The 142,351-nt window shown below is 41.0% G+C and overlaps 7 protein-coding genes and 2 long non-coding RNA genes across 15 annotated transcripts in view; 7 read left to right on the top strand and 2 right to left on the bottom strand.

Moving 5' to 3' along the window:
* Nucleotides 1-1,297, top strand: part of bhmt (betaine-homocysteine methyltransferase) — a 6,540-nt gene extending 5,243 nt beyond the window's left edge. Inside the window, exons 7-8 of the mRNA XM_032569832.1 lie at nucleotides 515-743; nucleotides 846-1,297. Of these exons, the coding sequence (XP_032425723.1) occupies nucleotides 515-743; nucleotides 846-1,026 (410 nt within the window). The 3' untranslated portion in view covers nucleotides 1,027-1,297. The remainder of the gene's footprint in view (nucleotides 1-514; nucleotides 744-845) is intronic.
* A 4,120-nt stretch (nucleotides 1,298-5,417) lies between these two features.
* On the top strand, nucleotides 5,418-32,970 carry jmy (junction mediating and regulatory protein, p53 cofactor). The gene is made up of 10 exons (XM_032569363.1): nucleotides 5,418-6,976; nucleotides 16,199-16,372; nucleotides 23,378-23,528; nucleotides 24,469-24,638; nucleotides 25,097-25,262; nucleotides 26,008-26,198; nucleotides 26,302-26,376; nucleotides 27,447-27,542; nucleotides 28,147-28,666; nucleotides 29,688-32,970. The coding sequence occupies exons 1-10, from the start codon at nucleotides 6,122-6,124 to the stop codon at nucleotides 29,996-29,998; spliced, it is 2,709 nt and encodes a 902-aa protein (XP_032425254.1). The 5' UTR covers nucleotides 5,418-6,121; the 3' UTR covers nucleotides 29,999-32,970.
* On the bottom strand, nucleotides 32,971-54,936 carry homer1 (homer scaffold protein 1). Its single transcript, XM_032569364.1, has 9 exons — nucleotides 53,832-54,936; nucleotides 41,839-41,995; nucleotides 39,220-39,351; nucleotides 39,045-39,137; nucleotides 37,363-37,505; nucleotides 36,162-36,321; nucleotides 35,972-36,082; nucleotides 35,257-35,337; nucleotides 32,971-34,328 (listed from the first exon to the last, which is right to left on the bottom strand). Exons 1-9 carry the CDS (start codon nucleotides 53,834-53,836, stop codon nucleotides 34,140-34,142), a joined length of 1,071 nt encoding a protein of 356 aa, XP_032425255.1. The 5' UTR covers nucleotides 53,837-54,936; the 3' UTR covers nucleotides 32,971-34,139.
* A 1,809-nt stretch (nucleotides 54,937-56,745) lies between these two features.
* si:ch1073-398f15.1 (cardiomyopathy-associated protein 5) lies at nucleotides 56,746-61,520 on the top strand. Its single transcript, XM_032571008.1, has 2 exons — nucleotides 56,746-57,027; nucleotides 57,285-61,520. The coding sequence occupies exons 1-2, from the start codon at nucleotides 56,903-56,905 to the stop codon at nucleotides 59,527-59,529; spliced, it is 2,370 nt and encodes a 789-aa protein (XP_032426899.1). The 5' UTR covers nucleotides 56,746-56,902; the 3' UTR covers nucleotides 59,530-61,520.
* A 2,456-nt stretch (nucleotides 61,521-63,976) lies between these two features.
* dtwd2 (DTW motif tRNA-uridine aminocarboxypropyltransferase 2) lies at nucleotides 63,977-67,306 on the top strand. The gene is made up of 6 exons (XM_032569267.1): nucleotides 63,977-64,402; nucleotides 64,717-64,807; nucleotides 65,349-65,443; nucleotides 65,532-65,730; nucleotides 66,404-66,532; nucleotides 66,644-67,306. Exons 1-6 carry the CDS (start codon nucleotides 64,239-64,241, stop codon nucleotides 66,821-66,823), a joined length of 858 nt encoding a protein of 285 aa, XP_032425158.1. The 5' UTR covers nucleotides 63,977-64,238; the 3' UTR covers nucleotides 66,824-67,306.
* Nucleotides 67,307-67,692: 386 nt separating this feature from the next.
* Nucleotides 67,693-78,410, top strand: LOC116723999 (nucleolysin TIA-1-like). Of its 3 annotated transcripts, none has more exons than XM_032569266.1 (12): nucleotides 67,693-67,901; nucleotides 69,389-69,485; nucleotides 69,672-69,770; nucleotides 72,813-72,867; nucleotides 73,209-73,296; nucleotides 73,454-73,529; nucleotides 73,625-73,730; nucleotides 73,907-74,002; nucleotides 74,085-74,169; nucleotides 74,790-74,931; nucleotides 75,036-75,184; nucleotides 76,003-78,410. In XM_032569266.1, exons 1-12 carry the CDS (start codon nucleotides 67,876-67,878, stop codon nucleotides 76,139-76,141), a joined length of 1,158 nt encoding a protein of 385 aa, XP_032425157.1. In that variant the 5' UTR covers nucleotides 67,693-67,875; the 3' UTR covers nucleotides 76,142-78,410. The 3 variants fall into 3 exon arrangements, with proteins under 3 accessions (XP_032425157.1, XP_032425156.1, XP_032425154.1); XM_032569265.1 differs by having other exon boundaries at nucleotides 73,904-74,002; nucleotides 75,039-75,184; XM_032569263.1 differs by having other exon boundaries at nucleotides 73,904-74,002.
* Nucleotides 78,411-81,378: 2,968 nt separating this feature from the next.
* c8h2orf42 (chromosome 8 C2orf42 homolog) lies at nucleotides 81,379-88,942 on the top strand. Of its 4 annotated transcripts, none has more exons than XM_032569261.1 (9): nucleotides 81,379-81,516; nucleotides 82,852-83,894; nucleotides 85,036-85,137; nucleotides 85,287-85,367; nucleotides 85,553-85,657; nucleotides 86,941-87,048; nucleotides 87,141-87,241; nucleotides 88,250-88,412; nucleotides 88,553-88,942. In XM_032569261.1, the coding sequence occupies exons 2-9, from the start codon at nucleotides 82,889-82,891 to the stop codon at nucleotides 88,786-88,788; spliced, it is 1,902 nt and encodes a 633-aa protein (XP_032425152.1). In that variant the 5' UTR covers nucleotides 81,379-81,516; nucleotides 82,852-82,888; the 3' UTR covers nucleotides 88,789-88,942. The 4 variants fall into 4 exon arrangements, with proteins under 4 accessions (XP_032425152.1, XP_032425150.1, XP_032425153.1 ...); XM_032569259.1 differs by having other exon boundaries at nucleotides 85,511-85,657; XM_032569260.1 differs by lacking the exon at nucleotides 81,379-81,516 and adding an exon at nucleotides 81,523-82,017 and having other exon boundaries at nucleotides 85,511-85,657.
* Nucleotides 88,943-94,133: 5,191 nt separating this feature from the next.
* On the bottom strand, nucleotides 94,134-119,142 carry LOC116724215 (uncharacterized). The gene is made up of 2 exons (XR_004340122.1): nucleotides 118,847-119,142; nucleotides 94,134-95,875 (listed from the first exon to the last, which is right to left on the bottom strand). It is a non-coding gene; the product is annotated as an uncharacterized LOC116724215 (long non-coding RNA).
* A 54-nt stretch (nucleotides 119,143-119,196) lies between these two features.
* Nucleotides 119,197-134,550, top strand: LOC116724214 (uncharacterized). Of its 2 annotated transcripts, none has more exons than XR_004340121.1 (3): nucleotides 119,197-119,277; nucleotides 120,841-120,955; nucleotides 130,238-134,550. It is a non-coding gene; the product is annotated as an uncharacterized LOC116724214 (long non-coding RNA). The 2 variants fall into 2 exon arrangements; XR_004340120.1 differs by lacking the exon at nucleotides 119,197-119,277 and adding an exon at nucleotides 119,287-119,913.
* The last annotated feature ends 7,801 nt before the right edge of the window (nucleotides 134,551-142,351 follow it).

The following is a 142,351-nucleotide window of genomic DNA, read 5'->3' as shown; positions in this document are numbered from 1 at the left end:
CGGATAGAATATTCAATAACGTCACTGAACTACGCGCTAGAGCCGTACAGCATTCTGGGGGATGTAGGCAGAGGAAAGGATTTAGCCAACCTCGCAACGTTGGTGGCATTAACTAACTCACTCACTAATTGGTTACCTAGCAACTACCTGCTGAGTAACTCGCACAGCAGCAGTCTCAGGTTTTGCCACCGTCCTTCACAACCGCTTGAAAATAGGGATGCATTGATCCGATATTAAGATCTGAATTGTAATATCTATATTGAAAAAAATTCTTACTAAATTACCTAAATTCCTGCTTTATTATTTATTTTACATTATAGAATTCCTAGCTGCATTTTTGAGCCATTTACAAGGTTTGTTGCAGCTAATTTTAACATGTTTGACTATGGTAGTCAACCTATTGTTTTTGTCAGTTTCAGTTTCTCTATTATTACTATTATTATAGCCGTATCATCCAGCCCCACTGACAATAAACTGCGACTACAGAATCATTTGCATACGTTTTCCCCGACAGCCCTGGAGCCCAGAATCCTGACCAGATGGGAGATGCAGAAATACGCCCGGGATGCGTACAACGCCGGCATTCGTTATATCGGCGGGTGCTGCGGGTTTGAGCCCTACCACATCCGTGCTGTTTCTGAAGAGCTGGAACCTGAGCGGGGATTCCTTCCTGCCGGCTCCGAGAAGCACGGCAAATGGGGCACCGGCTTGGAGCTGCATACCAAGCCCTGGGTCAGAGCCAGGTAGATAATTCTCTAAAGTATTACGTTTTAAATCCTTTCCCTTTTGGGAATAACAGTAAAAGGATCAATGTGTAAACTAATGGGATCTGGTCCTGTGTGTAGGGCCCGTCGGGAATACTGGGAGAAACTACAGCCCGCCTCCGGGCGGCCATTTTGTCCTTCGATGTCCAAACCCGACAGCTGGGGTGTCACCAAGGGGCACGCCGAGCTGATGCAACAGAAAGAGGCCACCTCCAAGGAGCAGCTGAAAGTGCTCTTTGACAAGGCCACCCAAAATGTCTGAGCTCCCCGTCCCTGTTCCTGACACCCTAAAATAAATCCTCCTCTGAATAAAAGCAGAAAAAAATGAGTGACATTCCCTCAAACTTCACAAACCCAAACTGTCTAATCTAACCCCGTCTCCCGAGTATCTTTTAGGACTCAACAAGCAGTCTGAGTCGGATCATAAACCATGTCAAGTTACTGTACTGCAAGCTTCAAACTCGTGCCATAACACTCCAAAAGTCTGATGTTGTGTGAAACAATAAATGAACGAATAAATCAAGCGAACCAAATCTGCATGTGTGGGTTGGTGTTTGTAAGAAACAGCAGAGGAAATGCTTTTATTTTTCACCTAATCATTTCATGGAGGGTAAGCAAGTGATGGAGGTTTTCCTAAAAATCCCTTTAAGATTCCTATTTATAATAATTAATGTACAAAAGACTGTTTCATTATGGGGTGCTGAAAGTGAAAACAAGTCAACTTTCAACACAACAGCAACAACCCATTTTAAACTTTTTCCTCCACCGGGGATGTCTTGTAAATGTCTCCATGTTCCCAAATCTATTTAACATTTGGCCTTTTTGTAACCACAAACTTAGATGTGTTTTATTGGAACTGAATGTTACAGACCGACACAAAGTAGCACATAATTTTGAAGTGGAATAAAAGTCACTCATGGCTTTCAAGTTATATTTTTATATAAAAATCTCAAACCTGTGGTATGCGTTTATATCCAGCCCCCCTGCCTTATTATTTGGGGTTCTACAACTTTATGGCCTCTTCTCTAAAACTCTGTAGCAAATCTGTGCAACCTTCAAAGAGCAGCTGAGATAAATTACACACATGTGGACTCTATTTACCAATTAGGAACAGCTTGTTGTTTGGAGTGGATTTTATTTAAAGGTATACTAAATTACGCCAAATTCAAACGACACTTTATTTTTAGATTTTTTTTAAACTTGTATTAAAAATTTAAAGCCATTTCTCCAAACACTTTACAACAACGGCCTACTTTACGTGAATCTATCATAAAATCCCAATAAATGTTATCAGTTGTGTCTTAGTTTTTTACAATGAAGGCCCAAAATTGTGAAGTTCAAAGCAAATGGGTGGCAAAAACAAAATCTAGATATATATATATATTTGAATAAAAGTTTCAAAATAAAATTGTTGCTTTTTAAAAATTATTTTGTTGGCTCAAAAAACTTAGAAGATTTCAGTGATATCTTAGTAGAAAAGTGACCTGTAGATTTTTGTATGCCCAAAACATAAATAGTGTCTCTCACTTTTCTGGACTCTTATTTACCACCTGAACAGTTTAAGAAGAAGTGGGGAGAAAGATTTATCCTTTTCGTAAATTAAGACGTGTTTAAGTGTCTTTGTGTTGAGATTAAAACCCTACATGAGAGTCCCACGCCAGAGTCAAAGAGGACTCTATGGGTAAAATCCCCTTTTCCAAAAAGAGAACAATCAGTGAAGCTAGGATGCTCTATCTGTATGTGGGCATGTTTTAAAACTCGGCTGTCCTGAGGGAGTTTTTGACTTCCTGTTTATTCATGTAGTGTTCTGGGTCTGCAAGTAACATGGCATGAAGTGTTTTTCTATTAAAAGACTTTTCTTGCTGGAAAACATGCAATTCTTTCCCCACTTGGTATCCAAACACATTTTACCTCATGGAAACAACTGAAGTTTTTCCACTCACACAATCAGATAATCAATTTATCTTCAGCCAAGGCACTCAAACATATCTTGAGTAAAAATGGAAAATGGTCAGATATTTAAAAAAAATTTTTAGACAGCTATATGACAGTTTTACATAATTACAGCATATCCCAGGGGCGCTGCCAGGAATCTTGGGCCCCCTGACAAAAAGTTTAATTGGGCCCCTCCCGCCCACGCAGTTGCTGTTACAATTTCTTGAGTCTATCTGACCCACCAAAAGCGTTACAATTTTAAAGGCTTGCAACTGCCTTGCTTTCTTTGGTCCAATACTGATAACTAGCACAATATTTACTGCTCATGAATTTAACATCCAACGGTTTGCATACGATATGCAAGTAGGTTACTTATATTTTTTCTATTAGTTTTAGCTTACTGAAATGTTTCTCGCCACGAGCAGCAGTCATAGGCAACATGCAAAATATACATAAAACAATCCAGACTTCTCAAAAAATGCTATGTGGTTGCATTTTATTCAAGCTGCAGTACATAACTTCAATAAAAATATATGTTTTCTCCATATTTGTTAAAGCTGTCACCCTGTCGTGACAGTTTGTTATGAGACAGATAATCTGTGAAAACAATCAATCTCTTCCACCTCCTCCCTGAACTACTATTGCTGGCTAAAGTAATGCAACATTCCAGGCCAAAACAACCAATTAGAACCAGTAGGAGGGTCTTAGTGCTGTCAATCAACATCATTCATTCACTGCTAAATGTGCTAATGGTGGAAAAACAACTTGTCATTAGAGGAAAATCGTTTATTTGCTGTCACTGGTAGCTATGCTAACTAGACTGAGCATTTACAACAGGCCATGCTAGCTGCAGCATAGCACAGAGCGAGAGGGAAGAAGGATGCCACTGACTGGTTGTTTTTAGCACTTTGAGAAAGCAGAGGAAATAGATTTTTCACAGATTATCTCTCATGCCATACTTTCACAACATGACAGTTTTAAGAAATATGTGAGGAAAAAAAGAGATATTTTTTATAAAAGTTACATAGTGCAGCTGTAATTTCACTTAGGAGAGGACGGGTCAGGAGGGGCGCAGGTTAGAGCTGCTGACTGACTCATCTGTTAAGTGGTAAAAGGTACAGGGACAAGTTAAATATATGAATATCTTGGTAATTTTTTTCCTTAATTCATTAAATGCTAGTGAAAAGGAGGCAAACAGTCTGTAGACTAAGCTAACTATGCTAAATGGTTGATAATCTCACACAGTCTACCCACTTCTCTCGGGGAAAAACTGGGTTATAAATTGACACTTATGTCCTTTTCTTGTCCTTATCTCGCTATTTTTTCTTTTTTTTGAAACCCTGACCTTTTTATTTTTCTTAGCAGCACAGTAACATAGCCACAGTAGTTCCTGTCTTCTACTGTCTGCTGCTGAACACAGTCAAGCCTCCAAGGAGGAACCAACCACTTCATGCAGATCCAGGGGGGTTCAGGGGAAATATGCATGTGTGTTTTTTGGTCTGGGAGTGAGAACATAAAATTTGTACTGCTAAAAACAAGCTTCGAAAATACAATATGATTAATTTTGTAATTGACAGGGCCCCAAATTTTTTTATTTTTTTATTTCTATGAACAAAAAATAAATAAATAAATTGTGGAGGGCCCCCTGTTGGTTAGGGGCCCTTAGAATTGTCATAACGTTTCCCCCCTGTACAGCGCCCCTGGCATATCTACAATTTCCCAACAACACACTTCTTTACACAATCATTTTTATTACAAATTATTTAAATAATGGCTGAATATAAAAATAAAAGAACATCATGCACAAGTGTACATCTTCACTGCAAACATTTTCAGGGTTCCTCTAGTGTATTTGATTTTTGGCGGATGTGATCATAAAAGCAGAAGATAATTGAGCATGAAGACTAAAGAAGTGTAACTCGTGTTCATGTATGACAAAATACAGACACTCGCATTTTTAAATAAATTATATTGAACATATAAAACAAAGATATGGTAATAGCCTTTAGGTCTGAACAACAAAAAAACAACAAACTACGAACAGATTGAATAGATAACATTTTGAACAACAAACAGATCAGAAAGTACAGACGTCAAAATTAACAACATAAAAAAGCAGCAACAACACTAGAGGCGAACAAGTCTATGTGAATAATAATAAAAAGCTTACATTTTACTTTTGCTTAAACGTTGTGAAAGGTCTTTTGATCCACTCTGCTTGCTATATGCATTTTTTTTGGCCTTCAGTACGTGCTGTACGTGGTTGCGTCACGGATTTGCCCACGTGTAGATGTTTTTGCTCCTCGTGCACGTCGACTGAAGGAGAAAAAGAGGTTTAACAAAGTCAGAGTGGGATTGAGGCACATTAAAGAATATTTAGGTAAATTACATAAAATAATATAGCAAATATTGGCAGTATCTGTGGTGTAATCTTTGTTAAATATGCAATTAAGCATAAATAAGAAAAGGCATAACATATGATGCCTTCATGGTACATGGGATACCCCCAAACAGTGGTAAAAAGTGTATTCCACACCTTTGAATAAAACCTATCACAAAATTTATCTGTTAGCCCTATTTATGTTAATCTATATAAGGTCTATGGTGCATTTGAGTACATAAAAAATAGTACATAATGGTAATTTGTTTGCCCTGACAGAGAAATAGGCTCGCCTGTCTGACAAAGGTTTTCTGCTGGGAATAGGGTACATGTCAAAATGTAAAACATAAGATGGCTGAGAACATGAAAAACAAAATAGTGTTAGACAATTCTAAAAGAGTCATAGAACGAAGTAAGTAAAAATAAACATTTTTAGATTGACAGTATACGTTTTGTAATTGAAGTTACATTTTAAAAGTATAAGTAAATGTGTTTTTTCCCGATGAAATCGTGGACACTGAACATAGCATGCGGAGTGTTAAGTCCCTCCCCGCATTTGACAAACGCGCACGCACCTTGTGCTTGTAAACAGAAGCTCACACGTGACACGGAGAGCGGAGCCGAGTCGCGCGACCGTATTGTCTGAACGGACAAAGAAGCGTACTGTGAGCGCGAGCTTCGGCCAGGTGAGCGGCCAGGTGTTATGGCAACCGGCGTTATGTGCGGCAACACGAAGCCGAGTTTTTGCTCTTTTACAGACCGAGGTCTGGGAACGCGTTCGGTCGCTTGAACTTAATGTCTGAACCGCAAATCCTTGAGCTCGGTGGGAGAACATTGTTGACTGCGTTGTCGCTGCGCTCACGCACACAGCTGGTTTACTAAACTGGAGAGCCTTTGTTGTTCTGCTAAATCTCGCTGTTAAGGATTTTTTGCCCCCCTCACCCTCTGTCGCTGTCGTCAACTAGCAGTAGCCTTTAGCCTCGACGTCGGAACAAATTTATTTCCGAATAACCTCAATCTGTGCATTCAGCGGCCGGATGAGATGTCATTCGCCATGGAGGATAATTTGGAGTCCGGATGGGTGTCAGTCCGACCCAGAGTGTTCGACGAGAAAGAGAGGCATAAATTTATTTTCATCGTGGCCTGGAACGACATCGAGGGAAAGTTCGCCATAACCTGCCACAACAGAACCGTCCAGAGACGGAGCACTTTTCTGGACTTGGATTGTAGCCCCGCGGCTGCGCTTCCTGTCCCCGCTGCTGCTGCTGCTGCTAAAAGTCCGGCCAAAGCGAAGAAAGACGAAGCCTGTCAAGCTGGTAAACTTAGACCGCACTCTGTCCCGACAGGAAAACCCGCAACAAACACCAGAGCCGGAGACAAAAAGACTGTAAAAGATGATAGCTTGAAGGCGTTCGAGTGCGTCAGCCTCACGTTAGGGTCCTGGAATATTGTTACACCGAAGGAGATGGACATGGAGATCCTGGACGTCCCTTCGTCTCCCGAGGATGCGGACCCGGGAGACGGGGAGCTCAGCCTCCGGGAGGACTTCAGCTGGGCCGGCCTTTTCTCCTTCCAGGACCTGCGGGCGGCCCACCAGCAGCTGTGCGCCGTCAACTCGGATCTGGAGCCCTGCTTGCCCCTGTTCCCGGAGGAGCAGTCCGGCGTGTGGACGGTGCTGTTCGGCGCCCCGGGGATGTCGCAGCGGGAGACGGACGCGCTGTGCTACCAGCTGCAGGTGTACCTGGGTCACGCCCTGGACACCTGCGGCTGGAAGATCCTCTCCCAGGTGCTTTTCTCCGAGGGCGACGACACGGAGGAGTACTACGAGAGCCTGAGCGAGCTGAGGCGGAAAGGCTACGAGGATGCGCTGGAGGCGGCCAAAAGGCGGATGCAGGAGGTAAAGGGATTATTTTTCTCATAGTTTTTATTCTTAATAATAAAAAACACACATCATCGTCATCATTAAAGGTGATTTAATTATGTCAAAACTCATATATGTGCCGTTTATTGTCAGTGTTTACAAGTTATCCTAATTGAGCCTCCTGCTCTCCGGACAACCCCCCCCCCCCCCCCCCTCTCCCCCCTCCCCCTTTGCATAGTCTACCATCTGTTGCAGCAGCAGCAGCACACACACGGAGCAGTAATATGATCTGCTCTGGCCAGACATCCCACTCCAGTTGGCTGAATTGCAACAAGGAAGTTACATAGAAACATGGGGAGAACAAATGGAGGTGGAGTTACGCAGGGATGTGTCACCCACCGCAGCTGTTGGCTCTGTCTTCACCGTTAAGCCGTATAACTAAAAACACGCAGCATCGTAATTCAGAGTTAGCGAAAACTTTGTGGGCTACGTTGGCCTGGGAATGTCTCAGACAGGACTTTTGTCCAACGCCTTGGACAAATGTACTAGCGTGCTTCAGATTTGGTTAGATTTAGTTGTGGTTATTGCGTCGACCTCTAACATTTGCATGTTTTACACTAAGGCTGAAACAATTATTAGGATTAATCGTGATGGCTCCATTATTGGGATAATCGTCCACTAATTTAGTCATCGATTAATCATTAACTGGAGTAGGCAGACTCTGAAACGCCAATGTGCTGAAAGAACTACATGCTCAAAGCTTTAATTAAATCAAAATTGTGTAAAAATACATATACATTTTCCATTTAAGGTAAAAAAATCCCTTTGCCTTTAAAAATGTTCTTCACAGAATTCCTCAAGTAGCATAGATCTATCTATCTATCTATCTGTCTGTCTGTCTGTCTATCTAGAGTAGCCCTGTGTTGTACAGATTTTCACATATTGATATTTTCTAGTTGCAAATTAATACTTTGCTAGAAATAATCAAGCGTAGACAAAAAGAATACGGTTATTATTATGTATTAGGCAATAAAGTGTTTGTTTTCTTATTTTTTAAAAGGAATTTAATTGTTTGTTTGGATTTTTAGTATTTAATGTTGTATAAAAAAATCATACATAGTCATAAATATTCAAGCAATTTTTAAAAAAAAATATTTTGAATATGGCAAACTGAATTAAAACTCACAAATACAAGAAGTTGTGAAGCCACCACCACGTTTCTTGTGTCCGTTCCATTATTTGAAGGACGCTGAATATGTATGCACTCCACACTTTTCAGATAAAAAAAAAGACCAAACGCGATTAATTAGGTTTCTGCTTGTACCAGAACAAAATGTGAAGTAGTTTTACAAGTGTCTGTGTTTTCCAGATGGATCACATTTGTTGACCTGTTGTTTTATTGTTGTCCTCATTCCTCGATCCCATGATGTGTTTGTGTTAATTCTCTTGGCAACTTCTATATTTGCATTTTTTTTAACCTCAAACCCATTTCATCATCAGAGGGATGACCTCTGATTAGACGTAGGAATGTACTGACAAAAACATTTTGGGCTGATATTGATCAGCCCAAAATGTTAACATGTTACGGCTGATAGAAATGTTACTGTTTATGCAATTTTCTTCGAAGAGTCATCGTAGATGCAGATGGCTGAGGGCAAGAAGGGTTTCCTATAGAGGTCTGAATTACAGCGGTTCTGAAGAAGCCTCTGACTGAACACAGTTTGTGATAACAGTTTTATAAGTGCTGCTGTTGTCCATAATTTTCTTGGTTTTATAATAATAGTATCTAGTCATTAAGGGCAACAAGGAGGAAATTAATATCTGTTATTAACATCAACCCATGGTTTACTTATCGGTCTGATACAGATATGTTAAACATGAATAACCTTGAAATATAAGAGATGTATACCTCTTATGTTTCAGGTTGAATTTCTATTGTATGGCACGGTTGAAGTTGAATATATTTTTATGTGGAACTACCAAATTTAAGAGCAGATTGAACAGACAATATCAGATAGACATGGTACACTTTTGGAAATTCTCTTTTCTTTTAATATATATAAATTCACTTGTTGATTGTTAAAGGGGCAGCATAATGTATTTTTCAGACACTTAGTGCCATTTTATAGCACAATCAATTAGCTATGCTACCTTCAGTCGTATAAATCAAGTATGACTTTAAAAATTTTACTTTGTCATTTAATTTCCTGAAATTGTGCCTCTGTCTCTTTAAGAAACTCCTGCTCTTTCTGAAACTCTGCCTTCAGGAAGTCATGAAGTCTATTAAACCTTTAACGTCTTTGCCAGGATTCCACTGAGAAGTAGTATGTGCAATAAACTCAGCAGATGTGCATTTCTAACAGGCGTTTGCTAATTGCTGCTGGCTAGTCTGAAGGAGCTGAGCAGGACAAGTGCCCTGTGAGGCAAAAGCTTAGAAGCTTCGTCTCTGCCTGTCAAAGGAGGAGTTTCATCCTCGAAGGCGGAGCTAGGTCCACCCAGGTGTTTTGCATGGGAGATTAAAGAATTTCTCAAACATGCATGAAAGAAACAAGGCAACACTCTGTTTGCTTTGATGAGGGAGTAACATCATAACATTATGTAAAGCTAGTAAAAGTCGATTTTTACGTAATGCTACTTTAAAGTAGGTGATCCATTAGATCATAGGTGTCAAACTCTGGCCCGCGGGCCAAGTTTGGCCCGCAGTGTAATTATATTTGGCCCGCGAGGCAATTTATTGGAAATTAATATTAGAGCCGGCCCGCCGGTATTATACGGTGGCAACGCTGTGACGTCGCATTCACCGCTTATACTACAAATCCCATAATGCTCTGCTGTCTTTTGGCGCGTCAGTCAGGACAGAGGCAGACACGCCTCCTCCTCTGTGTCAGTAGCACTTATGGTAGCGGACATGGATGTATTAGGAAGGTGGTGATCCGTCTTCTTGCGCACTCCTTCGGTTGAAAGCCCCGGCGCCCCCCGCATCCCCCTGCCTCTCCCCCAAACCTCACTGCGACCTCAAACTACAGCCGTCACTGTGTTACCCTACCAAAAAATGGCAAAAAGAAAGACAGAAAATAGAACTTTTCTGGACAGGTGGGAGACAGAATATCTGTTTACGTTGTATGTGAGCAACTTTTCTCCTCAGTGAAGATGACGAAAACGTCTCACAGGAGACGTCTGACTGACGAACATCTTTGTTCGATAATGAAGGTTTCCTCAGCTCAAACTCTGAGCCCCGACATTGATGAACTGGCATCCAAGAAAAGATGCCAGGTATCTGGCTTGGCTGCATCAGAGCAGATCAGTGTGTCGCAAAATGAGCAATAAATAAGTTTTCTATGCACCTTTTCTTGTTACTCCAAGGCCTGAATGGTTTATTCATAGTTTATTTAATGATTTATTCATAGTTGTTATGTTATTTTATTTTCAAATTTATTAGCCTGTGTACAAAGCTAATTTTGACATTTGCCTCAGAAAGGAGGCATTCAATTTTTATTTAAATTTTATTTACTATGCCATTTATATGTTTTATTATTATTTTTAGCAACTCAATTTTGCACGCCTGCACTTTTAAGTTATATAAGCCTTGCTTGTTCAATATTTATTGTTAAATCAAAGCTTGTTTGGGTCCATATTAAAAGATTCATTTATTCAACCTTGCCCCGCGGCTTTGTTCAATTTAAAATTTTGGCCCACTGTGTATTTGAGTTTGACACCCCTGCATTAGATGCTGCCTTCTTTTATGACATGAGTGTCTTTGTCCTCGAAGGTTTCTGTCATCAGAAACGCAGCACAATACAACAGTCAAGCGAAACTCGGCAACAGCAGAGATAATATTTACTCTATTTTATTGGATTGTACATGGTTTTCTGTTTTCCAGGTCAGTAAGTCCGTTCCTAATATACGCTTACTGTAGACGGTTCGAGGGTGTTCTGACCTGCTATGAAGGGGCTAATTCTATTGGGACAGGATAAGAAAGAGGACAGACTGATTCACTTTGGTCAAACTAAGCTGCTGGTTGATGTCCAAAAATTTAGCAATGCATCTCCAAAATCAACGTGCAGTTTTCCAGCTTTATTGGGTAATCATTATAATTTGAGTTGCAATATTAATCAGGACACATTCTGGTTATACAGTAGGAGAAAATACAGAATATTTCCTGCTAAAATGTTTTTACTTTCCATTTAAAGCAACACCAGCTTTCTCCTGATTGGTTAGTTACCCTGGAGCAGCTGCAGACTTAAAATGCTTATGTTATTTTTATAAAATCGCTGCACTGTCTGGTCTTATCACCATCACACTGACAGACCGTGTCAGTGTCCAGACCTTGCTCTCTCAGATATCCGGGACAAGATGGACCGGTGGTGTAAGACCACGCATCCTCTCCATGTATGCGTTGATCATTGACCAGAATCACTTTGACTGTTTTCCCTTATCTCTGACCTGTAACTAAAGAAACCCAGACCAACAGCTAATCAGCAGTGAAGCTCACGCTTTAAAAGCTAATAGTTACAGATTAATGGCTTACTCAGATCTTTATGGTTTTTATGTAGTGCAAAAAATGTGATAATGTAGTCTTATAAACTAAACTTTATTAGTTGTTTTAGATACAGAACATAGACTCGCAAAGTACTTTTTACAAAGGGTAAAGGATTTCGTTGCATTGCACCAGGGCTGCAGAACAATTTACTCATGAATCAAAAGCTAAAATCTTTAAATCAGTATTGCATCATAAAAATACAATATGTTCCTGAGTTGGAGATGATTTCAGTTTTACAGCATTTCAAAATTTCTCTAGATCTAATCCCTAATTGTCATTAATTCACAAATGTATGAATGTCTGTCTCCTGAATGAAGGTTTGGTCTTGCTTTTTGTATAATGATGCAGCCACTTACCGTGACCTTTTGTTCACAATGCTAACGTCACTTTGGGGAAATGTGAGTGTGTTTTATTCTGTCAGACTGGCACTCAATTTTATGTGTACACAATTTATTTAGATTTTGCCTAGTGGGCATGTAAAGTCGTTCTACAGAATCAGCACTTTTAAACATTTTAAAGCATCCATTATTATTTGGGGAGTTCCGTTTTGGCACTTTTAGATCTTATTACCCCGTTTAATGATGTGTTGGCAATGAAGGGATATTTTCCTTGCGGTTCTAAATCAGATTTGACAGACTAAGGACCGTGAGACTGCGGGGTTGTTTCAACAACATCAGCTACCTTCTCAAGTGGGATTCCCCAAGGAACCATGTTCGACCCACTGCTTTTCCTTAAACTTACTGTGTTCAGATCAGCTCTTCATAGAGTTGAAATTTAATTATAATTCCTACATTTTTGTTTTCCTTGTTAAAACAAGCCGTGCCGTAATCTCTGGGTAATTTAAATTGATGAATTTTGCAATATTGTCTACAGTTGATTGAAGAAAAAGGCAAATAGTCCTACTTTGGCTCTACTGCTACATGGCTTTTGTTTTCATGTCCTTGCACGGGCTTTCAGAACATTCTAAAATCGATAAGATTTATTTAGTTGCGTTTATGTGGCCTTTCTCCCTCTCTACAGATTGTTAACTTTACAGAGATGAGCAGCTGCCTTTCTCTAACTTTCCTTTTTAAATTGGGAACCCACTTGCACTCAACATTTCCAAAAGCCATTTTAGGACGTTAATTCTTTGTAAGTAATTTGTTTAATTGCACGTTGTTCTGAGTTTCCAGTTGGAAATACATCTCCTTTTTTTTTTGTTTTTTTTTGTTTTGCTTTTCAAACATCCGCATAAATCAACTAACTGTATTTTGTGCAGGTGGTGCTTATTCGTGTTAATATAGCGGTGACAAACGTTGCATTTAACGTCTTTCAGGAAGCATTCCATCTTTGAGGAGGCCTGTTCACAGTCTGCATGAAAGAAAGTGAGGGCCCTCTCTTTCCTGTGTTGTATTTCAATTAAAAGGCACGAAGAGAAGAAAACTACTGCGGCGTAAGACGGAACAGATTTATGGCCGATGGGAACCGGTCTTAATGATAGGGTCTGCAGCTCCAGTATATCACCGAGAGGAAGATCTTCTAATTACGTCCTCCGCGCTTTTGCGGAGGACTTTTGTTGCCTTTAATGCTAAACTTGGCTTGTAAAATTGTACCTTCGTAAAAGTGCTTTTAAAACACGAATCCAAACCTGCCGGCTAACCTCTTGCTAGTGAGCCTCATTAGCTTTGAGCTCATGAGCTTTGAGTTAGCTAATGACGCTTTTTTTTCTCGTTTTGTAGGCATCACGTCTCTATTAGTATATGCTGTTGAAGTGCAGTGTGGAACAATAACTTATTCATCATTTTTCCAGTCCTTGAAGTCATATTTCATATTGATCCTAAATGATGTAATAACACTTTAAAAGTAGACTTTTTCCAAATCCTATCCTGTTCGACTTGGCTCATTTAGCTTAGGGGGTTTCCTGGCCAGCGGGGTGTGGGGTTGGTCAGTGGTTGCCAGGGAAACCCAGGGGCAAGGTAAACAGTAGGGGCAGTGTTGGAGCTGAATCGGGCAGTGTATGTCACAGTGTAGAGGAGCTTAGGAAAATCAGCTCAGAGTTGATACAGAAGTCGTCATTCATATCTGTGGAGGAAAGAGGAGCGGTTTATTCGCCACTTTAGGTGATTATTGGACGGTGGTACTTTCAGTGTCGCGTCTGAGGCAGAAGTAGAGGAGATGTGTTGCGCAGTTTGAATCAAAGAAGCTGGTTTCCGAGAGAGCTCTAAACAAAAGCTCGACTTAGTGGCGTTTTTAAGAACAATGAACAGTCTGTGGATTGTTGAACATATGGTACGAATCAGTAGCAGGCAGGATCAGTCGTTTTTTTGTTGTTATTTTTTACTCATTGTGTTTTGTGATATCATTCCTGGCCACACATTAATGAGCGTGCACTTACAAATCCTCCCAGGCTGAGTCTTTGTGCTTGTTGAGAGTTTTTTTTCCCTCCTTGCCTTAGCTTTGAGGTAGCCATTCTTTCAGGCTGCATTTAGTTCAAATTGGAGCCAATTTAAAATGAAGTTTTAAATAATAATAATAATAATAATAATAATAATAAAAAAACAGGGTTAGAGTTTATCTGTTATAAAATGGTGGATTAAAGTGGGTAGAAAAATACAAGCTCCAAAGAACAAAGTAAGGTAAACGACCCTATGAACACATAACTTGTTAAAAGTTGACGCTTTTAACTGAATGTGTTCCTGCCGTAACTTAAAGCTACAGTATTAAACTTTTAGAAAAAAGTTTTTTGTACATATTTGTTCAAATTATTCATGTAAAATTAGCTCTTCAACTTCTCCCACTGCTCCCAGTACTAATTGCAGAAATACTTTACTCGGTCAGATACAACCAGTCAGAGCCAGGAGGAGGGTCTTGGTGTTGTCAATCACTTTCATGCTCACCCTGCAGCATACTACAGCTTTAATGTAATTCCTCAAGTAGACTGTTGTAATGCAATACTTTAATGAGTTTGATGCTGAATCATAATGTTTATTTTATTTGCCAGTTTTTCTCTGAAATGGAAAGGTGGTTTGATTAGGGAAGCATGATATATCTGCATCTACATTGGTACTAACCGATGTTCATAATTTGTTTACGTATTGGTATGGGTCCGATAAGTAGAACTGGGCTGATATTAATAAGAAATGTTTATGTCTATGTTTTTTGGTGTTTGTGTTTCAGGAGGGGGCGGGGCTTGGTCATGTGACAGTGGATCACTAGCAACCTTTTAACTGTAGCGTTACCCTTGACTACAAGAAGGTCAGATGTAGCACTAGCGAGCTTTACGCTCCACGTTTTGTGTCGTCTTCGATCCGTTTAATATGCTCTGTCAATTTGCCACGTACAATGCAATAACGTTTGGGATCATTTTCAGTATTTTTTTTGTGGAATGAAACCATTTCAAGAAACCGCTTTATGTTTACAAGTAATTTACAAAACGACTCGTATAAAGATCATGTTAGAAAACTCTACTTTCCTGCTTACAAATCCTAAAAACTTTTAAGTTGGTGCATACTTAGCCGTCAGTCTGCTATGGTTAAATTAAACTTTGTTTAAGTCCCCAAAACCCCTTTAGCTCTGTAGCCCAGTGGCCCACATTCTCCTAAATTGAGGATTTCATGAGTAAAAATGTCCTTTATTAACGGTAATGAAACCCTGAAACAACAGCATGCGTTACAGGATGATGTAGGAACTGTCATGTGACATATTGGTGTTATTAATGTTATCAAGTGAGTCTGAAGTTTGTTTGTTTTTTGTTTTTTTACCCTGATAATGCATTTTACATGAGGGTGTATTAATCAGAGTAAAGGCTGAGTAAACATGTTTGTCCTAAAGCCACTAATGCAGCTCAGATGATCACTAAGAGGGCAGTGAGTTACAGCACTATATATAGTTCAGAAAATGTCTGGATGGGAATGTGGCCAAATGTAATCTAGGGGAATAATAGTCCAGAATGTGTTGTAATTAGTGATCCTGGTTCATGTGCTTTATGTAAACACCTTGTATATGAAGCAGGTGAGTGAGAAATTCCTCCAAACATGGACTTCAGTTTCATGTTCTACATCGAAGAAATATGAACAAATATTTGTTTAAGCAAACTTTATTGAACGTACGTATAAATAAAGGCACATTGTCCGTACCCTTGTGTCTGAACAAAAAACAACAATAAAACAAATTGATAATGACAAAAATAAAGAATAAAGTCGGTTATATATTCTACCGCTGTAGAAAAAAAGTCATAACATTACGAGAATAAAGTCGTACAGGAATAATAACACAAGAATAAAGTTGAAATAATGGCAATAAAGTCAGAGTATTATGGGAATAAAGTTTTCTTATGACTTTATTCTTGAAATATGACTTTTCTTATATTATAAGGACTTTATTCTTATTATTCCCGTACGACTTTATTCTTGTAATGTTATTTTTTAATAATGCTATGACTTTATTCTCGTAATATTATGACTTCTTGTAATTTTGTCTATTTTTGTAATTTTGTCTCTTTTCTTAGTATAATCCTAATACTCCATCATGGGAACTTGATTGTAAAATTTCAAAAATGATTTATTTTAAGCCTGCTTACATAACTTGTTGCTCTAACTTTGATGTGAGGCATCAGCTTGAGCATTGGAGGCAACCTACAACACTCCAAATGCACCTTTTCACCAATTCAAACCGTTTTTCAACATTGAGGTGGTTCATGGTCCACTTTTCAAGCCTCCACCCCGTGTGCTTTGTCCCAGGTGTTGGAAAAGCACAAGGCCATGGACAGCATGGTGGAGCTGCTGCAGGTGTACCCCGAGGAGGACGAGGCGTACGGCGAGCTGCTGGAGGCGACGACTCAGCTGTACCACTACCTGCTGCAGCCCTTCAGGGACATCAGGGAAGTGGCAACGCTGCGGCGGCAGCAAATTAAGGTAATTCTACACACACATACACAAAGACAAATGCCCATCTGTTTTTAGAGCTTGTTTTAAGCAGGTTTAGACCTCCATGTAGCCGGATTACTCATTTGCCCTTGAAGACAATTTGCCTCCCGTCGGGCAGACCTTCATAAATCAGTGGACCACTAACCCTAACCCACACGGTAAAAAAACGGGGTTCTGTGGTTTTGGTTAGAGCAAGGCGACCCTTCTCCAGTTAGTATCCACTCATCAGCCCACTGCCATCACATTACTGGTACATGCTGAGGCTTATGAAGCTGCCGTGGTGATGATGCAGATGATGGCAGGATGGAGGGTAGAGGATCAGCTAGAGAGGCTTTTTTCCCTCTTGCCTAGAGCAGATTAACCACCAGTCTAAGTATTATTACAGCGGCCACTAAACCACTCGGTAATTCTGCAGCCTCAGCACTCTTTCTCTACTCTCTTTGTTGCCTTTCTTCATCAGAGGCTTGAAAAGAGAATCTAGTGAGCTTGAGAGGTGATTCTTGATAAAACCTGTCCTATTGGTCAGTAGGTCAATGTCCTATTTCTGGACGATTGTGAGACAGTTGCAAAACTGATGTGTGCTGAATTTAATTTCGAACTTTAAATATTAGAGTCCCTCTCAAATAAGCAACAGAAGAACAAAAGCATACACTTTCCCATTCCATTCAGTTTCAGTTCAAATTTATTTGTATAGCACATTTCAGCAACAGGGCAGGTCTTTATCACAAAAACATCCTACAGTCATCAGTTGTTAAACATGCAATAAACATTCAATTTAAAACCATCAATGCACATCAAATATGTTGATCAATGTTCCACTTACTACTAATCAAAAGTAACTCTAAACAGGTGGGTTTTAGCCTTTACTTTAACTTTCCCACGGTCTTAATAAATGTGGCCATTTGGACCCCATGAGCTTTTTAGTCTGTTGTGGTCCAAAGAGGTCAGACTGACCCCATGTGTGCTTTTACAAGCTTTATTTTTTTTTTTTGCGTGGTTCTGGGAATTGACGGTCTGACAGGACAATCGTTGGATTAAAGGAACTGTGTTTCAGCTGTTTTCTGGTTGGTTGTCCATGTTTGGTTCTGGGGATGCAGAGTAGACTAGAACCAGAATACCAGAGTGGTCGGTCAGGTTGATACAACAACAACAGATCTTTAATGTATTTTGGTGCTATGTCGTTTAAATGATTTAAAAGCTAACAAAAGTTTTTTAAAGTCTATTCTCTGAGCTACCGGGAGCCAATGTAAGGACTTTATATCTGTGATGATGTGCTCTACCGTCACTCATCATTAGGTCTAGATATCCTATTCCAACTACACCAAAAGAGTGCATCTTTTCCTGCTTTTGGAAACTTACTGATTCATAATACACATATATAGCATACGAAGGAGTGAGCTTTTGAAGACAAATAATGTTTTTGCTGCTGCCTCAGCTTTATGTCAATGTTTAGGCTTTCACAATTTCTCACTTTGGCTGCCAACAACCCTTAGCTCTTTAAGTTGGCTGCTATAACTACTATGGTCAGCTCCAGATGGAAGGCGTCCTTTTCTCAAGTCCAGTGGAGACTTGCAGTCTTGTGTCAAAATTTAACACATCCACTTTAGTTTAGTCTAATTGGTAGAGTATTCATCTTGGGATCAGAAAGTTGTGAGTTGGTGTGACTAGAAAACCGCTCAGTATGGTCAATCCATTTACTAGAAAGTTTTTAAGGGACTTTTAACTGAGATAATTCAAGCTTCAGCAGTATGGAGTCTTGGTCATTTAGGATGTGATAATCATAAATGAAGCCTTTGTCCTGTAAGCTCATGCAAATAATTTTTTTCAGATTCTTACATTTAAATCACCAAAAAGATGCTACATTTGGGTATATTCTTCTTTTGGCACTGCAAAGAAACCTAAAACTCAGGACCCCTTGTTGGTGATTTAAATTGTTTCGTTAGTTTGTTCTCAATGTACATCAAACCTTGTGATTTTGCTAAAGCAAAAATACTCCTGTGTAATTTATTTTTGGTCAGAGACTGTGGTTTGTTTTTAGATGGGCAGTGATGCATTATAACATAGCTTTGCATTATGTTATAATATTATTCCCTCATCAAAACATACCTGGAGTGTTGCTTTGGTTATTTCATGCATGTTTGAGTAATGCTTTAATCTCCCATGGCAACCATTGAGGGGGAGCTAGGGCCACCTTCCTGGACGAAGCTCCTCCTCTGATCTGCAGTCTTCAAACTTCCGAGCTTCCACCTCACAGAGTGAGACTCCTCCACTCAGCTCCTTCAGACTAGCCAGCAGCAATTAGCAAACACCTGGTAGAACTGTACATCAGCTGAGCTCATTATAGGAGCTGCTTCTCTGTGAAATGCTGGTAAAAACGTTGTTAAAGTGTTAATAGAGGAGCCATGTTGTGATGACTTTCTGAACGTGGAGCTTCAGAAAGAGCAGGAGTTTCTTAAAGAGACAGAGGTCCAATTTCAAGGCGTTAAATTACAAAGTCATGTTTCTTTAAAGTCACATTTGAAATATATGGCATTTTCTATAACAACTTAAGGTAAGATAGTTACTTGATTGTGCTTTAAAATGGCACTTTGTGACTGGAAAACATAATAGAGCGCCATCAAAATATGGGAAATAAAATAATTAGAGGAGATTTTTTGTTGTTGTTGTTTGTTAATTTAATAGCATGGACAGCAATGTGCAAAATTTTCCACATATATTTGAGAGCACCACCTCATTCTGTTAAAACAAGCATGGATTGTTTCACAGGTATTGTTCGGCGCTTTTCAATAAAATAAGATTGAAGCATCGAAGGTGCATTGTGACCTTGTAACACCTGACACTGTCAGTTATAAAAAAAAAAAAAAAAAAAAGGAGGTATCACCAGGTCAGGCTTTTTAAAGATCGTGATCAGCCAGAAAACTGCAATCGGCGCTCCCCCGATGAACAGTGCTTCTCCTTCTCTAAACTGCATTCCTTACTCAGCATGCTGATCCCGCATGGCTTCACCAACCAACACAAACAACTGTGTGTTTGTGGGTGTGTTTATGACCCTCTATTATGATGGTATTTAGGTTCTGGGGTGGATCCTGATCTAAATAAGGAATGTACAGTCTCTCTCAAAATGTAAAATGTCCAAAGAGCAGAAATCTGCTTTAAATTTCACCTTTTTTCGTCAGTGAATTCACTAAGAAGACCAGCTACAGTTTAAGAAATTGTTTGATGTCATCTTGCTTTTTTTTTTTAGAGCTCTAGAAAGTATTTCAAGCTCACTGGTGAGTCAGAGTGTTGATCTGTGTGGAACAGGAAAACTGTTTATTAATATCAGCTCTATGGAGTTGAATGGGTTCATCCTGTTGTCAGAACTCTCTTCTTAGTGCTTTGTTAATTAAAAGCATGGCTCTGATTGGCTACCTATGAAAAAGCTGTAGTTTAATCAGTCAATGAGGTTTAACACACATGTATCACGTGTAGGCTATTTTTAATTTATTATTTTGAATCTTAAGTGATTAGTTATAGGCTACATTACTGTAAAATAATAGTTGAATAAATAAAATTGATGGGCTCTCTTTGTTTAAACACATAACACGATTCAAGAAATTTCTCTGCCTCTATTTTCAGAATTTCTTCTTCACCGTTTTTGTTTTCATAGATGGAAAATCTGCTGGATGCCAAAGTTTTTTTGTTTTTTTTCCCCAGCTCTGCCACCTGCTTCCCTCAGGGCGATCCAACGACTAAAAACAAAGCTGTATGCAAACAAATTTGTGCTGTAGACTCACACAGGAAGTAGTTTTCCCCCCCGCCCCCTCTCCATCCTTAACTCATGAGGGAAAAGGAAGGAGTTGGGAATTGGCACACATTTTCATTTACATGCAGTTTGCATTGTGCTTGGCGTTGCTGCTAAAAGAGCAGTCGGGGATCAGTTTCTAACTAGAACGGCACCCTCGCCTGACCTCCTTTGTTGGTGTGAATTTAAATACTTTAGGGGATGTGTGAGACTGTTGTAAAAACACGAGTGCTTCAGATTGCAAGCGAAGCTGAAAGAATGAGCCGTTTATGCCGGGTATCTCTTCTATCTGCTCTGTGCCTTGAAGGTTTGTAACTGATTTGTGGATTAGAGGTGCACCAATTGCAGTTCTCTGGTCAGTTATCAATTTTATAAAAATCCTGACCTGCTGATAAAATTTTTTTGGCTGAGAAGTCTCTAAACATAGTGGAAAAAGTAGGTAGCGGCACATGAGATCAGTTTCACATGTTAGCATTAGCTGATTTCTGAGCTCCCAAAACTAGGGAAATCATCCTGTTTATGAGGATGCTTTTCTTTAGAAGTCAAAGAAGCTTAGAAGTGGAGGGACAACGAAACAAAAACAAGCCCAGTCAAAATCCAGACCAAAATCTCATTCAAAAATGTGCGGCAAGACCCGAAAATAAATGTTCACATGCATTCATCATGTAACCTGACGTAGCTATGTGTCAGGTTACAATATTCAATATTCTGCTAATGTCAAAAAACACAATTTTGCAACTGCTGTGTTTCCATTAAATGAAAAACTCAATTAAAATCACACGTGAAAGCATTTGTTGCTGCGTGTTTATTAAAATATATCCCATGCCATTGTCCTGCCACTTCCTGTTGTCTTCTGTCGTCTTTTCTGCCAGAAGTAACATCCAGTTGTTGATCACCACTCGTGTTATACAAAAGAAGTGATTTCATTGCAGTTTTGCGAAATACATTTATTTTGATACAGCCAAAAAAAAACCCCACCTCATCCTAGCATAGAAACCTTTTTAATTGGAATGTTTCCATTCAGCGAATTAAATTTTTTTGTAATTCCAGTTTGTGCAATTTTATGAAAATGCAACTATTATGCATTTCTAGACAGTTCAGGCCTGAGCAGAAAGGGGTTCCAATTACCGCTTCACACAGCATGCATTGTCACACGGCAGCGGTTGTCCCTTTGGTCCCCGATGCCACCTGCCGGGTTCGCCTTCATCTGTAAGGCAAATTCGACCCCAATTCAAAAATGTCACATAGCGTAATATTCAAATTAATTAGTTCTGTGACCTGGATTGAAGTAAATTGTCTCCCTGATTACAGCAGCTGTCGTTATTAATCTATTGTTGGGTTTAAACCAATCAGAAGGATTGTCTCAGATTCCATGAGCTCCACATTCTGGCGCTCATTGCCAAACGAAATCCAGTTTTTAACCACGTGAAACCACCAGGATCTTCTTTTGAGGCATTTATTCTCTTTCCTCTTCTTTATTAAGTTTTAAAGAACATTTTATTTTAGGTCCAAGTCTTAAAGCTTTTATGTTCATTCGTAAGAAATGCTCTAAAACAGCTGAGCAACCTAAAGTCTCCTCTTTTCCACCTTTAAGAAGTTCCAGCTGCTTGATAAACACTCCCATGTGTGTGTGTTTGTCTCCTTCCTATTTTAACCAAGTTAGATGGGGACCACCATGACAGCACGCATGTCGTAATCCCAGCACTCCATCATGGGAAGTGGTGTCACTTCTATTTAAAGACAGTTTGACACGTCTGTGTTCAGTCTCCTGCAGCCCGTTCGAGCCGGGGTGTCGAGACCCGCTGCCGCTGTGTTCAGAAGGAGGGAACGCCGACTTCTACCAGTTTGTGTCGGAGCCTCCTGCTTTGCATAAAAACCAGTTCAGCAGACTCCAAATCATGAGGCAGCTTTAATGTAGAGATATTTGGCTCCAGTTCGTTCTGTCGCTCAGGTCAAAGGGGTCAAAGCGAGCAGAATCGGCAACAAGATGAAGATCGAAATGGGTTGTGCCATTCACACTGTATGCTGTCCAACTTGCAATACCCAAACACTGATGTAATGCACTCAACTTTTTCTTGACTAGATTATAATTGTTTTTTCTTTTTTTTTTTTTAAGTTTTTGCTGACGTAACCCCCCCGCCCCCATTTATGCTCTCTGCTTCACCTCAAAACCACTCCCTGTGCATGAGCCTCTCGCGCACGGTTCCCTGGGAACACAAAGCGCTCAGCCAGTGACCATGCCGTCTATCATACACAAGGGTGCTTTCGAGTCCTTTTGTTGGCGGTTATTGTAATGGTGTTTATTTTGGAGCTCCTGCGCACGCATCTGTTTTACATTGAGACGTTACTATCCAGCTGCACGTGCCGAGAGGCCCTGGAAGGGAGTCTGCTTTATTGGCTGTGTACATTTTGTTCCACACGCTGCCCATCGTGTCATCGTTTTGGTTATGTTTCCTAGCTAGCACCCGGAGCAAGGTCTCACACACGACAAGCATTTTCCACTCATCTCGCTTTTTTTTTTTTTTTTCACTCATGACTGAGTGGCTAAAATGTTACAACTTTAAGAGCTGTGCATTATTTTTAAAGTGTCCTTTAGTGGATTTTTAACATTTGACTAGTGGGGAGCTGGGTTACGGTCACTATAAACACTAATAACCATACCCTTCACCACCCTCTGCTGTAGACTGAGAGTATTACAGAACCCTTGGTGGGTCTTTTACTAGATATTGGGAGGCTGTGGAAGGAAAAAGTGTGCCTTGTCAAAGTATTCACACCCTTTGAACCTCTTTCTGAAGGCCCCAGATGTTTATTAGAGGACATCAGTGGACAAATTAGTGGCATCATAAAGGCTAGGCAAACGCCGCACAAAGAAAACTAAAACTGCACATTACTCCCAACACAGCGTCCACCCTACAAAACACCAGTTTGTTTAAATTAAAAGGTGTAATAAAACAACAAATTCAAATGAACCAATCGCTCATTCAGTCATAAACAGGCTGAAACCCATTTATCGTTGTCCTCAGCTTAACAGTTATGTTCCATGTTGTTAGTCTGTCCTGATAAAATACATTAAAGTTTACTCTACTGTACACAATGTGATAGGGATGAAAGAGAGATAGTTGAGATTTTTTTTTAACTAATATTATTCCAGTTCAGCTGTCAGAACTTTGTGTGTTGAACCTGCTCTGCCTCTCCCTCTCTCTCTCCAGATCTGTCTGGAGACGGAACGTCTCGGCCCTCGCCGCGTGGAGAGCCTGAGGAAAGAGGACGAGGAGTGGCAGAAGAAGGCTCAGGCTGCCGTGCTCGCCATTCAAGACCTGACTGTGAAGTTCTTTGAAACCACAACCCGAGCTCAGAAAGGTAAACGGAGACGAGAGGCATTTCCTCTATCCGTGGGAAAATGTCAAACGCTCTATTTACTTTGGCGTCTTAACATTTGAGTGTATATAGGTCGTTTATAGACACGTTGCAGTGTGACGTGCACTAGAGCCTTCACTCCATCTTCCGACTGGAGGGCAAAAAACTGCTCGGCGACGATGACTACCATTGGGTTTAGCTGTCAAGTTGTCAACATGACGTGCTAAATCTTAAATGTTTGCGTAACATATAAAAGAAAAAATTATACATGGCTTTGCTGCCAATTATCAACACAATCACAACTAGAAAAGGTCGATGAATAGTTTTTATAAAAAATGAGCGAGAGAGATTGAGGTAGGTCAGTTATGCTAGCTTGACTTTGACAACCGTAATATGTCGATGTGCTGCAGAATTCGGTGCGTTTCGGTCCAGCAAAAAAAAAATTATAAAAAGGCAAACCACACACCAACTCTCTCACAGATTAATAGTAGAACAGGTGTTTAAATTAGCTAACTAACCACCGTTGTGTTCAGACAATCACTTTTTAATAATCTCAAAATAAGCATTAAGCCTGTACAGTAGACATAGAAATGTAACGGACTGAATGTTCTGTTCTTTGTGTGGGAAATGTTTGCATGCTTTTTGGTGTTACTGATACTCTAGTGGAGCTGTTGTTAGTCAGTTGCTGTGGCAACAAGTCTGTGCGTAGCATAGCTGACACAGGGAGCGAGAAAAAAGAAGAATCCAAGTGGTTTTGAGTTTTTCTTAAACGGTTTTTCCGAGTTTCCTTTTGCAGTGGCACAATGCAGTAAGTTAATAATACAAACATCTCCAGGACTCATTTTGTTAACAGAATTGTACAACTAAAATGTGCCAATGTGTCAGTTAAATTTAACTGCTTCGTGTTTTCACCAATGCTGTGTGCCCTCCTGCATGTTCGCAGCTCTGTATGAGCGGATGCGCGCCGACCAGAGGAAGTTCGGAAAGTCGGCGTGGGCCACGGCAATCGAGCGCATGGAGCGGCTGCAGTACGCCGTTTCCAAGGAAACCCTGCAGCTCATGAGGGCCAAAGAAATCTGCCTGGAACAGAAGAAGCACGGCCTGAAGGAAGAGGTAAAGCGGGGCGACGCGATGAAGAAAAATAAAAATTAATGCAGACAAAGTGTTTTTACTTTAATAGATTGGTGCTTTTCCAAAAACAAGACTTGTGCGTTAAAAGATGGAGGGAAAATAAGCAAGATAATGGACTTGGAGCAATGATCTCATGGCTCTGGCATCCCGTGATGGAGGGAGCAACATCCTGCTGTACAACAGTGGAAATGACTCACTGGGAATGACAGTCGGGTCAAACGTTTGTTTTTTATGTAAAGCTGTGCTCTGCATCTCATCTCAGGAGTCCAACGCTACCAAACAGGAATCCGCTTCGGTTTCCACTCCATCCGACTCGCGTTAGAAACAAGAAGCGCAGTCGAATCATGTTTTATATTTTTGGGAAAATCAGCCAGCCTGCATGTCTGTGTCCTCGGGGCCCGGGAGGGCGTGACGTAACGCTGAGGCTGTGCTTTTTCCAGATGCAGAGTCTGCAGGGTGGGGAGGACGCAATGATGCGTCTGGACCAGCTGGAGGCGCTGTACTACGAGCTGCAGCTGCAGCTGTACGACATTCAGGCCGAGGTGCTGCGCTGCGAGGAGCTGCTGCTGACCGCGCAGCTGCAGAGTCTGCGCAGGCAGATGATGGGTGAGCGTCTGCGTGGCGCCGTTTCTGTCGGATCCAGTCGTATAAGTAATGCGTGTTCACAAATAAGCTAGGGGAAAAAACTTTTTAAAAATGTTGTATCCTGTCCCTAAAAATAATTTTTTTGTGTTGCTATGAGGCTTATCTTTCCAAATATGTATGATTTTTTTTTTTTTTTTTTTTTTGCATGAGTGCCAGAGATTTTAGTTTAAATTATCATAACCCTATTAAAGGGTTAATAGAGGAGCAATCCTGAAGGCGGAGTTTCATAAAGCGCCCTTTAACTCTTTTCATAAAGAGCAGAAGTTTTTAAAGAGACAGAGGCCCAAATTCAAGATGCTAAATATCAAAGTCAAATTTATTTTAAGCCATATTTGATATATGCAGCATTTTTATAGCAACTGAAGATAACATAGTAACTTGATTGTGCCATGAAATGACGCTCTGTGGCTGGAAAATACATAAAAATGCCCCTTTAAATGAAAATGAAGTGCTTGTTTTTGTTCTAACTCACTTTATCAAACATTTTAATCACGACTTCTGTAATACATTTTAGTGAAAATGTGGTACAATTTGGGAACATCACTCCTTAATCTTACAAGATAATTTAGATACATTCTGTTAAACCTCGTCAAAACTCAAAGGCTCTTGCTGATTATTTCCTGGTGTTCTCTTGATAGTCCCCTGATTTAGCACTCACAAAGCTGTTTATTCGTCAAACTAGAATCTCTCCTGGTTTTCCTCCCAGAGCGACAGGATGAGGTGGTCTACTACGACGCCTTCGAAAGCCCAGACGCCATGAAGGGTGAAGAGGAGCCTGCGTCCCCTCCGTCGCCCCTCAGAGATGAAGAACTGTGCGCCCTTCAGCAGAGGACGCGGCAACTGGAGGCCCGGAGAGGCCGCATCACTGCCAAGAAAGTCTACCTCAAAAACAAGAAGGTCAGATCTGCGTGCTCCTTCAAACGCCGCCAGGTGTTTCTAGTTATTTAAAGCTTCGTCTGTTACACCTCTCTGTTTCGTTTTTATTGCTTTTCTTCATTAGGAAATCTGTATCTTCAATCACAACCAGAAAACCCAGCAGCGCCAAGGAAGCAATGTCGACTTCAACTCTCTGCAGGTACTGAGGCAGGTTAGAACCAGTCATTTGCTGCCTGTTGCTGCAGCAACACATTAGCATTCGCTGTGTGTCTTTTTGTTTTTTGTGTAAACTGGGATTTGAACCGATGACCTTCTCGCTGCGAGGCATCAGTGCTGCCACCTGTTCCACCGTTCAGCTCATAAATCAACACGGAAGAAACAAACCGAAACCAGAGAAAGATGTGGGAGTGCATCCATACTTTGCAATCCTTCTGCTGAAGTTAAAGCTACAGGTCATCTAAAGGCTGTTTGAACTATATGTGGATCTCTAGACATTCTTGTTGTTTCCTTGAATGTCAGCTTTCAAAAGTATCTCACACAATGTTTCGCTGCTGTAATGGTGTCTTCATTTATCGTACCATTTATCACGAGAAATTTCTTATTATAAGAATTCCGATTTATCGTCTCAATAAATTTTAATTTACGCTTTTAAAAAAAAAAAACAGTTGACCGTATGATCAGAAATGTTATTCTTGCTATTTTCTCCACTGTTCAACTAGAGCATGAAGAAATATCAGTAAATTCAAAAATATGATTAAATGTAATTGTTTGCAGTTTACTGTCATAAGTCACACTTCCTTAAGCGAGTAGCGTCTTGAAGAAGCCTGTTCCACTGGGAATGTTTGTCGGGGCCGCATTTGTGTTTGTGGGCCTTTGAATGCTGTGGCCTTCAGTCACAGTTATACATTTTCCTAAAAATTAAATATTAAACACTTAGTTAAGTCATCATGTTTATCATTGTCTCAACAATACCACAAAAACTAATAATATTGTGATATAATTCCAAGTCCATATTGATCTGCAGCGTCCATTTTCGACACAATACAGCAGTTTCCATTCAGGCCTGAACATAAAACTTAACTCCCCATCTGGCCAGAGCATCAGATTTCCTGCTGTTGTGACCATCTATAAGAAATTTGAAGTGGTAATTATACTTTTGCAAAATATTGCGCAGAACAACGTTAAATAAATCCGGCTTATCACCACTAAGACCAGTCGCACAGGTGGATCTAAACCCTGCTTTTTGTTTTTTTGTTGTTTTTTTCAAAGGGAGGAGAAGCTGCAGAAGGTGATGAAGCAAAGAGAAATGTAACTGTGAGTCAGGAAAGGCAGAGGGCTCTGGACAGACTTCGCAACCTCAAACAGGTGAAGATTTCACCGTCATTATTGCTCACCTCCACCGTTCTCTGCTGTGACGCTCTTTCTATTGTAATAGCTGCATTAGAAGTGAGTATCTAAAGGGGCAGCATTATGTCAAATCGTCTTTTTTGAATTCACATCATGCTATAATGTTATTCCCTCATCAAAAACACACCTGGAGTGTTGATTTGATTGGTTCATGCGTGCTTGAGAAATCCTTTAATCTCCCGTGGCAACCGTTCAGCTGTGCAACACGCCTGGGTGGACCTAGCTCCGCCTCTGAGGCGCGGCTCCTCCTCGCTAGTAAAAACGTTGTTAAAGGGTTAACAGAAGAGCGATGTTGTGAAGAGTTTCAAAATGAGTGAATTTTTATAAAGACGGAGGTCCAATTCCAAGGCATTAAATTCGAAAATCAAGTTCCTTTTAAGTCATATTTCGTGTATGTAGCATTTTTATAACAACTGAAGTTAATATATTTACTTGATTATGCTATAAAATAGCATTATGTGGATGGAAAACGCATAATACTGATCCTTTGTGATATTTTTATGGTTGTGTCCTGTGGAGATGAATGAAGTCTCTGACTGATGTTTTCCCGTCTCTGACGCAGCGTTATCCGGGTCAGGTGACCCTCCGGTCCAGTCGCCTGCGCCTCTCCCAGACTCCCGGCCGGAGGCGAGCGGCGCAGCAGCCCAGCACCCAGGCGGTCAGCGTCCAGACCGACTCCATCGCCGACCTCCCAGAGCTCTCGGCTCCGCCCCCGGCTGACGTCTACAGCTGCGAAGGCGCCTCGCTGCCCTCCATCGACCTCCAAAGCGTGGAAGCGGCGCCCCCTTTTCTCTCGCTGCCTCCCCTCTCGTCGTCTCCGTCTCTGCTCTCGGCGGGGCCGCCCGCCGCGCCTCCCCCTCCGCCTCCGCCTCCTCCTCTGCCTCCCCCCCCGCCTCCTCAATCGCTTCCTCCCTTCGAAAGCCAAGCGAGCTGCCCGACCAAGATTCAAAAGTGCGAGTCTGAATGCGCCTCGCTGCCGCTCGCTCCGTTTTCCCCGCGGTTCTTTGACAGCAGCCAGCTGCTGACTGCCAGGAAGAAGCTGAGGAAGACCGCATCGCTGGACTCCTCACAGTGGAGGAAAGGTAAGGAAAACTATCATGAGCAACCCACTTTAGTAGTGTAGGTTAGTAAACTTTTCTTGACCTCAGGGTTAGATCCCCAAATCAAAGATCTCCGTCTATCTGGGCCGGCCCAAAGTCCTATGGAGCCATTTGATTTGTTAGTTTGATTGGCCGAGCTTAAATTCAGTCACTGTTAGCTGGTTGTTATTTTCTGAGATGCATTTGTGAACAAACCGAGCCCCCAAACTCAAAGAAAAAAAACAAACAAAAATATCAGACAAGATTCCTCCCCCCCCCTTTTACAAAGTAAACTTGCAAATATCTTTAAATCTTAAATAAAAAAATTAAAATGCTTTTATGTACAATGAAATCAAATTGTATAGAAATTAGCGCTGGACATTTGAAGTGCAAATTTCTATTAATTAATTACTGTGCAATTAATCAGAGTCATTTATTTTTAACATACAAAAAAATTTTTTTGAATTGCAAATGTAACTTATTTTGTCGGTATGTGGTTTTTGATTGAAATGCAGGTTACTTGGTTACAAACACTGAAATAAACTTGATTAAAAAATTTTAATCGAGTCACACCACCAGCTAAAATATCTAAACATTAGATTTTAGATCTTTTTTTAAAATTCAGGGATTTATTAGAGCGCCACCTGATGGTTTGGAGGCCTTATCTTTTTTAAGCCTTCCGCAGGCCATGCTCTCTGCTACAGCAGTGACTGCATGAACTGCCTTATTATGATGTTTGTGTCGGTGAAATCCATTAAAATATTGCTACAGATGTACATTTGTGCAAAGTTATGGATGACGACGTCAAGGTTATAGTTTTATTGCTAAAGAAATTCCAGCTTTTTAGTTTTGCAAAAAGACTTTTAGTCCTCTGTACCTCAAAAAAAGACAGAAAGTTAAAAGTTTAGACTGAAGTTAGTAAAGTTCCACAGAGAAACACATATTCGATAGTTACACATTGACGTTTTCCAATTTCACTTCATCAAGTCGGTTCCTTTAACGTTTGAGCGTTGCGCCTCCGCAGCGAGCTCGCCCATGGACGAGGTGCTGGCCTCGCTGAAGCGCGGCAGCTTCCACCTGAGAAAGGCCGAGCTGCGCGTCCTGGGCCCCGACCCGGACGACGACAGCAACAACATCCTGGCTCAGATCCGGCAGGGCGTGCGTCTGAAGAAGGTCCGCGCCCGGCCGGAGCAACAGCGCCACCCCAAGAGCTTCCTGCACTCCGCCGACGCCCTGACCCGCAGCATCCACGAGGCCCTGAGGAGAATCAAGGAGGCCTCGCCGGAGTCGGAGTCTGAGGACGAAGGCCTGCCTTGCACTGACTGGGAAAACTAACAACGAGGCTTAAATGTTGAACTTGGTTTTTTTTTGTTGTTGGGTTTTTTTTTAATTCTACGCAGCCAAAACAGAGAGAAAATGAGGATCATGAAAAGAGTCAAACAGAGAAGCCTGGGTTACCTGAAGGCGCCTTGGTGCAACTAGAACAACAAAAAAAAGTTGCGATTTTTTTGGGGGGGGGTTGTTATTCCATACTTGTGTTTGTAAAGACTTGTTGTTTTTAAGGTGTTGCTGTTGCGGTTTTGGAGAAGGCACAACCTCCGACCTCCTGTTACATCCGAGTCGTACTGTAGCTCCTTGTGATGGGTTTGTTTGAAGAAGGAAACGTTTGCTCCTTTCTGCTACAAGAGACGCATACTCTGTGTCACACCTTCCAACTTTACTTCACAGCAACTATTTTTACCGCTCAAGAGTACCTGCAAATCTCACAGAAGTGTCCCTGATCACTGAAAGGAGCGGTGAGCTGTGATAGCAAGAGAAAACCATGGGGTCCATTAAAGAAGGCAGGAAATCAAATCATATTATTCTAAGACAAAAATCAATTCCTTTCGTGAGAACAACGTGTTTTATTAACCTTTGATTTCTGTTTGTTTGAAATTCTGTTAATTTCTTTGTGTTTTGCCCTCGCGATCAGGCCGAACTTTACGTTTTACTTTTAATCAAAATCAAAAGCATTTCGAGGCTAAAACGGTACAATGTATAGACAATTTCACTTTAAACCGTATTTGTTGTTCAGGGCTTCCCCAAGTCTATTTTAAGTCTGGCAGGCCACCAGGCTTTATTTGCCTGCCCACCAGGCTAAGTGTCGTTTGTTTATTTTAAAAAGGTTTTTTTTTTTTTTTATATACCAAGAGACAGAAAGGACGGATTGAGCTATGTTTATAGTGGATGCATTGAATTGCGCCTCGCACATTATTTCAAAATTATGATGCCTGCTTGTGCATCTCCAAACTTTTGTAACTTTTAACGTTTTTCAACATAAAAAAACATGGCGGCCCATCAATGAACTGCCAAGGTTTTGCCAAGTTTTCTTGGGGAAACCCCGGTTATTGTGACGTTTTGGCGCTAGCAGAGGTTTAACAAATGGATATCAGCTGGTTATTAGTTTGATTTATCTGTCCTGTCGTCTTCTATCAACCAGCTGATTAGCAGTGTGCAGCATTCAGACCTGTAGGAATGCTAATTGTGACTTTCTAAATCTTCGGTATACCTCGATAAGGCGGCCTGCCGAGCATAGACGCTGTTCATGCCAGCTCAGTATTTTTGATGAAAGCTGTTTTTGTTGCCTCCATTTCAACAGTAAAGAGTCGTATGAATGCGTTTTTGATGGCGTGACGTAATTGGCTGCTTTTATCGCCATGCGAGACGATGAAATATAAGATTTACTGTTCTGTTTACTCATAATCTCAGCTGTGAGTTGATTAGCTTCACTGGGAAGAAACTGAAACATCAGACAAAACAATTTCAGATGTATAGTTATAACGTAGTTCAGTCAAAATGTGATTAGATTAAATGCTTTTTTCCCCCCCATTCTGATTTGATGTCAGGTTCATTGGGACTTCACTGCCCCCTGGTGGCAGGTGCTCATCTCCTCTCACATTACAGCATGAGGCGTTTCCAAGAGATGATTTTTCTTTGCCTTGTTTTTTTTGTGTGTGTTTTTTTGTGGACTTTGTGCTAACGTTTTGGTGTGTGACTGATTATTTTAGTTTTATTATTATTATTATTTAATGTTTTTAAATACGTTTTTTTTATACTGAAAATCTGTTTCTTTGACAAATTATGCATCAAGTACTGTGGCTTACTTGCAAGATATATTTTCTTTTCCCCTCTTAGGTAAGTAGCAGGATTGTTTGCTGCATTTTTTCCCCCCGCTTGTTTTTAATATTTGTTGAATGCCGATTTACAGTTTCACTTTTGGTTAGAATTGAAAAGTAAAGCACAATTGTAAACAAAACAAACAAACAAACAAAAAAAGAAAATCGTAAGGAATTGAACTCCCCAACAGACCAGAGAGAATTGAACACTTTTATCTTAGCATAGCTTAGCGTTAGCTTCCTCCGGCTTTTAGAAGCTCCAACACAGAGCGCACTGTTTACATCGTATTACGTTAGCATATGCTAAGCTAACTGTGGCGTCACAAGTAATCTGGCTCACAGACTGCCACGTGTCGAAGCTTCCGTGATTTATTTGCGTGCAGTTTATTTTCCTGAGCCTCTGTGAAGCCGTCACAGCGAAGCGGGGTTTGTGTTTTCCAGTTTAATGGGAAAAAAGCGACCAAGAATCCAACTTGATACTTTTTTTTTTTTTTGGTTGTTGCTAAACTAGCGTCCAGTTTTAGCAACTTTTGCACAAGACTGGCTTGAGGAGGGCAAACCCATCACAACGTATGTGCAATAATGAAGATCGGAGGGGAAAAAAAAACAAAACTCATTTTATGATTTATACTGTAGACAAATGTAAATCAAGAGAAATGTATCCACATGCCTAAATGTATTGAAGTATTTATTGAAGCGTCATATTTTAAAGATGTTTTTAAATGTACTTGATGATGTTCCCTATCACGCCATTCCTCTCTCTGCTTTTCCATAACCAAAAAAAAAAAAAAATCTTTATTTTTTTTTTTCATATTAAAAGCACCAAAAAAATCTGTCTTTTTAAAGTTCTTTCATTTTTATTTTTGAAGCATTGAAGAAGAGAGACTGTTTAAGCAATAAGTGGTGGCTGATCTATAAAACTTTATACATATGGAAGTTCATGTTGACCCTTTCAGTGGCTGAGATTTTTCCTTTATTTTTTTACCATCTTGTTCGGAGTGTATCTATGGAGGACCAAAACTGACATAAAACTAAAAGCAAAATATATATCTGTGTACGAACCAAAGCTGATGTTTGCTCTGTTTTTTTTTATTGAACTGGAGAACTACTATGATTCTCCAGACTGCAAAATAAAGAGACCAAAGCACTGCCTTCATCAGATTTTCTTTTAATATAAACTTAAAATTACAATTTGTGTTTTATCAGCATGTGTCTTCACTCCACATTTAAAATTTTTTTCTTCAAATGACTTTTTCAGCAACAACGCCACACATGGTCGCCTCTAAAGTTTAAAGAAGCCGCTTAAAATCACCCCACGTTTGACCCGAACCGAGAACAAGCCCTTAAATTAGTGTTCTGCAGGTGTTCATACTGTAGCATATTCTTTCATTTTTGGCAACAGGTAATCCCACAAGGAAAAAATAAATAAAAAGCCCAAACATACCATCAGTTAGCTACCATTGATGCATCTTGGTGCCCAAGGCAACATCAGCAAGAGTTCAGATCTGTACAGGAACAAACAGTATTTGGCAAAAAGAAAAAAAACCAACAAACTAATTCGGTCGTATACGTCACGATTTCCTTAAGCTCTCGGAAATGAAACCATCTTCACAGCCACGCACCAGACAATAAAATTAAATCAACATTTTACAATGTTTATTATTCTAAATATTTTAGTAATAAATAATAATAAAAAAAACCCAATTCAAACCATTGCACTTCAAAATGCATCGAAAAGGGGGGGGGGGGAAACAAACCGGAAAGAAACAATTTGATTCACCCACACAAACAGAAGAGACTGAAGAAAATCCTGAATCGCTTTTGGTTGAAACCAGTCGGCAGGAGCAGGAAGGTTACCTGAAAGTGAGAGTGGAAAAGTTCGCAGTCCCTCCTTTAGCGTATTGCTCATAAATCGTAGAAGAATATAAGACGAACCGACATCCTCGTGTGGCAGTTCCTGTGATTATCTCTTCATCCTGCGAGTTTGGCTGATTTCAGTGAACAAGTGAGGAAAAACGTCGAAGCGTAATCGTGGAGTCGAGGCGGCGGCTCCGGTGTTCCACTGAAGCGCAGTCGATTAGCATATCATGGTGGTCAAAAAAAATAATAATCTAAATTACAATGAGAAGGTTTTCCACAGTGGAGCAAAGAAAAGGCTTCGCTTGGCTGTTTGTAAACCATCCGAGTGCTCTGAAGTGGCGAAGTTTGTGTACCGCTAATGCATCAAGTCGTGTAAACTCTTTAACGTGTACAAAAAAAAACAAGAGAGAGAGAAGAGATTTCAAGTTGTGTTGGTGACGACGTCGGGCGGTGGAGGAGCTCTAGCTGCCCTCCACCAGCTTGGCCAGCGTGTCGCGCAGCTCCGTCAGCTCGAAGATCTTGCTGTCCAGCAGCTCCAGCAGGGAGCGCAGGCTCTTCACGTAGGCTTCCCGCTCCAGCTGGCTGCTCTCCAGCCGCTGCTCCAGGTCGCACAGCTGCGCCTCCAGCGTCTGGTTCCTCGACTCCGTCTCCTGGCACCAAACAGAAATATCGATGGTCGCGTATCGGTGTCGGAGCGATACTTCGGTTTCAGATTGCCCCGTGAAATTCTGTTTTATTTTTGTGTTGTAGTTTCTCAACTCTACATACTAAAAAAATAATTTGTTTTGATTTTCTCTCAAATAACAGAAAATAATGTGTGCATTTTTTCCCCCCTAAAACAAGTTAAATTTTATGTTAATCTGTTAAAGTATTTGTAAACTTGTCCAAAATTTGTCCAAGGTTTTAATGAAAATAATTTAAAGAAAAAGACATCCACAAAACACCTATAAGATTAGATAGGTGTATATAACTTAAATAATAAAAAAAATATCGGTATTGCCGATACTGGTCCGATTACTTACTGGGTTCCAAAATATGCAGGATCGCACACATCTACCCATCAGACTTCTTCTGGTTTTGATTTTTTGTCTACATACATGTCTCAGATCTAACTTTTTTTTTTTTTTTACATTCGATATAAAAAAAACATTAAATACTCAGTAAATACAAAATAAAACCTACAGTTTTGATGGTCTTAACTAGGAATTCTCTCATAGATGTCATCTTCTCAGTCTTAGTTTATCTGAGAGGTTTCCCAATTTTTTAAAATTACTATCAGCAAACTTGTTGCGCTTTTTCTCCTTCCTACTCAACAATTAAGTTGTTGAGTAGGAAGGAGCACGAACTAAGAGACTAAGAGATTAGAAAAAGGAGGTAATGTAATAAAATGTGAAGCGTATCAAACACTTCCTGGATGCACTATAGAGCTGTGGAGGCCAGCTTGACTGCTGGATTTCGTGAACGTTGCCCCCTACTGGCTGAGGTCGAGTCAACCTGAAATTTGCTAACACTTTTTAGTTCTTGCAGACTGTTGCCATCTCTGTGGTTTCTCTCTCTCTCATGCAGTTTGTTGCTCACCTTCAGTCTCTGTGTCAGGGCGTCTTTTTGAAACTTAAACTCGTTGGCACTCTCCACCTCCGCCTTAAGTCTCTCCAGCTCCTAAAGTGAAATATGAAAAGAAGCACTATATGATACCCTTTGTTATTGTTTTTGTGATGGTATTCTAGAGCAGGAACTAAAATATAGCAAAATGTTATGCTTTCAAATGTCTTTCTCACACACCCTATCCTACACACCTGACTGGTCAATGACTTTATTTAACATATAAAAGATGATCAATAAGTCATTGAGCCATTAAGAATAAAAAATATTCATTGAATTGAAACAATCCAAACAAATTGTCTTAAGATGAATGACCTTCCAGCTCAAATTAAATGATTATATACAAAATATAACGTGGCAAAAAAATATTTTTAATCATTATCAAATAGAATTAATTTAGCTAATTCTCACCTAAAACAAGTTTAGCTTACTTTCACTTAAGACATTGTCTTTTTATTAGGTGTATGAAAATATCTGCTCTCAAATGTAAATAACGTTTTCCAAATTTAGACTTTTAGTCCAACATTATATTGCTCTTGTTGTTTTTTTCTTTTTTTTTTTACAAAACTGTGCAGTTTGAATTTCAAGCGCGTTCAAGAACTTTACACAGAAAAACCCCCCCAAACCATTCCAACCCTTCAAAACACCCATTTGAAATCCCAGCGTTTTCTAGGACGCCGAGCGTCTTCACCTCCTCCTTGGCCCTTAACGCCGCCTCCAGCTCCTCTATTGTTCTGTTCAGCTCCGTTTTCTGAGACTTGATGACCGTCGTTTGGCCGCTCACGCACTCCAGCTCCGTCACCTGCGAGACAAACAGCATCCGTCTGAAGTGAACTCCGGTCTGGAGCGCACCGCCGGCGGCCGCGGCGACGGAGCCGTACCCGCTTGTGTAGCCGCTCCGCCTCCTCCTGATAGGCCGCCAGCTGCTGCTTCCACTGCTTGACGTTGGCTGTGGACTCCAGCAGGGCCGCCGTCAGCTTGGCGTTGTTCCCCTTCAGCGCCGCCAGCTCGGCCTCCCAGTGCTTGTTGATGCTCGAGGAACTGGAGACGGAACGAAGAGCCGGCTGAGGTAAATATCGGCAAGCTGTCGGCCCGAGCCAGCAGATTCTAGTTCATGACGTTACAGGTTAGCAAGAGGATGTTAAAGACCAAATGAGGCTTTACTCTGAATCTAACTGATGAGGCAAAAGTAATTGACTGACAGATGGGAAGGAAAGGAGCGAGAAAGTAATGAAGGAAGAAAGTAAAGACAGGAAAGGATAAAGGATATACGGAAGGAAACCAGGGTAACAAGAAGGAGAGAATGAAAGAAGGAGGAAATGGAGAACAAGCAAAGTATGAAAGCAGGAAGGAGTAACTAAAGACAAAAGTAAAAAAAAAGGAAACAAGAACCAGGGTTAGGGTTTAAGGGAGGAAAGGGACAGAAGAAAAGGACAGAGAAAGCAGAAGAAAGAAAGTGTAGGAAAGAAGGGGACAAGGAAAGTGAAGGAGGGTCAAAGGAGGAAGAGTGGAAGGACATAAAGACGAAAAGAAGAACTGACAAATGTCTGATACAACAAAATAATACTAAGAAGATTGAAAGACGAAAGAAAGAAAAGATCCAAAGAGCAAGAGATGGAATTTGGACAACATCCAAGTATAATAATCAAGCAAAAGAAAACATTTTCAAATTTTAATTATTTAGATAACGGGAGAAGAATTCAAGTCTGGAACCTCAAATTTTTAGCAATCCCCCCACCTTAAATTTATCCAGACTTGAAATAAATAATCAAATTTCATATCTTTCAAATTTTGTCACGTATAAATACAGGATTTATAGTTGTTGATCATAATTATTGGTTTACTTCCAAGGTCAGAGTACCGAACAATAATAAATAAAGAACTGCAGAGTAAATTTAGAGCTGACGGCTCGATGCTTCCTAATTAACAGAACCCAGTTTATAAGACAGCTCCTCCAGCGCCATCGTTCTGTGGACTGGTGCACCCCAGGGCTGTGTGTTTAGCCCATCGTCGTTTACTCTGACGATGCATCGGCGTGCCGCTCGTTACGGGACGAACCACATCGTCTGAGCGCAGCCTCACCCGTGAGAGAACGGTAAAGCATTTTGGGCCGGTTCTGCTCTGGCTTCGCTGTGCTTCGGCGTGTTCGGTGTGACTCTGTCCTCGTCTGTACCGTTGATGCTCTCTGGGGTCAGAGGTGACTGGAGGTCACCTGGTGCAGATTCCTGTTGTGATTTAAAAAAAAGAAAAAAAAAAGAAAATGAACTGAACCAGTAAATAAAGTTTCTCAAGCAACCATTTCTCAGCGCCAGCAGTTTCAAAGAGAAGATGAACACCTCTGAGTTTTAAAAATTAGCCACAGAATACTCTAAAACTGATACAGGTGATAGCTGTAGCAGAGTGGACCAGGGTGTACTGTTCAGAAGAACAGTTTCTCTTCATTGGAAAGATAAAGATTTTTTAAGAAGTACTGAATGGCTGTTTCCATCCGATTGTCACGCAAATTTTGAGCAAACTTGTTGATGTTGCGCATGGCTGTAATAAACAGGAAGTAGAGGTTGTAAGCTGCATAGCTCAGAAAAACGGACAGAGGTTGATATCGGGCAAGTTGCCACTGTCAACAAGTACTGGTGATGTTTCAAGCAGTCTGGACACACCACCGCCCCCTCCATGAACTCTGTGGTTCGCCAACATCTGGCGAACGGAAACAAGTTGCAACCCCAAAAGCAGAACCAACAGGCTGATCCACAGCTCTGTTTTTGCTCAACTGCTACTGTAATCCTACTGTTCTTGCTTACCATGTAAACAAGGATGCAAGATTCTGTGGTACGTTTTATTTTTCTATAGTGGTACGCCTGCTCAGATGGCGCAGCATACGCCGCGCTCAGCCCATCTGATCATAAAAATCTCCATGTGATGTCACATGCTTCGTCTGACACCCAGCTGTTTCGTAACCCAACACGGTTGGTCAGCTGAATCCTCTGTGAGGTTCCTGACTGACAACACCAGAACATTCGCATCCGGGCTTCAAGTCTCTCTCTTACTTCAATTTCTCGAGTTGGTTTACACAAAGCTAACCTATATCACAGAAAGATATTCATCAAGATGGTTGTAGTCTTTATTTATTACTGTGCTTTCAGTAATAAATATGCTTAACTACTGGGAGGAGGACAGAGGAGGCGGAGAGGGGACTTTGTGGTAGGTTTCTTTTCATCAGCGTAGATGAGGAAAGACTGGCTTATTTTCTATAAGCAGCTACAGGGACCAGGTTTCACAAAACTGAGGAGAAACTTGAAGGGAAAGACTCGGGCCGGAGTGAAAGAGGAGGATTGGCTCAGGTGGTTTTACCTTCTTTTTACCAGGTTTGTTGACCGATAACACATTCCGCTTTACAGCACCACCCTGAGAAGAAACCGTCAGAGAGAAAGCAAAGGAGCCTCAGCAGGACACCAAGTGTTTAGAACGTGGCTTCGAAAACATCATGCAAAACACATACAGCCAACCAAAGCACCTTGCAAAAGTACTCTTAATAATTAAAGTTTTTTTTCCTCATCACAACCACAAAAACGTCGATGGGCTTCATTGGATAGAATGGAGAGCGTCAATTCTGGCTATTTTTTCTTCTTACATTTCCCTCAAAATCTCTGGTATACACTGAAGTTTGGGCTTGTAATGTGCCAAAATGTGAAAGGTTCGAGGGTACGTTGATGCGATGCGGCTACCACAACTGTTCACACACGACTACACGAACGAGGCTTTGTTACCTGCGAGGGCGTACTGCTGAGCTCCGTCTTCTCCTGGGACTTCTCCTTCGCTAACCGGGCCGCTTCCTTGAACTCGGCGAATTTTTCTGCAAACTGAAACCAGAGGGGGGCAGCAGCTGACTCTGCTGCTCTGTTGGAAATTCAACAAAATAAGCAACGCATAATCCAAACTCGCCTTGCTCAAGTGACTCTCGGACGAGAAGCCGAGGCCGTAGACGGTGTTGGCCCGGCTGTCGGCCCACTGGCCGAACTTCTGCGACGTCTTGGTGAAGGTCATGTTGGGGGTGATGGTGCTGTTGATGATAGCCTGTGGGAGGATGAAACGTACATCACCGGGGACCGGCGTTTGTCATAGCTGCTGGCGATGGAGGGTTGCATTGGCGGAGGACAGCTGCAGGGAGGCTATCAACACTGATGTGGGAGTTTAGCACACAGGAAACCGTCAATAAGGAGCTTCTAATTGAGTCCAGCTGGCTGTAATGTTATTGATCAGCGTGGGGAGGCCACTCTGGGTCTACTGGTATAGTTAGCTCGATTTATTGGACGTTGACGTACGAGTCGATTTCTCTTTCCTGGTGCTTTCGACGTGAACCCTTTGGTTTGACTAACTGTTTGTGGAAACGTTCACTTGGCCTTTAAAACTTTTCACACATACCACCAGCAGACAAACAGCCCTCCGAATAACAAATAATACGATGAATCTATCAACCAATGAGAGCAAGATTAAATAAATAGGCAACAACTGCAAGTTTAACACAATATTTAACACAAATAAAGTGCAAGTCGAAGCAGGTCAGTGTTCTAGTTTTGAACCACAACAGGAGCAGGTTAGGCCAGGGCGATACGTCTTAAAAATACAATCTCAAGATTTTTCATGCCAGATCCAATTTTGATCATTTTTATTCGCGCTCTCTTTTCTAACAAATAAATTACAAAACGACAAAATATTTCTCGCACTTCTTGTAACTGTAATAAAAAAATCTTTGCTTTGCCCCAGTAACCCATTGTAGATTTGACCTGAATTTATAGCCCAAACAAGTCGGAGCTCTGAAACATGTTTGTCAAACAAGATGGCTGACATCACTCTGAACTATGGAAACGCAAGGAATGCATTGGTGCAAACAGAAATCTAAATTAATAAAATCTTCAAAAACCCAAAATTTGACGAGTCGATAAAAGCGATTTATCCCCCAGCCCTAGCGCAGGTGAAAACTTTAAAAGCCGACTGGTGGTCCTTCCGCCAACACAAATCTATAACCTAAAGGCCAAACTGTTTGTCTTTATTTTTCACACTACTTCAAAGTCAACTATAATAAAAATATTTACATCATGATGCAGGATGACATGGGATCTGTGCGTGGCATTTGATACCAGTCAGTTTCAACATCATTCCAGTCTCCTTCCCTCAGAGGTTTGACTGGCTGACTGTCGGATGCTTCGGTAGCTGCCTGATTCAACTCCTGACACCATCCATTTTGTTTGGTCTAGACGCTGCGGCTCATTTACTCCCCATTTCCGCTTGCACATCAAATGAATGGCAAATAAACGGCATGGCGCCCCCTAGGCGATTATGTTTCTAGGAAAACTTTGAAGACATTTAAAAACAGGACAATTTCATCTTTAGATTTAGTTTTATGTTCCTTTGGAAATATTCAGATATTAAATTTCTAATATATTTTTTTGAAATGTTATTAAAAGAAAACAATTTAATTGTGCTTAACAAAACAAAACCTCGTTTTACACATTAAACAAGATGTATTTAACTTAAAGTTTATTTATGTAGCACAGTCTCAGCTGACCACAGTTTGTCACAGTAATTACAGCATCACAGATGGGTGTAAGATGAAATAAGAAATAAAATTTGAAATTAAACAAAATATACGGGCAAAAATGTCTATATATTTTTAGAAAGTAAGTAAAAAAATTTTTTTTAAAAGTCACTTTTTGTACTAAAAAAAGTTATAGGGCACCCTACTCCCAAATATCTAGTCTTACATGCTTTAATTGACATAACTTCAGTGAGAAGTTTCTTGTGTTGGTTGATGTTTTTTTGTTTTGTTTTGTTTTGCTCAGTTTAATAAAAAGTTTTATTGCTATGATTTTTTTGGCCACTTGAGGGCAGCAGACACATCTTCAACTTCAAGAGAGGTCGGGGAGGAAAGTGATCATTATTTTACTATTCTGAGCTCCATGTTTGGTTTGGCACTGCTTAGAATAGAGAAGGCACGGCGTCAAAGGTCTTCCTGAAGCTTTTATCCGCCAACATGTTAGACAAATCTGTAAATTGCGAGTTGTTTTTTGATGCGAGGAGAAGATTTTGTTCTCTCAGAAAGTTTCCACTCTGGAATTTGGGGAACAGCGTGAGCCGTCGGCGTCGTGCGGCGTTTCGCCTCTGGTGGGTGACGCGACATGTTGTTGTCTGGATAACACCGCCCCTCTGTTCCAGCACCACCGAGCTTTGCCTGCTATTTCCAGCGGAACAACGCTGACTTGCTGGTTCGACAACGACACCAGTCACCCGGAGAAGCTCTTACATAACTGTGCAAACTCCAGCCCTGTGCCTCAGGACTAAAATAATCACTGCCACATACATATCAGAGGCCCGGCCGCCTCAACCAGGCCCCAGCAGAGAGGCGAGGCGAAGCAGACATGTAACATGCAAAGTTTATTTCCCCCCTGATGAGATTAAACTTCAACGAGCCCTATTGGAAAAGGTAAAGAGGCATTTCTGTGCGACATACAGTGTGTCAGAGTCCCAAGTAAATTTTTGGATAATCAGATTGCTTAAGCATACCTTGGAGCCGTCCAGACTGATGATCCGATACACATTCCTGGTACTGTCGAAGAAGTAGGAGACTGTGACGGCGTGCTTACTCGTAGGAACCCAGTTCTTCTTGGTGCTCGGGTCGATCTGGAAGACGTGGGCCCGCGTACTGAAGATGGGCTGCTCACTGCACAAGAAGAGAAGAAGCAGCAGAAGGAGAAGAAGCATCTTGAAAAAGGCGTCTCTGAAGTTAGGATGTGTAATCACACGAAAAGATGCGACTTTGCTTCCTTACTGTCCGACATTAAACGAGTCAAAGCACCATGACGTGTTAACAGCTCAATTTTCAAGCAGTATAAACCATCAGATATTAGCAAGCACTGCTAATCCATCTCATTTGCTTTTGCCACGCCTCTGTCAGTCTGGGTTTGGCCGTATGGTTTGAAAGTTGGGCAGAAAGATGTTGAAGTTAGGGATATGACACATTCCCAATATGAATGACGACAGGGATGGTGGACATGGCTACGTATAATTTTTAGCATAAAACGTGATTTCGCAGGCGACGGAGCTGGAGTGCGTGAGTGGCCAAACGCCCTTAAAGAATATCAGAATTGATCAAAATCAGATGTAAAAAAAAAAATCAATATCAGCATAAAATTATGCTTCAGAGACAGAAAGCATTCTTTAAACTATGACAGCAACTTACTATTATTTTAGTGATCAATTAATCGATTGTTCTGACTTTTGATTAATCAGATATCAAAAACAGCATATTCTACAGAGTTTTTTATTTAACCACTTTTTATACAATGTCAGAAATACATTAAAAGCTGCAAATGAATAATTCTTTTTAAAATTAAGAACATAAAATTATTATTGCCTAAAATGCAAGACTGTAGTATTCCTTAAGCAAATGTGAACTTGGTGAAGCTAAAACTATGCTGCTTGAGGAGTTTTGGCTGAAACAAATTTCAGACAAAATATTTTTATGTGAAATGCAAATATTTTTGTACAGTTTTGCCTTAACTACTGCTCCAAATACGTTGAGGGTTTTGAGTCCGAATACTCCAGTAAACGACTGATCGATTAATCGAGGGTCGTTAGGTTGGACTGAACTGAACGAAGCCTCGGTCTAAACTGGGCGTGCGCTGCTGCAGGACTAACGCATGTCCAGCCGATTCAGCTCTGAACCACTACCCCTCTTCCTCCACATCTGGATGGAGGATTATCTCACATAATCTGCATACGTCTTGGCCCTTTTTTTCAATCACATGTACGGAATCTATAGTAAAGACAGGGGGGAAAAAAACAAGCAGCATTCTCCAATCTCGATGAAGTGTTGTTCCGCTTAGACATCTGCGGCGCAGGAAACCTCGTCTTCATCCGTCTATTTGCTACAGAAGTCAGCTCGTTTTGATCGCGTACATGGATCGGTGTTCTACGTTGGTTAATGCCCCGCTGCTCCGGAGGTCAAATCTGACCTGCTTTTGCCCTCCTGAAGCATCTCCGACATACAGAAACGTTGCTGCAGCTAAAGACTGCTTAAATAATTCTAACTAACTCAAGTCCTCCAATTTGCTCAGATGCAGCAATCCCAACGGCGACTCTAAAGGTTAAAAATCCCTCCTGGAACGCTCCTTGTTTTACTCCCACCAGCTTAAATACAGACATCAAACCCGCGATACGCTCAACAGAAACAGAAAACGGGTAAAATGTTCATCGCAAAGATGATTTTATTAACTCCAAGATGTGCAAGATTATAGACGAAGCCTCTAGAGATCAGGAAGGCTTGTGCAGAAGACCATGGCGATCCACCAAGTACTCAGAAGGCAAGGTGGAGAACATTCCCGGACTCCCGCTGTGAGCATGGATCATAAAAAACATAACGCTGGAATCAGTTATTCCGGCTGGAAGAGAAGTGTGGTGCAGCAAATATGTGAAGGAGTGTGAGGGGGATAGAGGAGAGATTTCCCAGTTCAAACTGCGTTTTACAACCAAGACGCCTCAAATGTCATGTTGTGAAGTGACACACAGCCTAGATAGAAAACCGGATCAGATCTCCTTGAAGCTGTTGGAGGAAACAAAATGTTTCCCAAATGTATTAAAACCCAACAACGGCAAGCGTTTGAATTCAGACTCACTGAGTCACGAGTTTACAGGACAGTCTTTTGCTACTTTTATGTTTGCTTCATAATGGGGATTGGAAACTCTAGGTTTTCACACAACAAATGTGGAATAATCATAAACTACTCTCAGCTGGACTCCATTTACAAATGAGGTGAAAGGCATTCGATTTTATTTAGGCGTATTAGAATAACTCAGACGCATGCCAAGCTTTTAAGATTTTTATCTAAAAAAATTTTTTTTTAAAATCTTTCTGTTTCACAACTATGCATTACTTTGTGTTGGTCTAGCAGATCGTAACAATTCATCGTAATTAATCATAATAAATTGATTTTTGAAATAACCATCAACTACTTTAGAAATCAATAAATTGTTTACTGGAGCAGACAGACTTTAAAAAAAAAAAAGTCCATTTCCTGAAAGACAAACATAATCAAAGCGGTGGTTAAGCCAAAACTGTGCAAAAATATATATGCTTCACATTTAAGACACAATAACAACAATAATCACAATAAAAAAAACCCATTGTTTTAGCTTTATCTGGTTGAAACACCATAAAAAAAATTTAAATCTAAAAAAGTCAGATTAGCCAAGCAGAAAGGACAGAGCTTCTCACATGTTAGTTTTGTTTTTGTCACTGCAGATGGATCTTTTGCTGCAAATGATCAGGCGTAAGCAAAGAGAATGCTATATCACTGTATTTTAGTCAGTAAAATAATTATGTTCCTATTTAACAAAGGATAGAATTTATTTATTTTAATATTATTTTAAAATTAGCATAAGAAGAACTTAAAATCTGCAGAATGTGCCAATTTTTCTTATCCGATTAATCATCAAAAATGAACAATAAATTAATCAAGAACTAAAATAATTGTGAGTTGCATCCCTAATAATGCAACTTATTATTTGCATTAACACATTTTGCAACACAGCAAAATGTGTTAATAGAAATGAGGTAGATAAAGTATTTATCTCTGATAACTACATGCTAAAGGTCAGCATTTAAATTGCATCTAAAACAGTAGAAAAATACAGAGAGCTCTAACTGTGTCATTATTAACTCTACTCTTTACAGCAAGCGCTCCTCAAAGCCCCACGCTCGAATGATGATGGATCAAAAAAAAAAAAAAAAGAGCTCTGGGTTGTATTTTTTCTGTCTAATGTGTGTGAGCGAGTTCCTGCCAGGTCTGACCGGCAGCGCCTGCGCTCACATGAAGAGAGAGGCAGCGATGCCTAAGGTGACCTGGAAGCAAACCTGTGCAAACATACAGAGATCAGCTGCCACTGGACGACTTCCAGGCAAAGCTATGGACGAAAACCTCACAAGGCCTTGGATTAAAAGGCAGTGACTCCGCAACCGTAACTGCTCGCAATACCCAACACACGATGCGCCTCGCTCCGCTTTCAGTCGTCGCAGCAACATGACACACGTTTGTATAATTTCTAAAGGCAAAGGCGAACTTAACAGAAACAGAAATGTTAGTTGCTCAGATTTGATCTGAGATTCGTTTGGCTGGACACGGCCGCAGGTAATCGCTACTGGTTGCAAATTCATCTAAAAACGTAATAGACTTTGTAAAAAAAAATGTAAACGACAAAACTGTGAAGTATGCACTAAGTGCAGTAGCTCAGTTTTCCTTTGTCAGAACATGGAATTATGGGTACTGTAGTTGTAAAACGTATTGGAAAGTTGGATGCAGCTAAAAATAGGATGCATTAGAAGACAAAAGAACACAAGAAGAAAATGTTTGCAAAGGTTGTTAAAAAAAATAACCCTTTTTTTTTTTTTTTTTACAAAAATAAAAGGGATGGATACAAAAGAAAATCTTTAAGGCATTGATCATCCCCTGAATGTTAGTTAAATTCATCAGAGAATTTTTTTTTCTCTTTACATCCTGTACTCTTATTTTTTACTTCTGACATTTTGCATTAAATTAAATCAGTTTTCAATCATGCTGCTGTACAACTGCGGTTAGTCATAGTGTTGCCCGAGTGTTCGGAAGCATAAAGGCAGCAAAATCAAACAATAGCTATAGGTTAATATTGTTAATTTATTGAATCTGACCACTGACAATCAAACTTACCAATCCAACTCTCTTATCAATTTGGGATTTAGACGTAGTGGAGTTGGGAGTAAATCACAAAGTTAGGACACAGCCTACTGTATCCTCACATCAGGTCTTCACTATAAGCTAAAAGAACCACTTCTTCTACCGCCTCATGCTTAAAAGGTTGTTATCTCTTTATGTAGCTTTTCTTTCAATAACGGCTGAAAAATGCCAAAATGGTGGGAAAACCAGACTTGTTAGGTCAACAATATGTCCACAATCTAAAGTACAGGTAGTGCACATAAAAAATAGGAAAATGATTTTGCGGCATGGCTCCCAGAAGTGTCCCAGTTGAGTTTAATCAGAGATCCTGATAACGATAACATCGATGACGTACGATTATGTCGTCATTGAATTCCTGAAGCTTCTTCTTTAGCAGCCGATGCAAACAATTCAAGGACCTGCTTAATGCAGGTGCAAAACCGTCCAGAAAGCTTTTTCAAACAGGACACTGATGTTTATTGTCTGACCAGAAATCCAACTGTTGTATATTATTTATTCAGATAGCCTAGACATGTAGTTTTATGACATTTCTTGCATCAGTGTGTCTTTACAATAGGTGAGGAATGTAAAGTTTGCCCCAAAGAAGGATAAATTTCTGATTTTGGAACAGTCATTATGAGGAACAGTCACCACTTTGTCGAATGACTAAATGCTAAGACTTACAGTGAAAATGTCATGCAAATGCATCTGATAATTTCTGAGTCAGCAGCGGACTGACTCAACAAGTTTGGCGCTGGCACGATTGAAGACAAAGGAACGCCAGGAGTGACATCTATCAGTGCTTTGGTTACCATGTCGATAACTGTATTTTACACAGATATGATCATAACAACATGCAAACTGCCAACACCACTTAGTGCTACACAGGAAGAGGATTAAATGAGATCTGCTTTCAATCTCTCAAGTCAAAAATAATTAGCCAAAAATGAAACAAAAGCTGGTTAATAAGTGTCCATTAAGGCTTTTAGAAACTCAGCAATGTAACAGGCTCTCTACGGTGCATTCACACCAACTCCGTTAGTCCGCTTTAGTCGATCTCTAGACCATTTGCCTGGAAAGTTTGTTTCGTTTGAGGAGGTGTGAATCTGCAATTGAAATTCAGTCCACCTGAAAGCCTTGGTTTCGGTAAGGTTTTTAAATCTGTAGCGGTTTGAATGCGTATGTGAACCCCAAACGGACCGGAGACTACTCCAAGAGCACGAAGTGGACTATACCGCAGGGCATTCTGGGTAAAAACAACCCAAGTGAACCTGTGTGTCTAGCACTGGCAGAACAAATGTCTCGTGGTGTTTTACCAGCAACAAAAGCGAAATCCTTCAACCACTAAAATCTGATGCCACTCAATTTTTATTTGCACTCATGTTTTCTTCAGAGGTTTTCATGTCGTTTCCTTCAGGGGTTCAGTGTGAATGTGGTGCAACGTCACTGCATTCACACTGTACATTCGTTAGACTCAGTGCAGTGTGAAAGAGAACAGCACCAACTGAAAATGGAACAAATGTTGTATTTTGGTGTCCCCAATCGAACCGAGTCTACTGGACTGTCAGGTGTGAAAACACCCAAAAATGCAAGTTTATCACAAGGATATCTGTCTGTCATGCTTCTAGGAAAAGCAAAAGTGATAAAGTCTTAGCTGAAAGATGAGTGTCCCAGAACTCCTCTGGGATCCAGCTATTGTTCCCGTCACTGGGAATCTCCCATCTCGTCTCAGTGTGCTAATTAATTTAGCAGAACGGAGCCCTGGCAGACGTTACTTAAAAGACAGACTGTTAATCAGAAAGATGTGATAATGGGAGGGGGTATACACTGGAACTGCACTGACAAGAACAGGCTGCAGGCACCGTAGTACGTCAACAGATTATGTCTAATATCACTTGTTAGCGATAACTGACACCTGGAAAATGTGGTTTCATGTGAGCTTCTGGTCAACTTTAACACAATGCAGTAGAATTGGCTTCACTTTGATCTGGGGAGTCCCAACTTTTTTCCCTTTTTTTTCGCCCCTAGGGCACCATACGTGGGTGTGGTGGCTGTTCAGCCGCAGAGTATCAGAGCACTACCGGTGCACCATTATGGCCTAGATGAAAATCAGCTCCAGTTTTGTGTGCGTCTCTATGAGTGAGTGAGTTAGTGTGGTGAACGTTAGCCCATAATCCCTTTTTACAATGAAGCGTATTGGGGTATTCAAGTCTCAATGACGAGTGCTTTGACAGGAATCTGACTGCAAAGTTCATCAGCTCAGCAGTTCTCCAAATGCAGCTGGCAGAAACATTCCCAACGACTGAGGTTCCACAAAGAAGCTGGCTTTCCACAGGAAAGAACAAAAATATGAGCGAAATTCTTACCTTAGACAATTTCCCAACTAGGCGTGGGCATATATCGTTTATCATTTATCATTTATCGCGATAAATTTCTTATGGTACGAGTTTTGATTTATCGTTATCACAACAAATTCCAATTGATGTTTAAAACTGTCCAAATTGTCGGGGTTGTTGGTTTTACCGTTCTCTTCACTGTTTTTTTCAGTTAAAGTATAAATAAATATCAATGAATTTTAAATATGACCATCTACAGTGATTGTGTGCAGTTTAGTGACACAAATCACACTTCATTCTGACTGCTGTCCTAAATAAGTGTATTACAACAGTGTTTATTAAGAGCACCTTTAAAAAAAAAAAAGCTTAATCTTGTTTCTGTTAATAATCACTACATTCACCAATATCACTGCATCTGTCATGTTTTTCTGATATTGTGCAGCCGTATTTTAAACCCTTTCTTAAAAGGTTGACTTCACGCAAAAGGAGACTGATGTCGTGTTTAGAGCAATGCATGAACGGAGCTCACTAAAAAAAAATCTGAAATATCTCCCCATCGTTAACAAAAGTGTTTCTTTAAAAGAGACGGAAAATAGAACGTGTTATTTAAAAACCTCACCTGCAATGTGATGTGTGTTTTTTTGTATAATGACCCCAAGAAGAACAGCTAATGCAGCATGCTGCTGATGCTAATGGGGATCTTGATAAACATAACTGACAGATCTTTAATGATTTTTACTTTCAGAAACTCTAAGAACGACCAGTAAGATTTAATTAGTCAGAAACTAAAAATGCATTAGGTTACATCCCAGGTACTGAAGTTGAGTAGTGCCCAAAAGATAACTGCAGTTTTAAAATGGGGGCCTAATGCACTCTGCATTATTATTATTTTTTTTAATATAAAACAACTAAAAAGCATATAAAAATGCAACAAATCTATAGCTTTACAATATTTCTTCATTGGGAGATAAAAAAAAAAAGAAAAAGAGAAAACAATCTGACTTCTACAAGACAAAACCTTCAGAGTAAACGGCCGCAGCTTGGGCTCGCTGCGCACAGCAATAATAACCCGGCATTGCTAGCTTCGCTGATGCCACGTTGTCAAGGCAACGGCCCACGTGATGCAGGGCCGGCCGTGAGCCGCGCACATCCTCCAGCTTCCATCACTGGCTCTCCTTCCCACGTGCGCTCTGGCCCAATCCGATCCCGGTGTCCCTGTCAGTTAACCCACTCGCCTCGCAGAGGGAGACAGCAGGCGCCTGGCAAGGCAAAGCCTCCAGTCAGACTCCCATATGCTGCTCCACAGCAGCAGCTCCTTACACAAGCACATACACAGCGAAGCACTACGGAGAATTAATAATAATAAGAAGAAAAAGTTACATTTTCAAAGGTGCTATTACTTTGCACGATTCTCTATTCCAGCGAACTCCTCAGGGACCTTAAAGGAATAGAAGAAGAGCTTCACAAAGTCAAATCTTAACAAAAGCCTCAAAACTGAAATCATTTATTGTGTTAGAACTTGGAAGCATCATTTTATTTCTCCCTTTTCAATTTACCAATAAGATGCCAACGATTTGTGTTTTAAGGGATAGTTCAGATTTTTTAAACCAGCCTTTTCATGGGAGGGTTAATGTATTCTTTTTTTTTGTTTTGTTTTGTTAAGGTGCAGTATTATGTAAATGTGACTTTTTTGAGGTTTACATCAAGTTATAATTTTATTGCCTCATCAAAAACACACATGGAGTGCTGGCTTGATTCTTTCATGCTTGTTTGAAAAATCCTTTAATCTCCCATGGCAACCATCCAGCTGTGCAAAACACCTGGCAGGTCCTAGCTCCGCCTTCGAGGACTGCGCTTCTACTCAGAGCTGCAGTTTCTAAGCTTCCAAGCTTCTACTTCCCCCACTGAGCTCCTTCAGACTAGCCAGCAGCAATTAGCAAAAACCTGGTGGAACTCATTCTATGAGCTGCTTCTCAGTGAAACACTGGTAAAAACTTTGTTAAAGGGTGGCGATGACTTCCTGCGGGTGGAATATCAGAAAGTGCAGTTTTTAAAGAGGCAGAGGTCAACTTTCAAGGCATTAAATTACAAAGTCAAATTTCTTTTAACTCATGTTTGATGTATGCAGCATTTCTTTTGACAACTACAGTTAACATAGTTACTTTATTGTGCTATAAAATTAACACTAACTCATGAAAAAATAAAATAGATGGCAAAATTCTACTATTTCAACTACAGGTTATATAGCATCAACTTGATAAAATTTTATATGAACTGTGGAAACATTAAATGTATTATATTAATGTATTATATTTTAACTTCATCTGGCTCAAAAACATTTAGTTTTTCTAACAGAATTGGTTGGGTTTAAAACTAGGGATCATGTCCCAATATGGAAAATTTGGGACCGTGTCAATATCCGATATCAATATTGCAGTTATGGTCGAGGACCGATATTTACTGATACTAAATATATTTCTTGAGCATTTTAACACCTTTGAAAAATAACCCAGCCAGAAACAAGATGGCAACAAGATGGAAACATATCATATCTGAATAGTCTTATTTATCGGACTGATACCGGTATGCTGAAACATTACTAATATCGACCAATACCGATGTTAGCACCGATATATCGTGCATTCCTATTTAAAGCCGTTCATCTCACTTTAAATTTTCCCAGTGGATTGTCTGATAGTGGTATGGTAGACTCATGCTAAACCATACAGTAAATAGGAAAACCAATTTTAAAATGTTTAACTGTTTTTACCTCACATGTTAAACCCTGGGATATTAAGGTGGTGAGGAAGACGGAGATAGACGCAGGAGAAGACCTTAATTGCGGGTTACGTCCACACATGCTTGAGACGCCCTCTTTTTCCGTGCTTGAGGAATCAGTTGTTTGCTGTATTATAACTGCGTGGGCTTGATAATTGACGAGTATGAAGAGGTTAGCAGTTCACTCCTCTCCTCCTCCGAGCCCAATAGGACGACACACCAATCACGCGTCACGTCATCCGCTTTCATCTGAAGCCAGAAGTAGGTCACTCTTGATCAGGAGAATCACCAAACATCTGCAGGTTCCGCTGCGATGCACACGGCGCTTAATTAAAGGCTGCTACTTCTGAAGCTAAAACATGTGCTGCACTGCGATCTGTGGCTTACTGGGTCACAGCTTCTGTAATCTAAAGTGAAAATAAATGACGATCAGCTGCTTAAAACAATGTGTAAAGAATTAAATTGGAATTATTGGGATCTTCTATGGAGTTTATTTAGCACTTTATCAGGACTTTGTCGTGGCAAGTGTTGCACAGAAAAGATATCAATACTTTGTGTCTGTGCGCTTCCATAATATTGAAAAGTGGGAACAATAGTTCACAAAAACAAAGATCATGTGGCAGCTCATTTCACACATATTTAATTCTAATAGACCAATATGGCTTTTGAAACCAGCGACCATTTCTTTTAAGTACGCAGTTAAAAGTTAAGGTATTCACTTTTAACATTCTCCTTCTCCATGACGCACAGAGTAAATCAGCGCTTCGGTTCCTGCGCACTGCTGCCCAGCTGGGATAAATTTGGTGACAAAGAATGGTGGTTTTGTCCTGTCTGTTTCTGTGTTGCCCTGCGACAGACTGGCGACCTGTCCAGGGTGTAGAGGCGGGTGTTCCCACCTCTCGCCCGGAACGTTAGCTGGAGATAGACCAGCACCTCCTGACCCCACTAGGGACAAGGGTGTGCATAAAATGGATGGATGGATGTTGACAGTCGTAGTGCTACATTTTTATCTTGTTTAGGGTTGAAACGATTCCTCAAATCGAGTACCTCGATTATTAAAATTCCTCAAAAAAAATGTATCTGCCTCGAAGCTTCATTAAATTCTACTTTGTTATTTAGTGCACTGTGTTCCTACCGGTTTATTACTTGCGTTGCGAGGAGCTCTCACTTCCGTCTGAGTTGTTGACTGAAGCTAAGTGTTAGCAGCATAACGTCCAGTTTTCAAGGTCAGCCTAGGAGGATTTTATTGATTCATGATAATATCTGGGTCTTTGTCGTTTTTTGGTGGACCAATAAACATCTTTAAAATGACTGCCGCGATGCCTCGAGTACGGCAGCTTTTCTCCTCCCGGAGCTGCTGCCTGGTGGCGATTCAGAGCGAACAGCGGGGAAGAGCTGCAGGTGTATTTATCCAGGTGAGCGGATAGACTGAACACTGCAGGTGGCTGTGCATTAGATAATTTACGGACAAACCGGAAAAATACATTTCATATCGTCCCGGTCTCAACAAATGGGTGGCGGAAATCATCATGACGGCACGTAGCTGGTAGATTGTGACGAACAAAGGTGTCAAATCCCGTCGCTAACATAAACACAGAAGCTATAAATGTTTGGGAAAGGTGAGAGTTCATCTATTAAACTGACTGAAGATGAATGCATAAAAAAAGGAGTAGACATTTTTTATAAGCGTATTTATGAGCCTGCCTCTTATAGAACTGAATATAATTTCAGATTTTTGTATAACTTCACGTTAACTTGGAAAGTGAGCTATTATTGTTATGAGATAATTTTCTAAACTACATCAAATTAACTGTTAGGGAAGCTCAACTGTGAAAAATTGGACTGATGTTGATATGCGATAGTAATACTACTGTTATGTTAGATTTACCAAGGTTTTACTTTATCTTTTTTTTTTATCCGATTACTCGATTAATCATAAGAATAATCGATGGATTACTCGATTACTAAAATATTTGTTTACAACAGCGCTAATCTTGTTACATTATTACAAAGCCTGACGGTTTGTCTTTTATATATTTACCATAACAGAAAATCTCAACCAAAATGGCAAAAGAAAATTAATGAGCCAGATTTCATAGTAGCCCTGCGAGTGGAGCATTTATCATATCGTTTAGAATTTATCACAATAAATTTTATTTATGATAAAAAAAAATGTCGTCACAATAAATTCCAATTAATGGTGTTTAAACCCTCCCCAAAGGTGTCCATACTTTTGGGATTGTTAGTTTGATCATTTTCTCCACTCTTTGTCGGTTGAAAATCTTTATGTGCCTCTGGTCCTAAGGAGCATATTTCAAGAGCAGTATTTGGGTTTGTGGGGCTTTGATTGCTTTCATACACGGTCACACAACCACATAGTTATCATAAGGAAGATGTCATAAATAGTTACTATTGTTTTCACAACAATACCACAAAATACCGTGATATGTTTTTAAGCCCACAACGCCCACCCCACTAGATCAGAGTATCGCGGTGTCTGTCTGGACCAGTTTTCTGACAGGAGCACTTTGTTTGTAGTTAGCTGTGAGTAGCACGCTAGCTTTGTGTTGTGTTGGACAGGGAAGATGAGACTCAGCTCGGCTCCACAAAACCACAAAAACAAAGTCAGCCAACACACACACACAAACCTCCAACGCGCGGAGTGGAGCTCTACAGCTTTCCGCCAGTTACATACCCCATTTCTGCTCGGTCTGGGTGCCAAGTTGGGTCGGAAATGATCCAGTCCACGGGCTAGTTGCTGCTGATGTTGATCCGCTCTCTTCCCCCTCTGAATAAAGCCGCTCTGCTCTGCTCTGCTCGCTGCGGGGTTCTGGACCGCTCTGCGGTCTCTCACTCAGACATGGCTGGCTGTGCTGTTATGCCCTTGGGCACATCCTTTCGGCTGGTCTCGTCGGAGCGAAACGTGTCGGTGCATGCATGATGACCGACAACACAACAGCAGCACAGACGCTAGTTGCTGCTACCGTTAGCCAAATAAGCAAGCTGCTCGACTTTAACGGATTATGGAGCTGGCTGACAGCGAACGGAGCCTGGTTTAGAGCAGAATTAGGCTATTTTAAGTTGAAAGTTGCGGAGGGGGAAAAAAAAATACTGAAAGGCTCGACAGTAAATGCTGGTAAAAGTGTTCGAAACATTACCGAGTCTTGACCAATACGATTTTAGCTCGCTTATAAATAGAAGGAGCTGGTGTCAAATCTCACAAGAAGTGGGATGAATAAGAAAAAAAAAAAGGGGGAAAAAATATTCACATTCCTATTTTAACAAGCCGCGTGAGTTCATAAATCCCAGCTTTAGTCGCTTATTTTTCACCATAGTCCGACGTGCCATTAAACCAAAAAAAAAAGCCTCCCGCTGAGAAATATTACTGAGTTTTACTGCATGTGAGGCATTTACTGCAGCTCGGAGGCGACAAACACCTTCCTTTCAGACGGCGCTCCATTCTCTCCGTTGCTCCTGGAGATGATACAAAAGAAATCTGGTTCCCTCTCCGGGTTTTACCATCACGTTCCGTCCTCCCCTGAGATTAGACAGCAGCTCTGCTTCACCCGATGGCTTACGTCGGCGAGAGCCCCAGCATCTGTACGGAGGAGTATTTACGTGCTATTTTTTTTTCTCGGTATTTCTCCAAATGAGGCATGAAGGTGACGAGAAACTACGACGGTGATGCTTCGTTGGCTTGATCCTTCTCCTCCTTCATCTTCATCATCATCGTCATCATCATCCACCCCTCTGCCCTCTGTCAGTCTCCCGTCTCATTCATCGCACAGCTTTATCCGACGCTCCTAAGGGAGCGTAAAGTCTACGACGTAATCACGTCACGTTCGGATCGGATTCTTTTTTTTTTTTTTTTTCCTTTTGTAATAATTGGCAATAAAATGGTTGTGCCAGCTGCACATCATCGTATTGTGCAAATCAATACACATTGTGTTAATAATACACAAAATACATTTGGTATATAAGGTTTGATTTAAAAACTTTTAGAACGTCAGAAAAATGTAACAAGAAAAAAAATATGTATAAAAGACACAATGTGCAATAATGGAGATTTAGATATTGATGTCTACAGTGCTTGGATTTTTTTTGTCACTTAAATTTTTTTTTTTTTTGAAGAATTGTTTTAATTCAGTCACATTGGAGTTTTTTTTTTCAATCATTGTAATGTTTTGTTTAAGGTTATCCTACAGCATCTCCATTTTAAGTCAAGACTTTGAAAAGGCCACTCCAAACCTTTTGACTTGCTTTTCTCAAAGGTCTAAAATCAGATATTTCTTTATTGGCAAATTTGAGACAGGAGAACGTAATGTGGGATCATAATACGTTCCCTCTATAATCCCTGTTTATATTCCAATCCAGCAGGTGGCGGTAACGTACCTTAAAGTGTAGGGGACCTCAAAAGAGTAAGAGTACAACCCAACGCCGTTGTTTCCGCCATCTTGGGAGGGGAGTCATGGGACTAGAAGGAAAATAAGTGTACCAGTGAGCTTCGGTTTAAAAAATTTAAAAATTGGTTTACAGTTACAAGGTTATTTGTGTGTGTGTGTGTGTGGGGGGGGGGTGTACTTTTTTAATATATATAATTTTAGGAGTTTATTATTTATCCAATTTTAAGCTTGAATGTTTGTCAGAAAATCACAAAAAAGTGCTTAAAAATGTTTCCTTTTTGAGGGTAAAAAGAAAAGTTTGAACATAAGACAACTTTTTTTGCCTCAGCAAAAAAAGTTTTGTGGTTAGATCAAGCATTTTCTGTGTTATTCTTTATTTAATTATCATATTTGGTCCTCTTTGGTTTATCAGTATTTCACATTTCACAATCTATGAGATTGTAAGACCACCTCTTGTCCAGTTCTCTTCAAGTGACCCCACATATGTCTGTTTTCTAATAAAGCAAATTTTTTTGTTGATTGTAGCCTACTGTTAAACTTACAGTAATGCTTTTAGCTTTTAAGCAGACAACTGAAAGGTTTGGGTCAAAACTCCCTGGTTCTATTTTTCATTTCATTCACCTTGATAAGACAAAGTTCCAGTTTAAGAAAAGTAATCCCGGAATAAATGCCACCACCACCATATTACACATCCTATTGAACTGTGGCTAATTGATATTTGGATATTCCAAACACTTCAAGAGAGTTATTGTCTCCAAAGATGGGTCAATTTAGGTGCTAATATTTTTGCACAGAACAAATCCTCTAAGAAAATAAAATCATCACTTAACAACTGTGTTTTGTGTTTTCTCTGGTTGTCTTTCTTTGTTGACAGTGTTCATTTGATTATCTTTTACATATTGGAAATAAGAAAAAAACTGAATAAATCTATACTTATTAAAAGCAAAATGAATATATTCAATACTCTTGCCTCTATCAGACCCACAGACTGAGTCATGACACTGGATACAGGCCACCAGCACTAAAATAGATCAGTCAGGAGTGATAGGGATCACGCATTTTCTTTAAAATGCTGAATCATTTGTGCTCAGGTTGTTAAAATACTAAACTCCCTCCCCACCTATCCCATAATAAAAATAAAATGCTAATATATTACAGATGTACTGAATCATACACATTGAACCATCGGCAAGTGAGCTCCCCCGACATGCTGTAAATACTTTAGATGAAACATAGGAAGGCCAGTTTTCTATTTCAAGATTACGCTGAGCATGAAAACTCAACTTGCGCACGCGGTGATCAACAGTGACAGTGTTGAAGTGTGCTGGGAAACTCAAGCAAATCCATCAAGAGAGTCCCTACAATGGATACATTGACAGAAGATTTAGCACGGTCTGATGTCGAAGCCGAAATGACGATGTTGGGGGCGGAAGATGCAGCAGAACAAAATGTTGAAGCAAGAGATGAAGTGGAGAACCTTCGAAACAGGTACTTTGGCTTTCAGAATGTTATCAGCTGAAACTGAACTGTTTTTATTTCAAATGCTGTAAAAACAATGAAAGATATTGCATAGAAAGATAACTTATGTATGCATGAGTGCTGGATGGTTGCGTGTAAAATATAATCTTTGTAGTGGAACATTGCCGCTTTCATTCAGAGACCAAAATAAATTGTGTAAAACTCAAGACATGGAAAGAAAGCCTTTGTTTTTGTTCTTGATTGTCACTTTGTGTACATGTCTTTAGTTTACGTGAGGCCGTCCACGATGACAGCGTCCGACCTAAAATGCAGTGCCTGCTGATGGACACCTCTTTCTCCATGGTGACCATGCAAGGCGAAGACAGCGGGATCGCGTGGGAAACAACCGCGAGTCGCTGTGCCACACCTTGGACACCTGAAGCAGGAACAGTGGATGTTAGCTCACCTGCTCCAGTCCGACTCGGAGCATCGGGGTCTCAGCCTGCAGGAAAGATCATATTTGTCATGGACGAAGAGATGATCGCAAGACAGAGGAAACCTAAAGAAAGGGTGAACAATCAGAAGAGCAAAGCGGAAAGAGAGCAAGAACTTTGGGATGAAACCTTTGACAGCGTCTCAGGGCGACCAGAGTTGGTAGAAGTGTCCCAGCCCAATGTAAAAACTGAAGCGGAAGGGGAACAAGAGGAGGCGACTGATCTTCTGGAGGACAAAGAGCAGCGTTTGTTCAGGATAGTGTCAGAAGGTTCAGAAATCCTCAACATTGTCGTCCCTCCTAAATTTGCCACCGTGGACGAAGAGGAGAGCAAGGAAATGGTGGACAACTTGTCATATCTGAAGGAGAGTCTTGTTCCCAAAACCAGTGCAGAGACTCAAGACAATGACTTACCATTCTCAGCAGAAACTGGTGATCAGATAAAGGTTTTACCTCCTACAGGTCCTGGTGCAATGGACCCACCAGGGGCTCCGGTGGCCAGACCGCCAGTGAGAGGAGTGACTGGGAATGTGGACTACTTTGAGGCGTTCTCTCTGATTGAGGCCCAGGCTCCAGGAAGTCCTGCTGTGATTCCACAAGGGCAGGGGGAGCATGAGGCAAAAACAGCCACTGACAACCTGGATGCTGAGAAACCAGTGGCACCTGAAGACCACAAAACGACCAAAAGTGTGGACATTGATAAATCAGACACAGTAAGTTTAGAGGAAATAACCAGTGACCTTCTAGATGATGTCTTCTATGGCAGTACAGAAAACTACTCTTTAAAAAGTATGGATGATGAAGTTGGACTAGCAAAAAGTCCGATATCTAGGCTTGCTTCCAAACCAAGTGGTTCGTCTTTGTTCGGTAGCCAAGAGGACATCCTGACACCAATCTTCCTACCTGAAGGACCACCAAAAATTATTGACCAAATATTGCTGGAAGAGCCGACAGCCATGGCTTTCCTTTACTCTGACCTGTATGAGGAAGCATTGGGCAGTAGGAAAAAGGAGGAGGATGCAGAAAGCATGACGTCTGAGAAGTCCTTCCATAGCAGGCATTCAGACCGAGAGGCCAGAGGTTACTTAGAGAAATTTGTCCTGATTGATGAGACCCCTGCAGTGGAAACAGAACAGCAAGAAAAAGAAATTTTCACATCAGAGGAATCTCGGACTCTACCTCAAGATATGTATGACTTTGAAGACGTTCTCGCCAAGTCTGAAAAAGAGAGGCAACACTCAGACGACGTCACGGACTTCTTCAGGTCTAGTGCCAATTCTTCTCCCTGTGACATAGAACCTTTCCCTCGATCCCTAGAAGAGGACGACATTCAAACAGCAAAGAGTAGCATCAAGACTCAAAAAAGCGTCACAATAGCTGCAGAAAAAGTCTCAGAAACCCCAGTAGATCCTCTCGGCTTTTCAAGCTATGAGTTCCTGCCAGATGAACCAGACTGGGAGGATGTAGATGATGGTCCTACACACCTAGACAGAAGATCTGTTGGAGGAGAAGAACTGGGAAGGCAAGAATTCGAGCTCAATAAACCAGATGTCCCTCCCAGGAGAAAGACGGCATCCTCTCCTGCTAAATCCTGCTTGGATCTAACACCTCTTACTCCGGTTGATATGATTACACAAGAGAAAGAGGAGGCTGGAGGAAAGGAGCACAGGGTGGAGGAAAAAGAGACAGCATCACCCGTAGAGACTGCTGACGAAGGAGACGGAAATGAAGAAGACACTGTGGCGACTGAATCCGAAGTTGCACAACTTGACAGCGATCCAGTTGAGTTGAAAACCGGGGCCCTGGAGAGTGAAAGCACAAAAGAGTCTGATGAGACGACTGTCACAGATGCAAAACCAGATGAAGAGGAAGAAACAAAACCGAATGAAGATAGAAGTGAGAGTCAACAAGCAACGACCACTACAGGACTCAAAGAAACAGATGTTGAGACAGAGGTTAATTCGGAGAAACAAGAAGACAGACCCACCACCTCATCAGCTGAGCCTGCTGTAAACAAAAAGCAGTGTGTAATACTTTAGTTTAGCTACCATTTAAAACCCACTAAAATGTTCTTCCACACAGTTCCTACAGGTTAAAGTCACGGTGACCAGTTTGTGTAACACATAGAATAAGTGCTGGTTTTTGACCCCCCCACCAATTAGTTCCTTTGAGGTATTAATTGCTTTTTAACCCAAGAGGTTCAGGTATGGAATGGTACTGCCTATTGTTTCATTCTAATTGTGTGTCGGGACGCTTTGTACCTGCACTGACAATGAATGACTCACGATCATTCTCTAACTAGCAGGTCACACAGTTCTTTTGGCGTGATCAAGGGTTGGGATCTGTCATATGTTAAGAATTAATAGGCAAAACAAGGATCAGAACCAAAATAAATCAAAAATACAATTGCAACATTTTCAGAAAATACAGCATTGTTTTATGCTGTGCCGTGTGAATCTAGTATTTTTTTTTTACTGTGCACTTGTTCATTGGGCTCTGCACGCGTACATGTGGAGCCCATTTGTTTGTTGACCTGGTACATTGTACACACCTCCACCGATTTTAATTCCCTCAATCAAACAGTGGCACCAAATCCATAGCAGTTACAGAAAATTAAGGGTCAGACTAATTTTCTGACCCTTGTTGGGGAAAAAAACAACACCCTTGTTTGCATACTTACAGCTATCTAGTTTATATGAAAACAGAGAGATACGGTAAGTGCATTCTGACTGCTGGAGCAGATAGCCTGACTAATTTATCAGATAATACCCACTTGTTATGCTTGTTTACGCTCTTAAGGGACACATTGTAAAACGTTTTCAGATTGTGTGGTTTGTTAAGCGTTTGAAAACCGCTACTAAATTTAACAGGTGTTTGTTTGATATATTTGTGGGCAGAAAAGCCTAAGTAATATGCGTTACTGATTTCTTGGCTGCAAATACAGCCAAAACAAAAGCAACTTCATAGTATGATATATCTTGTTAGATTTTTTGTGCTATTTTTTACTCTAGGTTTTCACATTACCGAAACACTCCCACTGTGCCTAAATCTAAAAAAAACCAACTGTTTGATTCTTTATTTTTTATTGTGATTGGACTCTGCATTAACTCAAGATGAACCGTTGCTGTCACATTGATCCATTATGTTATGTTTCTCCAGGTGAACCCAGTCGCTGTAGCAATAATGCATGATTCACTAGTGGGGGGGGAAAGGTTTGGGTCACGAGTGCCAATCATAATAAAAAAAAAAGAACTGAGAGCACGTGTGACGTCAAGGTGCACCTTTGACTAAAAATAAACCCATCTGGCTGCTAATATGACACCGCTTCTCCCCCTGCTTGTAAACAGCCATGCCACAAGTGTGCAATGCTTGCACACATTAAAAATAAGGTACCATCAGCTATAGTTGACGTGTCCATCTACCCCGTGACACATGTTATGAGGTGTTTTATTATGCAGAATTGAAATAAATTAACAATGTGTTCCTCTTCCGCTCCAGCACGATTCCTACTGAGTCCCAGTGCCCTCAAAATCATTTATTAAAAACATATTTTGTCAGAAAACTTTCCTCATGCGTCGTTTTTCACAGTCTGGATTTAGACTGAAAAGGCAGTAGCAGAAAGAATTTCCCTTTTTTGCATGTGAGGTTGCGTTGCAGACTAGATAGTGAATCTGGCTACAGGAACCCTGGATCCTGTGGCTGCACTGGACTTGCAGAGGACAAACACAAGCAGACCTTAATGTACGAATGTATAAATAACATGTAAACAGGTAAAAAAAAAAAAAAACTTATTTAGAGAGGAGCTAAGTTAGACTGCTAGAATAAGTAGCGCAGGGCCAAAGTTGGACCTGCCAACTCTCTACTATGTGAATTCCTATTTGGGTCTCAATAACTTAAAATATCTTTGGAAAGTTTCTATTTTAGTCATTTGATTCAAAAGCTGAAACTCTTGAGATTTACCACTTATCTTTTGTATTAGTCTTATGTTATATTGTATTTCTGAAAAATAAATGTTCTTATTTTTGACGTATTTTGCTGCTCAACCCATTGAACACTGAATTGAAAACAGGCAACTGCTTTAGATTCATGCACAGCTTTAGTGCAAGAAATGCAAGCATAGCTCAACCGTATGAGAGAAATGATTCAAATTTTAATATAAATCTTTATTTTATTATTTGAAAGCTCAAAATACAATTTTGCTTTTGGTATAGAGCAAATTGTGTGATATGGATGGAGATCCAGGAAGTCAGTGTTGAGAACTGTGTTACTTATTTGGTTTAAAGCAAAATGGACTTTTAGGAGCTTTACATTGTGTCATTATGCTTTTCCGTCATCAAAAACATACGTGGCGTGTTGCTTTGACAACCCTCAGGATCCTCTTCACAATACAGAGTATCTTCAGTCAGAGGCTTCTTCAAATTAACTGTAATACAGACTGCTACAAGAAATCGTTCCTGCCAACAGCCATCACCATCTACAGTAACTCCTTGAAGAATTTCAATTAATCAGTTACAACATTTAATTTTCCTTTGCAATTATTAAGTTATTTGAATATGCACTATAAAAACATCGTAGATATACATATTTACGAAATTATTTATTTTTTATTCTTTCTTTTTATACATCTATATTTAAAATGTCAAGCAAAGTGTTACTGAGGTCAAGTTCCTTGTTTGTGTGCAGAAACTCGAATAAAAGCAGATTCAAACGGTCATTCTTTGAATGTGCAGCATTAAGTGGTCACATGTACTAAAATCAAAAGCTGTTTCAATCAAAAACATCATAACATGCCAAGTTCCATGTTAACATAGGACCTTCTTTGATATCACAGCACAATTCTTGCATCCATTGAACTTGTGAGTTTGTGGAAAGTTTCTGCTTGAATTTCTTTGCAGGACGTCAGAAAACCTTCCCAGAGCTGCTGGTTGGATATGAACTGCATTCCACCCTCAGATCTTCTGCTTGAGGAAACTCCAAAGGTTCTCAATAGGGTTGAGGTCAGAGGTCAGAGGAGGATGGTGACCACACCATGAGTTTCTCCACCATTGATCACTCCTAAAGCAGCGGTAACAAATAGACCATTAAAAAAATCAGAAATTTGTTGTTTCCATCGTCAGGATTAAACTAAAACAGTTTAATAACCTAAAATGTGTCTAGATCATTCAGAATAGATTCTCACTGTCAGTTACTGGTTGACTGGTCAGTCTTCCAGATTAGCAGTCACACCAAGATCAGAGCATCTTCTACCTGGAAATGAGGAGAGAGGAACAGATCAATCCAACAGATGAGGAGAAACTTTTCACTCCTTTCTAACAGTCTGATGTTTATTCACCTTAAAGAGACTTCAGTGTATTCTATTTACTTTATGTGATATAAACCGACACAAAAACCCAATTTTCCAAAGTATTGTTGTCTACTTTCTAAATATGTTATCACACTTTAAGTTAGACAAAAATAACTTACAAGTAACTTTTCACCAAGATGTAGGAGTTTGTTTTAAGTGTTAGCTCAACCGGCAGACATTTTTTTCCTACATCGTAAGTGAAACAAAGCTGGTACTTTCTCATCAAGAAATTATTGACGAGCTCCTAAATTTTGTTGAAAAGTTACTTGTGAGTTAGTTTTGTCTTATTTCAAGGGTCCTAAGATATTTGCAGCAGAAGCTTGGCCAAGACTTTGTGTTTTTGTAGTGAAGACTTCATGGATGGGTTTAGACGGAGTCTCTCATTCTGTCCAAATAGTTCAGTCCACGTTTGAAAAGTCCATGTTGTGCTTTTCATGACTTTTTATTAAGTGCCGCATCAATCCGGTGCTACAACTTGGCTGAGTCACATAAACTCGATGTCTTTGAGTTTAAGTGACTGCTTAAAGTCAGTCAAATTTCTCAAAAGTTTTAGGAAAAAGTTGTTTACAAAGAAAAATTTTTTTAAAAATTGGTGTGCATTTATATTAAGCCCCCCATTACTCAAATTCACCTAAATAAAATTCAGAGCTCCAATAATCAGAAAACAAGAAAAGAGATCCCAAAGACGAGACCAAATAAAATTCCCAGAGCTTCAATCGGAGATAAGGGCTGGACTGGTGCTCAATAATCCCAAATTCACTTTTCGAATTCAAATTAATTTAATTTTGGAAATCTAGGTATCATAACCATGTCAATGCACTTTATTACTCTGTGAAATAAATCTCTCTTAAATGCAAGTGATACAACAAAACCATGACTATTAGTTTAATTCGTCACTTTATTTCGCTTTGGGATTGGGATCAAAAAAGTATTTTTGAATTTGAATTAAATTACCCTCGAGAGAATGTGTCTCCTCCCGGCCAAACCCCAAGCAAAAATATCCCCAGTATAAACAATGACTTGTTGGACATTATATGTATTTTTAGATTCACCTGTACAATTACGTAGCAGAAAACCAGCTCCATAGCAATCACTACCTTACTAGTTTATCAATTTCTACACCGGAAATTCTTGTTTGACGCTGTTGTCCTTCGCTGGAGCGCGTGTGGTGCATTCCGGCCACGTTAGAATATTTGCTCCTCAATTATAGTAAAATACAGAAAAATACCGTAAACATCGAATTTGAACCAACAACCTCTTAATTTAACCACATTAAGTGTTTATTTAAAATCCAATAAATTTAATCCGGCACGTTTTACAAGAAAAAGTAGATTTTACGGAGGAAAATTAAATTTCCGAGTTACGTGAACGCAACATCGAGGTTAGCTTGTGGCTAACACCACAATGGACAATGGTCCTTGTGTGTGCTCTCCTGTCACCCTGGAGGAAAACGGACTTCCAGCCTGTGGCGGTTCGTACGCAGACGACGAGTTAGTGGACGCCTTCGGAGACTTGGCTGCTCTCCCGGTTGAAGTTGAGGAAAGAAGACCGACCTGTTTGCGCTGCCGGTGAGCTGAATGAGAACGAAGCTAACGCTAGCTAGCCTAGTTTCAGTTAACAAGCATCTGAAAGAGAAGCTGTAAGAAAATAATAATAATAATAATAATATATATATATATATATATATATATATATATATATATATATATATAGCCTTCCTCTTGTACTACTTGGTGTATCTGGCATGCTTTAATGAGGGAACAGATTTATATCGTTTCAGAAAAAGCTGACGACCAGCTGAAAACAGAGATGGGGGCGTTAGACGGGGGAAATAACTGGGAAAACAGAGCTTCACGTCTTCAACTTTCCTCCCATGTTGTAGTCGCCCTCAGAAGGTGTGTCTCTGTCCCTTTCTCCCGCAACAACCACTGGAGGTGTCCACATGTCTGTACGTTGTGCAGCATCCCGCAGAGGTGAGTCACTAGATCTAGTGTGTTTATCTTTGGTTCTGTCAAAAGCTTTACATGGTAAAATTTCTTATTGGCTAATTCTCTGAAATAGATGTTATTCATATTTTTTTTAAGTGATGGACTAACAGAAATTAGTGCAAAATGGTGAATTATGAACTGTGTGTAGTGAAAAAAACAAAACGCTGCTCATTACCTGGTAATGGCAGCATTATTCTGTGGGCATGTATTCTGAGAATGGCCTAGTCAAAAAAATTTCAAGTAAGAATCTGCGGCAAGACTCAGAGACACGCTGTTCATACCTGGTCTTTTAGCTCGAGCTACTTTGCAAAGCAGAATGGGTAAAGTGAAAATTATGTTTGAAGTGTAACAAAATGTGAAGAGCTGCAAAAGTGTACCTCTTTAAACCCAGTTGGTATTGTAGTTGAAGACATGGTACATCCTTCGGTTATTGAAATGTTTCATGTTTTTCTATTTTTCTTAAAAAATGTACCAGATTGTAATATCAGACTCGCTGATGTCTTCCATTTTTGCGTTCTGCTCGCAGGAAAGCCGAGTGCTTCGGACTGTGCCTCTTCTTGCTGCTTGTTTGCCACAGGGAAAATGCAACGTTATCGTAGGAAGGCGGTTTAATGAGGAAAAGTAAGTTGGCTTCATTGTATTAGCCCAAACCTTCCCCAGAAAAATAGTTAATTCTGCTCATTTGTTTTCTTAATCGTTCTGCACTCAGGCATCCAGAGCTAGCCGCAGTGTGTCGGGATGACAGAACGCTCATCCTGTACCCCGGACCTAAATCCCAGAGCCTGGAGGAGTTGGCGCAACGCCTGGAGATCTCCGCCGTGAAGCACAATGTGATCATTATAGATGGCACGTGGAGCCAGGCGAAAAACATGTTCCTGAAAAACAGCATGTTCCACCTGCCCAAACAGGTGTGTGCAACTTTGTTGATGTAGTTTTGAAAGTACATTGGCTTTTGCAGAAACAACAAAGTTGACATCTCAGCCCATCCAGAGAAAGAAAAAAAGACAAACAACGCAAGACGTGGGTAGACGGGTGCTCTCTGGATAAATTGAGCGGCTTTATCAAATATCTTACTCTAAAATGTAACAATTCCCCAAAATAGCCAAAATTTACAGAACTATCAATTAGTTCTAAGATAGAGGTGTCTATATGAATGAAAACTAACTTCTAAGAAACATTATAGTGTGTTTGCGTGTGTGTGAGAGACAGAGAGAGACCAACAATAATTTCAAAACAATCAAAATGTGATTATAGAGTTAAGATTTTAAACAGTTTCCAACAGCATTATGCTAGCTTGATTAGCATTTGCCAGTTTGTTCATTTTATGGAAAAAGTTTGATCTTTTTTTTGTTTGTTTTTTTTGTTGGTATTTTTAAAAAAAAATACAGTGCATTGCTTTTACAACAGGCCGTCCTGTCAGTGGTCATATCATAAATTATAAATCTGATTTTGCTGGCATTAATATACAATGTGAAACTACTTTGCAGAGGTAATTGAATTTCATTACGGAGTGTATTTTTAATTCATATTACAACAGGGCTATGAGCAACTGCATCTATTCCTTCTGCTTTGATTCATCAGGTCCAGCTTAATAGGAATCTGTCGAGCCAGTACGTGATCCGGACTCAGCCCTCCAACATCTGTCTGTCCACATTGGAATGCGCCGCCGTGGCCTTGTCGGTCCTAGAGCAGAACGATGAGATCCAAGAGGTGAGTCAGTTGATAATTTAGCTAATATTTCCTTGTCTTTCGAAAAAAAAAAAAAAAATCATTGTTAAATCTTTGTTTAATTGAAAAAAACGATTTTCTTTTCATTCTCAGATATTGCTGAGGCCTCTGAAAGCCCTGTGCTCCTTCCAGCTGCAGCACGGCGCTCAGGTTCACCACAGCAAAGAGCATCTGCTTCGAAACGGCATGTATGACAAACCCATGCCGAAAAACAAGCGCAAGATCAAAAGGATGGAAAAGCTAATGACGGACCACAGCGTCTGTCCAAGATGAGGGCGAGGCTGGCGACCGAGCACAGAGAGCGATCTGTGAAATATCTTTGCACACATTTTGTTTAAATAATGTAGGACTGCATCATCTGGGTACAGGTGTGCAAAATACTGGATTTAGAAAAAAAGAAGAAGCATTTTTAAACTATTTGTATCATGTTGGTGATTTAATTTATATCATTGTTGTTCAAGTTCTACTTAAAGAATCATGTTCTCCAGTAAATCAGGTCTTTTAGGTTTTTTTTCTTCTTTTTCTAGAAATTGTTCCACATTGAAATATTGTTTAATACAAACCATGTAATGTTGTTGTGTATTATGGTAGTCTCTACTATATAAGGGCTGATTCATTTATTGGTTTTGCAAGGGAATGTATTTAAATACAACAATTACCAAAGTTGTACAAACATTTGTTTTTCTTTTCAGTGGTCAGTTTGCTGGCTGAAAATGTAAATAGATTACCTGTAAATAAAGCCTCTTTGACCTTTAAGGCTGTTTCAGTTTTTCATTTTAGAAGATTTGCTGAAGTTCCAAACTTTGTTTTCTTTAATAAAATAAAATGTAACGTCGGTCCACTGTACATGTGTATATTAACATTGCAGTTGATATGGGAAAAGTTGTTTTGTATTTAACATATGTAGAAGGAGGATGGATAATTTTGATGTTTTGCATTTGTTTTTTTCAAACTGAAATCTAACAGGAAATAAAATGTGGCAATAAATGTGTAATTGTTGACACTTTTAGCTGTTACATTTTTACCTTTCATTATGCAACTTTTTTTTTTCTACTATAGAAAAGGCAAAAATGTTGCCAAGTATTGGTGACATGAAAATATCTTTTAAAATATTGCAACTGTCGCGCATGCGAGTTTGGACTCGGCCCCCGGTCGCTCCGCCATCTTTGTCGGCAGCCCATTGTTCACTCCGAAGCTAACAACGGTGTCAAAACCCTCTACATCTCGTGTTAAAGTATCCGGACTGTGTCGCCGACAGCTGACTGTGACCGTCGTGGATTTGCTCACAAGGTCGCGACTTGTTTTCGGCCACTAAGTGAGACAGAATGGACGACGAGCAGCCGAAAACCCTGTAAGTGTATGACTGCGTTGCTCTTAGCTAGCCGCTTGTGTTCGTCACACAACATTGAGCGGTACATGTAAATAGAAACGTCTCATAATACCGGGGTTTGAACGAGAATTAGTTTTACAAGCTGGAACTGTCTAGCTATTATCTCAATGGCAATAGCATATTTTATGAGAGGTTTACAATTGGTGTAGTCGAAACATTTAATGCTAGCCACATAACTAAGCTAGCTACTTCCAGAAAAATCCTAAAAATACCGATTGGATCAAGCTTCTTCCTTCGAGTACGATAGAAGCGCGTTTTTCTTTTGCGCTTTTGGAGAGAAAAAAATAATAATTGCAACGGAAACCATTAGTTAAATCCTGTTGTAAGTGAAGGTGGGTTAAGCTGTACTATTTTGTGTCATTCACTCCCGAACAAACGGTACATTGATGTTGTTGGTCATTGTGCAGGCCAGCAGTTTTATAACATCATCCCTAATGCCTGTGCTACTTTAGCATTCACTATTCAACACAATAAACCACCTAGACATGCAATCTTAAATGCATTTTGTCTTTTTCTTAAGTGTTTATTGATGATGTATATATATGTGTACTAATTTTTTTTAAATTGGAAAAATAAGCATTTTTTTTTGCCTCTTGGTAGCTAAGAATTTTAGTTTTATTTGGAATTTATTCTTTAAAATCACATTTCTTTACTTTTAGCATCAACTAAGTCTTATGACTACATCACCGAAAGTATTTTCGTATTTTACAATTTTCCTGCATTTTATATGAATATATGTACTTAACACCATATCTTAAAAATGAATTGGGTTAATATTTATCAGGGATTTTCAGACGCCCTGACCTATTGGGTGTTAGGATCTTGCTGCCAGCAGATTGAAATTTTGAATTCCTACATAATGCAATGGGAATAAGTGGGTCAAGACTTTCTATCCTATGTTTCTTAGTGAACACAGATTCTTGAGGCGTGTTAGCAGAGGGGGATTTATACCACTATAGTGTAATTTATAAACTGACCAAAACATCATTTTTAACATTTTACCCCACTCCTCTTGTAAATCCTCGCCTCAACTTTTTCCGAAAATCTTCCAAGTCCGGCTCGTTCCAAGTCGGACGGAGATTAAAATCTCAACACAATCAAACCAGAGCTTGGCATGTTCAGCCTTCCTGGTAATCGCTAAGAGCAGCTCACCGCCAACGCCGGTTTAATAAAACATCCTGAAGGAGGGATGTAGCCTTAAAAGTTTGCAATAAAAAGGAAAAAAAGCGAAAAGATGCTAAATGGCTGAAAAAGCTCATTTTCAAAATAAAGTTTCTTTTAAACGGCTTTTTGTGTCTTATGTCTTTCCAATCCTTCTCCATCTACATTTAGCTCCAGACAAAACACGCGTGTGCGCTTCCTGCCACCTCACTTACAACGGCTCTGTTTGCCATCATCGTGAACAGTCACTCATGTTCTCTTGGTGCTGTTTGTGTTTGCGTGTGCAGGTATGTGGGGAACCTGTCCAGGGACGTGACAGAGGCCCTCATCTTGGAATTGTTCAGCCAGATTGGGCCTTGTAAAAGCTGCAAAATGATAGTAGATGTGAGTTCACTTTGTTGCATTTCGTCTCGCTGGTGGCGTTATTTACTTCGACTGACCCGATCTGCTGTTTGTGATGCTACGCTTTTTTTTTTTTTTTTTCCAGCGGAGCGCTAATTATGTGGCCTCCCATTTTTATTGTCTGATTCAGAGCACATTTGTTGAGTCTGTGTCTTTTGTCCACTCCAGACAGCAGGTCACGATCCATACTGCTTTGTGGAGTTCTATGAGCATAGACACGCCACTGCTACAATCGCAGCCATGAATGGTCGGAAAATACTGGGTAAGGTAAGCTATCATATCTCCTTAGCGAGCCGCCGAGGGCGAGGCCGGGTGGGCAAGGTTATAAACAAACAACTCGTTAAAATACGGCTTACTTCCTGTTTTCCTGCTCTGCTTCATGTTATTGATTTTTTTTAAATTTTATTTTAAAATTTTATTCCCTTGTGTACAAAATGTCTGAGTTTGGGAGTGCTACTTTAATAATTTCTTCTAATGTTTCAAAAATCTTGAAAGCGTTGCTTAGAGAATTTTAGTCACGTTTTGAGTTCTGTGTTGAGAACTTTCCTGTTTTTGTTGTTTTTTCATATAAAATATGCACACCAGTGATTTTCTTTTTTTTTTTTTTACTTCCATCAGCTAGTCTTCTGATATTTGTGATTTTATGTTGCAGATAAAGTGCAGACTGTAATGTCTTAATGTGTATCATGTAGAATTCATTGGAGCTAACTTATTGCAGGACAGTATTCAGACTGTGTGCAGACAAAGAAGTCAAGAAAAAAAAAAAAAAGTCAGAAATAGGAAAGCCTACATTTGCATCGCATGTTGATGCGAAAGTTTTCTTTCTGATTTTGATCATTTTCCCATCCTAACATTGATATATTGATTGATGTATTTTGCTTTCTGGGCTTAATCTTCTTCCAAATGAATTCTTGCTGCTTGCATCTTTAAATATCACTAGAAATGTAACGTTTAACTTCTCACAATCAAATTAAGAATGAACTACTCTTTTGTTCCTCAACTTCATCCTCTCACCTTTTATAACCCAACACCTCACCTCTGTAACTCTGTAATAAAACTTAATAATGTCCATTCTGCTCATGTCAACACCCACCTATCTTCTGTTTAGGAGTTTCAAGTTAAATAGTTGGAAGACTTTGTCACATGAATACTTGCTTTACGTTACCAAGCTTGACAGAGCTGAAAGCCATCGTCAGGGTTTCTGTTGGCTAAAAATGTAGCCAGTGGATCAAAAATGTTGACATGAAAAAACTCATAACTTGTAATTATTTCATGCTCTTGGTTAATTGTAAATATAAATACCATAAAGAATTTGTTGTTGTTTTTTACTGTAGCACCAGTTCGCCTTCTGAAACGTTGATGAGCTCCACTCAACAAGCTTCACTAATTGTATTATCAACATAGTGAGCCTGAATGCCTGGTTTATGATTGGTTGATATTCATTTCAGTTATTTAGTTATTTGTGATGTAGATGTTTCAAATTTTAGGTTTTTTTGGGGTTTTTTTTACCTACCAGTGCTAATTTTACCCAATTCAATTTTCTCTATAACAACTATAATATAACAAGGTACAATAACAGCATTCAGAATATTTTCCATACTTCCTTAAGCAGAGTTAAGGTTGTTTGTAAAATGATTTACAAATTTCAGTTCAGTTTATTTATATATAACTAATACACAACATGTCATCTCAGGGAACTTTACAAAAAAAACCCTTCAATCTAATACACTCCAATTGATCCAGCTACCAAACGATGCATCAAGTTCAGGTTATTATTATTCATATTAGTTTTAAAAAGTTCAATCCCTAGTTAAATCCAGCATTCACTCTTCCTGGGCTTGGTGTAGCGACGCCAGACGATCTTTGTCGTTGACTACAGTAATCTCTCCTGCAAAGCAAGCGTGTAGCGACTGTGGAGAGGAAAGACTCCCATTTAACAGGAGGAAACCTCCAACAGAACCGGCTTGATGCGAACATCTATTGTTGGCAGGTTACCACAGCCAAAACAGAACGCCAGACCAGATTTAACATCTATGGAGAGAGAAAAAACTGAGAAAACGTAAAGTTTACAGTCGAAATAAAAGCAAATAATCCAAATAGGAGAATAATAGAAGAAGAAGTGAGGTAAAGTGGTCATAATGTCCCTCTGCAGCACAACTACAGAGATTAAATTTTAAAAATCTTGAACAATCTTAAGCATTTTAGATCTTTCTCTGAACTCCTTAAATTTCCAAAACATCCTTGAATCCATTTTTTACATGTTACAGCAAAGGTGGATCTTTACTCTTAACATTTGTACCTTTTTTAATGGTTAAAGTCTTGCTCTCTCATTCACAACTGCAGACTCTATGTAACAGAAACCACAATTTTCTTTAAAATAGCTTCTCACATTTTTTTTTTTCTTCACTCGGTCATAGCGTTGGCACAAAGAGTGTTTGCAGTAGCTTGGTAGCGCTTAGCTTGCTATGTTCACTGATTGAGCTTTTAGTCGTCCAATCACTGATCGGGGCTAATCAAACTGAAGATCGCCCGGTAACCAGCTGATTTCTCTGCATTTGTACTATTAAGGTTACGTTAACACGTGTTGTGTTCTTTTGTACAACGGAACATGTTAATGAATATAATATGAATACAGTCCTCTTTGTCTCTTCATTCTCCATTCTGTCTGTGTTTCTGGATTAACTGAATTAAATGTGGCCCTGCTGTGTTCTTATGCGACATGTAACTTTCTTTGACCTGATTTTAATTGATGCTCTTCTGTGCCTCCCCCCTCCCCCCTTTACATCTTTAATGCTGTGTGTTCTTTGCAACCTTATTTCACGTAGAATCCACATAAGCGCAATTCTTAAGGAAAATAAATTGAGTTGAAAATATTTTATCCTCAACAGGTATTGAAGGACCATTTGAGGAGTATAACAAGTTCGTAAAAATCACTTGTTTGTAAGTCCCTTGTTATTTGGACCTTACTTCCTACAGTTTTACTCCAAATTACTAGCCTGAACAAGTCTTTAATATCCCTTTATGTACTCCACTGTATAGCAATGTCTTAATTGATGCAGGCTATGTGTAAAATTAAGACAACCATGGATAATTGGTTTGTGTTGGTGGTTTTATAAGCATTTCTGTGGCTTTTCTGAGGCCGACCTTATCAACAGTTCTCAATCACAAAATAAAACCAAAAGTAAAGCTGGTTGTGTGACTCCCCCCACCCCCTAATCAGAGAACAGCAACCCTCTTTTCTTCTTGGAGCGCGCCTCTCGTCTCACGTTTTCGTCTTCCCCCGCTCTTTGCATCTTGTGTCTCTTGCAGGAGGTGAAGGTCAACTGGGCCACGACCCCAACGAGCCAGAAGAAAGACACAAGCAGTAAGTAACTCATGCGACGACGCTCGCAATTAATCATTTATACACAGACTTGCACATTTGTGTATCTGGGGGGGAAAAAACATAGATTTACACACACCCACCTAGAATTTCCGTTTTTATGCAAAAGGTGACAAAACTCCATAAGGTTCAACGGTTATGATTTACAAAACACTATACATGGTGCTGTTTAAAGTTGAATTTTTCTATCAAGAGATTTGTGTAGTTCATATGTGAGATGTTAACTTAAATATTTTTATATCCTAGGCCATATTCCAATAAGTATTTTTTTTACAATGTTCAGTTTTATTTTCTAAAAATCTGTGCTTTTCTTATGTTTCCAGGCCACTTCCATGTTTTTGTTGGAGACCTTAGTCCAGAAATCACCACAGATGACATAAAAGCAGCTTTTGCTCCTTTTGGAAAAATATCGTAAGTTTCTCCTCAGCACTGCACATGCTCATCTGCTCCATTTTCAATCTATCAGCACTTCCTAACACCTCTGAACATCTTCTAATGTAAAACACACATTATTATTATTATTATTGAACTGTTTCATCAAGCTGTGTGTGAATGTGTTTACATGCAGGGACTGTCGCGTTGTGAAAGACATGGCCACAGGTAAATCTAAAGGCTATGGTTTTGTCTCCTTCTTCAACAAATGGGTGAGTGTGTCTTCACTGATCTGTCTGCTGGCTCTGAGTTCCAGCTGTAATGTGCGATCAGTGTTTCTTTTTTTAAACTCTCTCTGCGTGTTTAGGATGCAGAGAACGCCATCCAGCAAATGGGGGGCCAGTGGCTAGGAGGACGGCAGATAAGGACCAACTGGGCCACGAGGAAGCCGGCTCCTAAAACGACAAATGAAAGTAAGCTTGCGGTGATTCACATTTGTCGTCGGTAGGATTCCGTGTAAATAAGACGCCGCTGCATTTTCGTTGGTCTTTATTTTCTAGCTTAGTATTTGTATTTCGTAAAAAAACAAAAACTTAGTATTTCGTATTTGTCATGTTTTCCTCCATTTTTTAAATGTATGTTTTAGCAGCCAGTACCAAACAGCTCTCTTTCGATGAGGTGTTAAATCAGTCCAGCCTCAGTAACTGCACAGTCTACTGTGGAGGAGTCACACAAGGTCTCACAGGTGAGCAACTGTTTAATGACACCGTGGTGAAGTCTTGGAAGCACAATTTAAAAACTTTATTTTATTTTATTTTATTTCACAGAGCAAATAATGAGACAGACCTTCTCACCTTTTGGCCAAATAATGGAGATCCGTGTTTTCCCAGAAAAAGGCTACTCCTTTGTGAGGTAAACTGATTTTTAAATAGAGAAGAGCCGATCCGATATTAATATCTGTATCAGTCCCGATATGTAAAAAAAAAAATCAGATCAGGTGTCCAAAACAATATGCTTGATACATAAGGGCAGATCTATTTAGTCTAATTCTTTGCTTTGTACTCTGAGCGACTTAATTCTTTATTTATTTTACATTATATGTAGGATTCCTAATTGCTGTTTCTGAACAATTTGATCCACTTTGTTTTTACCTGTTTGACCAAGCTAGTCAACTTATTGTTTTTGTCGGATTCTTTCTTTATTTTACACTGACTGTTATAATCCGAATTTCATCGACTGAACAAATGAAAGCTGTTTTTACGAAGCTTGTGTAGCCAATGGTGTATTTAAGTGCGCTATACTGGTGCAGAGTTATCAAATCAAGTTTTAATTCAGTACATTTATGTCTGTTTTTCTGTATCGGATCTGTATCAGGCGATACAAAACCTCAGAAGTGAAAAAAGTGGATCGGTGTATCCCTAATTTTAGATGCACCTGTCTTAGGCAGAGGATGATCTCCTTGTCAGATGAACTTTACAGGATAACTTCATATCAGGTAGTACATCAATGTCTCAGTTCTTTTCTCTGCACAGGTTTAACTCCCACGAGGCCGCAGCTCATGCCATAGTTTCTGTAAACGGTACCTCCATAGAGGGCAACATTGTAAAGTGCTACTGGGGGAAAGAAACAGCAGACATTGTACAGGGCCCCATACAGCAGGTACAGATGGCACAGGTAGGACCAATCTTTATTTTCTCTTTTAAAAAAAACAACAAACAACACAACTTCTGTTAGTTCTGATTTTATTTTTCTCCTCAAACAATCTATCTGTATTTCAGCAGAACACACTGAGCTTTGCAGCCCAACCCTACAACCAGTGGGGCCAGTGGTACAGCAACACGCAACAGATCAGTCAGTACGTGCCCAACGGATGGCAGGTGCCAAGCTACGGCGTCTACGGACAGGCCTGGGATCAGCAGGGCTACAAGTGAGTGGAAGCCTTTTGACGATCAAAATAACCTGCTCAGAAGAAGCTACACTGACTGCCTTTAAAAAGCAGCTGAAAACACATTGTTCATGTTTTATGCCACATGTATTCTGTTTCATCTTGTGTGGTTTTATGTCTTGTATTTGGCAAAGCACTTTGTGGTTTTCCACCTGCAAAAGGTGCTATCTAAATAAAGTTTACTTACTTAATTACTTAATTTCTGTTTGTTTAAACATGAAATTCACTGCAAAAGTCTAATAGTTTAGACTCCTTAAAGTGACAGTGGTTATGTAAAAAATGTTAAAAAAAAAAAAGAAGCCACCTACGTCTTGTTCTGCTGTGGCTTTTTGAAGACGTAGTACCTTGTGATACTCCAGTACTGTAATGAAGAATGTCTGGGCGTACTCCAAGTTCGGGCGCTGCTAATTTTACCAAGGAGAGATTCCAGCTAACTTGGCTCGACCTCTTAGCCTCACAGCTTACAGAGAGAGAGGGCAACTATTAAGGCTTTTAACTTATTAGTTGCCCTCTAAAAGTTACCAATAAAAACTTTGGATTTTACAGTTTTTGTTGTTGTTTTTGGTGGATAGACTTTTCCTTCAAAATAAAAGCATCAGATTGGCTTTCTTGTCCATAATTAACACTTAATGTGTGTTTGATCTCTAGTTTTTATGCCTCTAAAGTGCCAGAGTGTTTTCAGTCTGTTGTGCTGCAACACTGCTTTGCTCTGCGGAAGGAAACCCACATTTCTGTGACTTTTGGTTTATTTCTAGTAAAAACGTTCAACCCCCGTTTATAATTTTTGTGTCCTGTTTTAGTCATTTACATGCTGGAGCTGGATGGACGGGCTTGGGCGCCGTGAGCAACGGGGGCATGGTGGAGCCTGGGCAGGGAGTCAACGGGACAATGCTAACCAACCAGGCAGGCATGAGCACCACTGGATACCCCACCCACTGATCACAGACCCTCCCACCTCCTCTCTTAGCGGCCAAGGACACCAGGATTACACTCTGCTGGGGGAAGGAAGGAGCGCACCAGACATTCTCTGACTGTCGCACCACAAAAATTACTCCTAGTGAAGCTGGTTTGCCATTTTCTTTTTTTTTTCTTCTATTTTTTTAAACCAGCCCAAAGCCTCACCCTCTGCCCACATCATTAGGTTGAAACATGACTATATACACATTAAACACTGATAAAGCCACCGCTAATGCACATTGCATTCCTGGACCCCCCTCTGCCCCGCCGGTTTTTATTGTTTGGTGTGTTCATGGCCAAATGCAAACTTAACATTTATCTGTTTATTATATTTCTAGCAGAGAGAGTTTAGTTGAAAGAAAACAAGTGTTACATGAATTAAAGCAAACCTTTCTATGTCCTCAGCCCCTGAAAGCCAAAAATCAAGGGCAGAATTTTATATCACTATTTAACAATCATCCATAGAGGGGAAGGCAGCGCGGCGTTCGGTAACCTACAGTATCAGCCACTCCACATACCGACAAAGAGCTGTTCCTTTTTCTCTCCGTTAAAGCGCCGCCGACCTAAACCCACTGTCCGCTCGTTGCCGTAGTGACGCAGCAGTCCCGAGTGAGTTCTCAGGGTGTGCTCTAGTTTATTCTAATGAATCGTGGAGGTCAGCAGGTTGGGAAGGAAACTGGTCACAACAAAAAGTTGCAAAACAAACGCCAGAGCTTCTTCATGCCATATCCTGGACCGGAGCTGGACCGGACCTAAACGGACGGAACAGAGAGAGGAACTCATCTGTGGATAAAGAAGTGTGTGTGTTTGTGTGTGTGTGTGTGTGCATGAACTGATGCTTTTACTCACCAAGACTACATCGCTGTCATCTACCCCCCAACCCCCCGAAAACCCAGAAGGGTCTATGCCATTGTATCTTTTTTTTTTTTATTATTGTGACGGAGGAGTGGTTTGCTACAAAACTGCTTGAGAAAGATTTTTTATTTTATTTTTTATTTCCGGACAACGTTAAATGCTGACATTGTATAAAGAGCTTTCGCCTTTTGTGTTTCGTTTCAGGACTGAGGAAACGTTGAGGCGACGCCATCAAATCATGTACACGCGAGATCCTTTTTACGTTTGGACATCATTAAGCGGCTGTCGAGCCGATTTATTTTTTTTTTTAAAATTCGTATATATCTCTAAGCAATTGCAGGGATTACTGCCACTCTTATCTTGCGTACAGGCAGACAAAGATTGCACAAAACTTAGTTATCCTTCCACAAAATTTGAAGTACTCTAAATTTTCTTTCTTTCTTTTTTTTTTTTTTTTGCATTCCACTTTTTCTGCGGTTTTTATTTGGAAGCCTGTTACATGTAAATAGCCAAACAGTCTGTTTAATTGTACTAAAGCTGTATAAAGACATGTTCAATGAGAATGCGTGCTTGCTCCTGGTTGGGGGAAACCGATCCCGGCGCCCGTTTGAAGGTAGCACCTCTGTCCAGTGCTGGTAGGAGCAGAGCAACATTTCACTCGTCCAGCAGATTGGAGGACAAGTGGCATTGCTATGTAATGCGGAAGTCTTTAGATTAAACTTAAAGAAAGGGAAAAAAAACAACAACTTTATAATTTAAATTATTGTTTTACACCATTGTAGTGATTGTTTTTATAGATTCCGAAACCTACTTCTAGCGCTTGAGACTTTCGCAGCTTGTCTACAGTCGTGTCCGTAGAATTGGAAAATCCATTTTTGTTGCCTTATCAAGTTAAGTTACTTTTTATTTGACCAAAAAAAATGAATAAAAATAAGAGAGTAGGCAGTGCCTATGAATGTTTTCAGCCTACGTTTTTGAGAAGACGAGTTCTGTTCATACATCAGTGACATGATTTGTGTTTTTGCTTTGTCCCATTTAAAAAACCCAAAAAAAACAGAAGCTGGTGTTTATAACAGCTCACATTTACACCGTTTACTTCTCATCTTTGGAAACAACTTGATGAACTCGAGCGGTTGTTTGTAATTTGCCGCTAGTTTTCCTGAAAACAATGCTTGAAAAATGTTTTTCAACTGTACAATTGAGGGTTGAATCGTCAGATGTACTGTTTTATTTTTATTTTTTTTAGGCTTATAGCGGTTTTAAGTGGCCACTGAAAAGTTTTCCAGACTTAAATGGAAACTTCATCATATAGTGACAGCTGTTGCAGATCTTCTTGGTGCCCCGAGCTGTTTTGGTGAACTCTCCTCATCTTATGAAAAACGAGATTTTTGTTTCATTGTTTAAAGGGTTTTTTGGAGTGAAGAAGAAGAAACTGTTCAGAGGTAGGCTTTGGTCTCTGGAATTTTAGTCAAAGTGCTTTAAGATGATTATTCTGAATCAAAGGATGCTTTTTTTTTCACACCATATGATTCATTCTGTTTAAAAACCTACGTCAGAAATAGTTTTAGCTCATTTTGTTTGACTGAGTCTTAAAAGTCATATTTTCTCCCCAATTTTTTTTTGTTCTGCTGCATCCACTTTCAGCTGTCAACAGATTCTAAGATATTTCATTATACAGCAGAATAAATGGCCCACAGTGGCTGTATGTGACTGCTAAACAAGCCCAGACCATCACACCTCCACCTCCATGCCTGACAGCCGATTTGAGATGTTTGTGACGATGTGCTGTTTCACCAAACTTCTCTAGCCTCGTGTACAAATCACAATGTTCAAGAAGTGTCTTGGTTCCATCAGATGTGAGTTTGCAAACTAAAGGCATTTAAGTCTGTTTTTCTCAGAGGGGAGGTTTTCTCCTTTTCATACTTCTGTAAGCGAGGCCTAATTCACTATTTGGCCTCATGATTAATTTGCTGGGGTGTCTCAAATGTTTTCCAGCAGTCAATTTTTCATCCTTTAGATTTGTGGCATTAGGGGTTTAGAAATGTGACAGTACATAACAGTAACCACTGGTTAATTAAGGTCCTTGCTAAAAAAAAAAAAAAAAATCTTTTTTGTTAGCCAAGTGAAAAACATACAGTTGTGTTCGAAATAATAGCAGTGCCTTTAGAAAAATGAGTAAATGTCAAAATTCTTCAAAGAAATTGTACTTTAATGAACACAGATACATTGGGGACACAGTACATTCTATTCCAAAGCAAAACAATTGCGCAAAGTCATCAAAACTTAAATGATAATAATAATATTTCAAATAAAGTAAGAAATGGCATGTTCAAAAGAATAGCAGTGTTGCCATCTTTCCTTGGAAACTCAAAAATGTACTGTACAAACAAAGAAATTCTTGATAAGTGAACCTAGCTGAGTATCCTAAACTAATATTTTGTTGCAAAACCACGGTTTCCGATGACTGCTACACATCTGTGGTGCATGGAGTCAACCAACTTCTGGCATCGTTCCACAGGTATTGCAGCCCAGGATAATTGCACTGTATTCCACAATTCCTCAGCGTTTCTTGGTTTTGCCTCATGCACTGCACTTTTTATGTCAGCCCACAAGTTTTCGATGGGATTAAGGTCCGGGGATTGTGCTGGCCACTCCATCAGTTGAATCTTGTTCATCTGGAACCATGCTTTTGCTCGCTTGCTGGTGTGTTTGGGGTCATTATCCTGTTGAAAGGTCCACCTCAAAGGCATTTCCTCCTCAGCATATGGCAGCATGACCTCTTCCAGGATCCTGATGTACTGGAACTGATCCATGATCCCTTGTATGCGGTGAATCGGACCAACACCATAGTATGAAAAACATCCCCATATCATGATGCTTGCACCACCATGCTTAATGGTCTTCAGTGAGTACTGTGGCTTGAATTCTGTGTTTGCAGGGCGTCTGACATACTGCCTGTGACCCTTAGACCCAAAAAGAACAATCTTGCTTTCATCTGTCCACAAGATATTATGCCATTTCTTTTCAGGCCAGTCAATGTGCTCTTTGGCAAATTGTAAACGCTTCTGCACATGTCTTTTTCTCAGCAGTGGGACTTTGCGGGGGCTTCTTGCTGGAAGGTTAACCTCAGTAAGACGTCTTCTGATTGTCACAGTACTCACTGTCAACTGAAGGTCTTGCTTGATCCTCTTGGATCCCATCATTGGCTGAGTCTTCGCCAGTTTGGCTATTCTTCTGTCCATTCGAGGGGTTGTCTTTCTTTTTCTTCCTCGTTTTTCAGTTTTATGCTCCCATTTCAGGGCATTTGAGATCATTTTAGCTGAACAGCCAATGATTTTCTGCACCTCTTTGTATGTTTTCCCTTCTTTAATCAATTTTTTTATTAGGAAACGCTCATCTTCAGAACAGTGTCTGGAACGACCCATTTTCATTGTTTTTTCAGGAGAAATGCACAGCCAGCATGCCAGTTGTCTTGATCCTTAAATACGGATCACCTGTTAACACCCTTTTTTCCCAGAATACCCTCCCTAATTGATGCCCTCTCTAATTGGACTCACCACTGCTATTTTTTTGAACACACCCTTTTCAGTTAATCATTCAATTTCACAGAATCCACAGTATGCATGGCTGTCCTGTTGGGTTTGTTGGTTTTCTATACCTTTATTTTACCCCCCAGAAACTTATCTGGGGTATAGAGTTTGAAATGTTAATAAAACCAGTGATTTTCTTGCTGCTGTTGAGGCACTGCTATTATTTCGAACACAACTGTACTTTAAATGACTTGATTACTGTAGCTGGTGATCAGTTAATCAATAGCATTAGCTTGACGACCCCTAGCTGATTTTTTCCCCTCCCCAATTTGGCTTAATTTTGTTTAGTAAGTGACCGTAGAATAAACTTTTAAATGTTCTGTCCAAAAAAAAAAAAAAAAATCTACAACCAGGTTAATACCGTATGTTAATTGTCAGAGGAGTGATTGCATGGGCAGAATAATTTACATTTTTAATACAGAAAATGTCTTACTAAATATTGGACCAGCTCATTTTAGAATACAATATTAGTCATTAGAGATATTAAATAAATAAAACTGTGTTATGTGATCAGGTTGGCTAAAAGTTGAATGTTTACTACCATTTTCATACTGCAGGGTAGGTTTCAGCATTTTCTCTTCTTTCTTCGACTCATGAAGAAAGTTGGAAACCGTCTATGGACGTGACTTTAAGAAACGTATAACAAAACAGAATATTAGTGAAAAGAAAAACGCATAAGGTCCGGGAGCTCGGCTATCCTGCTCGCGGTTGAAAATCAACTACAGATACCGTGATTCCTCGCTTCCGAAGCGCACGTCCTCTGTCTGTCCTCCACGTGATATCCGCCAGCCAATGGGGAGGTCCGTTACAGGCGCAATGCGGGTATCTGGATGTAAGGAGGAATGGCGACGGTCGAGACGATTTAGGAGGCCAGAGTGAAGCAGAATTTGACCAAACAGAGGCGGATTAGAGGTAGTTCGAGCATTTGTTTTAAAAATATTCATAGAGAAATAGGCTAGATGGACTGTATGGTTACAAAAGGCTCTGTGTAGCAATTATGCACATGCTTGTTACATTTGAAGCACTTGGAAACATTTGAACTGATGTAAGATTATTGAGGCAGTGTTATTTTATTACGTTTAGTATTAAAGATGGCATGCAGTGGTGTATGGGTTTTTTACCCCCCACTAACTCTTCAGAGCCCCAGAAAAAACGCAGCTGGACAATGAATTATGCATCGCCATTTAATGATTTGTTGATGGTACTAAGTTTTTAAAAGGAACAGTTGAGATTAAAACTTTTCTCTGTCATGCTTGATGACATCACAAGAGGTACTCGAATGGAATCAACTTGAATTGGTGAATACTATGGCAGAGGAGAGTTTTGCTACATTTTTATATAGATTCAAAAGCTCTTGAGATGCAAGAAGTTAAACTTTTTATGCTCCACCTCGACACCAAACTATGATAAAAGGTAAGTTTGGCAAAGAAGACTAGAATCGCTCTTCTTGGTTGCTTTTCTTCAGATGGAGCTTTCAAAATGGATGAAATCATGGACCGTTCGCAATGTCAGTTTTGTCCCAAAACGTTCTGCTAGAAAGCTGAGGGTGAAGAGGGATTTCATTATTGTAGCATAAGATTAGGGCCAGAATTAAATCAAATATGTTTGAGCTTATTTTTTATTTGTGCACCTAACAAATCGCTGATTAAATACAGCTTTGCAGCAAAATAATGTGAAACATTTTGTTTTTGAGGTGACAAACTAGCTAAGGTGGGTTTGATTTTAGAAAAATATTTGGTTTAGGGGAGGTCCTTATCTGATATTGATATTGGAAATTGGTCCAATACCAACCAAAAAATTTGTATTGGATTATATCGACCTACATCTAAAACCTCTGATATGAGGACGCTGATAGACGCACTCTGCTCCAGCATTTCTATTCAGCAGCACTTATGTTCCACACACAGACCCATTGCTTGACAATAAAGTGGGCAGTTGTTCTCATAGCAATTGTTGAGTATTGTTCCCTGGGTATTATCACTAGATCAAGCCTTTTGTAACATTCCACACTACCAAATAAGTAATAAATTTGCCCATGATACGTCCTGATATCATATTGGCTCAATATCGGTATTGGCCATGACTCAAAGCTGCAATATCAGTATCGTATCGGAAGTGAAAAAGTTGTATTGGGACACTTGTAGTTTGGCTTGTAGCTTTAAAGTGGAACCGGCTAATATAACATTATAGTCCTATTTAATTATTTTCTCAATATTTAAAGAAAGTTTTTTCTCTCGCTTTTTCGAGGCTTGGTTACCGGAAGTCTTCGTGCTAAACCCTTGAAATGGACAGTGAAGTTATCGTGACCCCCTCATCGGCCTCCCCTCAGACTCCCGCCACCCGGTCCAGCTTAGCTGCAAAGCAGCGAGAAAGCAGGAGGTCCACGGCCACAACTCCCGCCTTTCTCTCCAACCTGGGTAGGGCCACCCTGCGGGGCATCCGCAAGTGCCCTCAATGCGGGGTCTACAACGGCACCCGTGGGCTCAGCTGCAAGAACAAAGCCTGCGGCGTGACCCTCAGAGACGCCTCGGCGGGCTGTAAAAGCGGCAAGAAAGGCGCGGTGGAGGTGGTGAGGGTGATAACCGACAGCGAGGAGGAGAGTTTCGGGAAGGAGCAGGAAGCAGGAGGCGGAGGCGCGCAGGTGTTTTCGGTGTGCCACAGAGGAAGAGGAACCACGCAGTGGGGCTTCGTGGAGCTGGTTCCCACGGACACGGCCATAGCGACCGGGGATGGAGCCACCCTGCTCACGCGCATCAACCTGGGCCGCTGCTTCCTGCCCTCGTGCAGGCAGGGCGAGAGGTCAAGCAAGCGCGAGCCAAACTCGGCGACGACGGAGCCGTCCTCCGACAGCCTCTGCGTCCACATCAAGCAGGCCATAGACTGCCGGAGCCGCGCCAAGCCGCTCACCTTCAAGAGCTCCGTCCTGGAGGCCTTACAGGCTTCCGTCCAGGCCAGGGAGGAGCTCTGGCGGCTGGCCACGGAGTCCCCGGGGCCTCTGGTGCAGCGGGTTTCTAAAGACACCCTGGTGGTGAAGTGCCACACGGACTCGCAGCATCCGCTGGGCCTGCTGCACCTGACCGTGGCCCAGGTGGAAACGCAGAAGAACAACAGGAGCGCGTTTCACTGCAGCTGCCAGCTCAGCGCGGGAAGGATGAAACATGGCGCGGACGGAGCTGGCTCTCTCCCGGCCGCCTCCCAGCTCTGCCTTCACTTCTACGCCTGCGTGTGCGCCTTCTCGAGCAACGAGAAGCTGGCCGCAGAGTTTGCGGCTTTCGTCAACCATTCTTCAGGTCAGGATAAGTATGGAGAGAAGAAAACTTTGTGGCCTGTTTTGAAAGTGTTTGCAGATTTTATTTCCTTATTGTTACCTAAAATTCTACAGAATAAATAGGATTCTTCAGTGATTTATGTAAAATCTTACATTTCATCTTTTAATTGCCACATCTCAAACTTGCTCAGTTGCAGAGACCACATTTAGATGCTCAGAACAAATAAACAGGGTCTGCTGGATTTGTGGCATTGGAACTTTCTTAGCGTTTTCTACAGACCTGTGTGGGGTTCAAAACTGGACCTTTTTTTAGCCATAATATCATACAAATGACTCAAAATTCTCATTCTATACTTTTACAAACAGAATAAAATGATCAGAGATGTATAAATGTAAAAATCCATATTTAGTGTTGATCCGATAAGCATCATATCAATAATCTGAGTGTCACATGTTTCAAGTCAGAGCTGATTAAATGCGATTAATACTGTCACTATGACAACTTTTGCTGGACGATAAATTCCCCCAGAAATTATTGCGATAAACAATAACACGGTCGATTTGAGACGATTTTCAAGTACCGGTAATATATTGATAATGGCATAATAATGCATATTTGCCTTTTCAAAAACTAATAAAGTTTGCTTTTGTACAGCTCATCCCACATTGGCACTGGAAGACATTTTAAATATCCAGAATAAAACATGACAACCAAAACAAAAATAAAAATAACACACAACTCAAAACATACGTTTTGTCCCAGAAAGTATTGCGATACACGGTGATATTGTGTTTTTTGAGACCATTTTCAAGAAATACATTGATACTGGCATAATAATGCAAGTTTGCTCTCTCAAAGATCAATAAACTTTGATTTTGTAAGGAATATTTAACACTGGAACTGGAAGATATTTTAAATAACAAAAAAAAATCAATAAAAGGGAAATAAAAACCATAAATTAAACAGAATACGACGTCTTTAAGCAAAATTTCCCTTTAAAACATTTTATTCATCAGAGTGGAAAATATTGACCTCATTTTAATTTATTATTCAATGAGCTGGTTATTGCGAAAGGCTTAGGTGCTGTTGTAATGTAAAGATTCAAAAGAGCCAGAGATAAAATTCCAGCTGATTTTCAAAGTGTTTTGTGTTTCCTCCTCAGTCGTGCAGCAGAACGCTGCCGGTGATAAACCCGCACCGCAGGCCCAACCCAACAACTCCCCCCACAAAGTGAAGAAGCAGCGTCTGGACGAGCCTGCCTCCGGTAGCCGCTCCGAACGCTTCCTGATCTCGCACAAAACGCTTCGCTCTCCCTTATTAACGTCGGTCTGAACCTTCACCACTGTGCTGCCTTCTCTTTCTGTATTCCTCCACCTGTTTTCTTTACCTCCATCACTGCGACGCTCCTCCCAGCGGCGGGGAAAGAAGCCGCCCCGGCCTCCGCTCTGAGGAAAGCCGGTCAGAGGAAAACTGCTGGTGGCCTGAAGGCTGCAGGTGCTGCCTGTCTCACCTCTGAGCCTTTCTTTTTTCCCCTTTCTTTTGCTGCCTGTCTTCGTCTTACTCTTTGCCGTTCATCTCTTTAATTCTCTCCGCTCGTCCGGAGAGACTGTGTTGCACATGTGACGGTCGACCGGAAGCTGATGAAACGTTTCCAGTGAACTGTGTGGGGTTCTCCTCAGGCAGCGCTCAGGTTGTGGACGAGCTCTCAGTGACGATGGGCTTCCAGCAGTGGCTAGCCAGCGTGACCGAGAGGATCCATCAGACGATGCATTACCAGTTTGACGGTAACCTTAGCATAAAAGTTCTTTCACATTTAGCGACCCAACTGAACGTTGGAGCTAGTTATCGTATCGCTTATCATTTATCGTGATAAGAATTTTGAGTTATCATTGTCAAGATACGTTCCGGTAAACAAAAACAAAACCCCAAACGGTCCGTGTTGTAAATTTGACTATTTTCTCCACTGTTTTTCATTGGGATTCTCAATAAATATCAGTACAGTTGAGAATATGATTAAATCCAGTTACTGTAGTGATCAAAAAACAAATCAAACTTCTTTCTGTGACTGTTGTCCTAAAGAAGCACATTACAATTTTTTTCAAGAGCAGAATTTATATTTGTTATATGTGGGCAGTGTTTTCTATGTCATAAAGTCAAAGCCATACAGTTATCTAAAAATAAGTGATAAAAGGTTTGTATTGTCACTTTAATTGTTATCACATTAGTACCAAAAGATATTGTGATAAAACTTTAAGCCCACGCCCCTAGCTGGAGGACTGTGTATTGAATTTGGTTAAGTTTGACCTTTACAACCATGAACTTCAACATATTTATCAGAGGTTGTGTGATAGGCCAGCAGAAAGAAGAAGTAGGATTGTGAAGTAGAATGAAGATTCTTCATGTATTTTTACTTTTTACAATTAGTAGTCTGAACAGTGCGGTCTATGTTATGTATTTTGGGATACATGTGCAGCCTTCACTGTGCTGCTTGTTCCCTAATGCTCTCTAGCAGATAACACAACAGCTGGATTCAGCTGGATTTACTAGTTAGCTGACGGCTGAAGTAAACCTGCACCAAATTTGATTTGAGATCATCAGATCAGCCACATTTTTCAGCTCTGTTAAAAACGTGTTGTTTTCCTTCTTTGTCACAATGTTGCCTCGGCACTGATCTGTCACGTAAAATCTCACTGATCATTGAGGCTTTGAAAATTAACAGTAAATAAACACGATCAACAATAATTCATGGCATCAATGTCAAAATTGTATGAAAATAACTGTTTACTTGTTTCTCCTTTACATCTACAGTACGTTGCCGGTTTAGTCCTATGTAGTTCACGCTTTTATCCACTAGAGGGCAGTGCAAGCAAGCAGTCTACAGGCAATTTAAGCTATTTTTCTTACGACAGAGAAATATTTTTTTCTGAAAGTTGGATTTTTACTGCCTAGAATTTACCTATAGCGCCAAAATGATCTATTTGGAGTAAAGAAATGAAAGCTTACACTTTTTCAAAACTTTTGGTTTTAGCTTATCACTTTAAACGTTAATTTTGTTTCTCGCTGTCAGGGAAACCCCAGCCGTTGGTCTACCACATCCCCCAGGAGTTCTTCAACGCCCTCCAGCAGCGTCTGTCGCTGGGATCTAAGAAGAGAAGACTGCCCAACCTCACAACAGGTCAGTGTTTGAGCAAAAAATGTCCACAACCCTCTTCAGATTTGAGAAAAGCTCAACTTGTGTGAACACATTTCTTCCGTTTCTGATATGAGCGTTTGTGAGGAGCGACGGACTTCCTCTGGGCTCTTTCTCCAAGTACACCTGGCACTTCACCAATCTGCTGCACGTCAAACACATTTTCGACACTCCGGAGGTAAAAATCCCGAGGCTCAGGAAGGAGATAAGCTCTTTCTGGAACAGATAATATATTATGTTATCGCAAACATTTTGCCTCAAGCATTATAGGTTGAGTTTTTGTGGCTTGAAGAATAAAATCAGATCTCAAAGCCCATCCTTGCGGCAAAGTGTTGGAGCTGGTTTTGACCAGGCTATAGACACATTGCAATGTGACATAAAAAGTGCAAGATCCCTTCCCCAGCTCCCTGGTTTTAGCTGTCAATATAATGCGCTAAATCCTAAATGTAAGATATAGAAAATAAAAAGGAACACCGTGCTTTGCTACTAATTGTCAACACTATGACAACTATATAACAAGGTCAGTAAAAAGTTTTCATTTTTAAAAAAAAGCGAGGGAGAAGAAAGTAAATCAGTTAAGCTAGCTTGACTATGACAACCATAAGATGCAGATGTGCTGCAGAATTCGGTGCGTTTCAGTTCAGTTAGAAAACAAAAGGCGACCCACACACCAACTCTCTGACAAATCATCAGTAGAGCAGGTGTTTAACTGAGCTGATCAGGTGATCAACAATATTTTTGCTATTAATAATAATCGCAAAATAGAAATCAAGCCTGAAGACATAATATTGTAACCAACTGAATGTTCTGTTCTTTATATGGGTTAATGTTTGTCCTTTTGGAGTTGAATCCTGATACCCCTGAATGTAAGCTGTTGGTCAGTTGCTCTGGCAACGGGTGTATCGTAGCCGACATAGGGAGCGAGAAAAAATAACAGGAGTGGTTTTGAGTTTTTCTTCAGTGGTTTTTCTGCGTTATTTTCCCCCCTGTTGTGGCGCACAGGGGTAAATTAATAAGCCTTGCATCTCCAGATTTCATTTCGCTAACAGAGTTGTTCCACTGGACGGCATGTAAAGGGATCGTGTTTTTGCCCTCCAGCGTTGTGTGCATGGATGAAATTTCCGAATGTGAACAATAACGTGCAACCTGTCTGTTGGGTTTTGTGATCAAATACTTGGACCACCAGCTGCCACTGGAGGTCACTCAGAGTTTTGTGAAGAATCTGGACGGCTCCTACTCTCGCTTTCACCTCCCTGAGCTGCCGCCTGAGCCAGAATCATTACACGGATACAGGACGGAGCGTCCGCCGACCATACGACCAATGGAGCACCGCACTTTCCTCAAAGTCGGTACGTCAGTTTCCCTTTTTTAAAATGATTTTACATTTTATTGTAAAACCCCTGACAGAAAAAAGTTGTAGCTCTGCTATTTTTTTATTTTTATTTTTTATAAATTTTTTTTTTACTTTGCTTGTTTTGCTCCCCGACAGGACCGAGTTCTGGGGACCAGGAGTCCAGCCCCTTCGTGATCGAGTGGATCCCCGACGTTCTGCCTCGCTGTCAGATGGGAGAGCTCAGGATCAGCTTTGAATTCGGCCACCAGCAGAGCGGCCAGTCGGAGTGCCAGGAGAAAGCGGGCGGGGCGGAGAAAAAAGCTCGCAGAAAGTCGGACGGCTCTCAGCCCAAAGTCCCGAAGAGTGTCGACGTTCTTCAGGTGGTTGTATAACGGCCGCCATCTTCCTTCCACTGTAACCGTAGCAATCGCATGCCGAGAACTGGAACGTGCAACCTCCGCATAAATCCGTTTCCTAGTATTGATATATGCAAAGTATGGAGAATAAACTGCCAAGCAGGTTATGGTTCCTGGTTTTACTTCTTTATCCAGCGTTGAGAATTCCTTCTTTCACAAATGCAACATACATTTACTAACGAAAAAAAGTAAAGCTGAGTCGTTTCATTGTTTCATGGTTAGTATAGTAACAGCATAATTACATAGGCTACTACTACTATTTAAAATTTTGAAAGTTTATTGTTTAATTTTGCATTTTATAACACAATAGTGCTTTTATTAATCTAAATAACATTTTAATTTGATTTGATATAAAATGTTTTATTTTCATTACATGTGTCTGCCAAAACATGTTTCATTTTAAAAACAAAATCTGCAAAAAGGACAAAGTGCTGAATAAATATTCATTAACATAAAATATTTCAAATAAATCATAAAATGGATTAATAAAGAAATGTAAAAAAAACCCCATCAGATTAGCTACATATTTATACACAGTGAAATAAAATGTCCTTTATTAAACCAAATTCAGATTTTATATCTGCACAAATTATGTATAAAAACAAACACTCCTTTAGAAATGACATTCAAATAGACAAAAGACATCATAAAGACAAATTTCAAATGAATACATGTATATGTGTGTATAATTAAAAAACTTTTTGCAATATGTAAAATATGTGTAAGCATAAAAAAATGTATACTTAAACTGGTAAAACTAGAGGAAGGCCATTTCTTGGCGATGTTTAAACACCGACTAGTTTTTGTCTTTTGAAAGATAAGACTTGTTTTATACTGAATATATGCATTATATTTCTACTATATATATATACTTTGTCATATTTATTTGCATAAATTACAATTATGTAGTGGTCTCTTTTCATTGGCCTTTAGGATAATAATCCCTCTTTTGGACTAAGAAGTTTTGAGCAGTTATTCGGGTGGAGGGACGGTTTCTTACCAGCAGATGGCAGCAGACTGCTGCTCCTCCAACAACAGTTCTGACTAACAGCTAAACCAAAGCAGAGGCAGAGAGTAGAGCAAATAAAAGATCATGTTTCTTCAACATTTGGAAATGAGTAACTACAGAATAAAATTGCTCATATAAGTTTGCTTCAATATATTGTAAATTGGCTGAATTTGGATTCCCCCGCCTCTCCTACCTCCCTTCTGGACATCGTAAAGCAGCCAGACTGTGTGATACATCACTGAAAACATCACACGCTTCCAAAATGTGCCCAAATGTTCATGAATTAATTAAGATTACAAGTTATTACCATGAGCCACAGAACAGCAAATTAGATGCACAGCACAGAATAGCAGCTCACTCACTACCGAGTCTTTACACGAGGGGTGTGGGCGTTAAATAAATAAAAAAACACACACACACTCACACAGGGCCAGCTCAAGGCCCCCTTCTTCCCTCGCAAGGCCCCCAGGACATCAGAGTGAGTACAGCCTCTGCCTGCGCAGGGGGGCCCAGATCCCAGACAGATCGCTTAGCTGTTTGTGTAGCCTGTCAGTCACAGCGATGGAAGACGCATCAATCCTCTCCTGGAAGGAAAAGCGTGCACATTTTGGCACCGACAAGCCCTTCACCGACTGAAAGATGTGCTGGCAAATGCCTGAGAGAGAGAGGAGGAGGCAGAGTTGGGCAGAATGAGTTACAAAAACTAAAATGTAGTCTTAAAAAAATGCTAATTTTAGCGGGCTAAACATTAGCGGTTGCGCCTTTTTCTTTCTCCCACCCTGGAATGTCGACAGGATGCTTGATACAAATCTATTCTCACGTCTAGGTACAGCATCCTCATTGCTCTCATCAGGCGACTCAGAGGTCAGAACCCACTGCACGCCATCACTGAAAACAAAACAAAAAAAAAAGCTTTGCATATCCGGAAAAACAAACCGGTAGGGGAAACCCCAATCATCAGTTGTACACTCCAGCATTCTCCAAACCTGTCGGGAGTCTCGCGTTTGAAATATTTTACACCTGCAACGACAACATGTCATGTACAAGACAAGAGAGAAGCAGACCTGCCAACAGGTGGCATACCTGCCAACTGACTGGACTCCTCAACACGTTCCTGATGGCTGACAACACGTTGTGACGTGAAACAATTCCACCGTCTGGGAAACAAACTCCACTCAAGCCTGCTGGAGGTCATTAACCAGAGACGTCTCCGTCCGTCCGTCCACGAGCGGCCGCTGAAGGACATCCGAGCCGCATCTGTCAGTCCTTGAGTTAACCATCCAGATCCAAAGCTGATGGCGGCGGATCTCGATATCTCTGCTGTTCTTCATGACTTCGCAGAACTGGCGTTGACTCTTCTTGGGAGGCTCAAATCAGAATTCAATGACGGATGAAGTTGTTCTTGTTGAAGGCCAAACAGAGGTCTTTGGTTTATGGATCCAGTCAGTGACGGTTTTTGATATGGGCAGTTGCCCAGGGCAGTGTGGGAAAGGGGTGGGACACTCAAAAATTAGAAAATATAGTATATCTTATATATCAGTTGTGCTCTGTACAAGCTCCCTACCACTCATATACATGTGCAGTGGAGTAAGTTTTCCTTGTGCTTTTCCTCCTGCTGAGTACTGTAAAACTAGGTTACCTGCCTTTTACTGGAAAAAAAACGATAATTGCTTGGATTGTAATTGGTTGGAGTGCGGCTGAAGGAGGGGCTTGCCATGGGCACCAGCTCTGCAAGAACCGCCACAGACTAGAGTTTACTTAGCCATCAGCTGAGGTTTCTGTAAAATTGGACTTTTGTATTGGGGGTTATTTGGCATGTGGGCGATATGGACTTTTAAGTTTCATCACGATCATTTCTGGTACAACAGTGATAACGATAACCGTGGTGATAAGAACTATGTAATATTACTTTTCTACATAACTGTATGACTGTGACTGAATGAAACAGCAACCATATCCCCACCAACACAAATACTGCTCTTGAAAAACTTTCCCATTTTGTAATATGTGTCTTTAGGACACCAGTCACAAAAAAGTGTGATTTATATCACTAAGCAGCACACAGTGATATATTTTATATATTTTCCAATTTACTTATATTCATCGATACTTTCGTTGAACAAGCTGTGGAGAAAATAGCAAAAATTAAAATCCCGACAATACAGATAGTTTTGGGAGATTTTAAACATCACTGATTGGAATTTATTGTGACAACAATACATTTATCTTGATAAATGATCAATTATACAACAAATGCCAGTTTACGTTCATGGGTTGGGTCGGCTCAGACTATTTCTATGGTCCCATACATCCTTTGCGTTTACCCAGATATCCACACTGCAGGTCTTTAATGTATTTTGGTGCTAAACCGTTCAGTGATGTATAGACTGACAAGAGTATTTTAATGTCTATTCTCTGAGCTGCAGGGAGCCAGATTAAGGGCTTTAGAACTGGGGTGATGTTCTCCATCTTCCTGGTTTTAGTCAGAATGCGAGCAGCAGCGTTCTGGATCAACTGCAGCTGGAGGATAAATGTAATAATAAATGCAACTAAAGACAAACGCATGGATGAGTTTCTCTAGATCTGGCTGAGACATTAGTCCTCTAATCCTGGAAATGTTCTTCAGGTGATAGAAGGCTGACTTTGTAACTGTCTTTATGTGGCGCTGAAGGTTTAGGTCAGAGTTCATCACTACACCCAGATTTCAGGCTGGTTCACTAGTAATAGCCGAAGCTGTGTGCTGACTCTGGAGCCCAGACTGGGATTCAAACCCTGGACCTTCTTGCTGCAAAGCAACAGTGAGGTCTATGGTGCCTCAAAGCAAATCATCTACAATCTCATTGCTCCCAAATTGTGACATCCTCAAGTCGATGGAAATGTCCGTAAACTCAGATTTGTTGAATCTCAGTAAACGAGCAAAAAGTTGACATCTGGGAAAATCTCCGTCTTGAACTCACAGAAACAGGTTGAATCAGCAAAGCGGCGCTTTCGTAAATCTTCCCATCTTGTTTCGATGGATCTCATTTTGTGCTGCTCAGCTGCTGTGCCGCATCATTTAACATGGCCATTCTTGTTTAATGATACCCACCCCTCCACCCGCGTCCCCTCTCCCTTCCTGCCTGCCTGCCTTCAGACTGCTCCCTAATAGTCGGGCTGAGCGGAGTCATCATCAGATCCATCAGGGCACAGTCATTGCCTGAGGAAACATGGGCCAATTATGGCCATAAATAATAAAGGGCGAGCGCATCTGGCATTATGACTGATGGCCCCTCTCACAGCTCATTTACATGGCTTTTGTGTGGCCATCAGCAGCTTTGCTTTGGCGTAATGCTCGGAAAATGAGTCTTTCAGAGAACTTTGCGGGGTTCATCGGAGAAGAAAACCGCGGCGGGGCGAAGCTTCGGTTTGAGCGAGGGCAGGAAACGTGCATGGACAGAGTAGAAAGACGTCTTAATTGTTCCTTTTGGATGTTGCCACACGTGCGCACGGACTTCCTGCGCGCGTGGAAGCTCGCCCGGCCTGCCTGCGCTTGTGTTAGACAAAGAGGAGTTCATCCATCAGCATCAATTACCCCAGACATAAAGGGAGATCGATGGTGTCTGTGTGGTCAGGTAACAAACCGGCCAGCTTGCACACTCCCAACACACACGCACAATCCAGATTCCTTACATGTGCCAGTAGAGACGCCTGGCTACCCAACCTGCTTCCTTCCTTTGTGTCATTTTCTAAAGAGCAGAGTGAAAGCTGATAGAGGCACGGATTGGCGGCGAGTTTTTTGTAATTTCTCAACGCGGTAGTCGGCGGTGCTCAGAGGATCCTTAATCTGCCCTTCGGGGTCAGAGCGCAGCCTTCGAGCCAAGGAACAAAAGCCCGCAGCATGCTGACGTGTGTCCCCGGAGCTGATAAGCCCGGTTGTTAATGGTGTTAGGGTAGGTTTCATTACCCCTCTCCAGACTGCTCTCATTAAATAAACATCCTCCTGTCACATCCCTCACCCTCAGAGTGGAGGAGGCCGGAGCAGCGAGGGATGGGAGGTACGACTCAGACGGGCATTCTGGTTAAATGTTAATGAAAAACTTGTCAGTCAAAGTTGCACCAGTTGTTATATAAAAAAATGTAAAAAATTCTTTGGTGGTTCCGTCGTGGTTTTTTTTTTTTTTTTTCAGTAAAAAAAATAATCTAAACTTTTCTATACTCAACTTTCTCCATCATGTGGTCGGTAAAATCTAAAATAACAACATTAGACGTGACAGGACACGAAGAAGGCCCACAACAATAGAACAATGACAGAGAGTAAAGTCTTGAAAACAAATATTTTTCCATACACTTTGTTTAATCATACTTTTCCAGACTGTGTAGCATTTTAAGTCAAGCTAGCAGTGGTGTAGCAAACATACATTCCTGTACAGAAACATCAATTACAACAACTAATAAGTCAAAAACGTCATTTCCAGCCGAGACGGAGGCATAAACATTCTTACCCGTTGCACTGTTGGAGAGGATAGAAATAAACAGAACAAGTAAAACTGAATTTACATTTCCGGTTAGCAAAAATGCTAGCATCAGGACTGCAGTACAGCAAGGTGCCGCAGCAAGTTAGAAAAGCAGCCAGGGGCAACTTCACTAAGCAATGCAATAGAGATATAAAGCATATCTCTATTGCGGGATGAAACATTTTCAAATTGTATTCAAATATATAAAGATTTTTTTCCCCCTGTAAGAACATGCTGCATATGATTAAACTTTTTTTTGTTGTTATTGTGAACTTCACCAACCGAAAAAGAAAAGAAAGAATAAAATTCAGATAAAACTAGATTACAAATAAAATGTTCTTAGAGAAACGTACATTTTTAAAAAGCGGATCATTTGACGGATCCGGAAAATTCGGTTTCCCTCAAAGTCCCTAATTGACGCCCATACTGATTTTATACGTAAACTCAATACTGGAGCCATTATGGTTTTCTGCTGTCGGTACCATTTATTTAAAGAAGAGATAGAAACAAGGAGCCTGTTGACTTTACACATGTAGACCATTTTAATTCGCCTTTTCTCAACTTCCAACCCGTTTCTTTCTTCTTCTACTCCTAGCCTGTCCTCTATCTTCCGCTGCTCCCCTGCTGGCCGTTTCCGTAACCCCGCCTCACCTGTTCCTGTATCGACTCCCCTCCTTCCCTCCCTCGTCTCCTCCGCCCTGACTAATTGATGCCATCGTCCTCTCCGCATCTATCAGGGCGCTCTCATTGTTTTGACGTCTAGTTAATTCCCGGCTCATGATTTATCAAATTCTTATTACCGCTTTGCTGAAAGCCTCATTCGTTGTCCTGATGTATGGTAATGATAGTCCCGCAAGGCTGCCTGAGTCGCAACAAGCCCGCTCATTTGTTCCAGCTCTTCCTCTTCCTCTCTCCTACATTTTTGTTTTTATTGGGGGTTTTTTGGGGGGTTTTTTGGGTGGCATTATTGCTAGCTCTTCGCAAACTGTTTTGCTTTTGGCCGCTGTTCCCATCCTTTTCTGAAGACTGCTTGGTCGTGGAAAAACTCGAGGTTTCTCCGCCCGAATTAAGAACTTCTCGTCTTCCTCGCTCCTCTTGTCTTTAGTCTCGGCGAAGGACGCGCACTGGCACCGAGGAGGTCAAACATTAGCACAACTATTCAATCATTTGGCTTTGCTCCTCTTCCCCTCTTTCCTCCTCCCATCCACTGACAAGCCATTCGTCAACGGGACGGCGGCGCTGGCCTCTCCATTAGAGCTGTGGCACCTGAGTATTTCTCTGCCCTGCGAGTACACACACACACGCATACACACGCACGTACACACAATGCATCTCCTTTCCCAGACACCCCGCCTTTGCCTTGTGAGGAAGGAGATCAATGCTACCAGCTCTGCGCATCATTTGTCACACCGCTGCCCTCCCTTTAATGAGCTTGTCCAGCTTCGGCTCCTCCTTCTTTTTTCCATCTTCCTGTTTTTAATCCATTGATCTCATCCCCCTTGTTCAGCTCTGTGAGTATTTTCCGACTCGTTCCTTCCCCCAGTCAGGCCGGCCGTCTTTGCTGTTTGGATGAAAAAAAACCCAACAAACAAACGATGTGTTTTAGGAAAATCTGAAACGATATCTACTTTAAAGGTTGTGGTTCAAAAAGTATCACTGCAACATGAGATTGGACCAATTGTGCGGCTGCTCCCCCCTCCACCCCCCTCTCTTTGTGCCAGTGCCATTATTTTGCATGTCGGCGTCTTTGCTCAGCTGCGAAGTGCAAACAAGCCGTCATTGGCGCTTTAAACAGAGCTCTCGTTGAGTGCACGAAAAGCTCTGATAATATTTATTCTGCAAATTCACTGACAACTACGCGCTAGAGCTGGAGGAAAAAAAAGGCTAGCCCCAAACAAAGTGGTTGAATAAAAAGTCTGATCTGGCTGGATTAGAGTGAAATGACAGCTCTGTAGACACCTTCTTATTCAGGCTTGTCTGTATCCACCTATGTTATGCAAAGTATTAGAACCAGATATTACAACCAGTGCTTTGTTAAAAAAGTGAGCTCCCATGAGACCTTTTGTGCTTCCTAGCTCATAATATCTGCAGCAGTTTTGGAATATTTTTTTATACACCATTAGCAGACTCGTTACTTTATCCTGGTCCAGAAGCTCTTCTACGATGACAGATTATCTTTGCCTGCCGTTTAAACACTAAATATACTTAATATGTATTAATATGCATTAATACGCACAGTGGAAGCAGTCTCAGCAGTACTCCAGACGCTAACGTCTACAGTTTGTCTTATCTCCGCTCATGAAAATGAGTGGAGCTCCTGGACTGTGGCTGCTTTGCGAATGCTGGCCAAACATCACGTCTACTAGCATTGCGGCTACGTACGTCTGCTTCCAAAGCTGCGTTTGTGTTGGCGAATATTTAAAATTGTATTCTCTCTTTGTCACATATTGGTATAATACTGTAACGTATTTTTATATAAGAGCATGTTGAAGAATACTGTGAAGGGCTGGCTATGTAGACGAAGCGTAAACTTTTTCTCACTCCCCTTCGGACAAGTACGGTAGGTAAAATGACTGATTCTTATGTTGCAAAACATTGTTGGGTTTTTTTGTTGCATGTGCTTAATGTATCTATGTACATATGTATATGAATTTTTAATTAGTTTTTTAATCGATTTGTTCGAAATCAAAGGATAAATAAAAGATTTGCCACATGGAGAAAAGATCCACAGCGAACCACAGGCTTCAATGAGATGGAACTTGTTGTTTTTAGAAAGTTAGATCACAATGTGCAGGTTCAAAGACAATCCAGCCTCGTTTCACTGAGCAATGTTAAAACCAAGAACTCTAAAGGAATTCCTGAGCTGAGCCTTTCGGTGAAACACTGCTGTTGTTTTAGCTTGGAGGTAATAATTCACACTACATAAGACTGAGACTTCCAGCCAAAATCGAAACAGATGCATAGAAAGCGGCCCAACAGGTTGCCAAATCCATTCACTGCAGAGGAGAGAGACTTAAAGAAAGGATTTAGAGCAAATTTATCACATGCTACCTCTTAAGAAAAAAAAAAAAAAGAGAGACCTTTGGTGATTTAACTTGTTTTTACTGGAATCGTGTTAATTCATATTCATGTACCCAACTCCTCCGAGCGGCCCACAGGGCTTATTTGTCACACTGACATTTTTCCAGCTGAGTTTGGGAGCAAAGAACGCCTTCTGTTGGGAGGAGAGTGGGCGGGGATTGTAGATTCAGGAAAGGGACGTTAGCATTTTTATTTATTTTTTTCTATCCCCAGATTTCCTTAATTAAGCGTGTCTGTCATCTCTCGCTGAATGAGCCGCTCCAGTTTTCTTTCAGCGGACTGCCAGGAGAACCTGTGATGTGCCAAACTAAGCACTCTTTTGTTGCCAGTCTGAGTCACATCGCAGTGAAGGTGATTCAGGACTGTGTGTCAGTACTTGCCGATGTGAGGACAAGCTGTCATGTTTTATTGACTCTGCTGTGTGTGTGTGTGGGTGTGTGTGTGAGAGAGAGAGAGAGGAGCCGTTTTTCAAGAAGAGGCCGAGGCAGGAATTCTGCTTTTGAAACTCTTATGTTCAAAGTTTCATTTGCAACAGGTCTTTTTTTTTTTTTTTAACCTGTTGATGTGTTGTTTTTTTTTGTTTTGGTATTTGATCAATTCTTTTCACCATTCTCAAATAAAATATGAAATGATCTTCCTGTTGTGGTGGGAAAAACACAAACTTGTTTTATACACAGGGGAGATGTTGTCAGTCCTTTCCTCCTCCTTACTCCTTTTTCTTTGTATAAAAAAAATCTGTTTTATTGATACTCAGTCCTCTCAGAGGATCCATTTCTGGGTTTGTAGAATACGTATGAAATCTTTCATCAGCTTCTCCTTAAGTGTTTAAAAGGAACGAGACGTTCTCTACCCTCAGGTCAGATTCGGAGCAGCAACCCTCATCAGGACACCGTGTGTTGTGGCTATCCTAGCTAGCGTGGAAAAAAAAAAAAATACAAATTACCTTATGCTACATGAATTAAAACCAGAGCAATGCATTTTAATGCTCAATATTACCCATCAGATACCGTTCCCCCTGTTTTAACGGGGGGGGGGGGGGACGGTATCTGATGGGGAAACGCGGATCGACATAACACTGACATGTCTATGTTATAAAGTTGTATTATCATGAGCTTGATTATTTGGATATAAAGGGCCCGATTAGCCCCACCCCCCAGGCCCGACTCTGACTTGTTCTGCTACTGCCGTCAGTTATCGGTTCTGGAAGTGTTTGGAAAGTAATATTGTTATGTTGTTTAGATCGTTTTTACGTTACATGAGTCGAATCTGTTTATCCATATTCTCTCTCTCTGTGAACATGTTGGTGCACAGATAAAAAAACAAAAACAAATACATTGTATATTCTTTATGCAGTAGCACAACAAATGGGGGATATTCTGAGACTTAAATGTGTGACATAAGCTGTACCTTTGTATTAAAGAATCTAAAACTGTTTATTACAGGAATAAGTATATTGTATAGAATAACATGGACACAATGATTATGTTGAAGAAAGATCAGATATGGTGCTGTTAGGAAATGTTTAATCAGAACAGATTCCAGGAGGATCAGTGAAGCACAGATTTGTTTCTACCTGTTCTTTACTTTTTACAAAAAAATCAGCATCTGTTACACTGACACCAGTCCTGGTGTCAGTGTAACAGATGCTACAATCACAATCTTTCATATGTTTTCTGGAGATGTTGGCATCAGGGCTGGTGGCCCAAGCCTCCATGGGGACTAAGCTGAATTTTATTTTGGGGCTCTCTATATCTGCTATTAACATGGATTGCTGCAAATCAGGAGACGATTAGATCATTTGCACAGCTGCTATAAACTCATTGCATCTCTGAATGGTGCTGTTTATGTTATTATGCTATATGCATATCATCTAGTGGTGGCAAAAGCAACAAAAAGACTAGTATGCTCTGGACTTAAGATGGAATACATGCACACATATTCATGACATACTTTGATTAAATTAATAAATGTAATTCCAGGGCCAAAAAATTAACTTTATACCAGGTGAGTCTCTCTCACCTGAGAATGTGAACCTGAACTGATTCTGTGCCTTCAAATAATTTTAACAACTGGAGAAGTTTCATCACTTTTAAGTCTTAAACAGGAACAAATTGAAGAAAACTGTGTTACACTCAAGAGAGAGATTCCCTTGATGCATCAAAGAGTGATGTCATAACTGCTGATGTCATTGTTACCATAGCAACTGAACATTCTAATGGTGCATTCACACCAAACACGCTTTGAGCGTCAGGCGATTCTGGTTTACATTCAAAGTCTGTGTGGAGAGTTCAAATGGCGCCGCGCTAGACGCTCCAAACGCGCCGCAACGGCCCTCAACGCGCCTCCACATAGACTTTGAATGTAAACCAGATGCGCCTGATGCTCAAATCATGTTTGGTGTGAACGCACCATTATGGGTCCGGTGTCACATTAGGTCCATCATATTAGGACCAAAGCCCGGTCCTAATATGATGGACTCATTGCTTTGGGTCAGGGGTAACGTTCAGAGGTAAGATGTGAATTAAGTTTTAGTTAAGGTTAGGGTTAGAAATTAGAAAAGTCTTGGTTACGGTGAGGGAAAATGTCTGGGTTTGGCAAAATCACAGCTACTAAAATGAAGGAAATCAATGCTAAGTTCTAATATTGGTTGAAATAGTTTTGACAAACATGTACAGCATTTTGTTTTCTAAATCATTCTATAAATAATGATGATATAATGTTAGGTTGTTTTTCTGCCAATTGCAAAGCTGCAGTGTACTAGTAGTCTAATGTGTTGAATATGCTGAGACACATTCAACACATTAGAAACCAATCAGAACCAAAAGTTTGTCTTTTGGTTCTGATTGGTTGTTTCTGGACAGCAGCAGTCAGAGGAACTTTCACAGATTCTCTGTTTCATATTCTACTGTCAGAAACTTTTAACAAATATTCATCCATCCATCATCTAACACACTTATCCTTTCACACACACATTCACACCTTAGGACAATTTAGAGCAGGGGTGTCAAACTCCAGTCCTCGAGGGCCGCAGTCCTGCAGTTTTTAGATGTGCCTCAGGTACAAAACACTGGAATGAAATGGTTTAATTACCTCCTCCTTGTGTAGATCAGTTCTCCAGAGCCTGACCTAATTATTCTGTTCAGGTGTGGTGCAGCAGAGGCACATCTAAAAGTTGCAGGACAGCGGCCCTTGAGGACTGGAGTTTGAGACCCCTGATTTAGAGAGACCAATTAATCAATTAATTTTTGAGAAATTTTACCTGATCAGCTTTTATATAGGAAGTTTTAATAATGTTTGTTGTGCTGTTTTGAACTCTGAAACTGATCTGGTGTTTTCTCCATTGATTTTGGAGTCAGGAATTTTATTTTCCTGTGTCTGTTTTGATTTTCTAAATTTGTGTAAAGCCTCGAATTTCCATAATGCTCAGTGTTAGCAGAACCTGGGTTTGGATAGTGACCTAGGTTAGTGCCACCTGGGTGTGGGTCGGCGTAAAGGCCGAGCCGGGCTTAGATTGGCCTTTGCGCCAATGGCAACATGAAGGCCCTCCATGCAACCAGTAGAGGTTGGTCGCATGGACGTCTGTCTTTCCTCTGACCTCTCAGATTGATTGAAGGTCTGTCTTTGGTTGTACTCCTCTGTTTGCCACCTGGGTGTGGGTCGGCGTAAAGGCCGAGCTGGGCATAGATTGGCCTTTGCGCCAATGGCAACATGAAGGCCCTCCATGCAACCAGTAGAGGTTGGTCGCATGGAGGTCTGTCTTTCCTCTGACCTCTCAGATTGATTGAAGGTCTGTCTTTGGTTGTACTCCTCTGTTTGCGACCTGGGTTTGGGTTGGCACAAAGGCCGAGCCAGGCTGTGCATGGAGACCCCCGGTGGCTTGAAGGTCTGTCTTTGCTCAGTTTGCAGGGGAGCCTCTGGTTGGGTGGAGACTCTAGGATGGTTGTTTTCCTGAGCAAGTTTCAACTTCACCTTCAGGTCTGCAACCTGACCCTGCAGAGATTTCACTGTTTCCTCCTGTTCTTTGAACTTGGAAGCTTGCTCAGTGTGACGTTTGAGCTGCTCCTCATATTTAAGTCTCACTCTGTATTCTTCAACCATGACTTCTATCAGACCTTTGTTGCGGGAGGCGTATTTTTCAGCCTCCCTCTTGAAGTAGTCCAACTGTTGAAGAATGCTCTTGTCGGCTGTAACTTTGGTAGAGCAAGAAACCTTTGATACGTGGATCTCTGGCACGTTTCTTTCATGTTCATGTTTGACTCGCAGGTGATGTTCTTTTACTACCATGTTTTGCAGTTTTTGAATCTCCTCCTGCTGTGATTTGACTTCAGCCTGATATGCAATCCTTCGTTCTCTTTCCTCATGGAGATCAAAAATCTTACCCTGCAGTTCTTTTTTAAGATCGTCTACCTGCCTTGTGAGATCGATGACGTGTTGGCTTGACTCTTTCACGACTTCCACCGAGGGGGTAATCTCGAAGCCAGCAGAGGGAGTTGTTTCCTGCTCGACTTCCAATGATGTTGGATTCTCTAAGTCGCCGGAAGGACTTGATTCCCCCTGGATCTCTGTTGATCCGTCTTCCGGCTCAATGGGGCTGTCTGTGTCTTCCTCGAAAGGGAAAATGACAGCGTCGTAGTCGACTTGGATGTTCAGGTCCATAATGTCGACCCATGAAAGCTCAGGTGGAAAAGCTTCATGTTCACAAACAATCTGTTGTTGCTTCATGTCTATATTGTGGTAAATTCTTGCTTCTCTGAAAGGCGTGTAATATCTGGAATCGATATCCCGCTTGCTTCGATTAATTTCGAACGTGCTCTGAAGAGTGATCTGTCGTGATAGAACTGAGGAACAGGTCTGAGAAAACGCTGTCTGTGAGCTACATTCAAGAGAGAGACTCCTTTGTGGTATCATAGAGCGATGACATCACTGCTGATGTCATTGATACCATTGGAACTCAACATTCTACTGTCGTCTGATGTAAAAACATTTTGCTAGACAATGTCAAACATTGAGAAGTTTTAATTTTAAAACTTTTAAAAGGCTATTATGGTTTGATTATTTGCTTAGGATGTTGAATTAGGATGGTAATTTATTTAATATATAATAATATCAGCCAAAGTAATATGAATGGCAATTTAAAGAACTAATCATACTAATAGATTAACAGTACCTAACTATTTCCTACTTTAAAATGGTTTGTTGGGATTTTCTGCATGTTTATTTAGAAATGTTGATACATTTTATGAATAATTGTTCAGCTGTCATTTAATGTATTTTTTTAATCTATTATGTTATTAATGTGGTTTACCAGTTTGGATAACTTGACTTCCTATCAATGAAGAAAAAACATGCTAACCAAAAATACACCAGACCTGCAGCCCAGGGGCTTTTCTAAACGGGGGTCAACAAGGGGACTGAAGAAATTATACTAAATAAATGTCTTTTTTTAACCTTCACAATTTTACTTTAACAATTGCCAGTAATAAAAAATCTGATTTCTGCACATTCAGCTGCTGTATGGAGATAGGATCACAGTTTCCATTTGCTAGATCAGGATCTGCAACCTGAATCTGGAGACACAAGTGGCTCTTTGGCTCAGAATATTAAATGATGAAATATATTAATCTGTTTTTCTGTTTCATTCTTTTTTTAAGTGCTCCCCACGAGAAAAACACTGACTACACTGGCCCTCATGGTAGATTTGGTCTAGAACCAGCCTCCAAACCTGACTCCACATTTGTATAAATATTTTGGTAATGCTATTTAAAATACCATAATGTTCATAACTTTTATATTTTGGGTTGTCTGAGGACACATTTTGAATATTAAATCAGGTGTTATGATCAATTATCCAGTACTTGAGTGGATTTTTACCAAATACATTTTACACCTACTTCATTAAAGCTTAAGTAAATCTACTTAAGTGTAAATGTGTTGAAGGTATGCTGCTCTGATTGGAGTACAGTTCTGGTGGGCGTCCCTTATTTTGATTTTTGAAAGGTGGCAACCCTAGTTGGGGAACTTGTTGGTGAAACTACATAATTAGCATAATGTCTGGGTAAATAAAGAACACACAAAAAAAAAACGGTTGCCAGGAGCACTCGCACAATTTACCTCCATATTGATTTGATTTCACTAGCTGCGTTTCCATTAACCGTGGAATTGTGAAAATTGAAATTAAGAAAAAAGAAATGGTGTGTCATTTGAATGTGTTGAATCCATAGCTCTTCTGTTCCCAGTACGCCGCATACATAGCCGCTCCCAAGTACGCGGGGCTTGTCGCGCCAAGGCCTGAATGAGACTCCGACCTGCACTAGCACCATGGCTGAATTATAAATGTATCTAATGTTTACATTTGCCGCTACCATGATTTTCAATGACTTACCGCGTGAACAAACTTTTTCATGTACGATTTTCATTGTGCTTCTTATTTAATGGCAACACCAAATTGCAAAATTGTTTTTTTTTAATCTTTTGACATTAGTAGAATATTGTAGTGGGTCTCTGCTGCCCCTACCTGGTCTTTGCCATGGCTGCTCCCTGACTGGGCTCCTTCCCTCGTCTCCTCTGCTCCCCTCTGCCCACCAGCTGGCCCATTGCTCAGTGTTATTATTGGATTTCAGAAAGCCGGGAGGGAGCATGCATCACATCTCCCTTTGTCACCCCTCCCCTCGTTTACACTCATTCTTTCATTCATCTTTTTCCTTTTTAATAACTCCCTCTCTGCTCTTTGGCCATTAATAAAGATGAACTCACTCCGCTGTCACCTCCTGCTCTCATCTTTCTCTCTATCTCATCCTCTTTCTCTCTGCTCCTTATTGACCCCCTTCTTTAAACGTCGGCCCCCTCATCTCGCATACCTCCCTCTTTCCTCCCCCCGTACATTGTCTCTTATCTCCCCACTCATGCCTCGGGTTCACTCTCTTCCTCCCAGCCTGTCCTCCGTAAAAAGCTCTCGTCTTCCCTCCATCCCCCTAACCTCTCCTTTCTTCTTCAATTTCTCTCCGCCTGACACAGCAGTCCATCATGTGCTGGCCTCTGGACGCCGGCCTTCCTCTGACGCTCTCATTCATCAGGACTTTGAAAAGCTGAAATCACTCTCTCCTCTCCTCTACTGGCCGCTGCCACTTATTGCGCTATCCATCACACCTGGCGGGAGATCAATGCGAGCCCTTCCCCTCTGCTCCCCTCCCCTCGCTCCCCCCCTTCGTTGCCCTGACTTCATCTTCTTCACTCCGGAGTGGATTTCTTTTCACGTATGGCGCTTTGCCGCCTCGGCTTATGAGAGAAAACCAAACCTGTCAGGCCCTTTAGGCACCTGAAATGTGGAACAAGACGAGAGTAAAATGTCAATAGCGATCCGCTTTGACATGGACGTATAATTCAGAAATCTTTCTTGACGTCAATTCAGATGGAGTCTGTCTTGAGTCAAATCAGACAATACGTTCTATGGGACAGGACAGTGGCTGCACATAGTTTAACAAAATTAAGTCCTGTTTTATTGACATCAAAGCATATTGAAGGGTGTATTGACAAGCTTGGCAAATAAATGTATTCAAAGTTGCAAGTGACACTTGCATTCTACAGAGCGTCGCAACTGAACTACCTTACGTACCTTGCATACCTTGCATTCAGACGTAGTTTCCCCTAAAACTTAGGTGGCCTTGGGGTAGAAAGCTTCGCTGGCCCTCTCACCGAATGTTTTGGAAATACGTGTTTCAGCAGCAAAAGTTGAGTGAAAATGTACCTTGTGCTTGAGACTTGCTCCAGTTTCTTGTTTGATGGCAACTGATTGACAAGAGCCATACTCCAAAAGGGACAAATTCCCTCGAAGGTTTGGACTATGGCCACAGGAAGATTTTTTTTGTTGATCTTGAATGGTTAGATACGAAACCAAATTTCATAACTCCCAAGTTCCAAAGCTCAGAGGAATCTAATATTCACAAAGGAAATTCCCACTTATGTGAAAGGTGAGCTAGAGCCACCAAACTTGGTGAGCAGATGGGGAGGGCGGTAGACGCAGCAAAGGGAGAATACACACAACTTTTTACCTCAATCCAATCTTTGTACGGAGACTTATGACCATTAAGTCTCATGAATTATGTCAGAACCGTAAGTTCTATCGAAACGGGGTCTTCACCAGTGCATCCAGCACCTCCAAGAATCCCATTATAGAAACCAAGTTTATCCCTCTAGAACTAATACTTTTTTGAGTTACGTCCATTTACTCTCATCCTAAGATGGCGTTTTATTCCTCAACCCAAAAGTGAAACTCTGACCCCATACAATAAATACATAAACCCATGGATCATGACAAAGTTATCTTTACTGATTTAATGTCAATTGTAATGCAGATTGTAAATATAAAAGTAATGATAGCCAAAGCTATTTGGTGCAGATTGATGTCTTGAGCCAGTCCAGAGAAGTAGATTTGTCTGAAGGCCGAAAAAAAAAAAGCAACATGGAAACCGAATGAGACATGGACACGAATTTTGTCTCGAAGGTTTTAAAACCAAGTTAAAAGTTGAAGTAAATCAAAATTTATTGGGGAAACTTTTTTTAAAAGAGGAATTCAAGACATAGTCAGTATAAATGCCATTTATTTTGTAGTTTTATTTTTATTCTGACCTCATTTGTTATCCTCACTGATTGACCTCATCCACAGAACAATGCTGCAGCAATTCTCTGTGCAACAATAATGTACGGAGGGGGGGACCCTTTTAGCTGTAAAGTGCAATTGTTTTATTGCACAAAAAAAGTGTTCCACGGGCTAACTTGTTAAACTGGGCCTGGATTGATGGTGTTATTGCACAGACCCTCCCACACCAGTCCTCAGGTAGGGCTCAGTTAATGGGGGCAGGCAATAAGAGAAGCTAACGGTGGCTATAATTCTGCTGAGAGCAGCCTTGCTTAGTAAAACTGATTTGCTCAGGACAGAGGAGTCGTTAAGCACCGCAGCCGAGCCTCCCAGAACCTAATGCCTCTCTAATCTTCTTGGGTGTCGCTAATTCTTTACGTTCTATGCTGCCATTAAACTTTTTCACAGGCTCTTGGCGATGAATTAAATTACTCTGGATATATTGAGCAAACTAACCATAAATTGGCCTTTGTTGCCTTGCGCTGGCGTAGGTGGAAAGCTGATGGCGGATAACTGGCTGCAGCTGCACAGCAAACGCAAATGCAGGAAAATGCTGGAACATTTCCGCTTGCTGTAAATCAGTCTGTACCTGCTTTAATTCCCTCACATTTAAAGCATCCCCGTGGATCTTCTAAAGTATATGAGTCTCTTTAATGCAATAAAACTGAATAGTTATTCAAAGTTTGCATAAGATAAAAACTAAAGCATCTGGACAAATTAAGAAATGCTTAATTGACCTTGCAAAAGAATATGTTGACATTTAAGCTTGAGTAACAGTAGCTGCGTTTAAATTACAAATGTGTGCAGGACTTATTCCGCCAATGTCAAAAAAACCCCCCACAAATCACATTTGCAGTCTTTCCATTAAAAAAGAAACACAATTAAACTTAAACATAAATAAGTTTGTTTACGCCATAAGTCATTAAAAAATATGCAGCTCCACGATCCTCCTGCTTTCCATCTTCTTTGTGGTTCGCCGCGGCAATGTTGTGTTCATCATGTGACTCGTGCCATGCCAAGAAAGTGTTTTCATTGCAGTTTTGCAAAGCAAACCAATTTTGATAGAGAAAAGAATCATTTCATCCTGCAGGCAAAACTCTTTCAAAAAACAAGATAAAAAAAAATTGGCCTGTTTTCATTAAGCAAATTTATTTTCTAAATGTCAAATCTCACAATTACATGATCAATGGAGACACAACCACTGTTTTCTATCTTATCGAATATGATGATGTTTTGAAAAACGAGTGTTACATGAGTCTAATCGTGAGGAAGTATGTGTATCACTTCTGAAGTGCTGTCACTCTGTACATTTTTCCATTTTTAAAATTCCGTCATAATTTAGACTGAAATCGTCCTGATGTCCACTACAATGGACATGCTGTGAAATTTAAATAAATAAAAAAAAAAGGTAAGTTGTTCATTTTGGCCTAAATAGGTAGGAAATCACATAAATAAAGAAATTGGAGGACACTTTTTTTCTTCGGTTCTCAGGAGGATGCTAGGATCAATAGTGTGGAATTCAATGTTTTGTTGCTTCATATGAGATAATAAGAGATAATAAGAGATAATAATGAGATAATAACAAAGGGAGTCACTGTAATTTAAATTTTGCCCCCCATATTAAGAGATCAAATCCTCGTCTCAGCATGTGATTTCAATGCACAGAAGTGATCAGATGGTTATTAACCACAATAAAAAAAAATTAAGTTTTAAACAAAAAAATCTTCCACCTGACACTATGTATTGAACCATCACATAAATATCCAATAAAACACACAAAACTTTGATGTCGCACACTGACAAAATATGAAACTGGTCAGGATGTACAGTGGAGGAACTGGAGCTTCAGTCTTAAGGTGGCATTTAGAGGCACATATATCACAACAGGCTACTGACAGACATCAGAAGTAAACTGCGTTGATCCTCAGAGACCCCAATGCGAGAATCAGATCTCAGCATTAAGCCGCGCCGGCGAACCTGCCAGCAGCTCAATTATCTGTCGTTAGCAGGCGATGCAGCGGCGGCCCGGGGTAATTTGACAAGCTAAACCGATCCTCATCAGGGCAGGACTGCTCCAATGGACCTGAGTAAATATATTCTCAGGGTAATGCATATAAATAGAAGAGCTGTGTTTGAGCAGCTGAGAGACGGTGAAGGCCCAGTGAGATAGAAGGAAAAGGGCTCCTATAATGTGTTGTGTGCTCTCTGGCTGAGGCGATGTAGGGCTCGTTGCCTTTTTGAAGCTAAGTGCTCGTTCACACTGACTGGGAGCTTTTGGAACAGAAATAATCACAAGGTCACAGCCCTTGCCTGTTTCTGCATCTTTATCTGTATTATTTATTAATGACTAGTCTTTGAATAGAGCACAGTAATAACAGGAAGATTCAGACATTAGTACCCTCCTTACTCTTATACTCGACAGAGCCAAAGCAGATTAATTGTCCAAATACTGAATCTTTTTACAAAATCCATCTAAAAAGGACTTTATTATTCAACTGATTACTGTTTTGTCTGGTGAAACTACAAACACATCTATTGGTCTGGCGGCCTTTGCATTATTTACAGTGTGTTGCCAAAGTATTTAGCTGGTATTTATTTTAAAATGTAATTTAGGTTGTTGCGGTTTTCATTGCTAATGCAATTCATGACAAACAAAGCTTTGATAATTACCATGACGACCTACAAACCAGTTTTAGCTAGCACAACCTAGCTAAATCTGCACCTAGCTATAGCTGTATTATCCATCCATCCATCCATCTTCTTCCGCTTATCCGAGGTCGGGTCGCGGGGGTAGCAGCTTCAGAAGGGAGGCCCAGACTTCCCTCTCCCCAGCCACTTCTTCTAGCTCCTCCGGGGGAATCCCGAGGCGTTCCCAGGCCAGCCGAGAGACATAGTCCCTCCAGCGTGTCCTGGGTCTTCCCCGGGGCCTCCTCCCGGTGGGACGTGCCCGGAACACCTCACCAGGGAGGCGTCTAGGAGGCATCCTGACCAGATGCCCGAGCCACCTCAACTGGCTCCTCTCGATGTGAAGGAGCAGCGGCTCTACTCTGAGTCCCTCCCGGATGACTGAGCTTCTCACCCTATCTCTAAGGGAGAGCCCAGCCACCCTACGGAGAAAACCCATTTCGGCCGCTTGTATCCGCGATCTCGTTCTTTCGGTCATGACCCAAAGCTCATGACCATAGATGAGGGTGGGAACGTAGATCGACCGGTAAATCGAGAGCTTCGCTTTTTGGCTCAGCTCTCTCTTCACCACGACGGACCGGTACAGCGCCCGCTTGACAGCAGACGCTGCGCCAATCCGCCTGTCGATCTCCCGCTCCCTTCTTCCCCCATTCGTGAACAAGATCCCGAGATACTTAAACTCCTCCACTTGGGGCAGGACACCCCCCCTGACCCGGAGAAGGCACTCTACCCTTTTCCGGCTCAAGACCATGGCCTCGGATTTGGAGGCACTGATCCTCATCCCGGCCGCGTCACACTCGGCTGCGAACCGCTCCAGCGAGAGCTGCAGATCACGATCTGATGAAGCCAAAAGGACCACATCGTCTGCAAAAAGCAGAGATGAGATCCTAAGGCCACCAAATCGGATCCCCTCAACACCTTGGCTGCGCCTAGAAATTCTGTCCATGAAAGTGATGAACAGAATCGGTGACAAAGGGCAGCCCTGGCGGAGTCCAACTCTCACCGGAAACGAGCCCGACTTACTGCCGGCAATGCGGACCAGACTCTGACACCGGTCATACAGGGACCTGACAGCCCGTATCAAAGGGCCCGGTACCCCATACTCCCGGAGAACCCCCCACAGGGCTCCCCGAGGGACACGGTCGAACGCCTTCTCCAGGTCCACAAAACACATGTAGACTGGTTGGGCGAACTCCCATGCACCCTCCAGGACCCTGCCGAGGGTGTAGAGCTGGTCCAGCGTTCCACGACCAGGACGAAAACCACACTGCTCTTCCTGAATCCGAGGTTCGACTATCCGACGGACCCTCCTCTCCAGGACCCCTGAATAGACCTTGCCAGGGAGGCTTAAGAGTGTGACCCCTCTATAATTGGAGCACACCCTCCGGTCCCCCTTTTTGAACAGGGGGACCACCACCCCAGTCTGCCAATCCAGGGGAACTGCCCCCGATGTCCATGCGACATTGCAGAGTCGCGTCAACCAACACAACCCTACAACATCCAGAGCCTTAAGGAACTCCGGGCGGATCTCATCCACCCCCGGGGCCCTGCCACCGAGGAGCTTTTTAACCACCTCGGCGACCTCGTCCCCAGAGATTGGAGAGCCCAACCCAGAGTCCCCAGGCTCCGCTTCCTCAGTGGAAGGCATGTTGGTGGGATTGAGGAGGTCTTCGAAGTACTCTGCCCACCGGCCCACAACGTCCCGAGTAGAGGTCAGCAGCACACCATCCCCACTATAAACAGTGTTGGTGCTGCACCGCTTCCCCCCCCTGAGACGCCGGATGGTGGACCAGAATCGCCTCGAAGCCGTACGGAAGTCTTTCTCCATGGCCTCTCCAAACTCCTCCCACGCCCGGGTTTTTGCCTCAGCAACCGCCCGAGCCGCATGCCGCTTCGCCCGCCGGTACCCATCAGCTGCTTCCGGAGTCCCACAGGCCAAAAAGGCCCGATAGGACTCCTTCTTCAGCCTGACGGCATCCCTCACCGAAGGTGTCCACCAGCGGGTTCGAGGGTTGCCGCCGCGACAGGCACCGACAACCTTGCGGCCACAGCTCCGATCGGCCGCCTCGACAATGGAGGCACGGAACACGGTCCACTCAGACTCCATGTCCCCCACCTCCCCCGGGACGTGTTCGAAGTTTTGCCGGAGATGGGAGTTAAAGCTCCGTCTCACAGGGGATTCCGCCAGACGTTCCCAGCAGACCCTCACAACACGTTTGGGCCTGCCAGGTCTGACCGGCTTTCGCCCCCACCACCGGAGCCAACTCACCACCAGGTAGTGGTCAGTGGACAGCTCCGCACCTCTCTTCACCCGAGTGTCCAAGACATACGGCCGCAGATCCGATGAAACGATGACAAAGTCGATCATCGAACTGCGGCCTAGGGTGTCCTGGTGCCAAGTGCACATATGGACACCCTTATGCTTGAACATGGTGTTCGTTATGGACAATCCATGGCGAGCACAGAAGTCCAGCAACAGAACACCACTCGAGTTCAGGTCGGGCGGGCCGTTCCTCCCAACCACGCCCCTCCAGGTCTCACTGTCATTGCCCACGTGAGCGTTGAAGTCCCCCAGCAGAACAAGGGAGTCCCCAGGAGGAGCACTCTCCAGTACCCCCTCTAAGGACTCCAAAAAGGGTGGGTAATCTGAACTGTCGTTCGGCCCGTAAGCACAAACGACAGTCAGAACCCGTCCCCCCACCCGTAGGCGGAGGGATGCTACCCTCTCGTTCACCGGGGTAAACCCCAACGTACAGGCGCCGAGATGGGGAGCAACAAGTATGCCCACTCCTGCCCGACGCCTCTCACCCTGGGCAACTCCAGAGTGGAAGTATGTCCAGCCCCTCTCAAGGAGACTGGTTCCAGAACCAGAGCCGTGCGTCGAGGTGAGACCGACTATTTCTAGCCGGAACCTCTCGACCTCACGCACTAGCTCCGGCTCCTTCCCCACCAGAGAGGTGACATTCCACGTCCCAAGAGCCAGTTTCTGCAACCGAGGATCGGACCGCCAGGGTCCCCTCCCTCTGCTGCCACCCATCCCACACTGCACCCGACCCCTTTGGCCCCTCCCACGGGTGGTGGGCCCATGGGAGGGGGGGCCCATGTTTCCTCTTCGGGCTGAGCCCGGCCGGGCTCCATGGGTAAAAGCCCGGCCACCAGACGCTCGCCATCGTGCCCCCCCTCCAGGCCTGGCTCCAGAGTGGGGCCCCGGTGACCCGCGTCCGGGCGAGGGAACACCAAGCTGTATTAGCTATAGCAATATATATACGCGTTTGTTTCTGGGACAAATTATTTCTGTTTGCGTCTCCGGAAGACATTGAAAGCTGTCCGATTTAAATATAAGCAGAGCAGTTATTTTATAACATATCGTCCTGTTTTATGAATTAATAACAGTTAACATTTGGTCTCCATCCAACACCACACACTGTTCAGGGAGTTATTTTAGTGAGGAGGAATGGAGGGGAGGAAAGAGATCTAGCTTTGCGCTTACTTGAGTTAGCCAGCACCATGGGTTACTCACGGCTAAAAAAAAACATGATCACAGTAAACGGAGGCAATCATTTCACAGATTTTCTGTGAGTTTATGCTCTGCTTCAGTACAGCAGTGGGTTTCCTTTGCCAACCAGAGGAAAACCAACAACTGGAGCTACCGTACGTCACAATGTCACAAAACCGATGCATGATTTTCTTTCCCTTTATTCATTGCACACTGCTTTGTGTTGGTCTAATCTCGATAAAATACAATGAAGTTTGTGGTTGTAATGGTGTGTAGCTAGGTAGAGAACACGCAGCAGTGATAAACCCGGTCAGAGGAAGCACCCTGGCTGCATGCGAGGGCGTCGAGGAGCGTCAGAATGACGAGGACAAACAGAGAGAAGCATCAGCTGTGTCAGCTGGCTGCCCTCGGCCTCTGCTGTCTGTCAGCTGTCGAGACACGGCGCGCGCGTCTGACACCTGGGGATCAGGTGGGGGGGGGAGAGACGCACGTCGGCGCCGACGGAGAAACATGGTGACAGAGACACAGGAAGTGACACGTGGGATGAGAGAGGCTTTCCGAGCTGAAGTGTTAGATGCTGGAGGTGGGAATGAGGAGTGTCACTCAGCGAGGTGTGACCGTTGCTGCTAGCATCTGTAGCAGCTGTGATAGCTCAGGGCTAGCTTAGTTTATCAAACTGCAAAAGTTCAGCTTCAATGTTTTGCTATATTTTTCATATTCAACCAGTTTTAAAACATACCAATTGGTCAGAAGATATCTTCATTTTTTAGTTATTTGTGGCTAAGCATGGCTACTTTGGATTCATCTATGTTTCATGTGGGCAGTTTTGTGATTTGTTAATTATTAAAATTACTATGATCAGCAAGACATATGAATTTTCCAAACTTTGCAGTTCAGAATCTCTGGGGTTAAGTTAATCAATGCCAAGGAAAATAAACAGCTCTCCTTAATTGGCTGCTTTGCAAACATCAGCCAGTAGCGTGTCGTGTAGCATTTCAGCTTCATGCAACACATTGTATCAAACCTTTTATATATGCTTTACAATTCCTAGATGGGTTTATTATGAATAATTTGGGATGATGCTCTACACACAGACCTCTTGCCATAGCAACTGACAACAGCTGCACTAATGTAACAGGATTCAATACCAAAAAACATGCAAACATTTCCCACACAAACAGAACATTCACTACAGGTACTGCATTTTTTTTTACGCTTGATGTTTGCTTTGCCATTATTAATAATTGATCATCTGAACATAGAGGTGGTTGATTAGCTCATTTAAACAACTGCTCTATTTGACCTGTCAGAGAGTTGGTGTGTGTGTGTGTGTGTTTTATTTTTTCAAAGAAAAAAGAAAACACACCAAATTCCACAGCACATCTACATGTAAAGGTTGTCAAAGTCAAGCTAGCATAATTGACCTACTTCCCTCTTCCTTGCAATTTTTTAAATAAAACTTTTTCCTGACCATTGAAGAGTGTTACACTTGGACCGTATCTAGTTGTCATAGTGCCGACAATTAGTAGCAAAGCAGCGCATCCATTTTTCTTCTATAAATCATACATTTAGTGCATTGTATTAGCAACTTGACAGCTAAAACCAATGGCAGTCATTGTTGGCATGACATCATGTTGCAACGCGTCAATAGTCTTTATTTTTCACTACGCTTGGCATTCACGTAAGCATTCAAACTTAGACCTGTAGGCGGATCAGAGTTTGCTTTTTTAGTCCGTATCACCGTTCGATCAGGCATTCAAAATTTCCAAACAAACCAGACATTTTAGGCAAACTAGAGGTCAATTAAAGCAGATTAAACAAGGCTGGTGGAATGTACCTCATTCCACCAGGGTGCTACCGATGATGCAGCACCCTGGTTGACCTGTTGATCCTCATATTGTCCAAACAAAACCCACAGACATCCCAACACTACACTGGGACGTAGTTTTCATGACTCTGAAGCCCCTTGTTCCTCTTTTCCTCTTTACTGGTCTATCCGATAGGCTACGATAGACCAGTAGCCTATCGGAGGTCTTCTACTTTTCACCTCACATGGCATCAATCGTCTATTTGATTTCGTTCCCTTTTTTTTCCGGCGTGAAGACGCCGCGCAAACAGGAGAGGAAGAAAGATGGTGGTGTCAGCGAGGAAGCACACGGCAGCTGAGGGTCATTAATCACTGTCATGACTGCGAGAGATGGAGGATGAAAGACATGAGAGCTGGAGCGCGGCGGACAGGAATCTCTGGCAGGAATCTCTCTCCAGAGATCAGATGAATCAGCCCATTCAGCGCCCTTCGCTTTGTTGTTGATATGAGGCTCTGACATCACATCCTGCTCGAGTGCTGAACTGCTCAAAGTCAGCGGAGCAAGAGGGGAAGTGAATACATCACAGTCAGGACGACAAAAGCATATGGGTAGCGCATTGAATTACTGCCAGTCTAGCTAGCTCCCAGAGGCGCGGAATATTTCATGAAGACAGCCAACCTATGGATCATGAAAATATTCCAGGGAGGAAGAAGGCTTTGAATCTGACCCAGCTTTGACGCGTGTTTGGGTGTGTGTGTGTGTGTGTGTGTGTGTGTGCGGATACACGCTGCCCTCCAAGGCTGAAATACTGCAAGAACGTGTTTCCCAAACTGATTGCTGACCACAATCTGAACTTTAACAGCCTGTAGTTCCAGAAAATATTGCATCAGAAAACACATAAATAGAGAAGGTTGCTTAAACCAGACAGCGTAGGTTTTTTTTATTTTGCTGATTTTATCTATTGAAAACAAATCAAAATTATTAATATACGTGAGATAAAAAGTTGTATATTAGCTGTTATTGAATGGCTACACGTTTACTTGTGGTATGGTTACGTTTTATATGGCTTTCTAAGCTGAATAACATCCACAAGGCGGCACAAAATTGCACTGGTTGAAGCGCTAGCATAGGCTCCCGGACCCCCCCAATCTTGGAAAACGTCTAGAATTGTCCCCCCCACAAAATAATCATTGAAGAAACGTTTGCATTAAAAGAATATTTTATATAATAATATATATAATAATATTAATATTTTAGTTTTGATGGGCGTTACTAGTCATTTTTAGTCCTGCAGCTTGAATGTGGTTTAAAAACTTTCTAAATCACATTTTACGTTACATTTCAATGGAACTTCACCGACCCCCCCCAAAAATTGCTCTTAAGAAATTTTCCTGTTCATGGTCCCCCCCCCCAATAATGACATGGGATTTACTCCCTTGAGCGCAAGACTCACGTGTCAGTTTTAGTTGTATTTATTTTGACAATTTTTGACTTTGGACAAATTTGGAGATTGATCTCTCTTTTTTCTGACAGATTTTCCACTTTTCAGCCTCAGAAATGTCCAGGATTTTTCTGGTGTTGCCAATTAACTCATATGTGAAGCTAAGGATGTTTTCTGCTTTTTGCTATAGTGCGAGACTAATGTTAGCACTCTTACTCTGTTTTGTTTGATGGCGAAGGAGAACATTTCTGGCAAAAAAAAAAAAAAAAAACATTCAAAAATTTTCTAGAAACAAACAAGGACATTTCTGAGCTCCAAAAGTTGAACATTTGTGAAAAAAAAACCCCTTATTTATTTGAATTAATCTAAAAATAAAATAAAAAACTAGAACAAACATGGAAAGTTTTTAACTTTTAAAACTCAGAAATTTCCAAGTTTTTCTTCTAGAAAGTTTTTTTTTCTGGCAAATTTTCGACTTTTGGAGCGATTAATGTCAAAACCTCAGATTTTCTTTGTCAGAAATGTATCTTTTTTGTCTATCTATGGCCCTAAAACGCGGTCATAGTAAAATTGTTGTACTGGATATTACTTTACGGATATGACAGAATTATTCTGAATACAAAATTTCCTTTCACATGACAGTTATGGACGACTTTGTGTTGAGTCAGCCACGGGAAAAGCAGTGATGTTACACTGTGCAAACGGTTCCTCCTGCTTTTAATCACGTTAAGTCGCATTTTACATCATTGTGTTGGGGGCCGCCATTAGCCTTCGACTGGCCATTGATAACCATCTTACCTGATACTGACTGGCACATGCCGCTTAATGTGCCGCAGCTGACGAGGCCACGTAGCCGTGGCAACCGTGAACGGAACCCATTTCCTCGTTATCGGTTTTATTTTGTGGTTTGCTTTGAAAAGGAATCGCTGGGGAAAAACAATATTTTCAAATCCGATTTGTTTTTCACCAAACGCCAAGAACTGAATTTGAGTTGCATTTTAAAACAAGAACGGGGGGGAAAGGCAAAAACTGAAGTGAGGGGAACGATGTGGACTGAGCGGGTTGGTAACGCTTTTGCTCCTGCACCACATTTCATCCCACAGCCTCTGGCCTGCTGCACTGCGGTCGACTCCTCAATGCGAACCAGACGGCCGAAATCACGATCTGTTATTACTCCGGCCTTCCTGCACATCTACAACATCCCTTTATTTGCTTCAGAAGTCTACTGTGCATATCCTGCGTTCTGTGTATGTATGTATATATATATATATATATATATATATATATATATATATATATATATGTTTTTTTTTTCTTCATATTTCTTTTTTTCTGCCTCGGGCCTGAAAATGCTGGGCTGGAAAAAGTAAGTTAAGAGTCTGATGAATGCGCTCGGACCAGAGGAAAGTGGGTGGTCCGTATCTGTCAGCGGCGCTATTACAGCAGACAGCAGAGTTACAGGCCAATAAGCCGCGCTATCATCACCATCATCAGCAGCAGATCTCCTTACAACGGCTCTCAGCTGCGCACATCTCGGACCTGACAGGCCAAGCACGCACTTCTCCAGACAGCTCTGCTCCTGAATGGTTTGCATTAGATGAAGCAGTGCGCACTTAGAGGCCAGTTCAACACAACTAGGACAAAAAAAAACACCTTGATTTTTACTCCTTCAAAGCCATGTGTGCAAAGTAAAAGCCTCACTTTCTGAAGCTGATGCCCTTCTGAAAATGTGGGCATTTGAGCATCAAATCATCTGTTTCTGGTGTTTTATTAAACCGACGGGGGTTTTTTATTCTTACTGTCAAAAATAAACATGTCATGTAAGCAAAAATTAGCTCTGTTGACTGACACTAAATACATGTTTATATCAGCCACTCACTGACGCTCATAACATGCTTTGACTTTTTCACCGTATTAACAGAACATCTCAATTATTCAATTGGAGTTTGATGAGGCAACACAAAAAGTGGAGGGAAAGGCAACGCGTTGCTCTACTTGGAAGCCACCATTCTAAAGCCCCGTTTAAACGATAAGACAATGAAATGAAATGCTGACAAAAAAAACAAAACAAACATAAATAGCACCGGAAAGCATAGTGTATGGACATGTTGCACGTTACTCTTTACATCCAGAAATTTTGTTTCATGCGCACCACGCTGTGGGGCAAAAAGACGATTATTTCATTTGCCATCCACAGCCGCGCTGCCGCCGTTGAACAATTCCAGTGACGAAATGAAACCTGCAGATGAAGGTGTTATTAATTTAGTGCAGTGTGCCACAGCAATGACAAAATAAAGCAGAAAAACCAATGAAAAACAACTCAAAACCACTAGTTTTTGAGTGTAGAGTAGCTCTGTGTCAGCTACTCTACACACAGACCTGTTGCCATAGCAACTGGCTTACAACAGCTCCACTAGATCATCAGGATTCAACACGAAAAAGTAGACTTTCTGATCCAGAGGCGTGTTTTCATAACCCCCCCCTTAGGTCCACGGACCATCTGAAGGATGCAATCTGTGCGTCTTTGCTGATATAAATGTTTCACAACGAGCAGATTTTGCTTCACACGCCAAATAATCTGAAGTTGTGCAGCAACACAGGCAGGAGATGGAGGTCCAGCGTAGTTGTCATTACTGTGCGGTGAAGGCGAAAACCAGGCCTGAGTGCGCAAGCGTAAATTGACGCGACTGACACCATCGTTTCCGAATGTTTCCTGCTTTCGTTTGGAAAAGTTTCACGCTGGAGCCGTTTGTAACACTTCTGCGGTTTTGTCAGACAAAAAAAGCTGCTGCCATGTAAGCGAGAGGCCAAAACTCAACAAAACATATTTTCTAAAACGGCGTTGTGTTCAACAGATAAAAACATATAAGTGGAGTGTGTAATACTGCATATTTTAGTATTATTCTGGTATCAAGTAAATATAGGGCCAGTGTCACTGTTACCAATACTGATACAAATACCGATACTTATTTTTTATATATTATATATCAAACTTCTGAACATTAGTTATTTTTGTGTTTTTTTTCTTTTTATTATTTTTGTTAAAACCTAGGGCAGAATTTTCAGAAAGTTTATAGGTGTCTACAAAATAATAACATGTTAGTATTCACATGATATACCAAAACAATAGAAAAACAAAAAAAAAATGTTCGCATTGTTTTCAAAACAGCAAAAGGTTATCACGATAGTATCAATCCGATATTGATATTGACTTGGTATCGATATTATCGATAATTTGGATACATCCGCCCATCTTCACTACTCCGAGAATTTTCTCCTTCTACAAAAAAAGGGAGCTGCTCAGACTTTCACCAGAAACCTCCACGCACGTCTCCATCCATCTTTGATCCTTAACACCCAAAATGCCTCTACGTTGCAAATCTTACCTCATGATGCTCAGAGCTGTGGTAATTGTGCAGGGAGCAAAAATGAAATATCTGACAGTGTGGAAATGCTGCAGCGAGAAGCTCCCGCCGCCGCATCAATCATGACTCCGGCGATGGCTCTGCTCTGCAGCGAGGTTACAGTAAATCACACGGTGACGGTTTAATCCCGGGGAGAGTTTTGCGGGAGGAGAGGGAATTCAATTTCCTAGCAAAGGTATGCAAATTCTACACAGGCCTGCGATTCAACGAAAGCCTGCACAGATGCAGCGGAGGCGGGAGGGAGAGAGAGAGAGAGAGGGGCCCGGTTTTATTTCTTCTTCTTCTTTTTTTTTTTTTTACTCCACTGGGGCTTCACACCTTTCATGCTGCTCAGAGAGATTACATTTCAGAAAAAACATAGCACAGACAAGACAGACAGGATAATCAATCACGTGAGTTCAAAACACACACTCTCTCTCGCGCGCGCGCTCGTAAGCAACACACACGCACAAACGCAAAGACGCGAGCGCTCTCCTCATGTCTGCTGGCTGTGTCTGTTCGCGGGAGTCATAAATCAGTGCTGCGCTGCCAGACAGCCTAACGCGGAGCCGAAGAGAGAAATGGAGCAGCGGTACAATCTCCACCACGCTCTGCTACACTTTTTCTCCAGCGCCAGGCCGAGTGACAGAGGACAGATAATGCTAGGAGTTCCTCCGTGTTTGTGTGTGTCCTTGTCGCCGTGGCGAACACGACCCCCCGTCCCATTAATGTAAGGCAGCGGTGCTGCATCATGTGTGACCTCATTATCCCCCCCCCGCTCCTTCCTTTTCTGCTTCTGCTTCCAATCACGCTGGTAGCAAAAACGTGGCGTCTGCGTTTTCCGCTCCGGCCCTCCGCTCGAGCTCGTGAGTCTGCCGTTTTCACAGCCCGTGATTCAGCGCCCACGAGCGCCGGCGTCACACCGCTCCGATAGCAGCTGTCCGTTTTACCCCGGTAATTAACACCCAGGCTCATATTGCTCCAGTAAATCACGCAGGAACATTTCAGCTTACGTGCGACAGCAGCTCCAGGAAGAGCCCGAGAAACAGGTAAACACGGAGGAGGAAGGGTAAAATAAATGCTATGAAACAACGTAAAGATTATTATTAACTCCGTGCTACGTGTTTGGGGTTTTCCCCATCAATTACAGCCTCAAGAGCTGCTGTTGCTGCTTCTTCTGATAAGAAAATGTATAGTTTTATCTTTAATGTCAAGGTTCAAGAAGTCCTTGGCAAAAAGCCGCCCTGCAGTGCCTTGCCAAAATATTTTGTGCTTTTACAGCCACAGACATCAATGTGACTTATCTGAATTTGATGCAGTAAACCAGTGTAAAGTACTTTTTTTTTTATACAAATAAAAAAAGGTTTGTTCAACAAAGTTCTTTCCAAGCCAGAACCTTAAAATGTAACATCACTGCAGACCTGCCAGGAACTGGCTGCTGTGCCTTCCTACATTTATAGGCCGGTGTTATTCAGAGAAGCATTGAAAAACATTAGAAAGAAAATGATTAAAAAGTCTTCAAAAGACTTAAGACTGAGGTAGATGTCACCTTTTCACAGGACAAAAGTCTGGCTACAGAATAAATGTTTAGATCGAAGTGTTTTCAGATTGTATGCTGATGATGTTCGGCTCTACTATTCCTTCAAATAAACTGAATTTGATCAACGACGCTCTAAATAAACTGTAGTATCAATACAGCAAACGGCACAAATAATATATTTTAGAGTCTATTTTAAAAATATTCCTCTTCACTTTTAGAGCTTCTTGAGGTCAAACCTCAGCCTATGTTTCTGGTCTTTTATTACCCTACACTTGTTTTCTTCCGGTTATTACAATGCAGCGAGTTTCAGTTTGTTTGGAACAACAGGCAGAAACCTGGAACCGTGTCCAGCTCAGTAAATTTGTCTCCGTTTGTCATATCCACTGAGTTTTGTGCAGGTTGTTTGACTGTTTCTTCTCTCTCTTGTCTCTCCAAGGGGCGACAGGCAGGTGGAGTCCCAGCAGCTGCAGCTCATCAAACTCATCAAGGTGGAGCTGAACGAGGAGCTGGATCCCTCTGACTAATACCAGGTCATTTGCTCATGCTGAACGGTGAGTAGGCCTCAGTGCTCCTAGTGCTGATTCACTGGCCTTCACCAAAAAAACTCCTGCAAACACCGCTGGGAGAAGGCAGAAGCTCTGCTGGATTTCATCCATCTGGTTGTGACCGGCTCTCCCTCTGTTATGGAGCACAAAGAACGAAAACTAAAGCAAGACCAAAAAGCGGAATCATCAAAGAGTCCTATCAAAACTACGACGGCGTATTGGGGCCGTTGCAGACAGAAAAAATAGAGTAAATTTTTGCCAAAAGAATTTGAGATTAAGCTCAGAAATTTTCTAGAAAAAAAAAGACAATTTCTGAGTTTCAGAAGTTGAAAATTTGCTATGAAAAACTAAAATTTTGAGAACGTTGTTAGAAATTTTCTACAAAAAAAACAAGTGAATTTCTGAGTTTGGAAATTTGCTGGAAAGAACTCAGGTTTTGAGTTTAATTTCAGAAATTTTATAGAAAATAAATCTAGAAATGTCAGCGTTTAGGAAGTTTTGAGTTTCTAAAGTCAAAAATCTTTTACTTCTGAAACCCAAACGTTTCCAGTTTTTTAGTTTTTTTTTTTCTAAAGGATTTCTGCAACTAATCTCAAAATTGTGAACTTTGTTGGCAGAAATTTACTGTTTTTATCGCAATGGCCCTAATTGTTGTCATACAAAACAGTAAATTGTTACTGGCACCGAAGCAAAAAGCTCAATTTAACAACATCATTAGCTTGAGCATGATATAAGTTAACTGAAGACACGAGCTGTAAACGTGAAGTTATATATTTTTAAAGACATGAGACCATTTTTCAAAACCTCCTGCTGTATTGCTGTCAAATTTCATACTGCAGCACAGAATCTGCAAATACCTGTTGTGAAATAAGCAGGAGTGAGACGCCTCCAACAGTTTTACTGAAAATTATTAAACTGCCACAAATATTGCTTCTGCTATTTTTTAGCAAAGTATTACAGTTTACTTAAGTTTGTAATATACTGATCTGATGTTGTGCAAGACCATTTGCATGTTTAGAAAAGTGATGTATTGTTTTAAAAATTCAGAAAGGTTTTTTGCACCCATAAGGGTTACCTTGATTTGGTCACTATCTAATAAGTTTTGTCTATGAAGCAGATTTACAATAAGGTGTTACGGTAAACCTTTGTTTTTTTTTTGTTGTCATTCTTTTGAAATAACTTTATTCAACTATGTTTGTTAGGAACCATGTCATGCCATGAAACGTAGTGCGTTGCCGTCTTTTTCACATTTTGTCCCATTACAGCATCCGACATCGAAATGTTTTATAGGGATTTTATGCAACACAATCTGTCTGAGCGTGAGCTATTTTGCGAAGAAGCCATTTTTCTCTCTAGATATGTAAAGCTTGTGTAAACATGCCCCAAAACACTTGGCTGCAATTGTAGCAAAAATCTTTTCAACAAAGTATTGAGTCAAGGGGATTGAATGCAAATGCATGCCAGCATATTTTAGATTCCTGTTTGCCAAAATGATGGAAACCGTATTTAATTTTTCTTCAATTCTACAATTAGGCCTGTCACAATAACAAATTTTGCTGGATGATAAATTGTCCCAGAAATTTTATTGATAAATTGTCATTTTGAGACCATTTCCAGCCAATAATAATGAAGTCTCTACAACCAAAATTGCATAAAAAAAACAACAATAGCCGTTCAGCTTGGACAATAAAACCAGCGAATAATGCAAACTACTTTGTACTGGGTGTCAAATGTTTGCAGCTTTTCTCAAAATGGCGGCTTTCCAACAATATTAAAGGGGAGCAACTCTTGACGACTGAAATTATTGCGCGCATTTTAGTGTACCGTGCGAATTGCTGATTTATTGCTTGTATGTGACAGGTTTATTTACGACTACGAGCCACTTAATGTTGGTCTATCCTATAAAAACTAACTAAATACATTAAAGTCTTCGACAACTTCAGGGAGACTGAGCTCCACAGCAAGGCATTTCTCTGTTTTTAGTGCTCCAACTGTTTCAACTTCTTCCAAAATGCACTTTTATCCAACTACGTCCAAAGCTACTTCCTGCTCACACGTCTCAGCCGTAACCATCGATAGCACTGATTCCGACAGGCCTCCGAAGCGACTCAAAAGTCCCTACAAGTTCTTTAAAGCTTCCGGAGTGACGCAATCCCGGCAGAGAGAGAGAGAGAGAGCTCCTCATTTTTCATTCTGCTTTTATGTGTGCACACTGCTGCGTAGCCGATGATGAACGAGCGCAGCGGATCTTGAGAGAGCTCGCAGAGGAAAGAATAATGGGTATTTAAGCACACTTGTAAATTACCAACACATTTGTCTTAGGCTGTCCCCTCAGGGATGTCTGACAGCGCAGCACACAAACTATATAAAGCTCACGTACATCTGTTCCTCATAGCCTTATTGGATCTGCTGACATCACTTAAATGCAAACTGTCACGCCATGCTCCATAATTCAAACGTTGACAAAGCGCATAAAGCAGTCTTTGCCGTCTTTGCACCTGCATGCAGTGTGTGTGTGTGTTTTTTTGGGGGCTTTTTTTTACGCGAGCCTGCCTCAGCAGGTGTTCGCGCCGGGTCACCTAGAGTGCACCGCGATGTTTATCTCTAAGTACCACAGACAGGCATGTTGGCCCGCCTGCCGGGAAAATGGGATTACAGCTATCTGTTCCCCCGGCTCCGAGCCGAGCGCCAGGCATGGGAGTTTTTGCAGAGCATGTTTCCATCAGCTGCACACACGTTGCCCGACACTTGCTTGCGAGAAGACGCTTGACCCCCGCTACCACGGCGGGTCAAGCGATCGAAAAGAGTTGATGGTGATGAGTTGGAACAAGTGACAGGAAGATGTTGGTGAGCTGTGACATGAATGATGAATGGACTAGACATTAAGGGTGCATTCACACCAGGCCCGTTTAGTCTGCTTTAATCAAACTCCAGTTCGTTTGCCTAGAAAGTTCAGTTTTGTTTGGGGAGGTGTGAACTTTGTTGCGGATCGCGGGAGTGAACTCTGGCAGGCCTAAAAACCTAGGTCTCATTTTGGTGGAAGTGAACTCTAGCTCTCTCTAGATGGATATTTGAACGGCAAGCAGACCTGAAACCGCTCCAAAAGCAGGAAGCAGACTACAGCGCTGGGCATTCTGGGTAAACGCAACCAAAACAAATGCGTATGTCTAGAATTAGTGGGAGAAATGGGATGTGGTCTTTTACAAATGACAAAAGAGAAATCCAACAACCGCTAAAATCTCACACCACTCAATTTTTTCCTCTTTTCTTTGTGAAAGAGGAAGTTGAGTTCATGTCTTCTTCAGGAGTTCTCAAGTTGTTTCCTTCAGTAGTTCTTGGTGCAGCGCCACCACAGGTCAGGGGAGGAACAGGTTTTTCAAAGATTTTGGATCGTTTGACAGTGCAGCGTGAAAGAAAATCGCACCAGATAAAAATTTAACAAATGTTGCAATTTTGGATTCCAATCAGTCAGAGACCACAGAACTATCAGGCGTGAAAACATCTTAAAATGTCTTCAACTCTCCTGCGGTCTTAAGAGATGGACCACGTGAGCGTTTTTACTCAGTGCGCGGCCTGATGGGGTCACACTGAGCCCGTGTGCGCTTTTACGAGCTTTTTTTTTTACCCCGTTGTCCAACTGTGACATTTTCCACGCTCCTCCTGAGCGTCGTGCTAAGACCGCGGGAGGCTTAGAGAACAACTCCTCGGTTCAGATAACTTTATTTTGACTCCTCACTGTAAAGGCCAGCTATTTTTGAGCCCACCTCCCCTCCACTTGCCAGAGCTGGGATTTGTGTTTCTCCAGCCGTATCCTGTTGAACGGCTTCCAGAGGAGCCCGAGCTCTCGGATTCATCATCGCCGTTCATAAACAGTCATTAATGTTTACGACAGGTGTTGTGACATGTTTACGACGGCATTATGTCTGCTTTATGAGACCCCTGTCGGGTCGGGTTTTACGGCCGCGGCACCGGGGGGGAGGCAGGGCGAGGGGACTCCTGGCAGCCCATCCGAGAAGGTCCCGGGATGTTTAATCGGTTACCCGAACACACTCGCAAATAAAATGAAAAGCAACAGTGTTTGGAAGGGTAGTCAGCCTGTTTGACAGGGGGCAGCCATCAAACCTTCTCATTAAACTCAACCGGCTCCAGGCTCTGCTGTTCTTGAGGGCTTTTATAGGAAAATCACTACTCTCAATTTGCTGGCTGTTGTAAAAGTGTGTCCCAGGCAGTGGTTGTGGGTTCTGGTCGGGTTTAAGCAACACCCCATCTGCCCCCTCTGCCCCTCTCAGTCATTCCCCCCCCCCCCCCCCCCCCCCCCCCCCTCTTCCATCCTCCTGTTTTATGGCATGTTGTAAAGCTGCTGGCAGGCCGACAGCAGCAGTATCTTTTTATCCGGCTGCTAATTTAAGGAAGGGGATTAAGGTTGTGAATTACGTTAATAGCGCTGGCTTTTGTGTGTGTGTGTGTGTTTGTTGATGATGACAAAGGGTTTGGTTTGAGGCATGTGAAACACATGAAACACTTAAGCAATGTTCTTGTTTTGTGCCAGCTGTGCTTTTCTCGCTTTATTTAAGGTTAAATAGCCTCACATGATTAATTATATTTAGTCAGAGCATGCATTTGTAGCTATTTTTCATTCTACGCACTGTGTTTTGACAAGACTTCTGTTGCGTAGGCCCTTTTACCTAATTCATGTTCTGTACTGAGTAATGTAGCTAATTAGATTACAGAATTATTGCTTCTAAAAAACAAAAAAGTACCAGATTTATGACAAATCACCTACTGTCTTCATGGGCTACTTTTGTATTAAAAATATTAGCACGTCTTTGACACTCCTTGAGCAGTTTGCCGTTATGGTCACAGAGCCGACACTGAGTTGTCTTCTGATTCAGCATCTCAAGTTGCAGACTCACATTTTTGTTTCATTCATGACCTGTTTACTTTTTTTAAAAACTAAACCAAAACCTGTAAATCAGCATGCGGCACTCCAACCACGTAGCTTAAATATTGAGATTTGATTGATCTACTGTCCAGGTAGCATCCACTCATATATGAATCTGTTCATTTGTCTATGACTCTTAAATACATTTCATGTGAAATGTCCATACTTTTTCACATGTCTCGATGCTTAAAGGTCCTTTTTTAGAGAGTATGTTTGCTAATAAGACATATTAGCATCCTTGGTCGGAAATTTATGGACACTTAACGGTGGATATTAGTCCTTGACGTGTCTGTCTGGCATTTGATTCCCAAATCTGGGAACTTTACTGGAGGTCTTCCTCTCTTCTCTCTTTGCCCATTTCCATTAAAAAAAAATAAATATGAGTAATCATTAGAATAATCGATCGCTAAAATACTTGTTAGTTGCAGCCCTAGGGGAATGCAGTATTAAGTTTGAAGGAAGCCGTCAAACACAGATTTTAAAAAAATTAAAACTGCACACACAAAAAGCACAACAGATCATTTTCACCAATTCCTTACAATCAAACAGCAGCTGTTTTTCAACTGTGACTTAAACAGCAAAGCAATTAACTTAGCAGTTAATCTTTTTCCAAGAATAAATGCAGCGCATTTGGCCAGAGCACCGAGGATTATTTCTCTCCAAATAACTCCATTTTGAGCCGAGTGTCTCTGGAGCTTGGTCACACACACCGGCCTTTTCTTGCGCCCGGGCAAGCACTTTACAAACAAACGTAAGCACTTTTATTGATAGTGTAATCCCAGACTGATTAATGGCCCAATAATCAGCCGTAACCTGCAATAAATCAGCCAGCTGATCAATACTGCTGGTGCTCTGCAGCCGTGGCTGGATCATTACCATGTCACTGTATATCTACCATTAGCCCAGGAAGGCTGAGTGCTAAAGGGAGGAATAGGAGTTGGAGGAAGAAAAAGTGCTTCCTCTCTAATGTGTTGAAAATGGGATTGATAGAGAGGTCATTTTTTGATTTAATTTGTCTGCCTGGTCGCCTTCCTCCCTCCTTCTTCCCTCAGCCTGATTAATGACTGTACTGTACAGCCAGTGATAAAGATGAAGAAGGTGGAGCAGGATGTTAAATTATGATAATGACACACAATTAATGACACTGGAGGACATTATTCTCCAGCGTTCAGCTGCCGGTAACCTACAGGAACATTACGGAGTTGAAAGTGCATGCCAGAAATCTTTTTTTTTTTTTTAAACTATAAACGTATCATGAAAACATAATACTCTGATCCAAAGCCTAAAATTGGTCCAATACTGACAAATTTTACTTAAACATTATTTTGTAAAATGCCAGTGAGAAATCTTCAAAGGATTTAAAGACAGGTGAACTATGCATACCGCTGTTTTTTAGCTCATAGTTCAATGCTTTAATAAGTATAAACAAATATCTAATTCTTGGTTACTTATCAGCTCTTTCTGCACAGAAGAAATTAGGTGGCACCTTAAAGATTTCAAATATTTTGAAAGATTTATGGGAAATATATTCTGTCTCACATTGCAGAATTTACTAGTTTCAGCCTTTTTGACTTTCGACACTGTACTGCTTCTTATAGTTCACCAAAAACCAAGCACCTTTTAAAAAAAAAAAAAAAAAAAAAAGCAATCTGAAAACAGGAAACGATACTCTTCTTGCATTGCTTTGGTGTGGAGTGTTTCAGATTTGAAATCTGCTTTATATAAAACAATAAAAAGACATGGGAGCATCTTATTCTGTACGCTGGTGATCATCTCACCTGCTGTGACGCATTTCCTCTTTTAGTAGATGTACAGTGCACATTAACGTACGTTCTTATAGTGTAACTTTCTCTATAGGTGAACCAACAAACAGTAAATTACCATTCATAATTGACGTTTTTAAATTTTTAAAGACTTGGTCTAAATATAAGAACCTTTTCAGTTTTCTTCTTTTTCTAATTTCCCACTTTTATGAGTGATGGTTGCTTTTTGTTAGTTTTTGTAATGTTTACTGGCTTTTCAAAATGCTGAAAAGTGTTTAAAAAGGAGCGACGCCACCAAATTCACCAGAATCTATTGCACTGGTCATCTGTTGATTTTAAAGCTGGCATTTTTTTATAAATGAAATTCCAAATGCCGCTCCTTGTTTTAGTTTAAAACGGCACGCTACTCCTTGTGTTGCAATCGTCAACTGCGATAAAATAAATTTTTGTTGTCCGAAATCACTTTGTCCACGGTTTTTTTTATGTTATTCTCTGTGAAGACCTCAGAGGTTTGTCAGTGAATGTTCTTGAACAAACGGCATCATAATGCAAAGGACACATTGTCTTATTGGGAGACTTATTTGAAGTCTGGGTTTGATACTTTGAAATGATTTTTTTTCTTTTAATGAAATAAAACGAACTGTGTTTATGTCCAGCTCTGGTTTTAAAGTAGGACTAGAAATGTTTTAAAGCAGTTTTATCCAAACTTTTTGCCAAAGTAACTGCATGCCACAAACACTTTGAAAAAAAAACCAAACCAACAAAACACAAAATATATTTTAGTGACATTTTAAATTCATCTGCTCAACAATTACCACGTATAGCTTGAATGAAACAAACTCTAACGGATGCGTTATTAAGGAATACAGTGTCCTCTTTTTTTATGGGTCAATTGTTTTCCATTCATATTTTTATTCTCGGTAACAACAACTGTCCCTCTTTCATAAAAACAGCTTGTTTTTTTAGCCAAGTTAAATTAATGGGTTTGAATAAGTTACTAGATGCCTGTATTCTTAGTTACAGGCTAAAAATTAAAGCAAAGCATGTGGTAAATAATAGTGTACTTTGTGCTGTTCTAAACATTTCCCAATTAGAAAAAATGTAAGCTTATGTGTATCTTTTTTAAAAAGGTCTCAAAGTTGAATATTTCACCTTTAAAAGTGTTTATGCGCATCGACTGCCTTTGCATGCGGGTCGTGTAGCTCACAGTGGCTCGAAGTACTTCAAAAGGCCCTCAAACCACACTTTGGACATCCCTGCTTTAAGCAAAAACTCCAATAGGAATGTCACAGTGGTGATCCATAACTTGAATTTATGAACAGTTAGTCTGGTCTGAAACAATGGGACTCAAAGGGCTCGCAGACTGCATGATGGTCTATTTTAAACTAAATGAAAACCTAATAACCTCATATCTCATACTCTATTAAATCTAATGCATAAGTAGTCATTAGAGCTATAAACGCATTGAGAGAAGGTTTTTTTAAAGCCTAAGTAGAGTAATTTTCCCACAGCAACCATACCAACTTGTCTTCATTTCTGGCATCTAGAACCTACATTTGTTTTGTTTTTTCCTTTTTGTCGATTGTATGACTTTAGCACAGTTAACAGTGCTACTGAAATGTTAGCCAGTGAAATTGTGGAATAGTGGAATTATTTGTGGTCAAAAACTTACCTTAAGTGTTAAATGTTGTTGTTCTAATACTTGTACACCAATGCTACTATGATGCATAAACTTTGTAGAGGATAGTTAGTCCTGCATTTCTTGTTTCCCTGGAGAAACATAAAATTTTACTCAGATTGGTTTCACAATGAAGGGGAGTTCTGTGCTCTTGGAAGGTGGAAAAATATGGATTATTATGCAATTATTCCCATTTGCTGCTGGGATTCAGGCTGTGTTTGCTGTCAGTCACAACAGTGCTAGCTATTTGAAACTGCCTTTTCCTTCAGCTAGCATGACTGGGAGCTAGCCTTAGCTGCTGGGAAATGTGAAGAAATGATGACTTCACAGGATGGGATTGTTTCTGTGGAAATCTGAAGCATGTAAGAAGTCACAAAGGGGTGAAAAAAGTTGGGGATGTGAAGGAAGGCTTTTTGTCTTTTCAATTTTCTCCACTACTTCTAAAAAACAGCCCAAGCACTTAAAAAAGACAACCAGTTTTTTACATTTTTTTTTGGCAATAAGTGAATGTTTTTTGGTGTCTGGAAAATGACCTGTTTCAAAAATCTCTGGACTCAAGCTGAACTGCAGCACGTCTTGTCATCTGGTTCTGCTGCTGTGTGCGCTGCATAATGGCTGCTGGAAAAAGGAAAGTGTTTAGTTGTTGACTTACCATGCAGAAATCACTTGCTGCATTCTTGTCGGTAGTGCAGGAGGCTCCACTTCTGCTTTTCAAAGATGTACGGTTGTATAATTGCGCATCTGTTTTGCAGTCATTTTCACATGTGACTGTAAACGTTGAATTGTGGGCCGTGGCCGGCAGCAGCTTATTTGGACTTAAAGTGACAAGAGACCAAACTAAAATCTCATTACCTAAGAATGATTTTTGTGAAGGAAAAAAAAATTACTGAACATTTTGTGTATAGTCCATAGATCCATCCTGGCCTGTTTAAAGAAGAATCGATCACCTTTGAAGGTTTAAGTGGCCTCAACATCCAAAACGGACGGGATACATAAAGGAGACGGGGACTTGGCCGAATGGATGCGGCGCATTCGAATGAAGCCTCCCTGCAATCAGAGATCAGATTAGAGGTCAGGATTTGGTCAGAGCACAACCCAGATCCGCAGAGGAGACAGCTGTTAGCCGTGACAGATGAGGGGGAGCCGACAAGAGGCAGGGTCGCACAACAGAGAGGCAGACAGGGATCAAATCAACTAAGTGAGCGCGGGAGAGGACGGGCCGGGGAAGAAGGAAGTGAGGATGACAAGGTGCATGCAGAGGAAGTGCATGTGGGGAGATAAGATAGTGCAGATGAAACCAGAAGGGGAGGACGGAGAAGAAGAAAGGTAATTTGAGAGAGCGCAGTAGAGGAGGTTGAGGCAGGGCTGACAGTGGGCCATTCATCCTCCATGCTAGAGGAGACAAACTGCTGGCAGAGGAGGACAGGCCCCATAAATCACTCTGGAGCACACACAGGCACACACACAGTAAAACTCAGCCATGACCACACACACACCCACGAGAACTAAAAGTACACACCTCCTACAGCTTATTTTGGCCAGGCCAGGTTCTCCTTTTACTCTCTGGATGTGTTTCTATCCGCAGGTCTCTCTGCTCTTAAATTCAGTTCTAGGTAGTTTTAGAAGTGGGTATGTGGTGAAGAGACTCAACATATTCCCTAAATCCTCCAGCCTTCAGTAAGTAACAGTCTATGTATGTTCTGAGGATTATCCATAGCCAATGTGTGAAAACTGGATAACATTTTTAGTTTTAGTTTGTTCAGAAGAACATGTAAAGAATGTTCTCTGAAGCTGCGTTTCCATGATTAATGTGTGGAAATCTTTGTTGATACTCAACATGTTTGAATAACACACACAATTTTCTTATGAACTGTGCTATACTATGAGCTGCACATTGTCCGAAAAAAAAGAAAAACAAACCATCATCCTCCTACCACTTCCTGTCGTCGTCTTTGTTGTTTCCACCAGTAGTAATATCCAGTTGACTCGTGTGCTGTGAAAGAGTCTCCATTGCACCATTGTGAAATACTGTACATCTTTTTCATTGTGGCCAAAACAGCCACCACATCCTAGCGCAAAATCCTTTAGCGAAAAATGTGTTCTTTTGAAATTGCCATGTTTCCACTAAGCAAATTTATTTTCATAATTTCAATTTGCGCAATGCTAGCGTTAATGGAAACACAGCCAGAGAAAGAGGTCAGTCTACAGTTTTCCTTTTAATTTAGGTCTAGAAACTGAGATGGCGGTGAAAGAAAGTCGATTTTTGACTTCTGCGTCGACTTTGACATATTTTCAATCGTCTCCTTTGCAGAAAGACGTTTATATTTTTTTATATATTTATTTATAGCTGTACGGTAGAGTCCACCAGATTGCCAATGAAACTGTTCTGGTTTTCCACTGAGCTCAGTGAAGGTTTGGATCTTGGCTGCTGAATTTTTGTACCTCTGGTACTTGTTTTTTAACTGATTATTTCCAGTAAAGAACTATTCTTTGTTTCTTTGTTCAGTGAGCAAGTAAAGCTATTTCCTTTCATTTCAGCCTGCATGGTTTTTTGTTTCCTAAAAAAGACCAAACACCATCTGACGCAGCCTGACGTAGGCCAAAGTTTTATCTAACATTAATAACCCTTTCCTGTTCTTAAGAATGAGCATATACTCTCTGGTTCAAATTTGTGCCATTACTGAATTATTCAGATTTAAAAACTTATTTCTGTTATCACTTTATATCCACTTGCTACAGTTAGTTTGTGTTTTTAGTCGTAAAACTCTTTCACTGTTTTTGCAGCTCTATTTCTGTCTGCTAGGAATTTGATGTAACCTTTGGATTTTCCGCTCGGGGTCCGGTAATACTCTGCTGGCGGTTGGCTCTCATTCCCTCCGTCTCTCTGCGGCCGCGGCTGGCAGCTCGGACCGATCCGCTCGCTCTGTGTGGGTTCTGCCTGTCTCAAACCTCCTGCTTCCCTCCTCCGCCCACTGATGGTGAGGAGTGCCAGTTCCTCTTCGCCTAGCCTCGCCTTGACCCCCGCGCTGACACACACACAGTGTGTTTTGACAGCGAGCCACACTCTGAACACGCCGGTAGGTCAGGTCAGGGAGTGGCTCCCCTCGTGTTTTCACTGGAGTGGAGGATGGACACTTTGTTGTTATTCCAGAGGTTATTGAGCTCATTCCTTTCAGGAACAATTAATTAAACGGGATAAGGATGCGGCTCATTTGGTGGCACAAGAAAAATCTGTGTCTGATCTGCTCTAAATTAAATTTGGATCTTTCTGGAAACGTATTAACTTTTTAAAAATCACACCAAGATTTAAAAAAATCATGAATACAAATACTGGGTTGTTTGATTCAAATTTGTTGACTCTTAAAGTAGGAGCAACGCTCTGGATTTATATGAACCTTTATATCATTTTGAAGACACAGTGTCTAGCTGAAAGTTGGCATACATCTCGATTGTTTCCACATTTTGTCAATTACAACCATAAGCCTCTTTGTATTTTACCAGGGTGTCGTATAACAGCTGCTATATGAGCTGTCAGTCAGTTTGTTCACATCTTATCATAAATTAGCTCTTTGTTCACACTCCATGTTAATAGATGGCAGAAACGCTCCTTTTGTTGTTTTACAACCACTATTTATAATTATTTTATAATTTGATTTTTTTCCCCCTTAATAATAGGACATTACATATTTAACATTTATATGTAAATACAGGAAATTATAGCCAAGAGACTAGTTTCCATTCTTAGTCCCATTGACTGGTTGTCTGATGCTTAATAAGAAAAATCAGCTAAAAATCTTAATAAAGGAGAAAAGTGGGTAATTAAGCAGTTGTTTGGAATTTGTAGTCTGTAAAGGTTAAATAACTTTTATTTTAGACCAAGTAAGTTGAATAGACTTACCATAAAGACACTAAAATTACATTTGTACACGTTTAAGCTAGGCTAAGCTAAACTTGCTAATCGCTTGATTAGAAAACCACTGTAACAAATGAATCTACTACACTGTTTTGGTATCCTAAAAGGATACATGTTTGTTTTTTTTTTGATAAATAGTTTTGTTGTTTAAGTTTTGACCCACGGGTCACTATAATCTAAAACTGCATTTAGATGAAATCACAATTTTCACGTGCTGCCCTTCTACAGTTTGTTCCCATGCCTGGCCCTCCAAAGGAAAAAAATCTAGACACATGCATGGATCTGCAAACACAACTGTGCACCCATTCTTCTTAAATTTAGACAACTAAATTTAAGAATGTAGTTGTCTAAGGTGTGATTGGATAATTAAATTTTGGAAAACGAGGGACGTTTTATTTCCATGTTATGTCCCGTCTCTCGCTTTCACAGTCGTGTCCAGAGCATTAAACATCTTGTACTTGGCTATAGTTTAATGTGAGTAGGTTTGTATGTGTGCAACTTGTTTACAACAAACAGTAAATCCTGTGTGTGTGACCCGGGTCGTGCTTTATGTAACCTTGAAACAACTTCTCCTCTAGCAGCAGCGCGGGGAGTAAATGTGAATCACATTTACAGCCTTGCAAACAGTAGAGGACATTGTGTTAAATGTGCAGCGTGCCGTATTAGTGCTGCACTGCTATAAGCACAGGAAGTTAGCTTGACGAGCAAAAATATTCACACACCTTGAACTTATTCACAAGATACTCCAATGTATTTTATTATAAACAATTCATAGTTAAAAAAAATAGACCCAGAAAGTCAACAAACAGGTGAAGGATGATGAAGTTATGGAGCTGGATTTGACAAAATAAAATCAAATGAAATAAAAATCTGAATCTGAAAAATAGTTTGACATTTTTTCAGGTTCAAATCTTTTTTTTTTTCATTTTCCAAATAATTTTTTGTTTCACATCTTTCTTTTCCCAGTTCTAACAAATAATCTTTTTAAATGTTTTTTTTTTTTGACAAATTTATGCCCCCCAATTTAGCTCCATAGAGGCGTACAAGCAGGGTTAAAGGTTGTAAAACAAGTTGTTAGTTGAGCGTAGTTCAATCCATTGGATGAAAATAAAAAGAAACACTTGGAGTAACTGGAAACCAACTCTGTAGATCGCTCTCGTTGACGTACCATGAGACAAGGTGGTGGCGGCATGATACTGTGGGGATTTTGCCTAAGTTTGTTCTACAAAATATGTCATGGAGCCTCAATGCAAATACACACCCCACTTTCTATTTATGTATTTATAAATAAAGATATGTATTTTTCTTCTACCTCAAAATTATGCTTTGTTAGTCACATAAAGTGGCAATAAAACACATTAAAGTTTGTAGAAATGTGGAAAAGTTTAAGGCATGTGGTTACTTTTTCCAATGAGTTGTATGAAATTTTCTAACCAAGATTTATTCCCTTGTAATCTAAACAACCAGCCTCTCGAGGGATTGGAAAACCATAATTGTACATAACATATAAATCCCATTACAACCTGATGGACTCTAAAAACGCCAGAGCTTTAAAAATTGAGTTTCATTTGATCTATCTGTTCTGTTCCACTTCTTCTGCACACAAAGGGAGCATTTGAACAAAATGAACAAAGGAAATATTGTATGTATGTCATTAAGTGGCGATCATGATGTATAGATTTTGTGTATTAAAAGCCTTTAAACGGAGACAAATTGTGTAATTAAAACCCAGAAGTCATGTTGGAGCCAGTTTTTAAATGATCTCTTTTAACCATCTTTGCTTAATCTTCCGATCCTTCTTTCTCTTTCTTTTCCACATTTTAGATTACGTTGACAATCTCTAGAGCTCTTTGACATTTAGTGTTTTCCTACCTGATAGTTCGATAGTCGCGGTTCGATTGGGGACCAAAACGCTGCACCGTGTCAAACAAACCAAATCCTTTGGAAAACCTGTTCACCTCCTCGCCTGTGGGGGCGCTGCACCAAGAACTACTGAAGAAAACACAAAATCCTCTGAAGAAAACACTGAGTGCAACAAGAAATGTAAATAAAAATGGACTAGCGTCAGACTTTAGGGGTTGTACGATTTATTTCTTGTCTTTGGTAAAAGACTACATGTCATTTTCCCCGCTAGTAATAGATTCACAAGTTTGTTTTGGTTGTATTTACCCAGAATGCCCTGCTTTTGGAGCAGTCTCCGGTCCGCTTGGAGTTCACGTAGGCATTCGAATCGAACCAAGAACTTGGTTTTTTTTGGGCGACGCCTCATGACCTGTTGTTATAAGAAAATGGACGGATAGTTGACGGTACGAAGTTTGGCTTCACATTTAACCTTATGTGCCAAAGGTTAGTTGTGTTATTTTGGCTTACAACATGAGGCCATTACCATTAGTAAGAAATGCTAATGGTCTTACTTAGTGTCAATTAATTCTTTTTTTAATTGACACTAAAAAAAAAGAACAAAAAAGCTTTTGATAAAGACGACGAATACGAAAACGGATCAAACTCCATCAGTCAAACAAACGAGCTACAAAATATGTTTGACTGATTTGTTGTTTGATGTCAAACATGTCGCGATGGACGGCTAAATTAGGTTTTTGGTTCATTAATTTCCACAAGCCCTCGCTAATCAACAACAGACAGGAAGGACTTTAGAACTGTTTGCCTGTGCAGTCCCAGCCAATTATGGGCTTGAAAAATGGGGGAGACAATGAATCAAATCTTTAGTATGGTGGCAGACATCAGATTGCAGAAGGCTGCAAAACAAATATGTCACTGTCAGTTAGGCCGTACAGCAGGCATTTAGAAGATTGCATTAAGTTGATGGCTGAGCTGAATAGCAAGCTAAGCTAATGTGGAACAGAGACTCTGGAAACTTTGCGTGACAAGAGGTGGAGACAAGATGATTATCATTACCCTACCTTTCATTTTTTGTAAATTTTTATTTGTTTTTCTTTTCTCCCACCTTTGTCCTTTTTTTAAAAAAATTTTTTTTTAAGCATGCTGGCTGACCTGAAGGGAAAAGTGCGAAAATGAGGACAAAGGAAAAAATTTGATAGAAACAGATGAAACATGATATTTAAGTAAATAACTCAGAACATGCTTACTAGAGAGACAACTAACACATTTTAGTGTTGGGTGATTAATTCAATTTAAAAATGGGCTTTTTCTTTTGTCCAATATTTATGCTATGTCTATTCACTGCTATCTACAGGAGCTAGCATGTTTAGCTTCCACATAAATGCTTAGTCAAGTCAGAACAGAAGAAAAAGCCAATAACACACACACATGATTTTGTTTGGTATTGATGCACCATTGTGTTGGAGTGGCTTGCATACACAGAGAAAATGCTGTGCGCACACAGAGAGCATTATAATCTAGCGAATAAGTTTGCCTCAGAACTTATTTAGCAATAACGCGATCTCTTTTTCAGAAAAGCCAAAAACCACCTCAAGCGAGCATAAAAACTTTTTTTTCCTTTTTTTTTTTTGTGAAATTCAGGAAGTTATTTTGAATTTCGCCATCATCTTCAACCTTTCCTACTACAAAATCCGCAAATTGTCGCACTTGAATGAGCGAGAGAAACGGAAAAGTAGGTGTCCATTCCAAACATGATCAAGTATTAAGAGTCCACTGTGTTTTACATCGAAATGCAACTTTAGGACCCAAATGAAGCCAATATCACCTCGATGACATGCAGAGTTTATGGATCAATACCTGTCACAGCTCAGGCCTGCTGTTTTCTGTAAAGCAGCCTGCTTAGAAAGATTATGACTGCACTGTGGGTGTTGGGCCGCAAGCGCTTAAAGAGCGTTAGTGCGCACGCACGAAAAGGGAATAAATTACAGGGTAATGATATTAAAAGCACAAAGTCGTTAAGATGCCAAGTTAAGGCACAATAAATCCAGTCATGGCTTCTACAGCCCGTCCCCACACAGGGTAATTAAATTTGATTTATAAGCCATATTACATCAGTGCAAGATACTTCATCCACCCTCAGCTCCTGCATCGTCCCTCCGTTCTGCCCTGCTTTATTAGACGTCTTGACAGCTGGCGAAAAATATGGCCAAATGTTTCAGGTCCCGAGCTGCGAGAGCTCTGCGCTGGGTACTCCGTCTTTTGGCGGTGACAGTGGTGTCCGCTGGTAATTTATGTAGCGCTCCACTTCTCCGCAGAGCGAGGTAGTAGCAGGACTGCTTAGGGTGCAGACAAAAGGGTTTATCTCAGTCGCTTTAGCGCCGCGGCCCATATCGCCTCTGCGACATTTGTCCCCATTCACCTCGGCGGGACGCTTTGGACACTTCCAATAACAACAAACGAGGAGGAAGGGAAACTTTGTTCCGTCTTCTGTTTGGTCCATATGCAAGAGGCTACGACGAGTAGGGGAACTGAATGTTTATTTGTTTCTTGATTATAGCAGAATCTGACGTGTATTCTGAAAACTATTCCAGCGCACTACAAAAACACCGAGTTCAAATCTTTCTGCTACAGGCGGGCAGATTTATATATCAAAACATGATATGACATGTTTTTTTTTTATTATCAAATGTCAGCACAGTCTTGCAAAAATAACTTATACAGACACAGGGGCGCAACTCCATATTTTTGAGGTGGATGCGAACATATCTTCGGCGCCCCCCCATATATCGAATGATGACTGAGGCCTGCTCTTGCTTTGAAATATCAGGTGTGCAGTCCAGTTCCACTGCAAAGTACTTAGAGGACTTGATCTTGGCAGATATTTTACTCAAAACACACTCTGATATTGAATCTAAAAATTCATTCTGAGTGCACCATGTCAGATATCCAGTGGTTTGTTTGGAGGCAGCCTTTCTAAGATGCTCTGCCAGTGTTGCATCATATCGTGCTATGAGCTCAAGGATTCCCAGAAAATTTCCATTTTTAGGATTTCCTAACTGAGAATTTTTCCCCCTTAGTGGCAAGTTTCTCTCTGCAAGGAAAAGTATGCAGTCGATAACTCTAGTCAACACACTTCTCCAGTGTGCTTTTTCAGCTGCCATGGTTTTCTGCAGTTCACTATCAATAGTCTTACCTAGGCGTAAGCGAGATGCCATTTCTTTCCACGTCAGATAAGCATTTATGTGAGAACTACTGGTTTCATGGTGCTTCAGTGTTTTTGAAAGACATCGCCAGTTATTATACCCCTCCACAAGGCATGTGTCAAGAACTTTAGCTTCACCAAAAAGCTTACATGCAAAACAATAGACTCTATTAGTATTTTTAGAATACAGTAACCAATCTCGTTCAACTTTCTCTCCATTAGACAGTAAACGAAAACAGTATGCTTTGGAAAAACACCTCTTATTCTTCTCTGATCTTGGATATGGACCATCAGAAACTTTCTGTGGGCCATTTACAACCATGTACTGCCTAAATGTGTCCCCCATTTTGTGTGGTAAAGGCCATTCAGATGGTTCTTCTGAATAAAGCCTTGTCTCGGCTCTCTCCTCCGCAGCTCTGTGCTTCTCTCTCTCTTCATCATCTAGTCCTCTCTGCTCTTCCTCTCCCTCATCTGCACCTTTCTGTTTCTCATTCTCCTTTCTCGTGGTTGACTCACCATGACTGCCTGCACTAATTTTCCCAAAAAAAGAACACAATCAAAGATGGTCATCAGAAACTCAAACCATCATGGTATATAGGTTTTTGTTGCTTTCCTAATGCCTACCTGATCTCATCACTTGTCTCCTCTATCACTGACCTCATGTCTGTCTCCTTCATCCCTTGTCTGTGGTGTTCTCCACTAAGTCATGTGGTCAAAAAAGCATTATTAGTTGTAAAAATTACAGATCTTACCATTTTTAAAAATAATGTTTAAAAATTTGTGCTTGAGATGGACTAGTTGCTCCCTGACTTCCACCTGCATTAGACCAACCTGTTGCCTTCCCCTGTCTGTCCTGATTCTTCCTCTTTCATCATCTTCTCTTCTTTCTCTCCACCACCACAGCTGAATGACATAAATTTTGTGTTAAATAGGCTTAAAAATACAGCAGTCAAACTACAATAGAAATTAAACTTTAATTTAAATCATTTCCTTGTTGGATAACAGTTACTGATTGGACATTACATCTGATCTGACTTATCAGATACATCACAACACCACTGTAGTGGTATTGAATAAGACATTTAAACTCAAGTGTCTCCCTGCCAAAAAGGTTGGTAAAATAGGTCACCAACCTTTTTGAGTTTAAGGGCTTTAGTGACTCTGATGACTAATTTGTCTGATACACACATGAACTTGAACAACTCATCTTTAATTAAAGAATCCATAATACATATGAGTGAAAAAATGCACCCAGGAGGGCTAAGTGTTGGACCATAGCTGGGCACTGCCGCCACAGCAGCTTTAGCTTTCCTGTGTTAATATTTCCTGAGTTTTATTTCGGTCATTCTTACTTAGTGCGCGGTTATGTGTCTGTGACAGGTTTATGTATCAGATATTCATAGAAATACAAAACAAATCGCGTCCCTTAATGGTTTAATAGGGGAGGCAACTTTTAACAGCAAATATGGGAGGATTCCGTATTAGGCTAGCTGCTAGCTTTAGCTAACTTGATTATTTACAACCCTCCTGTCCTGCTAATACACTGACGGTACTTATCTACTATCTTTCAACCACATTGAAAGGCTTTTTTTCATCCCGCCAACATCTTTATCCTTCTCCCTTTTCCTTTTTCTGTTTTGCGCCCCGGACAGCTTTATTTTCTGCCGCTCCATTTTGTCAAGTGCACTACGAGTGGTAGTCTAAAATTAAAAAAAAAAAAAAAACGCGCCTGCGTACTCTTAGGGGCGCGTGCACAGCCACCTGCATGGGAAGGGAGAGCGACAGGAGGGGAGGTGAAGGAGCAGAGGGGCGCCTAATCAGTGCTGTTCCCCTGTTATTGATCATTTCATTCTGTTAATTATAGAAAATGCCAACAAGAAAAAAACATTTTTCGAGACGGGGTTTTGGCGCCCCCTCTAGTGCAGCGCCCCTATGCGTTGCATACCCTGCATACCCACTTTTTGCGCCACTGTACAGACATCATTTTAAATTTTTGAGAACTTTTATTGTTGTGCAAGATTTTATCATTGATGAAGCTAAAGGGGCAGCATTATATAAAATTGACATTTTTTGAGTGTAACATCAGGTAATAATGTTATTCCTTCATCAAAAACATACCTGGAGTGTCGCTTTATTTCTTTCGAGCATGTTTGAGAAATCCTTTTGTCTCCCGTAGCAACCATTTAGCTGTAAAAAAAACTCCAGGATGGAACTTGCTCCGCCTTCGGAGACGAAGCTCCTACTCAGAGCTGCAGTTTCCAATTTTCTGAGGTTCTGGCTCCCAGAGCAACAGCGACTCTTCCACGCAGCTCCTTCCGACTAGCCAGCAGCAATTAGCAAACACCTTGCGAAACTGCGCATGGCTGGGTTCATTATACAAACTACTTCTCATGCAACGCTGGTAGAAAGAAGGGTCACTAGAGGAGAGATTTTGGGGTGACCTCCTGAGGGCGGAGTTTCAGAAAGAGGAGGAGTTTTTTTGTTGTTTCTTTTAGAGACAGAGGCCCAATTCTTTTGTTGTTTTTGATACATGCAGAATTTTTACTGCAACTGAAGGTAACATAGTTACTTCATAGTTGCATTTTATGGCACATGTGGCTGGAAAGCCCATAATACTGTCTCTTTACGCCACATCTCCACTTAGTTCTATACTTTCCACTATTGGAAAATGCTGCAATCTAGTGATAAAATATACATATCAGAAAATTTGAAAGCTCCTTTTCCACTATTGTTGGTCTTGAACCAACCACTTAACTCTCCCGAGTCTCCAAACAGAGATCACTCAGACTGATGAGATGCTGACTGCTGGTAACAACTCGGCAGACCGCCACCAGAACCGACCCAAAGTCTCTCTTCAAACCTGTCGCAAAAGGTCATCCTGCCCGGTTCTTTGAATTTACAACCTTGTGCCGCAGCTTAAACATTGCTTCATCCTTAATTAACGCCACTATAGATGATTGAAAATCTTGCAATGAAACAAGATAAAGTTTATTTCGTCCATGCCTCATAAATAAATCAGCACGGATAAATATTTGTAAAAAAAAAAAGAAGTGATTTAAATAATACGCTGTAAAGCAAAGAGACTGTGAAACGCGGTCGGGAAGGAATCCAAACACGCCAAGATTTAGCAGTCACAAGATTTACCGTGGGTAGAAAATAAACATTTTCTCATTATGGATTTCGGCGTGCGGGGGCGGACGCTTATCTGGCGGCATCTGACTCCATTACACAAAATAAAAAAATTGTAAAAAATTCAAACAGGAATAATGGCATGTGCATGATGAAAAACATCGATGTTTCACGTCAGCTGGGAAGCTTAACCAAAAACAGAATTGAAAACTGATGATTAAAACTCTTCACACTCAAGACAGAAACACTAAAGCACATGTGTTTAAAAAAAAAAAGAAAAAAAAAAGGGAAGATAAAATAAACGACATGGGGAAGATTAAGGGGACTGGAGTTCAGCCTGGTGTGGTTGATTTTAATGAGCTGTGGCACTTTTATTATCATTATTAATTAGCAGTTTTCAAGCAGCGGGGTGCGATCAATAAGGTGGAGTGAAACAAATTTCAATGGGCCATTGGAATCAATCAGAAAGACTTTTTATCTACATAACTGCCACTGCGCTGCGCTCGTTAGGCATAACAGTGGGAAGTGAAAGATTTGCAGCATTTTTAATTGGAGCGACGTGACTGAACAGACATTTTTCTTCTTCTCCTCTGCAAGACAAATCTCTGAAATATTTCGCTTTGTTTCGCCCGTATCGGTTTCTTTTTCCCTCCCCTTCCCTTCCCTCTTAACAGGCGCTCGCATTATAGGACACATTTCACTTGACGATGCGTGGATCACACCACACATGAACACTTGCACCCTAATCCTTCTCACCTCTTAATCAGACAAGCATTAAAATTGGATTAGAGACTATCTGCTGAAATTCCACATTTCCAAGCGGGAGATGCGGTCCTTGTTTACAGAGCTGTGATTTTTTTTTTTGGTTTTTTGTTCTCCCCTCTTTGGGAAGCAACAAAATCCTTCAGATCGGAA

This window comes from Xiphophorus hellerii, chromosome 8, assembly GCF_003331165.1.
Source record: "Xiphophorus hellerii strain 12219 chromosome 8, Xiphophorus_hellerii-4.1, whole genome shotgun sequence".
NCBI classification, from domain to species: domain Eukaryota; kingdom Metazoa; phylum Chordata; class Actinopteri; order Cyprinodontiformes; family Poeciliidae; genus Xiphophorus; species Xiphophorus hellerii.
The sequence above is the reverse complement of the archived record's forward strand: the minus strand, read 5'-3'. Positions and strand labels throughout refer to the sequence as shown.

Excerpts from the sequence above, each read along its gene's own strand:
- LOC116723999 (XM_032569263.1), top strand. The coding sequence starts at position 67,876 with ATGGACGACGAGCAGCCGAAAACCCT. Across the intron at positions 73,297-73,453 it reads GCTCCTTTTGGAAAAATATC|GGACTGTCGCGTTGTGAAAG; the intron begins GTAAGTTTCTCC and ends GTTTACATGCAG. Across the intron at positions 74,170-74,789 it reads AAAGGCTACTCCTTTGTGAG|GTTTAACTCCCACGAGGCCG; the intron begins GTAAACTGATTT and ends TTCTCTGCACAG.
- jmy (XM_032569363.1), top strand. The coding sequence starts at position 6,122 with ATGTCATTCGCCATGGAGGATAATTTGGAGTCCGGATGGGTGTCAGTC. Across the intron at positions 23,529-24,468 it reads CACAACCCGAGCTCAGAAAG|CTCTGTATGAGCGGATGCGC; the intron begins GTAAACGGAGAC and ends GCATGTTCGCAG. Across the intron at positions 24,639-25,096 it reads AGCACGGCCTGAAGGAAGAG|ATGCAGAGTCTGCAGGGTGG; the intron begins GTAAAGCGGGGC and ends TGCTTTTTCCAG.
- c8h2orf42 (XM_032569259.1), top strand. The coding sequence starts at position 82,889 with ATGGACAGTGAAGTTATCGTGACCCCCTCATCGGCCTCCCCTCAGACT. Across the intron at positions 85,138-85,286 it reads TCTGGACGAGCCTGCCTCCG|CGGCGGGGAAAGAAGCCGCC; the intron begins GTAGCCGCTCCG and ends CGCTCCTCCCAG. Across the intron at positions 87,049-87,140 it reads ACTGCCCAACCTCACAACAG|CGTTTGTGAGGAGCGACGGA; the intron begins GTCAGTGTTTGA and ends TTCTGATATGAG.
- si:ch1073-398f15.1 (XM_032571008.1), top strand. The coding sequence starts at position 56,903 with ATGGATACATTGACAGAAGATTTAGCACGGTCTGATGTCGAAGCCGAA. Across the intron at positions 57,028-57,284 it reads GTGGAGAACCTTCGAAACAG|TTTACGTGAGGCCGTCCACG; the intron begins GTACTTTGGCTT and ends ACATGTCTTTAG.
- dtwd2 (XM_032569267.1), top strand. The coding sequence starts at position 64,239 with ATGGACAATGGTCCTTGTGTGTGCTCTCCTGTCACCCTGGAGGAAAAC. Across the intron at positions 64,808-65,348 it reads TTGTGCAGCATCCCGCAGAG|GAAAGCCGAGTGCTTCGGAC; the intron begins GTGAGTCACTAG and ends TTCTGCTCGCAG. Across the intron at positions 65,731-66,403 it reads TGTTCCACCTGCCCAAACAG|GTCCAGCTTAATAGGAATCT; the intron begins GTGTGTGCAACT and ends TTGATTCATCAG.
- homer1 (XM_032569364.1), bottom strand. Across the intron at positions 39,352-41,838 it reads TCAGTCTGGACGGCTCCAAG|GCTATCATCAACAGCACCAT; the intron begins GTATGCTTAAGC and ends ATCCTCCCACAG. Across the intron at positions 39,138-39,219 it reads CCGAGAGTCACTTGAGCAAG|TTTGCAGAAAAATTCGCCGA; the intron begins GCGAGTTTGGAT and ends CTCTGGTTTCAG.